The sequence below is a fragment of the Python bivittatus genome, unplaced genomic scaffold (genome assembly GCF_059951505.1).
Source record: "Python bivittatus isolate LINGU-HERP-01145 unplaced genomic scaffold, Pbiv_v1 ctg000440_np1212, whole genome shotgun sequence".
NCBI lineage: Eukaryota > Metazoa > Chordata > Lepidosauria > Squamata > Pythonidae > Python > Python bivittatus.
The window spans coordinates 7,810,559-7,912,906 of NW_028277063.1; the positions used below are offsets into that span (position 1 = coordinate 7,810,559).

The 102,348-nt window shown below is 38.5% G+C and overlaps 5 protein-coding genes and 1 pseudogene across 7 annotated transcripts in view; 5 read left to right on the plus strand and 1 right to left on the minus strand.

Annotated features, from left to right (window-relative positions):
- Nucleotides 1–1,477: 1,477 nt before the first annotated feature.
- RNF112 (ring finger protein 112) lies at nt 1,478–26,076 on the minus strand. 2 transcript variants are annotated; one of them, XM_025173409.2, is made up of 14 exons: nt 25,692–26,076; nt 20,410–20,486; nt 18,291–18,588; nt 16,460–16,672; nt 15,749–15,886; nt 14,199–14,303; nt 14,051–14,101; nt 12,254–12,310; nt 10,547–10,633; nt 10,261–10,387; nt 9,198–9,328; nt 7,153–7,206; nt 6,399–6,470; nt 1,478–5,728 (listed from the first exon to the last, which is right to left on the minus strand). In XM_025173409.2, the coding sequence occupies exons 2-14, from the start codon at nt 20,433–20,435 to the stop codon at nt 5,192–5,194; spliced, it is 1,896 nt and encodes a 631-aa protein (XP_025029177.2). In that variant the 5' UTR covers nt 20,436–20,486; nt 25,692–26,076; the 3' UTR covers nt 1,478–5,191. The 2 variants fall into 2 exon arrangements, with proteins under 2 accessions (XP_025029177.2, XP_015745382.2); XM_015889896.3 differs by having other exon boundaries at nt 16,460–16,675; nt 25,692–26,073.
- On the plus strand, nt 25,468–40,338 carry LOC103064388 (serine protease 27-like; annotated as a pseudogene). The gene is made up of 7 exons (XR_015796476.1): nt 25,468–25,618; nt 25,854–25,871; nt 34,145–34,171; nt 34,253–34,415; nt 34,927–35,198; nt 37,191–37,357; nt 40,067–40,338. The product of XR_015796476.1 is annotated as a serine protease 27-like (transcript).
- A 3,155-nt stretch (nt 40,339–43,493) lies between these two features.
- LOC112541927 (vomeronasal type-2 receptor 26-like) lies at nt 43,494–57,510 on the plus strand. Its single transcript, XM_088142437.1, has 6 exons — nt 43,494–43,588; nt 45,167–45,458; nt 48,860–49,714; nt 53,447–53,671; nt 54,213–54,339; nt 56,612–57,510. Exons 1-6 carry the CDS (start codon nt 43,494–43,496, stop codon nt 57,508–57,510), a joined length of 2,493 nt encoding a protein of 830 aa, XP_087998563.1.
- Nucleotides 57,511–61,948: 4,438 nt separating this feature from the next.
- Nucleotides 61,949–73,711, plus strand: LOC148215737 (vomeronasal type-2 receptor 26-like). The gene is made up of 4 exons (XM_088142438.1): nt 61,949–62,488; nt 63,948–64,175; nt 68,898–69,024; nt 72,813–73,711. The coding sequence occupies exons 1-4, from the start codon at nt 61,949–61,951 to the stop codon at nt 73,709–73,711; spliced, it is 1,794 nt and encodes a 597-aa protein (XP_087998564.1).
- A 9,714-nt stretch (nt 73,712–83,425) lies between these two features.
- On the plus strand, nt 83,426–91,376 carry LOC148215738 (vomeronasal type-2 receptor 26-like). The gene is made up of 5 exons (XM_088142439.1): nt 83,426–83,518; nt 84,192–85,055; nt 88,719–88,940; nt 89,474–89,600; nt 90,478–91,376. The coding sequence occupies exons 1-5, from the start codon at nt 83,426–83,428 to the stop codon at nt 91,374–91,376; spliced, it is 2,205 nt and encodes a 734-aa protein (XP_087998565.1).
- An 8,194-nt stretch (nt 91,377–99,570) lies between these two features.
- The window catches only part of LOC148215739 (vomeronasal type-2 receptor 26-like), an 8,683-nt gene continuing 5,905 nt past the window's right edge, over nt 99,571–102,348 (plus strand). The window contains exons 1-2 of the mRNA XM_088142440.1: nt 99,571–99,840; nt 102,016–102,348. The exon at nt 102,016–102,348 is cut by the window's right edge and continues 531 nt beyond it. Of these exons, the coding sequence (XP_087998566.1) occupies nt 99,700–99,840; nt 102,016–102,348 (474 nt within the window). The 5' untranslated portion in view covers nt 99,571–99,699. The remainder of the gene's footprint in view (nt 99,841–102,015) is intronic.

Sequence of the window (102,348 nt, forward strand, 5' to 3'; positions counted from 1 at the left end):
CCATTCAGCCCCCTGTGAAGCTTTTAATCAGGGTCAGCCCTAACACTGGGGAGACCCTGGGGAAAACAGAATTACAGAATCATAGGGTTATACAGGACTTGGAGGTCTTTTAGTCTAAGCTCCCGCCCAGGGCAGGAATCCTCACACCTTCCCAAATACCTGCCTAACCTTTGTTTGAAAGCTTCCAGTGACAGAGCATCCATGGCTCCACAAAGCAGTTTTCCTCATTCTTCAGCAGATCTTCTCTTCCTCTCTTGTAATCAGGCAGAGGGGGAACAATTGTTAATGATTCTTTCTACTTCTTTTTACTTCTATTAAAGGGTCCAAGGATCACACTGGGTTTGGATGGTGATATTGTAAAAACACCAGAGGCAGTGGGACTGAATTTCTTGGTGCTTTTCATCTGGTGTGGAGGAATATGAGATGTTTTTAATACACTGGATGAACACACCTACAGGGAAAAATTGTCATCCTGAACAGAGATTCTTGTTGTTGTAAGAAAGGAGCTGGGGGTCTGCCCCTTGGATGACCGGGAGCATAAAGGTACCTCAATTAACCTGTGCTGTAATGAACTTCCTCATAGCTTGGTTTGCTTCTGGCATCCAAGCCATCTGAGAGAAACTTTCTTTAAAGCAACACAACACAGTAAAGGGAGGAAGGGGCAAGAATTGGATTTCCTCTTCTTCATGGGAAAAATAAAGTCCCTCTATTCATCCCCCAGCCTCTTATAACCTCTATGCATACATAAACTGGGTAATATATGGATTTATTCCATTACATTTGGGGCCTCTCTTCTTTATTAAAAGATGTATTATTTAAGGATGGTAGCCCTTTCCTAGGGATTAAAATAGATGCATTGTAGACAGAAACAACATATTCACAAATATTTTTCCAGTGAGTAAATTCAGTGGTATTCCCATCCATGAAATGAAAGAAGAGAAATGCGAGTACCAGGAGGAGAAGAACAGGCAGAGAGGTGGAAGAGGTGTTTGCTATGAGCAGGAATTCAAGAACAAAGGGCCTCTTTGACCAACTGGCAAGAAGGGGAAAGGGGAGATTGGGAGGAAGCCAAAGAGCAAAATGCAGCTGCAGAGAGAAGGAAGGGAAATCTTGGTGCTACATACAACACCTGAACACCCCAGAACTGAAGGCGCAGCCCACAATCTGTACTACACAAATATCTGTGGGACAACAGAAGTGGGTGACCTTGGAGAATTAGACAACTTGGGTCCATTTGTTAATTTACTCAGAGTTCCTTCTGAGAAAGCTCGTTGATTTCAGAAAGGAGTCAATACCCTTCTCTTCAACCACATAGAATTCTATTAATAGGATTTTTTTTCATTACTGTTTTCATTTTTTTATGCTGTTGGCTTCCTTCAATGCCTGATGGTTGGAAGGGCACAGTAGAAATATAATAATAATAATAATAATAATAATAATAATAATAATAATAATAATAGTTGTTGTTGTTGTTGTTGTTGTTGTTGTTATTGATTTATGTGTGTTCTGTTAAGTATCAACAAGTATAAATAAGATCTTGGGATTTTCATTTTTTCCCTTCTTTTTGAAAGTATCCTAAGATATTTTCTTTTGGAAGATTTGGAGCACCCATCACCAAATTCACACAGGTGGGCTATAACATCTGATAGCTTGCAGCTGAACATGGGAACTTAAATCTTGTGAAAAGTTTATCTTTTAAAATTCTATTCCTTAACATCTGTCTGTCATTCCATCTTATAATCCACCACAATCCCAAAGGATTCTGGGCAGTGTGTAGTAGTAGTAGTAGTGATGATGATGATGATGATGATGATGATGATGATGATGATGATGCAAACAAAAGAGAAAAATAACATGCTAATAAAATCCAATACTTTCTGCAGAAATGATAGAGTTAATTAATTAAATCACTACAGTATAAAGTTTAAATTTGGAGTTCTGAGGGAGAGGGCAGAATGCCCCAAATTGCAAGCCCCTTCTTTATTATAAAGAAAATTGGGAAGAGAGGATTCTATTTCCAGCAGTAAAACTCCTTGGACCATTTTTTCACTCTTATTTTCACAATGCCCCTGAATAAATAGTGAGATAAATGATTGGACAGCTAAGAAAACAAAAAAATTGATCATCACACAAATCAACCCAGAATTCTTACTCAAGGCACAGATGACCAGGCTTAAATGACCATACTTCAGACACATTATGTGAAGTTCTGGTTCTCTGGAGTAGTGTATTAGGCTGGGAAAAGTGGAAGGAAAGAGAAGAGGAAGACCAGTAGCAGGGTGGATGGATGGACTCTATTACAGTGACGAAGGGTGCGTCATTAGAACTGAAGGATGTGGTTACGGACAGGTCATAATGAACAAAACCTATGTGGTCACTAAGAGTCAACACCGATTTGATGGCACATCACCAATCAAAATCAGTCACATGATTGGCATCGAGATCTAGACTCATGGTTCAATCTGAGATATGTCTGCTCAAAAGCAAGACCTTCTGTGTTGAATAGAGCTTGCTCCCAGATAAGCCCTGCATGCTCAAGTAAGAATCTGTATTGAATGCAACCAAAATGAGATAGCTCATATGCCAGAGGGAGACAGTAGCAGGCTTGAAGGAAGTCCAATTTGTGAAAAACTGCAAAATAATTTTAGCAGACTCTTACAATAAATAAATAAATAAAATCAAGGGAAACACCCCAATGGCAATGGAGCATGCTCAACAGATCCAGCATGTTGGCAGTGGGGTGGAGTGATTGAGTTGGGAGTTCTCAGGACGAAATAGAGCACATAAGATCTTTCTTGAGAGCCATTCCTTTTTTTATTCTCAGCATAACAAGCATACAAAGACAGCTGTTTTTCTGAAGGCTCAAGTTTTCCGGTTAGAAACCAAGCAGACAGAATTCAGATGATGCAGAAAAACCAACCTACAGTTCTCCTTTTTTCGTGTCTATCTTCAAAGCAGATTAGAATGTAGCAAATTATTTTATGGCCAACCTTTTTGAGATTAACTATGTCTCTGCAGACAACCGTACTGCTTCTGCTAAAATGAGATGTGCCTGCCTTACAATGTAGTTGCCACTAAATTCCTCAAATAATTCATCAAGCGTTCTCATTCAAATGTAGCTGGCACCTAGCAAAATCTGGATCAACTTTCCTGTGTCTTTGGATCCTCTTGTCCCACTGGATATTTCCTCAGGGTGGACAACTCCCATACTGTACTGTCCTCCATGCACAATGACCCCTCTGCTGATTCCTCTTTAGTAATCCTGAATCACCTTGGAATGTGCATCTCTTCAGCAGCCTGAAAAGTGTCTAATACCCATTTTGCTGCTTCCCCTCTCCATCTTCTCCAACATCTTCCTGCCATCTTCTTAGCTTGCTTCAATTTTCCCCACCTCCAGGAGAGTCTCTCTGTGTCAAAATGTTCACTGCTCCATTATTTTTTCCAGACCCTGGTCATCACCCACATAATGGTAACCTTCCAGCTTGTATATGTGGAGATTACATGACAGAATGGCAGACAGTGTTTACTTTGAAACGGTGAAATTCTAGTCTGCAATATTTTGTTATAAAAGCTACGCTTCTGGGGATAGATTTGCAGCCTCTATAAATTAAAATCAGACCTTTTGGAAATCAACAGGCATAGAGTAAGTATGACTGAACTTTGCAGGAAACCTGAGTTCAAATTCAGTCATTTACAAAGGTCAGCAACTATGCTATGTTATGCCTCTTTACTCAGAGGCAAATCCTGTTTTGAGGAACTTAGTTGGGACGGTTGTGTTGGGTTTGGTAGGAGATAAAAAAAAAGTTGCCACTAAATATATCTGGAGGGCACCAAGCTGGGAAAGACTGATTGAATATGGATATTGTCATTTTCTGAGGGGTATCATCCACCTTCTTGGCCTAGCCTACCTTGTAAGGTTGTTTGTGAGGATAAAATGGATGGGAGAAACTCCCTCTACTACCGTGAATTCCTTTAAAAGTCAGATCTAGTTATCTCAACAATTGCTTTAGTAATAATTTTGCAAACTATATTTTGATATAATTATAATTATAATTATTTGTTTTTATTCATCAAGGAATATTACAATACAAAGAACAAACAAACAGAATCATGTATTTGACAGGTGTTCTTTGGAAATTCAAGTTCCAGCCAGGAACCTAGGAATTATTCTAGTAATGTCATAAGATGTAGTACATCATGTGCCAAGCAAGACAGCGTTTTGTAAATCTGCAGCTGATATAGCCAAAGTATTTAGGTTCTTGTAAAAAAATGTTGAATCTGTTTGTTATTCATCATCATCATCATCATCATCATCCACAGAGATTTCTAGTTCTTCTCCAATCACTGGTACAATCTATTATAGTAGTACAACTTAAAAACATGGAACCACAAAGAACAACATACGGTTCCTATCGCCCAACATTTCATCTTTCCCTTAAATATGCTCCAGAAGAGCCTCTAAAACTCTCTGAAAAGTTACAGGGAAGGAACAGTCCTTATATCCTGGGGGAGGTGTTTGCAAAAGAGGTTGTTACCACTGAGTAGGCTCAGGAATGGCGTCCATGAAGATGAAATTCTCTCAGCACAGAGACCCTTAACATGCCTTCTCTCCCTGATCTTACTGGACCAGCAGAGCCGACTTGGTCATGTACTGCTTTAAAGGTGACCACCAGAACCTCGAATTGCACCTTTAATTCAGTTCCATAGGAAAGGTGTCACACGGGCAGTGTCACATTCTTTCTGCAAAGGGTGAAGGAATGGCCTTTTGTGATATATCTGAGATGACAACAAAGCCCATAATATATTGCTTTAGATTTTCACCCAAAGAATGGATATCTGCAAGTAGCTCCATGTCTACAGCTAAGGCTAATGAGAGACATAGACTGTAAATGGATTGGTAATTCATTGGGGCCTGCCCCCCCTCAAAAAGGGAGGGAGAGACACAGAAGAAATCATTATTATTTTAATTACCACTAGACAAAGCATGTTCCCTTTGTCTTTTATTGTCACTAGTGCAAATCTTTGTGTAGGAACTATGCTATTTTACTGCTATCCCAGAATGGCCACATAACGAGTGACCAATTCTTCATAGCTCTTGGGACAAAGGGGTGCACATGAGACTAGACTCCTGGGATTTACGTCTTTATGGCAGGCACACGTTCTTTGCAAGAAGAGGTATGGGCTCCAACTTTTAAGAGCTAATAAGATTCCTCTCATCCGACGGATTCACCTCCTCTTCTTCTTCAACCTCATTATTATCTTCAGCCATATTCCTGACTTCTTGGACCTTAGCATTCCCTATCCTGTTCCCCACACCAGCTCCTACTCCTCCCCCAACAAGCGCCAACGTGCCTGCCCCAGCCACGGTCCCAATCGCAAAAGTAGCAGCAGCACCAGTGCTCAGCACAATGGCTTCTGCTGCCAACAAGGCGGCTGCCACACCAGCTCCCACAGCCCCACCAGCTAAACCCACAGCACCCACCCCGATGGCTATGCCAGCTTTGATGGCATGGGGTTTGTAACGGCGGGTGTAATATTCCAGGAAATCTTTAGCCTCACATTGGAGGTAGTTCTCCAGACACGAGACAATATCGGTCCGACATGGCTCATCACCCTGAAGTAAGTCATTGCACTCTTGGAGTAGCTTCTGCTGCTTCTCCTGAACACGCTTAGTCATTGAGGCTGGGGTCACTCGTAGGCTTGTGATCAATGAGCGTGAAAGTTGTTCCTAAGGTTGAAGGAGAAATGGTGGTAGGTTACAGAAACATGAGGAAAAGGGAGAGAAGACTGAAAATGTCAGACTTCACTCATTACTCAAAATAATGCCACTTCTTACTATTACCATATTTATCACATATTTAACCTGCCTTTTTGTCTAGAACACCAGATTTTTCCTCCCCATTTTATACGTACAATAGCCTTTTGAGGTCAGTGAAGATGAAAGAAAAAAACAAACCCATATCTGTGTGATAAGCTTTGGAGCTGCCTAAAGATTTTAACCTGTCTCTTGGGTCTAAGTTTATCTACTCAATTTCACAAAACCCAAGGAGCTTTATTCTTGATCTACCCAAAACTTTTCACTTGTGCAGCACATTTCACCCAGCCTTAAGTCCATCCTCAGACAGTATCAATCAAAAATCACTTGGTTTGCTTTTTCTGTATTTAAACACCCACCACCACCAGTACTCAGACTTTACAAGCTCAGCCCTCTGGTTTCTGTTATGCCTCTGATCCTAGCCTACCATACCCTTCCCTACATGTCAACTTACAGTAGGCAAACCATAGAAACCTATTTCACTCTAACGCATTCCTAGTATTTGTTTCTTCAAAATCCTAAATGTTTTGCCTTTTTTGAAATTAAAACTAGAACAAAACTAGGTTCTTCCTCTTAATCCTACCTGCTCTTGGATGAACTTTGTAAATTGCTTCTGTAATTGTTCCTTGGTGTTCAGGTTGAAGGTGTTGGCCATCTGAGGAGAAGGAAAAGGGAAAGGGGAGCAGATGTGGCTACAGAAAAGATTAATCTTCCCTTAAGTTCCCTCAAATCCCAGAAGAGACAGGGAAAGGAATAAAGAGAGACAGAGGTATAAGATTGGATGTGTGCATCAGGTCTACTCATGTCAGCCCCATTTGGCTTCATATCTGCACCTCTTTGGTGGAAATGATTACAACAGCAGAATCCACCACTATCAGAATCTGAATTTCCTGCCACGAACCTCCCAAGCCATACCTATCAGGTTATTTATTTATGATAGTCTCATTCCATCTTCCACCCTTACAGAATTCAACAAATGGATATTTTTCCATCCAAAAACTAACTAGGCCCAGTCCAATTTAGTTTCACCAAAATTCCTTTGCTGTTTTTCTTCATGTCCCATTATGTTTGCCAGGCCCCATTAATTCCTCCTTGGGAACCCACCGAGAAATATTAGAATTGTAAGACAGACTAAGACGAAAACAAAAACAAAAACAAACCAAAAAGGGTAAAAGCAAATCATTTTTACATAGTCGCCCAGAAAACAACATGGATGTGTTCATGGTATCAGTAAATGTGGAGCATGAATTGAAGGACATTTTGCTTTTTAAAAAATGCCAACTAGCTATAAGTGTCTTTTGGGGAAGAGTATAAAAGGAAAATGGGGAAGTTGGTACCTGTATGGGTGAGGAAAAACCAAAATGATATTGTTTCATGAGATCTGACAAATCCTGAAAGAATTAAAAAAAAGGAGGGTTCAACATATAAAAATGGATTAACAAAAGGCTGCTACAGACGTCCATTCAGAGTATCTCCAAATATGTAGACAATCTACCTGTAACTCACCTGCACAGAGACCTACGCTAACAGGACAAAGTACACAACAGACATGCACACTATTTTCCACAATGTGTATCATATTCCTTTCACATAGAATTTTGGTCTAAATAATGCCTTTTCTGAGCTGGCTAGAACTTGAAAGTTAATGATTAACACAATTGCAAATACATAAATAAATAACAAAAAACAAAACATGAAAAGTGTAATGGCATTGAAAAGCAACAAACAGACCACAGGCTCAGAGTAAGAAACAGGATTAGAACATTGCAGAACACTGTATAAACATAGGGAGAATGTTGTTTGTAACTGTTGTAAAGAAGATCGGAAGTTGCTTCTTTAATTATGTTTTTCTTTTTTTCTCTTTCTATCTCTACTGTTCTGTGCACTTTTTTCTTTTTCTTAACTTCCCTTTATATTTTTTCATGTTTATCTTTTACTTATACATACACACGTACACACACACACAAACACAGAACACTCATGGCAGCTGCTGAAAAGCCCCATAAGTATGCCAAGGTGGGGCGGGATGGCAGGGTGTCATCATGCACTAGGCTTGTGATAATTTGGGCCATGCTATGAGGGATCAGAGACACCCATCAGCTGCATCAGGGTGCCCAGTCAAGACAAAGCACATTGTACAATTCCTCCCATCACTAATTGAAGGAAGGGAACAACACTGTTCCCTTCTGGGTGTGGCAGCAACAGGGCTCAAACCAGGCTACGTTACAACTGAATGTGGGACTAACACTCCCCATGAGATTCAGAACTACCAGCTTGCTTTTGTAGCTACCCACCGGCTACAAACAGGGCCAAGTAACAATGGAATTAAATTACCGTTCGCTTAATGTGTTCAAGTGGTACGTCAACAGGCCTTCATCTGGATGCTTTTCAGCTGGATTCTTGCACCGAGCAGGGAGTCAAACTCAACGGCATTTCAACTCTGGCTTTTTATGAAATCATCTTTTGAACAGGAGACCCAGGTCTTCTCCTGTTCTGAAGTGCCTGTCTATCTACATGTATAATTTTAGTACAAACTGCAGATTCCAGGGTCCTTCCCCATATAACCATTCTTCAGCTATCCAGAATAGAGAATCCCACAAAGACTGTGCTTGCAGAAGACCATGGAAGGGCAGACTGCTTGAGAGAATTGCAGGGCCCCAGGCGCCTTCCTTTCCTTCCCATCTGAGCCTTTCCCCCAGCATCAGCATGGCAGAGTTGCCAATAAAACAGCAACCGTGACACGGGTGGGTGGGAGGGTGGAGAGGAGACGTGTGTTTTTGCAGCTCTGCAGCCATCAGCAGCAAAAAGACAGGAGGTGTTTTTCCTTCCAAGGGAACAAATGTACAGCAGCAAGGAAAAGCACAACTTGGAATGGTACAAGAGCCCCACCTGCTGGCTGTTAAAAGTGACAGAAGAGAAGAAAAAGTACAAGAAAGCCCAGAGAGAGAAAAAAGAAATAGGCTCTGTAAGAAGAAGACACTGATAGCAATAGAGAACTAGGTTGTAGAGTATGCTGGGTAGGGAATTCTGGGAGTTGAAGTCCACACTTCTTAAACTTGCTGATAAACAGTGTTGTACAGTACAGAGTACAGCATAGAGGTAATTGTAATAGTATTAGAGTAGTAGTAATTGTATTAGAGTAGAGCAATGTTTTTCAACCTTGGCAACTTTAAGACGTGTGGACTTCAACTCCCAGAATTCTCCAGCCAGCATGGGAATTCTGGGAATTGAAGTCCACATATCTTAAAGTTCCTGAGGTTGAGAAACACTGCTCTTCAACTAAGAGATTGATCTCTCTCTTGGATATAAGAGAAACATCTGTATGCCAAGTACAAATTCAAAGGTGTAGGGTGGCCATCTCACTTGATTCCATAACTCTCACCTTTATCTTGATAGCAAGTTGTGTCCCAGTGAGTGGTATGCTGTCCTGATTTCTCTTTATGTGCATTCTAGCTGATCTGGCAATATCATTGCCATAATTCTTCAGGCATTCCCTAAAATCCTCATCCATGTCTGGAAGAAACAATTCAGACTGTTTTGGCCAACGCAAGACACCTTTTACCTTTTCTGGAGACCATAGTTGAAAATATATGCATGCAACCCAACTTAGCCCAAGACTCCTGAATGCAACAGAGTGTTGGATTTAAAAGGGGACTGTTCTACCATCTGGTGGTGATAGTGGTGGTGGGAGAAATGAAGTTCTGTTATTTTAGAATATTATTTAATATCTCCAAGATGCAAGCTTTCTGTGCTTTCAGTAATCTTGTAAACTTTGGGGAAAATGAATGCAGTAGAGGGATTCCAAGGTTGATTTTAACAGTAGTGAGTAGTGCTAAGGAAGGGATGAAGACCTCTTTATGAAAAAGGCATGCTTTGCTATCAACCACAAGGATAAAATAGGACAATAAAAAGGTTTTGGTGAATTTTGATCACCAAAATTATTTATAGGATAAGAATTTATTTTATAAATAAAACTCCAGGAGGGTGGATAGTCTGGTTGGCTTCACTGCAGAATCATTTTACATTGTCCTCTTGGATTCAGAGCAACTTTTAAGCCATGATAAGAGAAAACCCCTCCCTTCCACCATTTGCCCCCCTCCCCACCCCCAACCCAGCAACCCCAAATGCCTGCAAAAAGATCATTACAGCAACAGGCTGTGATTTCATAATCACTGGAAGGGATTTTTTAATCTTCCATGGGATGTTCCTCCCACCTCAGCTCCAATTAAGGAAACAAAGATTCCCCATTTCATTCCAGGAAATTAATTGGTCTAATTGTTTTTACACTCCACCACTGATCAGAGAGAATTTGTGGTATTAATGCTCCTCCTTCTGATAGAATGGAGTAATTGTGTCTATTTGTCCCTAAAGTTCATGCAGATACAGGTTGTATAGACTGTGGGAGGAACATGAAGAAGGTGTGATGGAAAGAGAGAGGTTCTTGCCTGCTATGGTGCCTTCTGTGCCCATCACCAACTTCTTGCCAGGGTAGGGCATCAGATAACAACGACTGTTGGTACTTTTGAGTGTCTGCAGGACTTGTGGATGCCGGCTAGGTTGACCCTTCAGCCTCTGAGGTTAAATGAACAAATAAATGGGACAAGATGCAACCATTTTGAAACCCCCCCACAACCCCTCTGTCTCTGAACTTGAGAGTGAAGATGGACTCCTACACAATCTCTTCATTAACAACTCAGGATATCTTTTTCATGATTTCTACAACAGGTTTACCTGGAGGATTTCTTGGAGGTAATCCTGTCCCCCCTGGAATCCATAGGTTGCGGGGTAGACCCAGTCACGCACCAAGAGATCAAGATGCTGCAACAAAGAAGTAAGAGAAGTTCCAGGACTCTGCATTTGCCTTTCCTCCCTCCCCTTCTGATCCCACTATAAGCTCACTGGATACATGGAAGCAACAAACCCACTCTCTGCATGGCAGCATCCAATGCCACTTGCCACTTGAGGGAGTTGACAACCTCCAAGCCCTCCCAAAGGTGAGCTAGAAACTAAATTGTACATATGGCAGCAAAAGAATAGGACTGATTCTCTCATTACAAAGAGCCACAGGAACTGTTTGCAACTTCACCACTTTCCTCTGCTAAGGGATACACCTGGCGTGTCCATCAGTGCTGCTAAAACAGGGCGACAGGTGAATAATGCAGACTGATTCAGAACTAGTCTCTTTCCCTGTTAAAGAAATCATTACTCAGGTTTTCAGGCCCTGGACAAAATATCTTTTAAAGGCTTTCCTCTTCTTGATCAGTTCCTTTTTTTTCTCTGCAAGGCCCCTCAGCTTATTCCCTTGCCCTTCCTTTTGTCCCCCGTCTGTGGAACTGAGGGGGAGCAAAACAATTTCATCTCTTCACTTATAGGCCCAAAGAAATCAGGAGAATGATAATAGGAAGGAAGAGAATCATCAGTGAGATCTCCCCATAGGTATATCCCCGACAGTACCTCCCTCTGAGGCCAGTTCTACTTTTAAAGATTGTTTTTTGTTCTTTAATTTTTAATTATTTACCAAAGCATATCATAGTTACAGTGAAAATAAGACAATGCCTCCCCTGACCTTCACACTGCTCATTAGGTTCTTGTTTCTTTCTAGTCCCCCCTCCCCTTTTTCGGCTTCCAAGGATCACAGTGGGTATGGTGTTGTCACCAAAGGGAATAGTACCAATATTTTGGGTGGGATTTTCCCCTCATTTTGGGTAGATATGAGTTTGGGGCTTTTAATGGCTCACAGCACCTACTGGGAAAAATTATAATCCTGAAGAGAGTTTCTTGTTGCTATAAAATGGAGCTTGAAGCCACACGGACCTCAGGGGTTGTCTATTCCTGCATCTGATGGGGGGGGGATCATGAAGGTACCCCACTTATCCTCACTTTGCTCTAAGAACTTTCTCACACCCTAATTTGCTTCTGGCATCCAAACCAGGCAGAGAGAAACTTTCTTAAAGCAACAGCACAAGGTAAGGGAAGGAAGGGAAAAGGCCTGGATTTCCTTGTCTGCTTGGGAAAATTAAAAGTCACCCTACTCAGCCAGCCCCTATTTTATAAATAAGATGGGAGAGACATGGATTCCTGCTCCATCCAATTTTGGATTTTTTTTTTTTAAATAAGAAGCATGATTTGGAGGTCGTTGCCCTTTCCTAGGGATGAAAAATGGATGCATTATAGAGATAAATAACGCATTTACAAATAGCAGTGGGTGAAAAAGTTCATTGGTATTCACAATGAAAGAAAAGGAAAGAGAGATGCGAGTACCAGGCAGAAGAAAACAGAGATGGAAGAGGCGTTTGCTGCGAAGAGGAATTCAGGGACAAAGGGCCTCTTTGATCAACTGGCAAGGCAACAGTCCTGTGGGACTGGTGACAGTGGAAGAGGAAAAAAACACACAACATAAATGTGATAAGAAAGAAGAGAAAGGATGGTGCTTCTTACCTGAATAGGCTTCAGCTTGTACTGACGGCCCACGCTCTCCGCTACGTGCAGAAACATCTGAGGGGCAAAAGAAGCAGGTGGCTTTGTGACACTGGAAGATTTAGTTTCACTGAAGTTATTGTCTGTTCACTCAGGGGCAGAGTTGAGGAGCTAAAACTTGATTTAGGAAAGAAGAAAAGACCTCTCTCTTCAGCCAGCTTGAGCTGGAATAATAGAGAATTTTAGCCATTGACTGGGTTTTATATTTTGGTTTACAGAGTTATTCTTGTTTTTACTATTACCTGCCTTGAGTGTTTCATGACAGGAAAGATAAAGATACAAATAGAAATTATATTTTAGAAATGATATTATTTTATTATTGTTGTTGTTGTTGTTGTAGAACAACAATAATACCTACTTAAATTTACAAGTTTGTCTTACAATTATGTCACATTTGTATCCTGCCTTCTTCCAGAAAACTCAGGACAGTAGACTTAAATACAGTACTGTATTTAAGCTGGGGGGAGGCTGTTTCTCCCCCCCCCCCCATTGAAAGTGTAATAGTCACTTTAAATTCCTTAACTTATTAGTTTTATATGAAGACCATTCAAACTTCTGGCACTGGATACCATATTTAATTTTTGCACTGCGAGAACAGGAGAGAAGTTAGTTTTCCACTAATGTCATTGAGACAGGCAATCAACTTATTCAGATCAGTTATAGAATTAGCAGTTACATTTGTACAACATGCCAAATTTAATTACTTGTAATCTTGGAGTGTTTCTTGTGGCATAGTGAATTGCATGACCCAAGCATCAGAGGTTAATTTATGATTCAATGGATGTGCAAAACCAGACGATGGGGCAATTTGGTACCTAAGCTCAACATGTTGTGGGGATCCAGCTTTTGATCAATGGTTAGATTCATGGCTCAATCAACCATGTACATTTCAACTCTAAACTGGAATATCCAGTCCAAAACTCTCCTTACTGGTTTTCATGAACCATCTATTATGGTACCTTCATTGTGGACTGTAGGGAATGGAAGACACACTAGGTCACATATACACATAGTGGGGCAGCAGTGACAGGGAGCTGATAACAAAGCTAACAAAGATTAACCAAGCTGTCTTGAGTTCAGTTTGCCCTGGAAGGTCAATGTGCTTAATGGTCCAACTGAAATGGCTTTTCTTGCAATCTGACTTGCTCAATTGACACTCATGTTCATCTTTACTCCAGAACAGGGCTGTGTAGTACTTTGGAAACAATTTGGAAAAGGTTTCAACTTTTGAAACTTTGGAGTATGATCATAACACCTATCAGAACTCTTAAAACAGCCGCATCTTTTCTCAGATAACTTGGTTTTTCTGTAGCTGCCAAATATCCTGATAAAAGATACAGGTGCTTTAAAGAGTTGAAAACAGGTGTTACGTTTACCTTTCTTCACTCTCCTCAGCATCTTCTGTAAATGAATCTGAAGCATTGCATAACCCTACTATTCTTGCAGTCTCTTGCAAGGCACTGATTCTGTACTTGTAGTATGCAGAAACTGATTTGAACTGCTTGGGTTCCACAGCTGGCAGATTCCTGCATTTGAGCCAAGCCAAAATGGTGTAGGATCTTTCCAACTGGGTTCTCCTAATCTTCTCCCAGGGAATCAAAGGGGCACCAGAAATTCTGAGCTCTAGTTTATGCCCCTTTCTTTTAGCTATATTGAGAGAACTTCCTTTTTATACCACCTCTGCCTGGTAATGTTGCATTGTCTCCCATCTCTCCCTGGGATGAGGAGCTCACTTCTAATATACAGAGCCCAACTCACTTCCAAGTATTCCAGGTCTGGGTCCTTCAGCATGTGGGACAAATTGAGAATCTAGAAGACAATTGGGAAACACAACAAAGGCGTGATAAGTACATATTATTGTTACAGTCTAGAGGAAAAAAAGGAGTTGATATTTCTAGAACTCCACCTGATAGGAGCTAAGCAGCATAGAGAAAGCTGAAAGCTTGACACTATTTTCCATGCTTCTCTCTATATCCATTGAGCCCTCGGTGTCAATCAAGAACAAGGCTACCTGGAGATGGAAGGGAGAAGAGAAATGAGTGGACATATATAGTGTGAACCCATCCTTTTCAGTTAATTTCTGATTCAATAAATTGTGTAATGTGGATTATTTACTAACCAGTTTAGGGTATGTAGCTGCAGAATTCATTTCTAAAATGTATTAGGTGCTTTTAGCAGAGATGTTGAACCTTTTGGACTCCTGTCCTGGCTGAACTACAACTCCCAGCATTCCTCACTTACCATATACCATGCTGGGATAGTCTGTTAGGAAACGTAGTTCAGTAACAGGTTCCCCATTCCTGTCCTTTAGCAGCACTTGTCAGGAAGATGCAGGTAAAAACAAAGCAATAAGAATAAATGCTGAAACATAATAGCACAATCATTTTTTAAAAAATCAAAATATTGATAGAATAAAAACCACAGAGATAAAACTACTGAAAAAAAGCCCACACCATCATGATGGAAGTACAGGAAATTAGCCATTTTATACTGAAAGAGATAGGTGTGGGTCCAGCACCTGGTCAGTCGATTCATGTGAGTTTAATAAGAGATGCAACAGAACACAAGTCAAGAAAGGAAAGTAACCAGGAAGTGGCAAAGTTCATATGAAGGATGGCTAAGTGCAGCAGCTACTAGCTGTGGCAGTAAAAAGCATGTTTCTATTATCAAAATCCTCTCCCCTCTCATTGTGGTAAAGATACATTCTGCACAACTAGTAAATCTGCTGCCTTTTAGATTTTACATTTCCTCTGCTGAACAGAAAATATTCTTTTAACAAGCTCCAGGATACTGTGCAGTGTCCTAGTCTGATAGTCTCCATTATGCTTTTGAAATCTGGTGTTGGAGGAAACTCCTGAGAATACCATAGACAGCCAAGAAAACAAAGGGATCATCGAACAAATCAACCCAGTGTTCTTATTCAAGGTACAAATGACCAGGCCCAAATTATCCTACTTTGGATGCATTATGTGAAGCACTAGCTCTCTGGAGAAGGCTCTAATGATGGCACAGGTAGACGGAAAGAGGACAACCAGTAGCAAGATGGATGGGCACAATTGCAACAGTGATAGGTGCACCATTAGAAGACTTGAAGGACCAGGTTAGGGATAGATCATTGTGGAGAAAATTTGTCTATTTGGTTGCTAAAAATCAACATTGACTTCATGGCATGTCATCAATCAATCAATTATGCAGACAAGTCTACTAGACCGACTTCCAGCTTGGCCAAGCAATATTGTTTATGGTAAGCTCTATGTTTTCTATCATACTATCAAGTTTGTGGTTAGCAGCAATAAAATCTTGTTCAGTTTTGGGACTGCTGTGATGTGTTGGGGATAGGAAATGCATTACATTCAGAAAATTCGTGAAAAAGCTGACACAGGGGCCACAAAGAGGGAGGCAAAGGACAGACAGAAAAGAGAAGTTACTTCTTGGATTGAGCTCTGAAACATTTACCTTTCCATTTTCACTAGGAACCAAAAACGGCTGATTCCATATCCATATCCCTTTGGTGATGCAGTTAATTCCTGGATGCCATTCAAAACCTGTCAGTGGCTCATCTTCTTGGCCCATCCAAGAGTTATCTGTAGCAGCCTGCCAACAAAGAAGAAATAAATGAGATAGGAAATATATGGCTGCTGCAGTAGCGTGGTTAGTCAAATAACACATATTTTCCAAAATATCAAAAGTTACTTGGCCAAGCAACTTTCTCTCTAATTCTGCAAGATGATCAATTTGCCTTTTGATGAAATGCATTTTTATTGTTTTATTCTTTTTTTATTATTTATTCTTTAATTGTTCTTTTGTGATTTATCCATGGCATAAATCTCCTGGGAGTCATAGTTTAGGAATCCCTTGAGAGCCACTTGTACTCTACCACTGAGATACTGGTGAGATACTGTGATACTGGGCTAGCTTGGATGGTAATATTCCTTGATTAAGCTGATACATTTGCATTTTCAGAAAAGGAGTGTATACTTTATACATCTCCCTTTCTTCTTTCTTTAGAAGGTTGAACATGTACAAAATGCAATGCATATAAACTCATTTTGCATGTTTGATTTCTTGGATAAAAACTACAAAACGCTATAAGATCATAGGAGGAGCATCATCCAATCCAAACCATTTTAAAACACTAAAAAAATATACAATCATTGTCAGACTTACTGGGTTTTTAAGCTTCCGCAGGAGGAAATTGAGCAAGAAAGATTTACCCCGCCGTTGTTCCCCAATGGTGGAAATCAAGCAGACAGGAGTATCTTTCACCTCTTCCTGCTCTAAGCAGCTACTTAGAGCCTCTGCATCCAAATAGAGATTCCCATTGTCATCCAAACTCACTAGCTGTACTGGCTGCCCCAACACTGATGAAGTTGTTGGCATCTTCTGAAAAGGAAGGCAACTAGGTCAAAAGAAGCCATGTACAATTTCCATGGCTACTCAATCAGAGTCAAGTCTCAGGTCTGAAGAGAGCCAAGATAGAAGAAAACATGATAGCCCAATTGTGATGGCCATGTCAGATTAACAGTAGTAGAGAACTTGCTGTTTGTTACCTATTTTTGGGTGGGGACTGTATAACTTTGAGTGGGAAATGAAGAAGTCAATTCTCACCTACATATTGTTCTTCAATGGTTCTCTCTCTTCCTAAGGGGTTGTTTTTCATTGGGGGAGGAGATAAGAGCTCTGCCCAGAGACCTCTATTGTGTGGAATGCCCCAGGTTCCTTTGACATCTATGTGAAACCATTGGGAGTGGTTATCCACCAGCACAGTCAGATATCCTCAGTGATATATCTTGACTTCACACCAAACAGTGGAAATATTGACCCAGGAACTCTGTACAGGGTTGTATTCCCTGGCTCAAAGCGGTCCACAATTGTGGGTCCTCCTTGACTCACATCTCTTGTTCAGACAGGTGACAGCTGCAGCCAGGTAGACTTTTGAATAGTTGCATCTGGTACACTAATTGCAGCCATTCTTGGATTGGGAAGTCTTGCTCCCATTCACTTATGCATAGTCATTTCCTGTTTGGATTACTATAACATGGTCTACATTCGGCTGCCCTGGTAAAGCATTTGGAAGCTATACAAAATGCGGCAGCCCTGGGCCATGATGAATGTCTCCTGTTATATTTGAGTGACCACACAACTTTGGGAGCTGAGCTGGCTTCCAGTTGGCTTCCAGGTGCAATTCAAGGTTCTGGTTGTCACCTATAAGGTCCTGTGTGGCTCTGGATGTAGTCATCTGCAAAGCAATCCATCTATCATCCATCTATCATCCATCCATCCATCTATCTATCTTGATAATGTTGAGATTTTTGTTATTATTTTTTTAGTGTTTATTTTTATTTATTTTTAATTTTCTTTTTTTAAACAAAGTTTCCAGTTGTTAGCTGCCCAGAGCCTTTGGGAAGGAATGATATACAAATATAGTAGATAAGTAAGTAATAAATAAATATGTATGTGTGTATGTATATGTGTGTGTATGTATGTATGTATGTATGTGTATATATATATATATATATATATATATATATATACACATACATACATACACACACATACACATACACATACATATACATATACATATACATATACATATACATATAAATATAAATAAAAAGTCTGGATCCCACCCAATGTATTTCCCTAGATGGCACATTAACCAATTCTGTAATTGTTCTATGATAATCTCCATACTAAACAGCTAGTTTGGTGTAGTGGTTAAGGTACCAGGCTAGAAACCATGAGACCATGAGTTCTAGTCCCACCTTAGTCACAAAGCCAGCTGGGTGACCTTGGGCCAGTCATTCTCTGTCAGCCCTAGGAAGCAGGCAAGGACAAACCACTTCCGAAATCTTGCCAAGAAAACTGCAGAGACTTATCCAGGCAGTCTCCAGGTATCAAGACTGACTTGAAGGCAAAGAACGAAACAAAACAAAAGCCCCATTCTGCACGCAATGCAGTAACGCTACCTAGTTCTCCCTAGATGCAATCCCACCTTTTTGACCTCTTCCAGGAGATGAAGCTGTTTAATTTTTTCCACCAAACGCTTCAGCCGTGCATCTAGGTACATCCGCTCAGGGTGGCAGAGATGGCGGCATTCAGGGCAACGGTACTGAGAGTTCAAGGAAACATTCCAGTGAGTAAACAAACAGTCTTGACAGAAATTATGCCCACAATCAATGGAGACGGGGTTTTTGAAGGACTCCAGACAGATGGAACATATGATGTCTTCCTGAAGGTTATGGATCATGCCTCCCACAGTCCTTGATGTAGGGACTGTTGAAGAGGTTGGCCTGCAAGGGGTAAAGAAAAGGAATTGAGCCAAACTGTGGGAGGCCAGGACTCCATCTACAGTTCTGGGTCCATTTCATGTGATACTGCTAGGACCAGACTTCTGTGCAGAAATCCAGGAATCCCACTGTGGAAGAACAGGCTGTGGAAAAAGAATTGCAGGAACCTAGGCTCCCTCCCTCCCTCCCCTCAGTTCAGTTCAGTTTATTACTGATTAACCATTAGGCCATATCAGGATACAGAATACAAAACAAATAAAACATAAGACATTAATAAGACCATATATTAAAAATAGGATAAGAGAAACAAATTAAAATTAAAAAAGAAAAAAGACGCAAATCATATTTCTGCATCACCCCTACAATTTACCCCAGTCAAATCCACATAGGCAGATCTCAGCTGTACTGCTTTGTTCAAATAAAGGGCTGTTTTATATGTAATTTTTGAATTCTGACCGCACATGAAATACGTTCTTTTAATATAAGGATCCCAATGGGTCATTCGTCCAAGATACTGATCCCTCTCTTTTTGATACAATTGACATTCGCATAATATATGTATTATATCTTCTGTCTCTGGAGCTCTGCAAATACAAGTGCATTAATTATAAGGGACTTGGTTAAATCTTCCATATCTAACCATTGTGTCCAGCTGCTCAAATCTTGCTCGAGTAAATACCACCCTAAGATATTTGGGCATTTCTGCATTTAAATACTTGGCAATTTGGAAGGTACTTTTGTACTGGCTCGTCCATTTCAGTGTGTCAACCTTTCTAAGGGTGGCTACATCTTTCTGTGCTTCTATATCCAAGATTCTTTGTGCAGGAATCTTTTTAGCTTGTTCTCCAGAAACAACTGGACATGAGACAGGGAGACCACAGCTCCTAATGTAATTTGTCAATTGTACTATCCAAGAAGGCTCTAACTGAGATTTTGTCTGTTTTAACAAACACAATTTTGGGAGTCTGTCAGTTTCCAAAGCATTGATTTTGCACCAATAACTATAAGCCCTGATTTTAGACAAGGAACAAATCGTATGGATTCCCAATTTGGCTCTAGCTGCAGCAGCTAAAGTTCTTTTATCCACACTCAAGATACTTCTCAGATGCTGTGATTGTATTTGTTCTAATAGTGATATGTGTTTTATCTCAGACCAGTGACTCTATTATTATCCTCCTTCTCATTATCATCTATACACAGTCTTCCAGATAGTTCTGACTGAATTTGGTACTTTTGACTGTGGGATCCTTCCCAAGGATGTAAGTTAGTTAAAGATAGCATCATAAGATGTGCACTATTCCAACTAATGCAACTTTTTGTAATTGATGAGTTGAGATTCTATCCATTCCTATTGTGTTCAAGTGATTTTCCAGATCTTTTGGTATGGCATCAAGCACACCAACCACTAATGGCAACATTATTATTTTGGTTTTCCATATGCATTCAATCTCTATTTGAATGTCTTTATACAGTATTTCCCTATTTTTTCTAGTTCTTTCTCATTGACCTTCTATCATCAGCTACTGCAATGTAATTTCCTATGTGTTCTTTTGCAATTACACTCATGCCCACCTTATTATGGGTGACATATTTATCAGTTTGTATATGGAAAGTCCCACAGGAACTTAATTTCTTGGTATTCATCCATTTTTTTTAATACTGTTGCTAGTAAGTTATAATTTTTACCAATATTCCAATGAATCAAGCTGCTGGTGGCGGTGAAGATGATGATGATTACTACACAGAAGTTAGATCTAGCTATTCTATCAGTTCTTTCATCATTATTTCTCAAAATATTTTTTCTTTGGAAAATAGTCAACTTACGGTTTAGCACTATTTCTGTTTCCCATTCTGTGGTGATCAGGATGCTGATGGATTCCAGTTAGAAAAGGTCCTTTTTCCTAGAATAGAGAAGATCACACTGCTAAGAAGAGGGTCATTTCCCTCTTTTTTAAATTATCCCATGGGAGGCAAGGGTCTGAGTAGTAGAGATGGGGCAGAGAAGGAGGAAAAAAGAAAAGGGGTCATGAAAGACTGGCCCTTTGACTTTATTTGAGATGGAAGAAGTGAAACATTGTGCAAAAGAAGGCTATGAATGCAAAAATTAATGGCCCCAGTCTGGCTATTATATATGAACAGCACAATCCTATTCAAATCTGTTGAGAACAAAGGTTCCTGTTTTTCTTTCTTTCTTTTGTATTCTTAATCGTGATTTTAAATTAGCATTAGGCAGTGAGAACAAAAAGAAGAAAAAAGCTGGGGATGATGGGGACTGTAGCCCAGAATATTAGGAATCCATTGAATAATTTATTCAATGGATCAAAGACCTGATTGTGCTTGCCACTTACGAGCAGATTGCCTATACACGTAGACTTGGTATGGACAAGTATAATGAAACATGGGACTCATTTACACAAAATACAATAGGTTAAAAAAATGATAGTCACATAACTGTATTAGAAATATATATGCTTCTGAATAATATTTGCATTAGAGAAATGCATATAGATTTGTAACGATTTACTGGTATAATGATACACTATGCTAAGTTTTTTATTTTCTTCATTGTATTTTTGTCACTTTTTCATAATAACACTTTTTAATGTTTTTTTTCTTCTTGATAGTATATTATTATTATTTTTGTGTTTGTCATATCACTTTATTTTGGTCAGTGAACTGGTCAAAGTCATCACATTATTGAATGTTGAGGCAAAAGTAGTTGGCAATACTCAGTGACATATGTGAGGAAGCTGAGGATTGGGAATCCATGGTTGAGTACTATATCTGGCTATTCTTAGTGGATAAGTACCTCCAGGTATCAAAGACTAGGACAAAGAACAGCAGACATTTCTATACTTCTGTGACAAAACAGATTATGAGCAATACAATTAATATTAAGATGACTGATTTTGGTTTCCCCCAGTGAGAATTTTCTTACATTAACTTGTTCCTCTTGTAACCACTTCTGCTTGCTAATCCAGTTGCTAATCCAATACTTTCACAATGAATAAGACTTCTAGACTAACAAATCCACACTTTTTATTTGAGGCTGTATTTAGGGCAGACCCAGCTAGGTAGAAGCATCTAGCTGACCTTGGCTGATCTTGAAAAGCTAAACAAAGTTAAGCCAGTTTAGTACTTGGATGACAGAACATCAGGAAATATGAAAGCCATAAACTAGACTGGGAAGTTGAAAAAGAATCCCCAAAGACAGTTGTAGAAAACTGCCTCCATGGGGTTGTCAAGATTAAGACATGGTCTTGTCCATGGAAATGCCAAGACTTGAACTTGATTCATGGGAGTTAAGAGATGGGCAACTTATTGTCTGGCAGAATGCACATATCTCAGGAATAAACTATCTCATGTCATCAACGGCAGTGAAAGAAATAGTGGGTGATTCCAGATCTGCAACTGGGTGGGTCTATACATGTTTTTCTTAACATTGTCCTATCTGTCCAGTTCCTTCTTTTTTTCTGACTCTCTCTCTCTCCGTTTCAGGCTGCTGAGAAGGAATAGAAAACTCATACCACGGACCTAACAAAATTGCTTGTAGATGGCTCTAAAATTAAGACAAGGGCCACATATGCTGCAGATTGCCACTGGACAATGCACAGTAATGGTGGCTATAATGACCCATATCACAGAATAGTCTGAAATGTCCAGGGCCTCTTGGTGTGGATGTAAAAGATTTTACAAAAAGAGATGAGGAGAAATGGCTTCAGATCTGAAGAGCAGAGATGGTAAAGAAAGCAACACTGCTATAGAATGCTGCCTAGTGCAAGATCCATCCAGAAATGTGGGGTGTCCTTTGCTAAGAGTGTGGAGGAGTAAGGACCCCCCCCCATTTTTTTTTAAACAATCTTTTGCAATATTTCTCCTGTTCATTCTGCCAGCTAAATGCATGTACTGTATGTTGCTGGGCATTATCCATATAGGATCCTTGCCATTATAAGAAATGAATGTGTTCAAAAGCAGACTGTGAAACACATGTGTTCCTGCAATACATGTGGCTCTGAACAACCTTATTTCTCTAGCTGAACCATGATGTGCCAATGTACGCTCATGGACAACACTGGTGGAATGAACAGGAAACCACTTCAGGTGCCTGAGCTCCCTACTCCATAGGAGAAGGAACCCTCCACCCACTAGGCACTACTGGATCAGGAAAGTATTACTTTACAACTGATCTTCACTCTCATGCATCAGTGCCCATTTAAACATGTGCTGTTCTGGGGTCAAATCCTTATGGTCCTCCAAATGATGCTAGACTACAATTCCCAGCAGTTTTAGCTGGCACGGCTGGCATAGGGGATGATGGGAGCTCTAGATTGACAACATCTGGAGGCCTGCAGCTCCTCCTTCCTAGGTATAGTGCTTCAGAGTGCTTAGTGCATTTATATTAAGTTTATAACCTTTTAAACGATCTTTTAAGGTAGTTAATTAAGCTGGTCACCCTGGAATGGAGACGAATCACTTTCCTAAGGACCTCAAATGAGTTTGAGGCTTGCAGTTTGGTCTCTCTAACTGTGCAGCCCTATTCCCACTTCGAATGAAACCACTACAAACGGCAGCATGTAAGTGACTTTGGATGACCTCAAAAAGTTTCATGGAATTGGATATGATTATGAGGGCTCTACATGCTTTGGAAACAAACTGAGAAGTGTTTCAGACTTCATGCCAACAGGAACAAGCATCTCTCTGCTATTCATGCAGCTCAGTGGAGCTACGAAAGCAGTGGCATCTGATAGGTTTGCTTTTCAGGATCCTGCAAGTCCCCAAAAAGGCAAATGTGATGAATAGCAGAGATGGTTAAGCTTCCTATCAGACATGGCAGAAAACCTCACCTCTCCAGACGCCAACTCCCTTTTCAGGAATTGGCTGTTTCTTTACTGAAGACGAAAATGAAACCGTTTACACACGATCTGCCTAGGGCTCAAAGTATATGCCTCAGAGTCTGAATGCTAAACCTTTTCCTCCCACCTTTCTAAATCAATAGATATTTGGCCTGTTGTGTGTTGGCCTTGAATGGCATCTGTCCTGTGCTATGCACCTGTCTTAAGAGTACACAGTTGTCCTCTTTAGTCTGGGAATCACTAGTTCCTGCCTCACTAGCCCCTTTCCTGACAGAGATCTGCTGTATTTGCATCAGATTCAGAGAACTTCCTCCAAGTTAAAGTGTGTGCATCCCTAGAAGTTAGCACTTGAATGTGAGACCACCAGGAAATTTAAGACTGAGAAGCTGGGGAAAATTTTTTGAAAAGATGGTAATGGCAAACTATTTCCATACTGCTGCTGAGAATGTCACTTGGACACATCCATGGAGTCATCAGGATCTCAACTCAGCTCAAAGGCAGCTTTACCTGATAAAGTTTAATGAGGTTTATACCTAGGAAAGTGAGTATATAACCAGCTTTTAGCTTCTACAACACAGTTACTATTAATAACAATTCAATATTAAAGGAACCCCCAAAAAGGCATGGCTAGTCTTTGAATTCTCAGGTATTGCTTTGTTAATCTCTTTTAAGAGAGCAGGGGAATATTACTGGCCATGGAGAGGAACATGTAAGGAATTGGACCAGCAGAGAAGGAAAGGGCCCACTGATTAGAGTGACATAGACTGAGAATCTATGGTCTTTCCATATTGGCCCAGATGGCTGAGACTGCTGGGGATTGTAGTTAAACTATATCTGGAGGTATATAGATTCCCCACTGCTAACTTAGAACTGAGCAACACCAGAAGACTCCACCCTTTTTTAATGTTATTTTTCAAATTTGCCACTATTGCAGTAAATGTAAGATTAAAATTCTATAAATAAATGCATCTCTGATTCTTCATAGCACCAGGCTTAAATTTATCCAAGGACTCACACAAAGGAAGTCAACCACGCAACTGTATAGTGGGGCAATCTCACTTCAAAACAGCTTTCTCAAACCTGGCACCACTGGATCTATTGGACTTCAGCTCACAGAATTACCAGCCATTTTACTGGCTGGGAATTTTGGGATTTGAAGCCCAGAAATTTGGAGGACACTCTCCTGGGAAAGGCTGCTTTGGAAATGACGAAGTAATAAGTAATGAAACAGCTGAAGAAGCTATTGGGTGAGACTACTTTCAGTCACTTCTGGAAGAAGTTGCTATGCTATAATAACCAGTGAAGTAAACTGCAATAACATTGTATCCTGCTGATTTTCTCCAGATCTAATCCATCCTGTCTAGACCTTAGACTAATTCTCACACGGGTAAGTTTTGAAAGCAGCTTTTGCTCTACCCTCTGTGCTTATCTGAAGGTGGCAGGCATCTTATCTGCCATTCCTTAAGACCATGTTCTACTTTTATCAGCCTTCCTTACCCTCCTTCAGAACAAAGATGACAAGGGCAGCTTATAAGAAAAACATAAAAAATACAATCATTATCTTGCCCCCCCTCCATCTTTTACTTTTATCACCTGTGATGCAAACACAGGAAACTGAAATTAATTAATTAATTAAAATAATTTGCCATCAGTGTGGCAAGGCATTGGGCAAGAATTATAGAAATCTATATTTTTATTAGTTTTTAATTTTTTTTATTAAGATTCATAACTTTCTCCCTTCCAGTTCCTGCATTTCTGACAGGAGATGAGAGGAGAAACCACCAGATCCTGTAGTCCCATAACATAAGGCGACTAGCATTTCCTCTGAAATCTTTCCTTGTCTTTGCTAGTATTGTTTGGTGAAATAATAGAGGGAATTATGTGAACCGCCCCCTCCCCGCTTCTTCCACGCTGCCTCCTCGTCTCTGAGCCTTCATAGGCAGACTCGCAAATACTTTCTTGAGAGCAGAAAACAGAGACATCTTTTCACTTCTTCCTCCCAACCTCTCTGAGTTTTCTCCTTGTCGAAATGAGGTTCAGAAAGGCGATCCGATCTCGGCTGCCCCAAATATCTCCAACCGAGAGGAGGCAAGTCGAGTTTCAAGGAGCAAACCAAAGGGAAGAACGCGCGACGCTGTCTTCTCCGTCAGCTGAGCATGACGACGCACACTCTAAGGAGGGTCAGACAGGCAGAAGGGCCAGGAAAAAAAGTCCTTAAAAAAAGGAGGTCGAGACACACACACACATTCTTACCTGTTCCGGCCCAGTTTCTGCAATGCTTGGCCGCAAAGGAGTCAAAAGCGAAACTGAAAAAGAGCATGTTGGATGAAGAAAATATAGCCGCTTCCCGTTTCTGGAGGGAGATAAAGAGCTTGGCGCGGATTGGTCCACCAGAGTCCCAGCGTTGATGGAAAGGTGACGCGAAGGAGGAAGGTAAGGAGCGGTTTATGGGAGGAGAAGAAGAATCCGATCGCACTAAGAAGGCGGACGAACTTGTGAAGAGGGATTCAGTTCCACCCCGAGGCTGCGTGGTTTTCTCTTGGCGTGCAGTGGAGGAAGAAGATTCGGTGTGAAGCCCTTTCCACTTCTTCTGTGCAAACACACATGCACGCATACACACCCATCTACAAAGGAATTGAATTCAGTTTTTTTCCCTTTGTTAGTTTTATTTATTTATTTTTAAATCTGTTTCTTAATCTCTCTTAAATTCCTGCAGTGGGGATATAATTAGTAAATTGAATCATCGCATAATAAGGTTTGAACCTGGATTGAAACTGACAGACTGAGGTGAAAGAAAGCAGGGAGGCTGGGGGCAGTTTGCCCCACACTACAAGACCCTTCTTTACCATTAAAAAAAAAAAAAACGAAGAAAGGGGATTGTATCTCCTTCAGGGGACAAAAAAAGTGCACGATACAAAAATTTTGACAATATTCTGGACAACACTGAAGGACATGCCAGAGTGATTGATTGGATTGTGACACTCTATGGAAGTGAAAGTTGGACTTTAAAGAAGCAGGATGGGAAGAGTATTGATGATTTTGAACTTTGGAACTGGAGAAAACTCTTGAGCAGTGTTTCTCAGCCTTAGCAACTTTAAGCTGTGTGGACATCAACTCCCAGAATTCCCCAGCCAGCAACAATTCTGGGAGTTGATGTCCACACAGCTTAAAGTTGCTAAGGCTGAGAAACACTGCTCTTGAGAATACCACAGACAGCCAAAAGAACAAACCTTTGGATCATCAAACAAATCAACCCAGAGTTCTCACTTGAGGCACAAAAGACCAGGCTTAAATTATCCTACTTCAGACATATGCGAAGACCCAGCTCTCTAGAAAAGGCTCTAATTCTGGGAAAGGTGGAAGGAAAGAAAAGAGGACGACCAGCAGCAAAGTAGATAGATTCGGTTACAGCAGCAATGAGTGCACCATTGGGAGAGCTGAAGAACCAGATTAGGGACAGATCATCACAGAGAAAAAAAACTATGTGGTCACTAAGAGTCAGCAACTTGATGGCACTTAAGCAATCAATCAGGCAATTTCCAGATGCCATGGCAAGGGTATCAAATTGGTGGCTCTCCAGCTTGGTTTGGAATTACATATGTCAGCTCCCTTTAGTCTTGGTGATGGAGGCTGGGATTATTAGTTGTTTTTCAACCATTTTGGAGGGATGTAAGATGTGCCACCCCTGTGCTCAACATAAGAATGGTGCTAAATGTGTCCTTGCCACAAAGCCTTCTTTGAGTTTAGTTTGACTTCATGGTCTCATCCGTGTAGGGGGAGATAGATAGATAGATAGATAGATAGATAGATAGATAGATAGATAGATAACAATATGGAAGTAGTAAGCCAGTTCTCTTCATCCAATAGGGACCCCAGTGTCAGGATCATTGGCTTTTGCCACTCTGTTAATTAAAGACTACCATGTTAAACAAAATGAATAGTCTGTATCTGCCCAAATGCTCAAGCGGTTCAGTGAAAGGCCTTGTAAGAAGCCTAGCTTCTTACAAAAATATATGCTTCCAAAAATAATATTATATATATATATATATATATATATATATATATATATATATAAATAATATATAAAAATAATATGCTTCCAAAAATATAGCTACCACTGGATGACAGCAAGAAGGTACAGAAATCATCATCATCATCATCATCATCATCATCATCATCATCATCATCATCTACTTCCATCTAGGGGTTGTCTGGATTTTTACACCCTAGATAGGACTGCCCAGCAGTGTTCCAATTTTTCTATAAAGTTTATTTTACTTAGGAGCTGGAACTGCAACTTATCCTACTGTATATGACTTTCTATGCTCTTATTTCTACAATTCCAATCTCCTTTCATAAAGGGGAGGCTTTGACTATACTTAATATGGGTATTAAAAAAAAAATAGGTAAGACACAACAAGACTCTTAAAGCAGGACTACTGTATCTGCTCTGTGAAAAGCCAGAGAACTACTAGGTATCAGTAAAAAAAAAAAAAAAAATGCAAAAACCCCCTCTGTAGCTCTGATGCTATTACAACCCAAACATGATTTTCTTCACCTGGCAATTGCAACTGCTCTTGCTCAACATGCTAAGTTTTGTTAAATATGGAATTGCAGTTTTGTGTGTGTCTTATGTTGACTTATGTTGTGCAAACTGCCTGTTTTATTAGTTTATTGCTGAACATATTGTGGGAACCCTCCAGAAAGGTTAATTGGAAACCCAGGTTAATTATATTGTGGGAACTCAAAACTCTTGAAAATGTTAATATATTGTCACATGGATTGCAAGCTGAAGATGCAATTTAGTCTGCAATGTACATATTAATTTGAAAAGCAAAAGCTGATCTGTGGCCCATAAGGAACAAAACCCAAATTATATCCAAAACAATATATCAGGATTATATCTTTATTAGATCAACAGAAAACTTACGCAATAGCTGTAAGTTTCTGGGTGTGCAAGAAAATGTAAACATTGTGTTAAGACTGCCATCTGTTGACTACACTCATTTATAGATTTTCCTGCAGGCTGATCCCCCCCCCCCATCTATGTGTGAATCTTTTTGGTGTCCAGGAGCTGCAGATCATTTCATTCTTAATGTATGTTTTTTTGCAGAGAGAGAGGTAGTACTGTAATGAGTAAAACTGTGTCAGGTATATTGGCAGGGCATCTTTGTTTTATTTTCTCTGAATTTGCTCATGTCAGTTCTATTTTAGGGTCTGGATTACAGCTTTCTTCCATATGATGGGAACAGCATTGCTATCCTTAGCAAATCTTTGCTAAAGGGGTTTTAAGGATCCTCATGTGATGCTAGGAGTTTAAGTTGTTCACCCTGCTAAATTACTTAAAACACACAAAACATAGTGCTCTTCCAAATAGAGCACTATGGTGATTTGAAGGAAGAAACACATGTTTTTATCAATACCTGGGATGTTAAGTCACAGCAGATGGAAGCACTTAGCTAACTTAGGCTGGTCTCAGAAAAGTGAAATAGGTTTAATACTTGAATGGAAAACCACAAGAAATTCCAAGGCTGGGAACTAGACTGGGAACCTGAAAAGACATCCTGGAATATGTCTGGTAGAATATAATGAAGTAGCTTTATAACTATAAAGGTAGGGTATTTTTGGGGGGGGGCAGGTGTCTTTGAGTCAGTCTTGACTCCTGGAGACTGCCTGGACTAGTCCCCACAGGGTTCTTGGCAAGATTTCGGAAGTTGTTTGCCATTGCCTGCTTCCTAGGGCTGAGAGAGAGTGACTGGCCCAAGGTCACCCAGCTGGCTTTGTGCTAAGGTGGGACTAGAACTCAGAGTCTTCCAGTTCATAGCCTGGTGCCTTAACCACTACACCAAACTAGCTCTTTAATAGTAATAATTAAAAGTAGATAAAAAGAGAAGACATGGAGAATAGGCTAACTCAGAGATGAACTATAGGTACCAGACAAGACTTCACTCATGAATATTGGGTTGTTTATTCATGGAATAAGAAGGCATGCTGTAAGTGCCATTAGCTTGGAATTTAATTTAGATAGTAAGACCCTGCTTGAAGTGTAGAGTAAGATAAGGGGATGTGGAAAAGGTGGGCTTTAACACCTTGGTATGCACTTCACATATTGACATGGAAATTAGGACATAAATGTATATGGAATGAAAGGACTTCAAACTCTTTGTTCTGGGTCCCTCTAGCTAAAGGCACATTCTTGTATAAGAATTTGTTTTAATAAACTTCAACTTTGCCATTGTGCCTGGTTCATTTGGACTCAGCTAGGAACAGATTTTCCAGTGGATATTTTTCCACAGCAGAACACAATGACAAACTATTTCCTTACTGTTGCTGAGAAAGCTACATGGATGTGCCCATGAAGTCATCAGAAGCCAAACCTGACTTGAACAATACTTGATTGTATGATTTTAAACAGAAAGAAGACCAGAAGTATAGGCTGCATAGTTCTTTCTTTGTATGTTTCATGTTCTTAGACAGATGAAGAGAACTTCATTGCTTCTAAGGCACAAAGAACTTCACTGAGGCATAACCAAGCCACTGGGCCTACTGTGAGTACATTGCTGGTTTCTCCATCTCAAATATGATATTACTGTAAGTGTGCTTTTCCAAGAAACAGATCTGTGATCTTTTCCAGCCTGGTGCCCTCCCCAGATGTTAGACTATATCCAGAAGCTCCAGTCAGTGGGGTCAGCAGGACACTTGGACTATCCTAGAAATCTGTCAAGTTATATTAGGCACAAAACTTAAATGCATGCTCTGTGTTCAAATACAGTATTATTTGGGAAAGTTGGACACTCTGGAATGAACAGTCACATTAGACAGTTGCCTCTGTGTACTCCTTGTAAGCTCTTTGGAAATATCTGATTGATCTTTGGTCTCTCTGGGCTCTTACAGTCCTACCACTTAGAACCACATTCTTCAAATAATTCCATTAAAGATGGTCCTTCCTACTGTGGGAAGGATTCAGGTGTTAACTCTCTCTCAGTCCTCTTGGGGAAGTTAATCTCAAATACATCATTTAAACAAGAGCAACAGTTTCCTTTAAGATGATAGGAGGAGTTACATAAGGAGGTCTGAGGACAATGCCAGTTATTTAGTATATTCTATACTTCCTCTACCTGTTAACTACTCTCATCCTTTATTACTTGAGTTAGTCAGCCAAGATAGACCCATGAATAAAGATGGTGAGATGCTTTGGGATTGAAGGTCTGACCCTCCTCTCTCTTCTTGTGGGTAAGAGAGTATCGCTGCTTTAAGGCACCCATTTCTTCAATACATGGGTGGGTGTATAGGTTCAGCCCTCCTCTTATCTACTTAATTTACCAGGGACCCCATTTTTTAAAATTTTGAATAATTTAACCATAAACATCAACAGATGATGAGAGAATTTTTTTTTACTAAAAGTAAAGTTTAGCATATTTAACCCAGGACAGATTACTAATTTTATTTTACTTGTTCTTATTTTAGAAATTGCCTCTACTGTTAAATGTATGAAATTGGGTAAGACCCTAGACCTGATAGTAGAATGGTATAAAAAGTATATTAGGTATTTTTCTCCTATTTTACTAGAGGCATATATTTATCCTTTTTCAAAAAATTATTATCTTTTAGTTTTAAGGAGAGAAATTTCTTAAGTTAGAGAAAGAATCTGCTGTGTGTTCCAATTATGCATGCATTCCTTTGATAAATGTGGATATTAAAAGAGTTTAACGGCTATTTTGGCCTATAGATTCCAGGGCATTGTTCCAACTGTTGTATATCTAGCTGAGGCTGGCTTAATACAGCATTGTCAAATTTCTGATGATAGCAGATTTTTAATAGATGTTCTTTCTTTGACTAAAAAATAACTTCAATTTATTATTTCGATTCTGAGAAAGGTTTTGTTTTGCTTTATTGGACATTTTAGAGGTATGTTTGGATTTAATATGGGTTTTCCCAAGGTTTGGATTGATAAGGTTTATTCACCTGTGATCATGATGCATACCCTCTGATGTAATATTTCCTGAGGTTTACACTATAGATATCCTCTTTCTCTATTTCTAATTTAGCTTTAGAACTGTGTTTTCCAGATTAATCTAAATACATATTAGATAAATATTGGGAATGTTCTATATCAGAGGCAGGCAACCCAATGCCCTTCAAATGATCTGGACTACAACTCCCATAATCCAATCAATATTACCAGTGGTTCAGAATTATAGGAGATAGAGACAAAAATTATAGATCCCACAACCTCCAATATTAGGAGGTACAATTTGAAAACTGGTTTATTTCACTTGTTTACTGCCATTTCAAAAATGCTGTTTGCATTGAGTACAATTATTCATTACATCTGTAACCTGAGAATCAGTATAGTACGTATGATTACCATCCTACATGTAAAAGAGTAGGGGATTTTAAATTACATGTAGAAAAGTTTAAACTAAAGGTGAGAAGGCTTAAAAGTAAATTCAGAAATATGTAGTAAAAGGAAAAAAATCATATCATCTGTCTGCCTCTCTGCCAATCAATCATCTATCTGACTGCTGTAATTACGAGTCCAAGATCACACACTGATGGTAAAGTGTAGGTATATCATATTTTGGCTGCAACAATGTAGAAAACTGCTAGATGATAATAAAGAGATACATAGGCAGCTAGTTCTTTGTTGTCTTCTAGAATTTTACACAAAATGTTATGCCAATTTATGTTGTGGTCACAGGGTGCTAAGTGGGCACTTTGAATCTTACAATATATGGACTGTCATCTAAAGCTAAAGCTACTTCACTCTTATCCTTCAAGGTTTCTTCTTACAATCACTTACAGAGAGGGCATTACTGTGCTATTAAGCATTGGATCTTGGATCCCATTCAGCCATGGGTCAAGCGTATGTAAGGACTGATCATCTGGACTGTCCTTAAAATGGGACAAAATTACTTTTTTATCCTGCCCCAGAAGTCTTCCTTCATAATTTAAAGGACAGAAAGGAACTATTTCACCACCTGGGAAACTGTGTTTATAGCAACTCTTTTGTATCTGTTCTTTTCTAGGAAAATCAGTAGACACGTGCTATTACACTGCTATTTAATATTAAAATCAGTAACCTGATTCTTGTGCTCTTTTAATTCTGTCTCTTACAAAGCATTAGACAGAATGTTGACTTTGGATTGAGAAATCTCGATTCAAATCTTTTCACATACAAACTGACATATTTGCATATGGATCAGAATGAGATGGTAAACATGTGGCTTTCCACACTCTGTGGGCCTGGGTTAGTTCTGAAGCTTTTTTTTTTCTTTTTCCCATCTCTGTGTCTCTCATATGCATATCCAAACTAAAAAAGGGGGGGGAGGGGGAGGAAAAAAAGATATAATCTGAATTGGAAATCATTGTGCTCTGGGGACCACATTTAGAATTTTGAGAGAATGTTTTGGCCATCTTTTCATAAAATAGATGGGATTAAGAATGTGAGAAATCACAAGCTGTCCATTTACGAGAAATAAAATTGGTGAATTTGATCCACACCAATGGTCCTTCAGGATTCTTTTTAACCACTCCTGTTTGTTCACTTGTTTTTTTCCCCAGGAGCTGGTAGGCATATTTCTCCCAGCAGTGAAAGAAAGTGCTAAACTGCTGATACCATACATACTGTTTTCTTTTTCTAAAACAGACGATGAGACCCATGCTTTCGCCAAGGATATTCTTAAAAATAGAGACAATACCATAGCAGGGATAAACCATTTCTTTGTGGTGGTAATTCACCTTTTTTCCCTTCTATTTTTGCAGCTCCCAAGAGCCATAGAAAGTGTGGTTTTTCTCATTTTGGGGGGACCTGGGTGGGTTTTGTAAACAATTGGTTCTTGAGACATCTTGAAGGCTGCAATATGAATGCTGTTGTTATTTTTCTTATTACGTAATTAGTGTTTTGTTACCCAGCTTTGATAGTGGAATCTGGTAGGAAGGGAAACTATACCAATTGTGGGATGCCCACATTTGAGATAGAAATGTGCTTTGCTTAGTTTCATGTGTGTGTGTATACACACAGACACATACACATTCATACATACACACATACATATCCATCACACTATTCCCTTTCAACATAAGCAGCATTATGTAAAGAACAGAGAAGGAGTAAGAAGGAAGCAAAAGAGATTGGAGAGAAAACCGAACTGTCTATCCTTGCGGAGCAGCCTTGCTTCCTCATTGTCCGTACACTCATTCATAATGGTCTTTTATTCTCTCACGTCTTTCTCATCAACTCTGTTTTATTTTGGAATGAAAACAGTCTTTCAATTTGGTTTAAAAGGGAGAGGACAGTAGGGGGGAAATGTTAAGAAAAGTGCCGAAGATAACTCACTGCTGTTATCTCACACAAATCCCCCCAAGCCCTGAAACTCATTGGATGGTGTTGAGTCAAGAGTCCCTTCAGATCTGTATCCTTATGTGCCACAGATAAGCCAGGGATTGGTGATATGTGTTATAGTGAGAATGACTATTTTTGAATGACACACAGCCCATTTCTAAAGTTCCAAGTCTTGTTTCTTATACATATTTATTGAAAAGTTAATCCTAAAAACATGTCATCACAGACATTGCTGGTCTAAAAAGTGATCCAATATAGTATATGATTGCTGGATTATTTATATGTCCTCTTTTGTTTTGTCTCTGGCTACCTTGTTTGGTCCGTTCAGCCTCTTTTGATGTTTCTTTTCTTGTCTTCACAGGCATTACTGAGGCCAAGCCACCTCCAGGTGAGTAAGGTCTTCAATGGGTTTCTGCTGCAGGGAACCCATGGCCTAGACACTTACCTGTGTATCTTGCTCTTCCCACAGCTTGTGGCCGATTGATCTCCTCTGCCCGAATTGTGGGAGGTTTTGAGGCTGAGGTGGGTTCATGGCCATGGCAGGCCAGCATACAGATTTTAGGCTCACATCAGTGTGGGGGTACTCTCATTGCCTCAAGCTGGGTTCTTACAGCAGCACATTGCTTTAGCAGGTGAGAACAGTTGCCAAGCTTCACTCCCTTCATACAGTACAAAACCCCACAAGGTTGATCCTTAGACTTCTGAAACTAATTTATAAAGCTCCATTCACCTTGCAGAGAAATCTGGCATCTTAGAGGTCAACTTCTACCATTATTTCACTAAGAAACCATGTGTTCAAGCTGTTAGCTGTTATTTGCTACTCATGACAAACATTGTTCTCCCATTCCTAAGGAAGTGGGACTTATAGTTTTCAGTCCCACCCTGTCCAGTAGGTCCTATTTCTCTTCCAATAGGTTCAAGCATGTTTCTTTTGAGTTTTCCTATTGAGGTATAAAGCCCAATCTCCCCCCAAGATTTCTTTTCTTTTCTCCCCACCCCCACCCCAATTAAAATGGCTCTTCAACTTTCTCTTAACCATCTAACTTCAACCTCCTCCTCTTCCTAGCTGAATTTTAAACAATATATCTGTTTTTGATGTCATGTTCCTGCTTGTGTTTCACTAGCCAATCTCTCTGTCTACAGTTGCTCAGATCCCTCTCTATTTGTCATTCTTTTGGGAGCCTACAATCTCTCCTATCCGGGACCAGAGTCAATACTAGTGAATGTGAAGCAAATTATTGTCCACTCCAACTATTCTGGGTTCACAAAAGGCAATGATATTGCACTGATGGAACTGAAGAGCCCTGTGAATTTCACCCAGCATATCCAGCCTGCCTGTTTCCCAGGACCTTCCATTGTCTTCCCTCCCAGATTGGGTTGTTGGGTCGCAGGCTGGGGGAACATTGAATCAGAAGGTGAGGCTATCAGAGAGATTTCTGTATTGTTCTATATGCATGTAGTTCCATTTCTGTTGGTGATCCTTGACAGCTTTTTCTAGCAGTGATGGATAGCAGCATCTAGAATAGCAGCTGAGTCTGGTGAGTAGTGGTCACTATTTTAATTTCCAATAGTGATCTGGAGTGACATTACTTCAAGGACATTGTGAGAATTAAGATGGTAGCTACCCTGAGATCTGATTATGTGATTTGGTACTGGTGGCTTTTTACTGCCAGTGTGGTTAGAAAAAAATGTCAAAGAGGCTTTAGGGCATACCTGACAGAGTTGTTAGGCTCTTGGCAGCTACCTTTCCAGAATCCATAGATATCAATTCCTACTATCAGCTGTAGACAGAATTAATCAGACTATCTTTGTGTTATAGATACTCAGCTATATCTATTCCAAGACTATTTATGGAAATAGTCCTTGTTTTCCCCTTATCCATCCCAGTTGAATCATTCTGATTCTACTTGTGTTTTTCACCATTTAGAAAAGGTTATTTAGTGTATGTGTTTTTATGCTGCTATGATGGTTTAGTTTTCTTTCCATTGTGTAGCTAAACAAAGCTGATAAGAGGAAAGGAATGTTCTTGTGATTCAGTTTACCAATGTATTGTCTTGGTAATGCTTACTTTAATAGAGGTATACAGGCAAATACAGTGGAACCTCGAGTTACGAATTTAATCCGTTCCATGACTCTGGTTGCAACTCGAATTGGTCGCAACACGAGGCAAATTTTCCCATAAGGTTCAATGTAATTACCGTTAATCTGTTCCGGCATCCGCGGACCACGCAGCAGGGCGGAAAATGGCCGCGGACCATGTGGCACGGGCAGAAAAATGGCCGCAGACCACGTGGAACGGGCGGAAAATGGCAGCGGATCCGGTTCGTAAGTCGAAGCGAGTTCGGATGTCGAGGTAAATTTTTGGGGCTGGAGCTGGTCATATCTCAAAAAATTCGTAAGTAGGGGCGTTCGTAACTAGAGGTACCACTGTATCTGAGTGTAGGTAGATCCTCCTAATTGAGGGCTTGTAACATGAATTCAAAATCTGAACAAAATTGTTAAATTTCATTAACTTTTCAGCAAAAGGAATATTTCTGTTCATGCAGTGATAAAGCTACCTTTGATTCTCTTAGGGGGATACCTATGTATATACACTATAATTCTGATCTTTCCACTCAACCCAGATGACCTTCAGATTAAACTGGTGATTTATAAATGCATGTTTTCACTGTTCAGATAAAAGCTTGACTCTTTAAAGATCTCTTTTGCAAAGGAATCATAACTGTAATTTGGTGTTAACTGTTGATTTAGGTTGTGGGCTTCCTTCTGAATCAGTAGTATAGAATTCTGCTATCAATAACTGTCACATTTTGTTACTTTCGTTTTGATGTCTTTTTTTTTTTTTAATTCTTGGTTGTGAGCCATTCTTGAGTGGAAAAGTCAAGTAGACTTTTTTTTTAAAAAAATGTTACTTTTCTTTATCTTAAATACATGCCAGAAACAAGTTAATCACAAAATCCTTAGCGCCAAAAGAGTTTTCAGAACCTTACCCTGCTCCCAACTCCTACTAATCAGCTCTGTTGGAATGGAGCAGGATTTTGAAATGGATTCATGAAGCCTGACATTAAGGATACTTTTTCTTGAGGAAAGCAAAAAGAAATGAGGAAAAATAGAATTAAGGTATCAAGGATTTTAATAATTGCATGGCCAAATGCAAGAGGAAAAGGGGTGCATGAATCTTTAATAATTGTTTAGAACTCCTGTATCTTTAATAATTGATTAAAGGAGGGCATACTTTAATACTTTAAATTATTATTTAAACAATAATAATTGTTTAAATTTCAGTAACAATAAATATGCTGACAAGCTCTTCAGTATGTTGAAATACCTTCTTTTACCTAGATATAAATGATGCTGTCCCCTTTGATAAAACCTGGAGAAATAACTATCCTTTCTCTTTTTCCCAGTCCCACTTCCTGAACCCGGACTTTTGCAGGAAGTGCTTCTTCCCCTTGTGGACAGGGCTACCTGTGAGGCTCTTTACAGTGACCTTAAAGTGCCCTGGATAGAGAATGTAATAAAAGATGACATGATATGTGCAGGCTACATGGAAGGAAAGAAGGATGCTTGCCAGGTAAGACTGACTCATTTGTGTGTGTGCATGCACACACGCCTTTGAGTCATTGTTGACTCTTGGTGACTGCCTGGGCAAGTCCTTGACGTTTTCTTGGCAAAGTTTTTTGGAGGTGGCTTCCTTGCCTCCTTCTTACGGCTGAGGGAGAGGGACTGGCCCAAGGTCACGCAGCTGGCTTTGTGCCTAAGGTGGGACTAGAACTCATGGTCTCCCAGTTTCTAGCCTGATGCCTTTAACCACTACAACAAACTGGCTCAGAGAGAGAAAAATGTATTGCTATCTATTATTTTATTCTAGATGTTTGTGTGTGCGCGCACACCTTTGAGTCACTGTTGATTCCTGATGACTGCCTGGACAAGTCCCTGCATTTTTCTTGGCAAGATTTTGGAAGTGGTTTGCCATTGCGTCCTTCCTAGGGCTGAGAGTGACTGGCCCAAGGTCACCCAGCTGGCTTTGTGCCTAAGGCAGGACTAGAATTCCTGGTCTTCCGGTTTCTAACCTGGCTTTAACATTCTTTATACCTAACCCTTTTTTCAGCAGCTTGCAGTTCTCTCCCAATATTGCAGGCAACAATACTTTAATATAATTTAGGTTGAAAGATGGTGACTGGGGCAGGATGGGGTAGGGGTGAAATCTCTACTATAGGAATGGGGAACCATTCTCTGATCAGTTTTGGGTTCTTAGTTGTTATAAACTTCTACAGGAGTGTAGGACCATTCAGAATGATTCAGCACAAGTATATAATGAATCATAATGGTTTTTTGAATGTACTTGGGTGTCAGGGGAAAAACCTCGTCAAGTATGAGAGACAGACACACCAGAACACAAACCACTTCAAAGTTATAAGGATTTTATTAAATGTTAGTTCCATAAACAAATACAAAGCAATAAACAAAATACAACGTACTTACTTAAATTCCCATTGCAATGAGGACCAGCATGGACAAGCGGTCAACTTAGACAGCTTGAAGCCGAGTGGCCCTGATCCCCTCCCAGCAATCCTTTTTATCCTTCAAAACTGCAAACCACAATCATGACTCCCAGGCTTTGCAACTGAATTGCAACATCCCTGGGGCTAATTTTACCACACTTGCCTGTTCCTTTCTCTTGCCACATTCCTTCCATCAGCATTTTACTTGTTTTTACAGTTTTATGGTGTCCTGTTTAATATAGCTGATACAGGTCTGAAAACTGCAATTCACATAGCAATTTTTATTCCTTGTCATATAAGCAAGTTTTGTTATAGCATCATCATTTATTGCTTAAAGGCTAGTTTTATATTTTAAATTAGTAAAGCATAGCTACCTTTATAATTATGTTCTTCTCACATGGGCAATTTCCAACATTGTCAGGAGACAATGACCGCCTGGCTGATCTATGAGCTATGGAGACAGCTTGGGTGTAACACTATTGCTCCTAGGTGCTGTCTTCCCTCAGGCAGACTCAGTCAGTTTCTTGATTTACTAGGGAGCGGAGAACAATAAAGGAGACTGGATGTTAAGTGGAAGAAGTCTTAGGATGGATCAGGTTGTGTGTCAGATAAAACCCACATGTAAACTCCTACTCTGCTGCAATGAAGACAACAAAAAGTACTTATTTCTCTGCCTCCATTTTGTTTTCAGTTTACACTGAAAAGATCAGCATTGCTTCTCTCTATTCTGAGGCATCTCCTCCACCAAGTATTGGAGGAGGAAGCTAGAATAGTGAGTAACTCAGTGTGAGCAATTTGCATAGTTCTTTGTGGACAAAGTCAATTGCATCCACCTTAATTTGAACTCTAGCTCTGGAAGGTATCCTTGGCAAATATTTGTCATGCTAGTTTGGATTGTTTTCAGCTTCTCAACTTGAGGCCAAGGTTCCTGAAGAATTAAAGCTCCTATTTCCATACTTGACCTTCTAGTTGACTAAATCAGCTCCCATGGCAATGAATGCCTCCTTTCAATAGATGTGTTTTCCCTTCTGCCTAATTCATTGGTTTAATCGTTGTAAAGAGAATCATGATTTTCAAAGTTAATATTGGGGAATGCTCATTGCTAAATTATTCATAAATTCTAGGTTGTTTGCTGAATTTAGATACTGAATGTTCCAAGGGGCTGACTGAGGATTACAGTATTAAACATTCTGCTACTTGTAGACCTATTTTTTCATATGTACTGAAGAGCAAAATAAATATGAGAAAGAAAATGGCTTATGTGTGCCCCATGCATTTTAATATGCCTTTTAATGTGAGTTACTTCCTTTCCATTGCAAAGACATCTGTTAATAAAGTTGTTGTTATGGTGAGATGTATTCTATTTATGTACATCTACTTCCTTGAGCAGGTTTTACTACCTTTTTGATAAAGGATACTTTTGTGAATGTTTTCAAGATTTGCTTTTGTTACAAATGTACCGATAGTGCAAGGTCAACTTACCATTAGGCGGGAAGAGGCAATTGTCCCTTATGGAAGATGCTGGGAGACATGAGTGGGAGTCAGCTGGATATTCCTTCTGAACCCTTCAGTCATTTTATTTTCTTGGAACACAATGCTCTTTGTCCCACCCAAACTATCTTATGCACAGCCTTTGGGTATGATGATACAATCATATTTCCGGTGCTGAAGTAAGATTCACCTGTCAGTGATATGTAAGAACCCTTTCTGGAGAAGTCAACAGTAGACAATTCCTGTTATATTCTTGGAGAGTAATGTTTTATTCCTTTATTTTACAGGGGGACTCGGGGGGACCATTGCTTTGCCCATGGGATGGAGCCTGGGTTTTGGCTGGTCTAGTGAGCTGGGGAGATATCTGTGCTGCCCCCGAACGCCCTGGTGTCTACACCCGGGTTAGCGCCCACAGCAGTTGGATCTTGGGACATGCTCCAGAAGTAGAATCCAGTTTCATTAATGCTGCCCCTAGCAATGGATGTTTCTGGTTGCTGATGCTAATATTGCTACGCTTCCTTCACTGATTATCAACACGATATCTGTTGTTATCTATTAATAAAACTTGGAAGAACATGTCTGAGTTTGTCTAAATTGTCTTCTCTGGTTTGCTGAAACTGACCTTTGTCAAATCTGTATGGCAAAGCTCCCACTATATGGTACTCTCTTCTGAAATCATACGCATTTTGAAATCATCATCATCATCAGATGATTCTTCTTGTTTCTTCCTCCTTCTCCCCTTCCCCTTCCTCTTATTCATTTATATAACATTAAAGAATCATAAGATGATGAATCCCGTGAGCCTTTTTTACACTTCTCCATACTTATCATTTGTTTCAGAGCAATAACAATGTGGCTTTATATCAATTTCTCAGGAATGGCAGGAGCACTGCAGTCTCACAGGGGCCTTAGTAAAATAAACCTGAATTTTCATGGAAAGCCAAATCTATACAGTTTGTCTAGATGTGCTATGCTATACCTTGCATATGAAAGTGCACACAAACAAGACGTTTCTGTGGAATTCAGTGTGCAATGCTTTGCTTACATAGCAATTATGAGCATATGAAACATCTCCTGATGTTGAAGGTTGTTCTAGGAGTTGAAGACAGACTAAAGGAAATGAAGCAATAATGAAATACAGACAGTCCTCTACTTAAGAACATTTGAGTTACAAACTTTTCCCGATATGAACAAACCTGTCTACAAGGCAGGAAATAGATGGTTTTCAGTGCACACCCCATATGTATGCTTGGCGGCACCATCGCACTTTGGGAAGCTGAGTGTTTTATACTTGGTTGGACTTAGAAACAAAGTGGACTTTCGGACAGCCTTTTGGAATGTAACCTGTTCATAAATAGAGGACTGTCTGTATAACAGGTACAAGGGAAATAACTTTTCTTTGCAGTGAAGTTGTTTTGTTGGCAAAAAAGCTGCTACCAATATTTTTGACCAGCTTCCCCTCACAGAAGATCATGGAACAGGATTGTACCTCTGCACTATTCAGCTTTGAGAAAAATCAGTACTACTCTATGCAGGAAAGAACAAAAACTTCAACTTCTTGTGCATTATGCTTTGTGCGAATGATGATCCAAAGTTGTTCTTTTAAACTTGAGTTCTGATCTACATTTGAAACCCTTCCGTGAACGCTTCTTTTAAGTGGTTTTAAAATGACATTTTCTGGCTCTTCTCAAGAGTATTTCAGGAAATCAGATGTATTACTCTCTTTTTCCATTGGTGAAGTGAATAAAACTATTGTCTCTTTTCTCTCCCCCCCCCCTCCCCTAGAATGACTAGACAAAAATGGGCTTTTCCAATTCTCTCTTTCTAATCATTTTACTCCCTGTACTCCCAAAAAGAGAGGGATGAGAAAACATAATACCAAATACCCCTGCCCCCATTAGATACCTGTTCCCCCTAGCAGGGTTATATGTGGTATAGGGAATTACTAAGAGAACAATTTTGAGAATTTGGAAAAGCACAGTTATTCTGGACATTAAGGATCGGATTCAAGAAATGTGTAATTTGTAAATTTTTGAAAAGGGATTTTTTCCCATGAAATATATTTCCCTTTGGCACAGCTTTCATGACACTTTACAAAAATAGTTTCTTTGTTTAATTTGAAATTTTCATATAGGTTTCATATTTTATATACACTTGATATGCCTAAATGGTTCATATTTTTCCTTTGTTTTGCCCATTATTAGTTATGTTCTTTTGTTTTTTATTCTTGTTTATAGTTTGGGTTTTTTTTAATTTTTTTAGTTCTTTTTGTATTTTTTAAAAATGAAATCAACTTAAAATGTATCATCAATGCATCTATATATTTAAAGAATATAAATTGCTACATGAATTGGACAATCGCAATGCATACTTACTGAAATTTCATCCCAGGATTTTCAAAACTCACACTATCTCCTGTTTTCCAACAAAGTTACACAGAAGACTTCTGTTTGTATCTGACAAACATGCTTCTTTCTGCAATTCCTCAGGGATTCTGCAACTTTATTATCAGAAGTACTGCAATTAATGCTGCTGCATGTCAACCCAAACCACCTGAGTAGAGTGGCTGCAGGTGGTAACATAACTGAACAACAAAATCTATGAAAGATAGTATATATCTCATGTAGCATTCAGAGGTTGTAGGCAGGAGCTAGGAACAAGTATGGATTCATCTGTTTTGATCTTTAAATTACTAACTGACAGAGTCCATATGATGAGTAGTACAGTGAATAAGAATTCAAGGTAGCCTCTTGGATTTCAGTAACAACATTGCAAATTACAAAATGTTGGCTGATTCATGCTTTCTACATTTACAGATATGGCTAAGATACAGGCACAATCACAGATTCTCATATCTGCTATCTAATCATTTATATTTTCCACTAAACCCTTAAGACACTAACAGGCTTAAAAGGGTTGAAAGAATAAATCAGAAAGGAAAAAAAAAAAGTGGGGGGAGCAGAGGAGAGATCTATACATAGGATGGTGGCATTACTATTTCTACTAATTCCTTGCATATTGTACAAGACTCCCATTGCTAAATGTGGGTTGCGTGTTCCTCACTTGCCACCTCAGACCTATCATCAGTCAGGAGACATCATCATTGGTGTCATTGCTTCTCACAGCTTTATTGTCTCCAATACATTAGCCTTCACGGAAGAACCGCTGCCAACAGTGTTTGATGAAATTAAGTAAGAAACTAAGATTGTTAACATTTATCTTATTTCCATTTCTTCTTTTGCCATTGTAAGTATGTTCCCTATGACTTAACCCCAGTAAAGGCTTTGGGTCTGGCTGGAACAAAGGTTGAAATATTCAATCCAGACTAATATTATATATGGAATCTACAGTCAGGGTCTCTTCTGTGTAAGTACTGAATATATTTGAATGAATATCTATAATCATCCTATATATCGGGACTGGGGTCATAACATTATGGGAAAAGCAAGCTTTTCCTGGCAAATAATTTTAGTTTAATTATCCCTATCAAGAATCCCTATAAGATATAAGCATTCTACATTTAACTGTAAGAAAAAGGTTAGCTTTCTTCTCTTCAGATTTATCCTGAATCCACCTGATTTTAATGCTTGTTCAAAGAAAGGTATGCCCCCCCCCAGATATATTCAAACCTTTATTTCTCTTCCAGTCATATTTAGAAGTATGTTTAATATTTCAAAGGCTGAGAGAATAAATACTATATAGTCATTGAGGGGCATGGCTGGTACTGAGGAGACCCAGTTTCTCAGCTGTGAAAGCTCGCTAGGTGACCTTAAGCCAGTCACACTCTTCCACTCCAACCTACTGACAGGGTTGGTGTTGTCAGGAAGAAGGAGGAAAAGAGAGCTCCATATATGCTGCCTTGATCTCCTGCCCAAATGGTGAGATGATAAAAAAATCAATCAGTTAAACAAATCTACCAACACTTCAGTCAAGTTAGATATTTGCAGACATAACTGCTAATGCTATAAAAGCCCAGAGATCTGCATTCACCAATTCATATTAAGAAATATCTTGATTAATTTTTCAAATAATCTATATGTTAAGAGATTTCTTTATATGAAGTTACATTCCATTTATAGTATACTATTCTATTGATATATGTAGTGAATTTTGAACTTAGTGAGTTTAATCACAGGTAAATTTGTATCAAGGTTGAGAACTGGGCTCCTAATTTAGAAGTCATCAAATTGTACTCAATTGGAGCTACTATTTCTGGCAACAGGGTTCAAATATGTGGGGAACAGGTCCTTGCTATCCAAGATTTGTATTTCTTGGGAATGGTGGACTTTTAATTCAGACAGATCTTGAAAGAATTCACAGACTTGAAGGTATGATGCTTTTGATTTTTTATAAATTTTCTATCTGCATAATGTGTGTGAAAAGCATTTCTATGTCTTTGTCACAGTTTCAAAGATGAATGATTTTTCAGTGCCAAATGCAGTCCCTGGATTGTAATGGTTCTTTTGCCTTAGCATTAAACCCAGTTTTAATTTTAATTTTTTCTATTTTCATTCTTTTCTTTTATTAACTGAATATGCATATTCTTATTGCTGCTGGTCTTGTGACTTAAATTAAATGAAGCAATAGCAATCTGGAAATATGTCAATTTTAGCATTGTGACTCAGTATATGTGATTCATTTTCCTAAGCCATCATTTTTAAAATATCTGAGAGGGTTGAATATCAAAATAATTTCTACCCAACTCTGTTACATTTCAATGTATTAATTGTATTAAAACAAACTATTAGTAAGAACTTATACAAATAGCACACTTATTGAATGCTAGTAGATTCCTGCAGTACAAATACAAAAACATGAAATCAAAGTTGGAATAAAGAAATGAAGATAGATAGATAGATAGATAGATAGATAGATAGATAGATAGATAGATAGATAGATAGATAGATAATGAAGGCATGAACTAGAACAGTGTTTTTCAAACTTGGCAACTTTAAGATTTGTGGACTTCAACTCCTAGAATTCCACAGCCAGCATATTGCCAAGTTTGAAAAACACTGAACTAGAAGTTTCTCCTGATTTTAAATCATGCCTTTTGCTTCTGTAACATATTATGAAAAGAAATGGTATTGAAAGATGAAAACTAGATTAAAAAAAAAAGTACAAATTCTTTAATATTTATAGCTACTACAGCAGTGTTTCTCAACCATGGCAACTTTAAGATGTGTGGACTTCAACTCCCAGAATTCCCTAGAGTTTAAGTCCACACATCTTAAAGTTGCCAAGGTCAAGAAACATTGTACTAGAGTAAGACTTGCCTCAAGAATATTGCACAGGAATACTGAAATAAATTACAGTATCATTCTGAAAGCAGTGATGGTCATTTCTTAAACTTGTCTATTCTATTGATTCTATAACCCTTTTTGTAGTGTTGTGACTAAAAATTACCAGCATATTCTGGCCTTGGTATTTGCAATAATGAAGATAAATGAAAACTCTCAGATCTTACCAAATATCTCTTTGGGCTTCCGCATCTATGACAGCTACTTCAGTGCACAGTGGACATGCTATACTACAATGCTACTCATATACACAGTGGAGAGTTTTATCCCAAATTATATATGTGGCATCCAAAATAAACTGGCTGCAGTCATTGGGGGATTGGACTCACAAACCTCCGTTAATATTGCAACCATTTTGGATATCTACAAGATCCCACAGGTAGGATATGTGTTTCATTAATAGAAAAGTGTCATGTTTCCTTTTTTTTTTAGGATAAAATCTGAGGCAGGAATATATACATTTCCAGGCTAAGAAATAAAGCCCTCCATTCATTTGCAAAAGCTGTCTGTTCAAAACTTTTCTTTATCCTAGTTGGTCAGATACCAGCTGATACTATAAACTTTTTAAAATGTAGAGCCTGTTCCAGCTATAGCAGATATGCTTAAAGTACCTAATAAGCATCAAACCAGCAATAAACCATATTAATAATATTTTTGTTCAAAATCAGCAATAAATCATTGAAAAGAATATAGTCAGATATAAAGGAAAAGATATTTTTATACCTTTCATCTTCCTGCAGTAGTATCAAAATAAATAATATATAATCAACAATACAAATGTGGGAGGAGTTTAAGAAGGCTTTAAAAGGAGCCCCTTTTTAATAGGCTTTGAACAGTGCCTAGTGCTGTAATGTAAATTTTACTTGTCTTGTGTACCATTCTTATAGGATTCAACAACCACACTTCAATCCCATACTTGCTTAAAACTTTCTATAAATCAAACCTATTCTGATTATCATATCTCTAAATCAGTGGTTCCCAACCGAGGGCCGTATGGCCTCTGGGGGTCCTAGGATATTTCAGGGGGGGCCACAGATGAAATACATGTAACAGGAGAGCTATGGCATGTGCTGAAGGAGTCCCAGAAAAGCAAAGCATATTATACTGCAAACACCATCTTGTTGGTGCCAGCAAATGCACCAGTTACTCTCCCATCTCCATGTCCCATCATGGGACCTGGAAAGGGGGCCCGCCAGAGAAAAACAAGGCCAGAAGGGGGCCAGGGGCAAAAAAAAAGTCTGAGAAACACTGCTTTAAATCAATAAGCATTTCCCTCCTCCCAAAAAATTCTTTTTCACATTTCATACATTTTTGGTAACTGCAGAAGAGTAAAAATTCATGCCCCTAACCGACATAAAGCTACATTGCACTTCCCCAGTTCTATTTTTCAGCTTATCACTATCATTCCCATACAAATCTCTGAAATATAGTTTCTAGCATACTGTCATTTTTCCTTCATCCCAAATCATTTACTTTTCTTTTCAATCTCATTAGTTGTATTGGAGGCCTTTGGTTCAGCCTTCTTCACCCACTTCCAAAACAATGTTTTATTTCCATCAGTCACTCTGCATTTTCTCTGCCTCTTTAAACTGAACATTCTTTACTCTCTTGGAGTACATTCTTTGCAGCTATTTTTCCTCTATATATACATTATGCAATATCTTTCTCTCATTCTGATTTTTTATAGCAATCATTCTCTTCTATACATTTTTTCTATCCATAGCATTTTTAACTTTAGTTGCCCAGAATCTTGTATATGAGATGGTCCCATATAAACCAAATTAATTAATTAATTAATTAATTAATTAATTAATATTCCATTGAACATCCTTTTTTCATACTTCCTGTTAGCAGGGTATTCCGTAACTTAATTCTTACCATTCTGTGCCAGGAATCTTCCACATCCTCCTTCCTTACATCCTCCTTCCATTTACTCTACTTGTTCTTTTGTTCAGAGTTGAAAAAAAACTCACCAGTTGACTTTTCAAACTTGTTTTTCTGAAGGTACTCCTTATCTGGAGAGGTTCCAAGAAACTGGTCTATTCACCAGTTCCTTGGTGTTTGCCAGCATCACTGGCTCTGCGTTTGTGGAGACATCTTCAGTTTGCCATACCTTCCCCAGAAATAGCTTTAAGATGGCTAATAGGCAATTTCCAAAAGTGATAGAAAGTGAGGTTTGTGAACTTAGCGTCCTTTAATAGGCTCTGCTGCAGTTGCAATCAAGATGGCTGATCTCTTTGTCTCCTGGTACTCAAACCTGTGGAAAACCACGGTTTCACAGTCTCCTCATGAGGAGCAGCCATCTGGAACACATGCAGGCATTCTCCCATCCTCTCATTATCTGGAGAGGTTCTGAGGGACCAGTCTACTCACCGGTTCCTTGGTCTTTGCCAGCATCATCGGCTCTGCCTTTGTGGAGACGTCATCAGTTTGCCATACCTCCCCCAGAAGTCCACATGCTCCTGCTATTCTGTGTAAGATCAGATCTTTGAATACTGTTGTCCATAGCCCACCAAGTCAGGAGTACGTGCACTTACTGATATTTTATTCTTTCCTATTTTCCACTTCTTGTATTGATTGGGGGTTTTGTCCACATTTGGTTTCACTATGCAAGATCCTCTGGATATGATCTTTTATTGACCTAGCTATTCTGTAACTACATTTTACCTTGCATTTGTTTGCTTTACCTTTCCTATTTTCTGTCAGTTTCAGGATTTTTTTTAACAGAAAGTGAATGAAAAACTCCTATATCATGTTTTATAAACATATATCAAGAAACCCAGCCTTCTGTCACAAGACATAGATCAGCAAAGGGTATCCACCATACTTACTTGAATCAACATACATCATAACCAAAGCCAGACAAATTCTCTTGGCCCATGTATAATTTTGGCTCACAAAAATTTCACCTTAGTAGTTACAATGAAAATTTCAGTAATATTAAAGTAAATTACTAAATACTTTTTCTGTCTTTTCATGACACTCAAAATCCACTGCCAGGGGCCATTGGCTAACTAGGTCATAAATAGGAACAGCTATATACTTTATGTAACCAGCAACTGACCACTTGGGCATGTGCTGAATGTGATCAGCTTGGACTTTTTACTGTCTCCTAAGTGTCCTTGATAGACTGTCTGATAGAGTCTCCTATCAGAGTACAGATAGAGATATCAGAATCACAGAATATCTTACAGGGCCTCACAGAACCTCTAATAACTGCCGATATGGTAGCTGTCGGAATGTGGATATGGATATGGATATTCGATATGGAATGTCCCATTCCACCTGAAACTCTAAACCCAGGTTACCAAAACACAATTGCTGTGTTCCCAGAACGATGCCCAAGCTCATAAACCACATCTCTCTCTTTAGCAATTGCTTAACATGCTTGCTAAAACAATGGCTGGATTTCCACCAGAGGTTTCCCTAGGTGTGTGTATCAAAATGGCAAAGTGGTTGACATGGTATTAGAATAGAAAAACTGCCCCTTTTGTACATGCATTGTACAAAAGGGCAGGGCTTATATTGTGATGCCACATCCTTCAGCTTCGTTTTCACACACATTACACACATTAATGTATACCACTTGTTCCCACAACATGCTGAAATATTCAATTTCTTTTTTAAGCTAGAATGTTATATGAACCCAGTCAATGAAAAACTTGAAATCTTTGTTATAGAAAAGTGGTGGTGGTGGTGGTGGTGGTTGTTATTGTTGCTGTTATTATTATTATTACCATTTCTTCCTCCCTCCCATTCCCATACCACTTCTTTCTTTAGCTCATTTATGGCTCTGCTCCAGTGATGAATGATAAAACTCCAGGCTTATTCTTCTATCAGATGGCCCCCAAAGAATCTCTCCAGTACCAAGGAATCCTCTCTTTAATTCTGCATTTCAGGTGGACGTGGATTGGAGTCATTATTCTGGAAGATGAGAATGGAGAAAAATTTGTGCAAACTCTACTTCTACTGTTTTCTCAGCATGGTGTCTGTTTTGCCTTTGTAGAAAGAATTGCTCAATTACGTGTTGCTGACACAGAAACAATTCAATATGGGTTGAAACTTTATGACAATATAATGAGTAGCAAAGCCAATATAATGATAGTGTATGGAGAGTCTTATACCATTGTATATTTAAGATGGTTGTCAGTTCTGTCAAATCTAGAAGATGTGACAAGGGTGCCAAAAGGTAAAGTTTGGATAATGACATCCCAGATGGAGTTCATTTCATTTGCCTATCAAAGGAACTGGGATACAGAAATGCTCCAGGGTGCTCTGTCCTTCTTAGTTCACTCCAGTGATTTACCAGGCTATAAGTTATTTGTTGAGAGCAGAAATCCTTCTAGTGCAGCAGCAGATGGGTTTATAAGAGACTTTTGGCAAAATGCCTTCAACTGTATATTTCCAAATTCAACTATGGACAAAGTGGTTGATCTTGTTTGCTCTGGAGAGGAGAAACTAGAAAGGCTTCCTGCTCCTTTTTTTGAAATGAACATGACTGGCCATAGCTATAGCATCTACAATGCCATCTATGCAGTGGCTCATTCTCTGCATGCCATGTTTGCATCTAGATTTATTCACAGAGCAATGGTAGACAAAATGGATCTGAAATTTCAGAACCGACCGTTGTGGCAGGTAATGTGTTTAAATATATGCATCTGTTCTTTGTCTCTGTTTTTACTGGTGATAGCTCCAACCTGCTCTCTTCCAATTTTGTAAATATTGACCACAGCTAAATAGAACTATAAATGTTTCTACTCTCTATATTATTGTATATTCAGAATATGTCCACATTGTTCTGCATGTATAAGAATATTATATCTTCTCTCTTCATCTGTATGGTAATATATGTACTGGTAGATAAGGCCATCTGCAGATAAGTCAGCCCTCAAAAGTTAACCAAAATACCATGAAAAATGTGCCACCCGCAGAAAAGCCAACCCTCAAAATTTCCATATGTTTTAATTTTCACAATTGGCTTATCTGGGGTGATACATTTTTCATGGTATTTTGGTTAAAAAATTGAGGGTTGGCTTATCTGTGAGTATATACTGGATAGAAGTATTACAATATATACTTGTGGATAAACCCATCCACGGATAAGCCAAACTTATTTGGGGTGTATTTTGGAAACTAAAAATCTTGGCTTATTTGTGAATATATATGGTAATTATTTTCCTACCTTTCTTTCCCAGCATTAACTGACTTTTAGACATGCTCTATGAAGTTCTATAAGGGTGTCACAGGAAAGATGGTCAAGAACCATTCTCCATTACGAGAGAAACTAGGATGTCAAATAATGGGTATAAATTGCAGCTACTGTACTTTGATTTCATTTCAATATAAAGAAAAAACTTCCAATAGTGAAACAGACTACCTATGAAGGCAGTGAGCTCTTCATCACTGCTAATTTTTAAGCAAAGGTTGGACAGCCACCTCTGGAGAATGGCTTAAATAGTTTTCCTGCACATTGCAGAGAGTTGCACTAAATGATCCTCGTGGCCCTTTGAGCTGTGATTCAATCACTCTGTTCAATATGACTTTACTGTGATGAGGGCAAAGCCTAAAACTGAGTTGAGTCAAGAATATTCAGGACAGATATTTATTCATTTGTGAGGTGGAATAGATGGCTTCACTTTGTTAATGTCACAGCAACCAACCTAAAGGTGTGGAGGGGAGGGATTAAAATAAGCTTTTGATTCATGCTTGTATAAAATGCCTTGGTAGGTAGGGGAGGGATAAGAAATATCAGATTCAGGGATTAAAGAGTCCATCCTCAAATGAGGAAAATGTTTTCTGTCAGGTTATTATTACTCATCCTAACTGTAATATTTGGTTGGATGAAGAGCTCTCTGGAGGTGGAGAGAGAGGGAAAAAATCTCTCTGGCTGGCTGGAGAGATTGAGGAATGGCAGTTGGGGGGCTAGCTTTAGTCAGAAAGGAAAAAAAGGTAAAATACAGAATGAAATATGTATGATAATTTGTGTCAGACTCAGATATAGGAGTGTAACAATGGACAACAATGCTGTTGCCTGAAAGGTTGGTAAAAAAATATTAAGATTGTTCTTGGAAGAGAACATCACAACTCCCTCCCTCCTGACACAATTGAACAACCTGTTCCATGACTTTCCAAAGATTTCTCTGCAGTCATGTGGTGAATTTATTGCTATGGAGTTCTCCTAGAGAAATGTTGGTCATTTGAATATCCAAACTAAACAAGAAAAAAGTAGACAGTTGTGGCCTTGACCAATTTGTCAGTTAAGAATTGGCAGAGAAAGGGGAGGATGTGTACTGTACCTATATGGGTGCTTCTTGTTTTTTTTTGTTTTCAAATGCTACAAGGAGAATTCCCTCTGCAAAACTACAACTGGATGGTCTGTGTCTTCCTCAATCTCGGGTCCTCTACCAGAGGCTTGGGAGTTTGAGGGTTCTGCACAGTATCTTAGCTGTTCCTAGCACTGCTCTCTTCTGGACAGAGAGCTCTGATCTTGTTCTGAGGATCTGTTGGAGCCACTCTCCCAGCTCAGGAGTCGCAGCCCTGAGTGCTCCTACCACCACTGGGACCACTTTGGCCTTTACTTTCCACATCCTCTCTAGTTTCTCCTTCAGGCCCTGATACTTCTCCATACTCCTTCCTGATGTTGCTGTCATTTGGCACCACTACATCTATCACCACTGCTGTCTTCTGGTCCTTGTCAACTACCACAATGTCTGGTTGATTGGCCAGTACCTGCCTGTCCGTCTGGATCTGGAAGTCCCACAGGATCTTAGCCCTGTTATTCTCCAGGACCTTCTGTGGAATCTCCCATCTGGACTTGGGAGGGTCTAGCCCTTACCCTGTGCAGATGTTCCTGTACACAATGCCAGCTATGTGGTTGTGCTGTTCCTGCCTGCATCTTGCATCCTGCCACTCTGTGTTGGACTGTCTCTGAGGCCTCTGTGCACAGTCTGCACCTTGGGTCCTGTCTAGTGTGGTAGACCTCTGCTTCTATGGATCTGGTGCTTAGTGCCTGTTGTTGTGCTGCTATGATCAGTGCCTCAGTGCTGTCTTTGAGTCCAGCCCTTTCCAGCCACTGGTAGGATTTCCCAATGTCAGCCATTTCAGCTGTCTGGCGATGGTATATCCCATGCAGGGGCTTCTCTTGTCATGGCACTCTGTGTGTGTGTGAATACATACACACACACACACACACACTGTATGTATGTGTGTACGTGGGTGTATATACAGGCCTTTGTTAACTGCAACACACTTTGATTGGTGCTCTGCCACTTCATCACTCCTAACATCTTGGGTACAGGTTGCTGAATAGGTGTTGACCTCTAACTTGGGTTGCTTAAGTGAATCAGACAACTTGTGGTAATATGTGAGGGAAACACCCAATTTCTCACTTACTAGTGAGCCAAAGTCTGGAACGAATTGAAACATGACATCATAGAGTGGGTAAATGCAATGCTCAAACTACGTATTAAATCATACCTGAATCTAACATAATCTAAACATATTGTCAATCAAATCTGCTCCTTACTTGCACTCTCAGAAATATTTGAAACACCTCCACACCCTGTAAATCAACTGCAGATCAATCAAGGTTTTGGTAGGTAAATACTGGTCTCTCTCAGATTCTCCTGTCACCTCTCAGTCCTAGCAGCTGCATAATCAAAGACTTGGTGAGTAAAGTGAAGTAAATATTATATTGTTAAATTTAACTGTGGACTGGCATAGTGGGAGGTTGTACTCTAAAGCAGGTGTTCCCTGTGCACAACCACCCCTGTCAGTTGCTGATCAGTCTGCTTCAGGTCTCTGAGCCATATGGCCAATATAAGTCAGGCAAATCCCAGCCCTAGACTGGGTCATCAGTCGTGATCAATGAAGAACAATAGATTGTATCTGTGACAAAAAAACTCTGTTGGGAGAAAAGGGAAAACACTGCTTTAAACCTGTACCAGCTAAAAAGACAACTTTAAGCTGACTCATCTGTGGGCTGGAGATGAGATGAATACATTACGACATGTCATAAAAGCCATTAAACAGTTAAGTTTGTACTATGATTATGAGGATGTGGCAATGAACCCCAAGTGGTGTTTCATTTAACATCAATCCTGATGGCAAAAACCAGAATGGAAAATTAATAGATGGATTTGATGTTAACCACTAAGTTTTATCATCAAACAGTTTTTGTTTCACCATCCAAGAGACTGCCAGAATGATTGAAACCCTTTACTTGAGATTTTAAGTGGAATTTAAAATTAATCTATGATGAAACATTTTTTGGCTTTAAATATATCCCCAAATTGATTCCAACCAGGTAGATATCTATACGTATTGATATGTAATCTTCCTACTCTTAGCCTCTTATTTTCAATTCAGCTTCATCGTTTTTTGAGAAGAGTCTCATTTAAGAGTGCTGGAGAGAACATTTCCTTTGATCAGAATGGGGAGTTAGTAGCTGGACTGGATGTGATCAACTGGATTTTTTCCCTTAACCAAAGTTTCCATAAAGTGACAGTTGGGTGGATGGATCCTCATGCTCCTCCAGAACAAGCCTTCACCATCCATGGAGATGCCATAACATGGCATAGCTGGTTTAATCAGGTAAGAGTCGATTTGAGACAGTTGGTAAATTAACTTTTAATTGGGTACTGTGTGTTATTCCTCCAATGCAATGCTAATTTCATTAATAGTACTCAGTCCTTAGAACATATTTTTAGTTGAAAATAGAGCGTAGAAACTGGTACGTTGCATAAGCCTCCAGAAGTTTCTTTCTATCACCATGTTATAAAATATAAACACTGCATCAAGGATATTACAGTTCTCATAGAAGAAGTGATGAGGAAGCAATTTCAGTGGGGTCTCATCTCATTCCCTTTCAGTATTAGAACTGGGTCAAGGGAAAATAACCAGCAGATTATTCTGAATAACCTTCCTTTACCAATCAAGAGACAATTGGTTGCATCCAGATTATTAGCCCCATGTATGGTGTATGAGCTAAACATTTTTATTGTAAAGCGAAGCATTATAGAATGAACCTGCATAACAACACTGCACACACATGGGAAAGACCTTCACAGTTTTGCAGTGTAAAATCACTTATCCTAACATAATCATGGTGCTTTTTTCTCCCATTAATAATTAGGTCCTGCCCCTTTCAGTATGCAGTGAGAGTTGCCATCCTGGTACCAGCAAGAAAGTAAAGGAGGGGAAACTGTTTTGTTGCTATGACTGTATCCTGTGTCCTGAAGGGAAGATTTCAGAGAAGCAGGGTAAGAAATATGTTGTATGTATTGATCAGATAATTTTATTGTAATCAAGACCAACACAAATATAAAACTGTCCTTATGTCATTATCACTTCTTTTAGGATGGGTAAATATGATAAAGAATAATAATATATTTAAATGGGAAATTATTTACCAATAGTGTTTGTATACGGCTAATACATTTTTGGAAATTTTCAAATTGGAGATGGTTTGTCTTTGGGCATTTTTGGCAAATTGGTTTTCTTTAAAGGGGAAAAAAGTTGCAGTAAAATCAAAATGCCACAGTTTTCTTGGTTCTTGGTCAGCCATCAGTACCATCCTAGTTAGATATAGATCTCTATAGAAAGAAGTTTCACATATCATGGTCCTCCATTTCCCATTCCCCTCCATCCTCCTTTACCTTTTTAATGGCTCCATCATGAAGGAACCATAAGTCAGTCCTTTAAAAGAAGTCTTGGCTTCACTGGAATCATGGAAGTATAATATCATGGGAGAAAAGGTGGAGAGAAGGACTGTTGGATGGGAAGAGGAGGAGGAGGAGGAGGAGGAGGGAGCTAAGTCCCAAGAAGATGCCAGATGTTGGCAGTGAGGAACAACATTATCAGCTGTGCAGCAGCATTGGTAGTAAAAGACTCCAGAAGACACTTCGTTACACACTCACAGAGCAAAACCCAAAGGACTATTGTACAGAGGGCAACAGGAAAGAAGGCTGGAGTGCTGGTGGCCGATTAAGAAAATCTAGAATACTAGTGAGAGTGTTGAAAGACATCCAGACCTTTGACAACTTACACAGAAAGGCCCAGAATGCTGGCAACTGTGTATAGAAACCCTGCAGACATCCCACTGAGCCCCAGAAACTAGCAGCAACTGGAAAAGGTCAGAGCAGCAGTCCAAGCAGCAGCAGAGAGCGGGCTGTCTGACCCCTCCAACATTACACCCAAACATTAGGTGCAGGTGGCAGGTTAAAGTCCTACAATGCAACTCCTGAGAGCAAGCAAGTCTCTACCTGCAAGTGACTTTGGTCAGAGTTGACTGGAGAAGGAAGGAGTGTAACAGTGTGAATTTAAGAAAAAGTAGACAAGATTTAGCTAAGGTAGAATCCAGTATAAGACATAAAATATTGAATAAGATACTATAAGATACTATAAGTTGGGAAATAGAGCTGTAGACAAAATCAGGCATAGGTAGTGAGTAAAATAAAAGATAGACAAGGTAAATACTAAAGAATATAAAAGAGGCTGAACAAAAGAGTTTGGAGCCTCCTATTTTTGTCAACAACCTGGTAAAGCTTTTGTAATCATATCTCATCTCCTGCCTGTATCTATTGCCATCCTCATATCAAAACTACAATGAAGTTAGTATTACAGACTGATTATTTTATTTTATTTTATTTTATTTTATTTTATTTTATTTTATTTTATTTTATTTTATTTATTAAATTTCTCCCCCACCCATCTCCCCCCAATGGGGGACTCTGGGCAACTCACACAAAACATTAAAACCATAAATACATATAAATACATAATTTATTTGCAATATATCCTACCAAATCTCAACTAAAAGTTACCTAAGGAATTTACATAATAATATGATCCAATAATTAAAGCATTCTAGTTTTCACTACAATATTATGTTCATATTATTTTTATTTTTCATTAAAAATAATATACTTCATTTGTAGTATATTGAATCTAACTATCATCTATCTATCTATCTATCTATCTATCTATCTATCTATCTATCTATCTATCTATCTATCTATCTATCTATCTACCTACCTACCTACCTACCTACCTACCTACCTACCTACCTACCTACCTTTTAAGCAAAAGAAGACTTTTACCTATTAATAATGTGCGATATGTTTTTACATAATTTGCTTTCTTGTTTGATAGGTAATTTCTGGAGTCCTTAAACTTTCTGAAAATACATACAAGTAGTGACTGCTGCATTTAGTGACCATTCACAGTTATAACAGTGATGAAAATGTAACTTTGTGACCAATCCTCGCATTTATGGCCTTTGCAGGTCTGTAAAGCAAAGGAAAGCTGAAGTAAGATCATAAGCACAGTCACAGTTTCACTTAGTGACTGCTTTGCTTAATGACTGAGTTGCCGGTCCCAATTATGGTCTCTAAATGAGGACTACCTGTAATACATTAAGTAAAATTAAATTCTCATAATATATAATGCATTTAAGTAACAGAAATAATTAATGTGTGTTAGAAAATAGTGGCCTATGTGTGAGTGATTAAACTGACATATTTTATTTTTCAGATATGAATGACTGCCATAAATGTACAGAAAGAAAATATCCAAGCAAGAACCAGGATTTCTGTGTTCCCAAGATTATAAGCTATTTATCGTATGAAGAATATTTGGGGATTAGTTTAGCTTTCCTTTCTCTTTTCTTTTCTTTGATGACAGCTCTGGTGCTTGGAACGATTATGAAACATCACAACACTCCCATTGTCAAGGCCAATAATAGGAATCTCACCTACTGTCTCCTCTTCTCACTCCTGCTATGTTTTCTCAGTACATTGCTATTCATTGGTCATCCACAGAAAGTGACATGTTTTCTTCGACAAGCCACTTTCGGCATCATCTTCTCAGTGGCCATTTCTTGTGTGTTGGCCAAGACTATAACAGTGATTTTAGCTTTTGTGGCTGCTCAACCTGGATCTAGGATGAGAAAGTGGGTGAGGAAAGGCCTGGCCAACTCCATTGTTTTTTCCTGCTCCCTTATTCAAGCAGGTATCAGTATGGCATGGCTGGCAACCTCTCCCCCTTTCCCAGATGTTGACTTGCACTCAATGACTGAAGAAATTGTACTGGAATGTAATGAGGGCTCTGTGACTATGTTTTATTGTATCCTGGGCTACCTTGGATTCCTGGCCACTATTAGCTTCACTGTAGCCTTTTTTGCCAGGAAGTTACCAGACAGTTTCAACGAAGCCAAATTCATCACTTTCAGCATGTTGGTTTTCTGCAGTGTTTGGTTGTCTTTTGTTCCAACTTACCTGAGCTCCAAAGGAAAATATATGGTAGCCGTGGAAATCTTTTCCATCTTAGCTTCCAGCATTGGACTGCTGGGTTGTATCTTTTTCCCCAAATGTTTCATTTTAATATTGAGGCCTGAACAGAATACTAAGAAATATTTAATTAGAAAGAAGTGATGGCAAGAAGAAAAAACACATTTTTAAAAGTATTTCTTGTATATTCACTTGCTGTAACAATATAGTTTCTTCTTCCTTTTAATCACATTCTTCAAAGCACACTATTACATTTTATCTTGCCCCATCAATCCAGAATCAGCATCTGAAAAACAACAATGTTGCTCACCAAAAAGAAGTTGATTATTTTCCCTATAAAAATAAAGTTTGGGACTCACGCTGTTTTTTGTATGGTATAACATTCTGGATCCTGTCATGGACAATCTATGTAATCAGAGATTTAACTTCAGATGTTAGTTATGAGAACTAAGTTAGGATTTCTAAGTACTAGAAGAAGCACTTGGGCAACCCTGTTCTGGTTATAAATGCAGCCTAGCTGTATGCTTTAATACATTTTTTTTCCTGCATCTTTTTTCATTGTGGACGATTATAGACTGTCACTCTAAAAATGTGTAAGCAATGTAGGTGTGAACAACAGTAATGCTATGCAAAATGCAGTAACGAACATAATGAATAGCCATATACTGTATATTATAAACATTAGAACATTCAATGTATTAACATTTATCCAAGTTCTGTACCAAAAATAAGCAGCCCCTGAAGGTCTTCTGGAACCCCCAGGCTTTTGTAAGCCTTCAGTTCCATGTGAATTAGAGTAATATTTGCACTGGGAGACCAGATATTCCAAAGAAGTAGAAGTGGCTGCTTCCATGAGCCTCCTGTCACACCTCATGATAAGTGGGGAACTTTAGCAGGCATTTTTTCCTGGGTCAGATGGGGAAGGGAGCATTTATCTGGGAAATTCACAAATATCCAACCATTGGGTCATATCGGACTTTTACAGAGTCCATAATGATTTGAGGCAGTTTAAAAATTGCATAAACAAACAAAGCTGTTATAGCAGTGATGATCTACAGTGTTGTGAGGCTCCCCTTTAGCCTATGGGCCATTGCATTTTGCACCAGATAATCTCTCTCTCTGTCTCTCTCTGTTTCTCTCTCTCTGTCTCTCTATCTCATCTTTAATTCTCATAGAATTAAAGCAGGAGGGCAACTGTAGGCAGATTATATTCAAAGCAGGAAGTCACTTCTAGGCAGATGATGTCCAAAGAACATCTCACATCTATCAATATCGTATACTCAAGCAGTCTAGCTGTATGATTTAATAAACTGACTTTTGTGTGTGTTTGGGGGGGAGTTTTGCATTTCTTTTTCCCCCCCCCTGTGCTGGAAAGTGAGGGGAAAGTGAGCCCACATTACCATAGCATTGTCTATGTTATCTATCCCATAATCCATATTTATAAACAGATCTTTTCAATTAAAGGGCAGGCTAAAATGCTTCAGGTAGATGATTAAAAGTAGCCTTAATAAAATAGTGCTTCACGATTTCTTAGTGTATTGGCTAAAAGCCAGTTAATTGAATCTGTAAGATGAAGATTTATTTGTTTATTTACTCCTTCATTCATTCATTTAATAAATTATTCCAGACAGATGATTTTCTGGTCCTAAAGAAGAGAAAGCTCTCCTGTTGTTGAGAAATAAGTGCAAGCTTGTGATTTGTGGGAGAAATAAAATGATGTCACAAGTTTATTTTCTTTGCACAGAACCTATTTATGTATCTATCATACATTAGAGGCCAGACACACAAATTTGCTTTCTAGTATCAGACCATGTTTCTGATACTTCTTTCTTCCCAATCCTACATTCCCTTCTTCTTGAAAATGCTGAAGTTAAACCTTTCAGTTAGATATGATAAACAAGCTTCCTTTTGCAATCCTATAGGGAATCTACAACTTTAATGGATAATTATGAATTTGAGAATTGAGAATTGAGAATAAATTTTACTTATGCTCAAATGGCTATAATTAATTGTGCTGCTTGTAAAAAAAAACCAGCTGAGCAATTTCCATAGCTAAATTAATAACATTGTTTGTGAAGAAATATATTAAAAAACTCCTCCATATTCAGCACTGTAGCCAAAAATTATAAGCAGATCCACTGTTGATCATGAACTCCTCATGTTTTAGGATAAGTGAAAGGAATGAATTCATGAAGTGTTGTCATCTTAGATGCTTTAATGATACTGGCAGGAATTTACTTCTCATCAGAAAAGTTATACTTAGAATGCTGAAACTAGTTTTCTTACTGTCAATACTGTTCCCTCACATGATATGCAAGGATCATCTTATTCAATGCAGACTCTATCAGCTCCAGCCTCCACCTCACAAATATCATCTATCTGGAGATTTCATCATTGGCAGCATTGTTTCTCAGATATTTATTTTGTCTCCATCTGTTTCCTTCACAGAAGAACCTCTGCCTGCATTGTTCGATGAGCTTAAGTAAGGTGTTCAAAAGTGTCACTCTTCTTATTCTTGCTATTCAAGTGGAACAGTTTTTGTTCATTCTGAATTCATATTATTTCTGCTGTTGATTCCTATGTCTTATCGGAAGGAAGAATGGTTAGTTTATTAGTCTGAATAAATATGCATTTGCATATATGTTAAATAACATCTTCTGGTGCTTTTGGATGATGTTCAAAATCTGATTTAGTACATCCTCATGTAAAACAATGTCCTTACTAAAAATTAAATGAATATTCTGCTCTAACAATCTGTATGACTATTTCTCTTGATCTTTTCTAATATTTGTATAATCTAAGGTTGCCTCAAGAAATGAGATCCTGAAATATTTAAATGAATAATGATAAAGACCAGGTTTTAAGCAATGATGATGGTTTTATGAAGTGTGAACTGTACTTATGATACTGAATGCAACTCTTCTTTTAGCATACTGACAAACAATTATCAGCACACCCTGGCTATGGCATTTACAGTAGAGGAGATCAATGAAAACCCTCAGATTTTACCAAATGTCACCTTGGGTTTCCATATTTATGACAGCTATTTAAATGCAAAATGGACTTACCATTCTACAATGCTACTTATATACACATTAGGGAGATTTGTCCCTAATTATATATGTGATACTCAGTATAAGGTGACTGCAGTAATTGGGGGCCTGGACTCTCAAACATCCCTTGATATGGCCACCATCCTGAGTCTCTACAAGATTCCACAGGTAGTACATATACAAGAGAAATGGAAATGTTCTGTTTTATTAATTCTGCCATTATCAGTTAGGGTACAATTTTGAAGTTGAGAGACAGAAATGTGTGTATGGCATCTTTTTACACCTATATTCTTCCTATATAATAAGAGCCCAGAAAAGCTGTCCCCTCTCTTTTTTAAAAAGTACATCCAACATAATTTTTTTTTAAAATGGTAAGGAACTGATGAAAGTAAGTATTTCCTGAGCTAAATATGTAGTTTCTAATTAATTTACAGTTCTGGTAATGGTAAACCTATAAGATGCAGAAAGTTAAATTGGAAGGATAACATATTCAACTTAAAATAAAAATGGTCATGCTAAGTTTTTCTGTCCAGGAAATCAGGTATACTTCCCCCCACCCCACCCCCCAGGATATATAAAGCCCAGTTTTTAGAGGTTTAGTTTTTGTTTTTCCTACTTATAAACGTCTGGAATTTATGCAATGGAAAAATGTTAAGGAAAAATGAATGTTAACCCTTAAAATCTTCAATAATAGCTATTGCCCTCTGAGAAGCAGGCCCTGTCAGAGAATAATAAAATCAGGGTATTTCTTGGACTTGGAAAATAATTGCTGACATAATGCAGTGTGCAGTCTTTTGAACTTAAGCTAGACATGTATGGTGTTTCAAAATGCTCCACCAATTTGTGGGCAGAGAAATTGGGTAGATAGGTTCTTCAGATTTCTCCAAAAGAAGGAGAAATTCTCCAACAATTTTTCAACAGCAGTGTTCCTCCTTAATGCAAGGAGTTTCTGCATTATATATGTCCTTATAATTAAGGGAAAACAATTGGAAATATGTTTCTATAAGGAATACAAGATATTCTCACGAACATGTAGATTCCTTGACCACTCATAAATACCACATTTCACTCAAGAGAATTTCACTTTCATCAAATCTGATGGAATCCGAAAGAAAAAATGGCAGGAGAATTTCTCTCTTCAAATGTCTTTGAAACACTTGAAACTATTTTACTGATACATCATTGTCTCTTCCTTCTCTCTTTATATCTGAGTTTAGCTCACATATGGCATTCTTCCAGCGACAAGTGACAAAGCTCCAGGCCTTTTCTTCTACCAGATGGCCCCAAAAGAAGCACTTCAATACACAGGTGCCCTCTCATTAGTTCTACATTTTGGATGGACATGGATTGGGCTTATTGCTGTAGATGATTACAATGGAGAAATATTTCTTCAAGCAGTGCTTCCATTGTTTTCAAAGCACTCTGTGTGCTTTGCCTTTATTGAAAGGTTTCCATTGGTACGTGAAATCAAAATAGACTCAGTGAACCAAATAATAAAAATATATTATGATATGTTGAGGAGCAAAGCCATGGTAGTGGTGTTATATGGAGAATCTTATACCGTGGCATATCTGCGGTGGTTGCCATATCTAGAACTAGAAGAACATAAGACAAGAATGCCGACAGGCAAAGTATGGATCATGGTTGCACAGATGGAACTTGTTTCTTTTGCCTATCAGAGAACTTGGGATACAGACATACTCCATGGTTCCCTGTCCTTCACAATTCACTCCAGTGAGTTACCAGAATTTGAGCCATTTGTTCAGAATATAAATCCTTCCAACACAAAAGAAGATGGCTTTATAAGGGATTTTTGGGAACATTCCTTCATGTGTTCACTTCCTGATACAACTGTGAATGAGGTACAGAAGGACATTTGCCCTGGAGAGAAGGTAGAGACCCTTCCTGGGACTTTGTTTGAGATGAAAATGACTGGCCACAGCTATAGCATCTACAATGCTGTCTATGCTGTGGCTCATGCATTACATGCCATAACCTCATATAAATTTAAACACAGGATAATGGTGGATAGAAGAGGACCAAAGTCTCAGATTCCATTATCATGGCAGGTAATTAATTAAACCAGCTCCCCCCAACATAGAGCCTCCCAGAAATATTCAGTTATGACACTCATAATTCCCAGTCAGCATGACAAGATTATCTGGCTTCTGAGAGTTTCAGACAAAACACATTTCAAGGGTATTGGCTTAGAGGAAACCAGATTAATCTTTCTCTTGCTGTCTTCTGTCTTCCCAGTTGGGTTGGTCCTTTGGTCATTTCCCCCCCCGCCCTTCTTAATTTGGAACTTCATGTTGCTGAATATTTATTTCATTCTCAAGAAGGGTCTTTGGCCAGGGATAGTCTATTTTTGTCCTTTTTTCCCTGTAATTGTGTTGTGGCCTGAAATTGTGGTGAGATTTGTTTTGCACTTGTCATTTCTGGTTTAACCATTAGTATGTATTTATGAGCCTAACCAGAGGGTAGCACCTAACTAACCATGGCTGATCTTGAAAAACTAACTGAAGTTGGATGTGGTTAGTACTTGAGTGAAAAAATATCAAGGAAGTTGAGGACTGTAAGCTAGAATGGGAAATGGAAAAAGACATCCAAGAAGAAAGCAATGGCAAGCTACTTTTGTATTGTTGCCATGAAAATTATGGGGATGTCCATGAAGTTACTAGGAATTAGGTCCAACTTGAAGAAGATGTTACCTTTTCTTTACCTTACACATTTAAAGACTAACAGCAATGGTATTTACATTCAGTATATCCTTCTTGGTTTTGTGTATCAAATCCTCTCTTTTCACTTGCCAATTTAATTCAATACACTTTTTTAAAAAATGTGTATCAGACAGGTTTCTAATGCTGACAACCATATATTAGTCTTACTGCAGATTGTTTGAGATATTTCTACTATGTCAATAGTTCCAATATTAGATATCCCTACGTTATAACATTTTAGACAAAACTTGTTTCAAGATTCTTTGTGAAGAAAGGCCACATATCCACACAGAGATTTATTTTAATAGCAGCTACATTAACAAATCATGACATAAAGAAGAATGACAGAGAGATGAAGAAATAATTTTAAGTATGAATATGCAAACATACACTTTATTGAGAAAAAAAGGGAGTATAATATCCACTATCTCTGAAATATAAGATGTATTGGCTCTGTGGACATCTTACAGTACAATTTTATACATTATCTAAAAAATAAGTTTTGTTGAGTTCAATACAGCTCAGTTTCGTATATGAGGTATTATTATTTTAGACTAATCAGAAAAATTGTAAAGCTTTATTTGAAAGTTTCACAGAAATTTAAATGAATTTCATATGGTGAGAAAGATTTGGCTTTAAATCTACTCAAAACCTGACTGTCTCTGGAGGAAGGAAGAAATAATAATAAAAATGTTGCCCTTGTGCCCATCCACAACAGATATTTGTGTACCTCGGTGTGCAAGATCCAGCATGGTTCTGTCCAAATGCAACCGATTTGTAAATTCTTTCATTTTACTTTTCCATATAGCTCCATCATTTTCTGAGAGTTGTCTCTTTTAACAACAGTGCTGGTGACCAAATTTCTTTTGACCACAAAGGGGAGCTAGTGGCTGGATTTGATGTGATCAACTGGGTCATTTCTTCAAATCAATCCTTTCAAAGAGTGAAAGTTGGATGGTTGAATCCTGGGACTGTTTCAGAACAAACTTTCACCATCCATGAGGATGCCATAACATGGCACAGATGGTTTAACCAGGTGAGATTCAAGCTCCAGCCTTCTACCTCTCAGTGAGCCCTTATTAGAAATCTTCTATTTGATGGGCAAAGTCAGTTGAATTGAACTAGGTCCTGCTGTTGTAAAATACTACTATTTAAAAAATGAAAATATGATAGAATGCATGGAATAAATGGGGCTCTATAAGATTCTTATTTTTCCCATGGTGTTGAATATTTATTAACCTAATTACTTATAAAGTTTCTAGCATTTTTTTCATTGTTAAGAAGAATCTCCAAATAGGAAAAAAATTAAATGATGATACAATATACATTACAATGTTAAGTAACTTTAAACATTCTAAACATAGGACAATGAGGCCTGACCGGAAAGGCACAGCAGCACCCATTTAAACAAAAATCTAGGTTCAAGAAGTATGCCTTAAGCTTTTGCTGAAGCTTAGGAGTTTTGGCACCACCTGCATATGAATAGGGAGGGAATTCTAGAACCAGGCTGTACTCAGACCTCCACAGAGTGGATTCCTGGCAGATTAAGAAGCCTCAAGAACCAGCATCCTCAGTAAATCTTAGCTGTTTAGCAGGTGTGTATGGGAGAAAGTATTTAATTGGATTTTCAGGTCTTAAGCCATACAGGACTTAGCATGCTATCTCAGGTATTTGAAATTACTTAGTTCAGTGCTTTCTGTGCTTTCAGAACAGATATAGTATAACATGTATACAAGAGGCTACTTCACCAGCTATAGCATTTTCCTTTAATGGCAGTTCCCAGACCAACCTCAAGGTTAGCCCCACACACAGTACATTGCAGTAATTTAATCTTGAAGCTCCTAGTCGATTGTGATCAAGTTGTCCCTATCCAAAAACTGCTGGTGCTGTTAAATTAACTGGAGTTTTAAAAAATGCAGTCCTTTCCCTTTGGGTCTCCAGTGACAAGAACGGTTATAAATCCTCCCAGATTTCACACCCTTTCTAAAGCAGATACACTCCTTAATTCCCAGACAAAAGAGACACGTATTAACAGTTTCATTGTCTTGTCAGGTTTCAGGCATAATTTTTAACTCTAATTTAGTCCTCCGCTGCATTCAGACTCTGATCTAGAACGTTCACAGCTTCTCAGATGACATGATGAAACCGAATTGAATATTATCAGCCTACTGACAGCACTTCACTCCTGATTTCTTAATGGAACTCTATGAAATTCCAGAACTTAACTGCCATGGGGGTGAGGCATGACTGCTTAATGCTGTCTTCTGAACACACATGGGTAGGGAGTGGTATAGTCACCATAATATTGATTATTATTACATCCCTCCAGTTCCTAATTGGCAGAATTGGTCAAGAGCTATGTTATGGTCAATGGTATCAAAGGTTATTGGGAAAGCAAGGAACGTGAATATATTAATCACCAACTTGAAGGATAAAATTAAAATATAAGTTTACTATTTTGAAAAATACTGAATCACTCAGCCCGGCTTCTTTCAGATGGCCACATAAATTGCTATTGAGCTGAATAGGCTGCATCTATTGCTACATCAGGTTCAGAAAATGTGTGATTTAACATCAACTATTGCATAAGAAACAGCAAAAACATAAATGAAAACTCAGTGAGCTATGTCCAGAATCAGAAATAATTTCTAGAAAGCATCTTGGATTTTTTTAAAATAATCCCTAAATACTAAATACACATTTTTGTTCCTTTATACATTTGTTGAATAGACCCCTATTTAATTAGGATAATCCTGAAATTTAATTCTATAGCACATTTCATCATACCTTTTAGTATCAAGAAATGAAGGCCTAAATTTAATTATGAATCAAAGGGCTAAAACAGATGTGAGAAAGTATGAATTGGTATCATCTTGGTTAGTATAGGTATATGTGAAAGTAAGAATCCATTGACTGATTGACTATGTGTATTTATTTATTTAATGTTATTTATATAGCTGCCCATCTCAAACTAGTGACTCAGGTGGAGATTAGAGGATTAAAACACATAAACCCACCACACACAACTCTCCTGGCACACAGAGATACACAATGACCCTACTCACCATCAATAATAACAGAACTCATCTGTCAGCAAATCAGTGTTGACTCTTAGAGACCATCTAGATATATTTTCTCCATTACAATCTGTCCTAAACTAGTCCTTCAGGTCTTCCAACAGTGTGCCCATCTTCACTGTAACTGAGTCATCCTTCCTTCCTCTTTTCTTGGCATTAGAGCCTTCTCCAGAGAAGTAGGATCTTTGCACAATGTGTCTAAAGTAGGATAATTTGAACTGGTCATTTGTGCCTTGAGTGAGAACTCTGGGCTGATTTGTCCAAGGATCCATTTGTTTGTTTTCTTGTCTGTCCATGGTATTCTCAGGAGTCTTCTTCAAAACCAAATTTCAAAAGCATCAATATTTTTTATATCCTGCTTCTTCATTGTCCAACTTTCACTTCCATAAAGTGTCAGAGGGAAAACCATTGCTGCACAATTCTGATCTTTATAGGTATAGACGCATCATGGCATCTGTATATCATTTCCAAGGCCTTCGTGGCTGCTGTACCAAGTGCTAGGCTGAGGTATATTTCTTGACTTCCTGTTTCTTTACTGTTGATGGTTGATCCTAAAAAGCAGAAGATAGTTATCACTTCTACATCTTCATTGTCAATTTTGTTGTCATTAGTTTCTTGTTCTTTATATTTAATTTTAGTCCCCATTTTTCACTATGCTCCTTGACTTTTATTACTAGAGCTTGCAGACCCTTTGCATTTTTGGCTATCAGAGTAATGTCATTAGCATTATGAAGGTTATTGAAGTTTCTTTCTCCAGTTTAAAACCATGTTCATCTTCCAATCCAGTTTCCCATAAGTTAATAATAATTCTTAATCTGGAGGCACTGAATTTTATTATGGATTTTATGTGGGGTGGATTGATGAATACATGCAAGAATGTGAATGTGTTTAATTATGAATGGAAGGGCTATGATGTATGTCAGAAAATATAAATTGATATCATCTAGGTGGTTGTGTTTACATATGAAATTGGAATGCATGGTTGATTACAGCTGCATGTTATGCTGCAGTAAATGATGATAATGGAAAAACCAGAGATGTGTTTGGGGAAAATTGTTCAACATTCTAAATGAATGCTATCCAGAAGATGCATTATTCTCTAAGTGATACAAAAAGATGGTTGTAAAAGAGGAGAGAGTTCCAAAAAAAAAAAAAAAAAAAAAGTTTGAGCCATTTAGAATACTGAATAATGAAGGAGAATATTGATTGTTTGGTGAGTATCTAACTAAAAAAAGGTCTGTTTGTTCTGCATATTTGGTTTAAGCATACATCTACTTATACATGGAAAAGGAATAAAGTCAAAAAGCATGATTAATGTCACTGTTGATTATGAAAAACAGAATTAATAAAGGATATAAGTAAAATGAGAGGTTCTGAATATGAGACAGGCAGCATCAGGGGTGGAACTGGGAAAAAATGAATGTGGAGAAAATGGAAAAGTAAACAAAATGAGTGAAAGTAGAATGTCTGGAGGAAGAGAAAATACAATGGGTTCTGTATGAAGAAGTATTAGAAGATAGATTAATCCCCTGGCATAAAGTATGGTAACTGGATGTAAGGTAAGAGAATACAGAAGCTAACTAGAAAACAGTGGAAAGAATCATGTTATAGAGTGCCATAAAAAAGCAAGTGTGGTGGAATAATGAAATGAAAGAGATGGTGGCTGAGGGGAAAATCCATGTAAGAGAATGTTGTATAATGTATATGGGGAAAAAAAGATACTTGTGAAGAATGAAGTCAAAAAGATCAAGGAACAGTTGAGATTTAAACATAGGAAAGAAAATGCAGAGTGATTTGGGTGGAAAGGGAAAAAATTGGAGGTGGGTAAGTAGAGCTAAACAAGGAGAATTTCAGTTTCAATTAATGAAATCAGTTGGAATGAAATTGAAATGAAGGAATACTGGAAGGAGAATACTAGAGATTTGTATGGGAATTGTGTCAAATATCAGAACTGAAATCAATGCTATTATATTAGTATCCCCCCCAACCAAAAAAAGAGAAATAAATCACAAAAGCTATGTGAATACTCATTCATTCATTCATTCATTCATTCATTCATTCATTCATTCATTCATTCATTCATTCAACAGCCTAATGTGGGTTAGGCTGTAAGTATAAATAGAAACATTAAAATATAGATTTGGTTTGCTTTTGGAGCGGTTATAAGGCTTGTTTAACATGTCTATGAAGAGAGGTAATAATGACCAAAATTTGAGAAATGTAACATGAGTTTACACTAGGCAGAGGCCATAAAAATCAGATTTTTGCTCTTCAGCACATGACTGAATGTGAAAAGGAAAGTTTATAGCATGTTGTAAATATACAGAAATCAAATAATAAATTGAATACATTTGAATTATGATATATTTTGCACTTGTCCATTGATGGTTGGCTGAACTTAATAAAAATGCAATATGATGAAAAAAAAGCATGCCTAAGAATAAAAAGAAATGATTCAGTGCTGTACAGGATTTAAGACAAGGTTTTATGATATCCCTTTGGTTATTTAATATAGTTATGGATAATGACTGGGAAATGCTTGAGGTGTTTTAGAGTTATGAATAGATAATACAGTAATCATCAAACAGAACGTTCATGCTGTTTTAGTGACATACAAAAAATCTTTCGCAACTTAAAAATTCGTATGCTGTAGATGATAATCCCCTTTTTCATTTATTTAGGCACAACCTCTTTCTGTATGCAGTGACAGTTGCAATCCTGGTTCAAGGAAGAAAATGAAAGAAGGGGAGCCATTTTGCTGCTACATCTGCATCCCATGTCCTGAAGGCAAGATTTCAGAGCAGCAGGGTAAAAAAAAAAAAGGAAAAATAATAATTATACTGTGTATGCTGGTACACTGCCAATTTCTGAATGTATAGGAGAGTAAATGCTCCTTCTAGAGTCATCGTCTAAAGTCATGTAGGTGGCTCTGAGCTATAGAATATGCTTTTAAAAGCTTTATTTTAAAAGTAAGTGTTTTTCCACATTTTTCTTTAAATGGAATACCATGCAAGAGAAACCACCAAAAATAGTCATTTAGGATCAAGCTTAAGACCCATCTATTTTCAAGTTCTGCATCTTGTAGTAGCCAACCAAATACACTTGGGAACTCAGAAGGATAATTAAGATAAAAACTCTGCTACTCTTTCTCCCTAGCAGCTGATTTTAAAGGCATGGGCCAGAGATTTAAGAGATTACAAGCTGCTATTAAGCCTACTTGACATTGATAATCTGATTTGCCATGAATTTTAAAACAGTCTGTATTGGTGGTCATAGCTATATCTGATGCAAACAGTTTCCAAGTTTAGCTATCTGTTTTGTATCAAAATCTTCTTTTTTATTATTAATGTATCTTCCTGCATTCACCCCCAACTTCTAATACTCTGAGAGGGGGGAAAGCTTCTGACTATCCACACTTTTCAAACCATATACAGTACTATTTATCTATTTTTCTTTGTGAATTAATATTTTTATTAAGAATTTTAATTACAATAGTAAAAACTAATACAAACTAGAGAAAGAGAACAGAATGGAAAGACAGAATGAAAAGTGCAAGGAAAAAGAAAAAGAAAGAAGAAAAAGAAAAGAAATATATGGAGAAGTAACTTCCAACCTTCATGACAAGTATAAACAAATGTAATAACTCTTCACCTCCTATCAGGTTAAACAGATATATCTTCACCCCCTATCCCATCCCTTATCTCTAAGCAAATCCATGAAACATCAACTTTTCCAACCTGGTGTCAACAAAAAGTCCATAAAGGGTTAAAATGTCTTATTTTAACCTCTGTCAAATAAACCAACTTTATATTCCTTCCTTTTACTTCTAACAGTCTTAATCTTTAATTCAATCAAATATTGTCATAGAATTTGATTTCTCTTCAATTCTTCTTTATCCATCACATACATTTCTTCAAGCCTTTAACAAGCTTATTTTAGAGATCCAATAAGAAAACATTTTCCAGGTCATTCCCTTGGTTTATCATTTATATTTTCCTTTTAATTTTTAAAACTTCAGCCACTTTCTTTTATATATCCAGTAAAGCATCCTTTTCCAAATCATTCTCTTGGCGCATCATTTGAAGTTCCACATTCTATACATTCTCTGTCTTGTCAGATAAAATTTGTTCCACATCTGCAATTCCTTTCATTAACATCTTTTAGACATAGTCTATCCATAGAAGCAGAGATCATTACTGACCATGCTGATATTGTAATTACTAATTTCTGGCTCCATTCCTCAAATATCTCCTTTAATATTTCTAATGTTATAATGTTTTGTGCCATTTTGTAAGTCCCAGTATTAACTAGCATCAAGAACATGCTTGTATTGTAAAAAATTAATATTTTTATTAAGAATTTTAATTACAATAGTAAAAACTAATACAAACTAGAGAAAGAGAACAGAATGGAAAGAAAGAATGAAAAGTGCAAGGAAAAAGAAAAAGAAAGAAGAAAAAGAAAAGAAAGAATATAATGAAGAAAAAGAAAAGAAATATATGAAGAAGTAACTTTTTCTTCTGCTTAAAATCTTTAGTCCCCTCTTTTTGTTGTTCAGTCGTTAAGTCGTGTCCGACTCTTCGTGACCCCATGAACCATATCGCTCCAGGCCTTCCTGTCCTTCACTGCCTCCCTGAGTTTGCTCAGTTTCATGCTCATTGCTTCAGTGATGCTATCTAACCATCTCATCCTCTGCCGTCCTCTTCTCCTTTTGCCTTCAATCTTTCCCAGCATCAGGGTCTTTTCCAAAGACTCCTCTCTTCGCATTAGGTGACCAAAGTATCTGAGCTTGAGCTTCATTATCAGTCCTTCCAATGAGCAATCAGGGTTGATTTCCTTTGACTGGTTTGACCTCCTAGCACTCCAGGGGACTCTTAAGAGTCTTCTCCAACACCACAATTCAAAGGCATCAATTCTTCGGCGCTTAGCCTTCTTTATGGTCCGGCTCTCACAGCCATACATTACTACTGGAAAAACCATAGCTTTGACTATGCGGATCTTTGTCGGCAAGGTGACGTCTCTGCTTTTTAATATGCTATCTAGGTTTGCCATAGCTTTCCTCCCAAGGAGCAAGTGTCTTTTAATTTCATGGCTGCAGTCTTCATCTGCAGTGATCTTGGAGCCCAAATAAATGAAGTCTGTTACTGCTTCCATTTCTACCCCTTCTATTTGCCAGGAATTAAAAGCCAATATTCCAAACTCATCTGGACTCTTAATCTGTCTATAACTTTCTTAGATCAAAAGTTTATTTAGCTTTTTGCTGCATATTTCAAATTCATTAAGTTCTATATCTTATAATTATTTTTTCTTTTGTTCAGAGTTGAAGATAAATTCACCCAATGAAGACTTTTCAAACCTGTCATTCTGAAGGTCTCTAATAGCTTTAAGATGTGGAGTCCTTGGGGTTCTCTGCTACACATATTCACCTCTATAAGCTTTAAGATAGTTAGTAGGCAATTTCTGAAAGTGATTAGAAAGTGAGGTTTGCGAATTTAGTGTCCTTTAAAAGGCTCCACCGTGGTGGCAAGCAAGATGGTTGATCCTGATGTTTATGCTCAAACCCATAGAAAACTGCTTATCTGTCATTTCCTCACAAGAAGCAGCTATCTGGAGCATGTGTGGGTGCTTTCCCATTCTGTCCTTATCCAGAGAGGCTCCATGGGACCAGTCTACCTGGTGGTTCCTTGGTCCTTGCTGAGGTTGTCAAGTCCACTTTTGCAGAGTTGTCTTCAGTTCACCATACCTCCCCCAGAAGTCCTATTTATCTATTTTCTGATTAAGCACACTTTCCATATCATTTACAATTTTATCTATCTCAATCATGTCCTACCTTACTTGCCTTTGCTCTAAACTGTGGCCCATGGTGCTGTAGTCTTCCATTGTAGAGAATTTGCTCTAGCTCCCTAAAAAAAAATCTTGGTTGCCCTACTTTGCACCTTTTCTAGCTCTACAATATCCTTTTTACAGGTGTACTAATGAGAACTATATAGAGTAGTCCACATGAAATCTCACTATAGTTTCTATAAGGGTATTTACTATATCAATGCTTTCAATTTTAGTCCCATTCCCATTGATTCTAGCATTTTAGTTGGGATGTCCAGTGTTCTGTCTATTATGCCCAGAATAGCCTTTCCCATTCAATTGCTGAGAGCAAAAATGTATATGCAAAAACTGTCTTTCAAATCCATATGCGTTATTTTACATTTGCTTATATACATTTAATTTTATTGCATGTTGCATGTTCATCTAGAGAGATCACTTCACAATCCCTTTCTTGTTACCAGAATAATTTGGTATCCTTACCAAATGTGGCTACTTCCTTGTTATTGCTTCTTTAACCAGTTACCAGTTGAAAATTGTATTTGTCCTCTTATCCCATCACTCCTGAGTTGATTCAGAAACTTTTCATAAAGGCTTTTTGAAAGTTTAAGCCTGTTGTCCCTCTCAAAAAATGTAGAATCACCTGAAGATTGTTTAGAATCCCGTTGACCATGTGAGACAGGTTTCTGTGTTGTAACAAAAACTGTTTTTGCTTATGGGTGACAATAATAGTGGCATGTATTTGCTAAATGTGTGAAACTGATTCCATATTTCAGATATTAATGACTGCTATCACTGTGAAGCTGGAAAATATCCAAACAAGAAGCAGGACTTTTGTATTCCCAAGACTGTAACCTACTTATCTTATGAAGAATATTTGGGAATCAGTCTAGCTTTCCTTGCTCTTTTCTTTTCTTTGATGACAGCTTTGATGCTTGGAACATTTATGAAACATCACAACACTCCCATTGTCAAGGCTAATAACAGGCACCTCACCTACAGTCTCCTTTTCTCTCTTCTGCTGTGTTTTCTTACTGCATTGCTATTCATTGGCTGCCCCCAGAAGGTGACGTGTCTCCTCCGACAAATTACTCTTGGCATCGTCTTCTCAGTGGCTCTTTCTTGTGTGCTGGCCAAAACCATCACTGTGGTTTTGGCATTCATGGCCACCAAACCAGGATCTAGGTTGAGAAAGTTGGTGGGAAGGAGACTGGCCAATTCCATTATAATTTCCTGTTCACTCATTCAAATACACATCTGTGCCATGTGGTTGATAACCTCCCCTCCATTCCCAAAGGCGGACATTCATTCAATGTCTGAAGAAATTGTGTTGGAATGTAATGAAGGGTCTGTGCCCATGTTTTACTCTGTGCTGGGCTACCTGGGTTTCTTAGCCATTGCCTGTTTCACTGTAGCTTTTTTTGCCAGGAAGTTACCTGACACCTTCAATGAAGCCAAGTTCATCACTTTCAGCATGTTGGTCTTCTGTAGTGTTTGGCTAGCCTTTGTTCCATCCTTTCTGAGCTCCAAAGGAAAATACCCAGTAGCTGTAGAGACCTTTTCTATTTTATCCTCCAGTGCTGGATTGTTGGGTTGCATTTTTCTCCCCAAATTTTACATTATTGTTCTGAGGCCTCAGATGAACCACAGGGACCTGCTAAGAAGAAGAAAATGAAGGAGAGATGGACTTTTAGGAATACGATTTTCATTTCAAAGAGCTCAGGATTAATCATTAGTCCCATAAACAATTATTTTGATCCCACATTAACAGAAAGTACAACATATTGATAACCAATTGTTGCATGGTAGAATTCTACATATGAATTTACTTGTTTTTATAATTTCTGGCTTGAACAAACTGTACCTCAGTAAAAGTAATCACACTGTATTTGTATCTCTTCCCTGAATTAATTGTTCAAATCTTCCCTCATTTACTTGGCTGTTCTGCTCTGATAAACATCAACACAGAGAGGAGAATATGGAGAAATAAGGATTTGCAGGGATTCAGCTAGCATTATTCCCCCCCCCAGTTAACACACTACACAGACCTCAAATATACCCAAGAAATATATGGGATCTGCTACGATCACTGGAATATTATGGATGTTCACACCATAATTGTTTCTGTCATTTCTTTGTATGCATCAAGACAGCTATTCTTTGAATAATCACATTAATGGTTGCCTAATTATGATTAGGCTATTGGAAATGTTCCATGACCCTTAGGTTCATGAATTCAAGCGTGCCTATGATATGTGTTGATTGTTCAATATTTTTACATTTTATTTGGGTTTTATATTTTTGTCTTTGACTTTGTTGCAATTGGCCTGGCTATAAATATTGTAAGTAATAAATAATAATAAGCATAATAATAATAAACATAATAAACATAATAAACATCATCATCATCATCATCATTTCCCCCCTTCTCTGTGAGTGCATGTGTCTGTGCACATGCATCACAGCTTTATTTTTTGTTATCTGGATCAGAAAAGGCTGGAGAAATCCTAAATTAGTGGCAGGATTTGTTGGGTTGGATAAGGGCCACTTAATGGAAGACCAGTCCTTAGCCAATGGCCATTTCACTGGATGGCATTCAACCAGTTCTGAGTGGCATTGTACTTTTTAGGTATCAAGCCCAGCCCAAGAACAGCAACGAAGCAGTCCAGTCCAGTCCAGTCCAGTCCAGTCCAGTTCCTTTATTAGCTCACACCTTATAGACAGAATCTTGCCAAACTAAATCTATACTACACCAACTAGTGGAAATACCCTGGGAGATTCTAGGGAGTGGCTACTCTAAACCAATTTCGCTTCCCATGCTCCTGTTGTGGACTCAACTGCCTCTTGCCTCCTCCTCTCTCCTGTAATGCACTCCGTCCTTTCTGATAGCCTTGATCTCCCACATCACTTTCCTCCTCATAGATACATTCCATCCCATCAGGAAAAAGAAATGTGTGAATTTGAGGTCCAAAGGTAATTGATAAAGCCATCCATGTTGTATATTTTGCCAAGACAGAAATCGACTGTCCACATATATCCATGCATTGGCAACCTCTAGTCTGGTTTACTGCAACATTTTATTTTTATTTATTTATTCACACAATTTATTAGCCATCCATCTCATTTTTCCAAGTGATTTTGGGTGGAGTACAAGACATTTTATAGAAAGGATTGTCATGCCACTGGGAGAATTTTGTTTCAGGCATCCAGACTTTTTTTTTTTTTTTAAAAAAAATGCTATCTGACAGATAATTTCTGAGCTCAAATCAAAACAGTGGTGCTTACTTATAAAAATGTCATTGGATCCCTAACAACCTATCCATCCATTTTATTCCTTCTTTTGGACTGGAGATTGAGGTTAATAATGGAGGCTTTCCTGACTGTGGTGTCCCACTTATGCATATCCTTCTTAAGGAAGTATACCTAGTATCAATACCTTTCTGTTTTGCAAATTTTCAAAGCAAGTATTTTAAATATTGACAATGAGTTTTTAAAGTGCATCTTCTCAGAACCCTTTAAAAAATCACTGTAAATATTTAAAATAGTGCATTTGGAAGTGACTTTGAAAAATGCCCTCAAATCTTGGGGTTTTTGGAGGAGTGGAATTTATGTCTTTAAATGAATGTATTTTGCTGCAGCCACACAGAAGTTTCCTTTTCACTATGTTAAGAATGCAGTCTTAAGTATGCTGTCACAGTTTTATATTGAGTAAGTCTCTTTAGTATGTACTTAAAGACTCTGGGGATAGGAAGACACATTCCTCATTTTTCTGGATAAGTGTGCATTCAGCCCATATGTGGGCTCAAACAGATGTGGGCTAAGAGGACCATCCCAGTTTTCTTTCCACTCTTCTTTGTTTTGAAATTCTACCATGACATTCTGCAGGGCATCTTGTAACTCTTCATCCTTTCTGCTCTGGACCTTTGGTGGCTTCATGTGACAGCCATTGGAAAAGCCTATTGCTCCTCTCATCACTTCTGCTGACATGCCAAGTCATAATTAATGAAATCAACCAACCAGATTCTTACAGCCACTCAATTCTCCAACAATACTTTAGGATTCTGGTTCTTTGGATTTGATTGCTGTCCTGCCACAGCCTCTTTTTGAAAGCTCTTGATCAACTGCATTTGTCCTCAGCTAGATGGTAAAAGAAAGAGAACAAATGTTATCCTGGAGCAATATCTGCACTGGTAGGCAAACTATCAGATGTTTGGTCTAATGTTTGGTCTCTAGGTTTAAGCTAGAAACCAGGAGACTGTGAGTTCAAGTTCTGCCTAAGACATGAAAGCCAGCTGGGTGACTTTGGGCCAGTCACTCTCTCTCAGCCCCCAGTGCCAAGTTGGGTAACAAGCTGTGAGAAAAAGAGAGGAGTAGTGTGACCCTATTGTCCTCCTAGACCTCTCAGCAGGTTCTCATGTCTTTGAATATGCTAGATAGGCTACTAGGGTTGGGCTGTGGTTTTTGTTTTTTGTTGTTTTTGTGCTGGCCAAGACCATGACAGTGGTCCTGGCTTTTATGGCAACCAAGCCAGGAAAACAAGGTGAGGCAGTGGGTGGGGAAAGGATTGACCTCCTCTATAGTTTTACCTGACTTCTTAATTCAAGTGGGAATTTTCACTATGTGGTGGTCCATCTCTCCTCTTGTCTCCTCCTCTTGGTATGTGTGTGAGAAGCTCTCATATGTACAGATTATTTTGTTGCTACTGCATGGATGAGTATTGTTTTTCTTTTCACTATTTTTTTCTCTGTTCCGAAGGAAGGAAGGAAGGAAGGAAGGAAGGAAGGAAGGAAGGAAGGAAGGAAGGAAGGAAGGATAAAATTTCAACCAAGTTTGAAGTGATTAGGGGGATTTGGATAGGAACTAAAGCTACAGTCAAATCATGGAAAGTTCCATGTTTTAGTTCTGAATTTGAGTTGGTTACCACTACATTAGGATAGCAGACAAGAGGAAAATATCTGCATTTCTAGAAATGTCTCTAATTCTTAAAAATGCCTCTGTGTCTGCAATAAACAGTAACAAGTCTTCTCACTAAAATGAAAAAAATTACAAAAATGTGCCTGGAAGAGGTTCTAAGAGTTCACTTATTGCAGGTGTGATGTTCATTTCTTTGGTCTCTGCCAATTATGTTGAAAAGCAGTTTGGTCCTATCAGGAAGGGCATGAATTTCATCTGTAAACCAAAGTCTTGTTTTTTTTATTTCTCTCTCCTCCTAGTACTCCATTCCAAGCTAAAATAATAATATTAACAACAACAACAACAACAACTGCCTATCCCAGGTCCTTGGGAATGACTCCATAGGTGGATAAAAATGCCAGACCACCAACAATAATAATTTCTTACTCAGGAGGATGAAAAAGAAAAAAATCCCTTCGGATCTGACAAATGTGTTTCTTTAGAAACTCCACGGGGAATTCCAATTCTGAATAGAGAACAGTTCTCTGTTCAGTGGATTTAAGGACTATAATTTATTTAAGGAATGTAATAGCCGATAATAAATTGCAGTTCAACTGCAATTTATTCCCATTCCCACATATCAGCCAACAATACAGTCAGTGTATTATGGCATAAATATGACCTCAGGTGTTCAAAGCAGAGTTAGGGATTAGAAGCAAGCATGTGTCTTTGTCCAGGCAATCATCACTATAGAGCTCTAGTTTTGTCAGAGGATGGTCTAAGCATCTCAATAGGTCTATAATAATTATGACTCTGATAACCATTAGCAGATAGAGAATCTATCTGCAGAGAGAAGATTTTTCCACTTGACTTAAGGATGTTGCTAGCAATGGTGCTCCTGTTCACTTCACTTCCATGCATGTCATACGAAGGTCTTGCACTGAAGTGTAATGTCCGATATCCAGAGCACCCACTTCACAGATATCATCAGTCTGGAGATCTCATCATTGGTGGCATCATATCTCATGGGATCTTCTTCTCACATGCCAAAGATTTTGCAAAGGAACCTCCACCAGCCTTACCTGAAGAACTGCTGTAAGGAATTCATTTTTGTTTGTTGTCTTCTTTCTATTCAGTGGTCTGCCAGATTACATTGTAGGAAGAAATATTAAGATTATTAAAGGAACTTTGGGTAGCCAGGCAGCTGTGGTTTTTAGACCTACACATAATCTTGATTGCCAGTTTGTCCACTTTGCAGAAGGAAACAGTTTACTTTGTTAAAAAAAGTTATTTTGGAGAAATAGTTGTTCACCACTATTTGCTGCAGTGCCTCTGCCATAGTGCATTTAAAAACATTAAAACAATGCTTTTCACCACAGATGAGACTGGCAAGGGTAGATCAAATTTTTGATTTCTCCTACTAATTCTTAGAACATAAAAGCTTCCATTATGATTCTTCTCCCTTTACCGTTGGCATTTTCCTGACTACTCAGTTTGTTTTCATTCTTAATCCTTACTCCTTGAGATGAATTTCTTACTTGCCTGCATATGTAGTGGGATACATCAGGTTTGTACTACAGTACTGTTTAGTTCACAAGAACCATATAGTCAATATCCAAACATTCAACTCTCTTTGATTTTGCAATAAAAAGAGTTTTATTCTGCTTGATTTTTTCCCCATTTTCTTCTCCATCAATATTGACTGAAAATGTTACTTTTGGGATGTTAATTATCATGTACAGTAAAAGTATAAGAAGTGAGTGTACTATATTTCATAATATGAAGAATATTATATCCAGCAAAGTGGTTTGCATATTAAATAGGAATGAATATGATAAGTGCTGCATAAAATTTCAGAATTGTAAACTATTACATGTTGCAACCCTCATTCCAGAATACTTCTTATGAATTACCAAGACCTTGGCCAGAATCCTTGTGAATGCTGAATTCCAGGTGCCTTATACCAATTCCTAAATGATGTATTTTATTTGAGGTGCAGCAAGGTGGTTTGCATAGTGATCTTAGGAATCTGGACTAGATGACAACTAAGGGCTTCATGTTTTTCTGTACACATAATTGGTAGCCAGATAACAGGGACATGGGTTTAGTTATTAAGAGTTTTATGGCTGCAGGTGTCTTCTTGCCTCATTTGGTGTGAAAGAAACCAGTGGGGTGGAATCCAGAGTTCAAAGCATGACACAACAAGGTAAATGAGGCAGAGCTGAGGTTTGAAAAGTCGCTCTCAGTGTTTTTTCTCAGGGATTGAGGCCAATAAATAAGCCTCACTAAGCCACCACTCAGATACATAGCCAAGGGACATGACTCAATAGATTTTTCTTCATGCCAGCCTGCTTCTTGGCCAGTCTGACTTGCTGAGCCAGCTTTCTGCTGTTGTATCTTGAAAACACCCCTCTGCTTGGGGCTGGGTGGGTCACCTTCAGAGTCTGAGAGGCTATCAGTGGGTGCAGGCAGGGAACCTGGGGGCTTGCTGCATCTGCCTCAGCCAGAGTGAATTTATTGATTTCAACACTGTTGGAATCACCTCCTGCAGGAGTATTATTCCTAGAAGCCCCTGGTTCTACTTCCTCCTCTTCCTCGTCCTCCTTGAAGACAAGTCCAGCACTCCCATAACAGACGGGCAGACAGACACTGTAGATAGATAGATAGATAGATAGATAGATAGATAGATAGATAGATAGATAGATAGATATAGAATTTGTATTAGCATGTTGCATGTCAGAGCCATGAATCAAGGGAAGCTTGAGGTTGCTGGAGCAAAAGTGTCAAGAATGAACATTAACATTCTTTGAATAAGTGAACACAAATGGGTAAGAACGGATCACTTCATATAAGATCTACTCTGAACAAGAAAATCATAGACGGAACAGAGTAATGACCATCATTAACAAAAGAGAGTCACAATAAGTGCTTGGATTCAATTAAAAAAAATGTTAGAATGATCTCAATTGATGTCCAAAGCTAGCCAAAGAATATTGCTCCTTCTTTGAAAATCATTAGAGTAACAAGATACAACAACAACAATATTCCATAAGATTATGTGGTGAAGTTAAACAATAGATTTAATGTAATAAATCTGAGAATTCAAATGAATGAAGAGCACTGGACTGAAATCTATGATATATGTACAGAGATATCCCAAAATATAGCAAGCAAAAGTAAAGAAAGCTATCTACTAACATGTTCAAAATAACAGAAGAAGGTAGAAAGTGGAAGGCTACAGAAACATGGACATCTTCCTAACTAAATCCTAACTTTCAGAGAAAGAAAGAGTGGCAAGGACTTGCATCTAAATACCAAACACAGCACAATTAAAGATAACAATTTAACAGCACAATTAAAGATAACAAGAGGAAGGACTAAGATTTACTTCACAATGTAACACAAATCAAGGCAAATCTTCATCCAAATATGGGCATGTGGAAAGAAAAGGAAGGTAAAGATCTACTGAAGAAACAGATGTAAAGAAAAAAATGGGTCAGATGCACAGAAAATCAGTACTAAAAAGATCCCAGCATTGAAGATTGGTATAAATATCCAATAATGGAAGTAGAAGCAGCCACTCTGGTAAGTGAACTTAAACCATTCCAAGAAAATATTGCTAACAACAACAAAGTGAAAACAACACCAGCACAACTGTTCAAAACCTTAGCAGATGTTCTAATTAAAGGGCTGCATATACACGTAGTTTGTAGGCAGGTATGGACAACACAGCAGTGACCAAGGGACTGGAAAAGATTAGGGTATGTTAGACAACCCATTGACCATTGGGTCATCCTGTCAGAGATATTTCCTTAGCTAAACAGAGAAACAGAATGACCAAGGGCTAAAAAGCAGTGGGATTGTGAGAGTCTGGAGACCTGCTGCCAGTTTCCCCACTGACTTTGCTGGTGGGAAGCTGGCATGGAGTGTCAGAAATCCTTCCTTCCTTCCTTCCTTCCTTCCTTCCTTCCTTCCTTCCTTCCTTCCTTCCTTCCTTCCTTCCTTCCTTCCTTCCTTCCATCCTTCCTCCCTCCCTCCCTCCCTCCCTCCCTCCCTCCCTCCCTTCATTTCCACATACAATGTAGGGTTGTGCCATTTTCCTTTCCCTCAAGCCGCTCAGGAAAGCCCTGGTGAAGCCTCGTCCTCCTCTTCCTCCTCCCTTTCCTCCTCCTCCTCAGCTTACCAGTGGAACTGCCTGCCACTTTACTGGGGGGAGGTGAACAAAAGGAGCCATGGACCACAAGGAAAACTGAACCCCGCTCCCCATTCTGGTGTGTTCCCATGGGGCCCCTGCCTCAAGGGAGGAAGAGGACTCACTTGTCAACAACTGGTGCCCCCAGCAGCCCTACCTCACCAAATTGTTGTGGCATCCAAATTGCTCCGTCATCCTTCCCTCGATGTCCACAGCCATTAAGACATTCCAAACTTCTGCCTTGTTTCCAAAGCAGTCAATTGCCACTCTCCTGTCAGACCTTGCCACCAGCCAATTGGGCACAAGGGGAAAGAGGGAGGTGGGAAAGCAGTCGGGGATATGTCCATGACGATCATGTGATATGGGGTGACCACGGCAGTGCAGCAGCATAGGAGTGCTGAAGCAGCCACACATTTCCCAAAATTCAATCCCATGGGAATCATGGGCCCTGGATTTTGGACACATTCTGTAAGTTAGCCAATTTGAGGTATCTTTGTTCAAACATTGTTGCCCTATGATGCACTGTTTTGCCAAGTTAAGGGTTACAGACACAAGAGTTTTAGTAGCATATAGATTGCATATTTGAAAAAGAGAATACTAAGATTGCACAAATTAATGAAGAACTGGGCTTATGTCTCAGGCTAGTAAGATAATGCTCAAGATTTTGCATTCCAGATTTTAACAAAATATGGTAGCTACTAGATATACATCCTCAATTTTGGCACCTCCATAAACTTTTCAGAACATGATATTTGGTATCAACTTGATTTAAGTACAATTGTGAAAAACAAAGTTGCCCCTTGGTATTTGATAATAAAAACGAGGGCTGAATGTGAGCAATATTTGATTGCCCCTTCAGTCCCATCAGCATTAAGAAGATTATGGATGCAACAAATGGCATTGGCTATAGGTGATGGCTGTTTTCTAAAAATTCCCTGCTCCAAAAAGTCTGTCTCTATTAGGATGACAATTTTGAGGATATCCCTCACTACCAGCCTCAGTGCCCAACATATTGTGTGGAAACTGACAGGTTTAGATTGAGCCACAACTGAATATCATAAGGACTTCCACCATGGAGTGAGTCAGTTGCTGGGGATTATGTTCTTGCAATTTTTGTTTAATATCTGTTCATCTCATTTTTAAAATGGCTTATAATGTGATTTTGTATACTTGTAAATTTTATTAATTAATTAATATTCACTGTCATATTTTACATCTGATAGCTCTATATATCTTATAAGTTATGGGTTGAAAGAACAAATAACATTTAGAATTATATATTATTATAAGCAGCTGTAAGATACAAATTATTGAACACAAAATGTATCCTTAGGTTCTAACAGAGCCACATAAAATTAATTTTTCTTTTTCTTCTTCCTGGATCTCTTTAGTGATGAAGGATAAATCTCCTGGTCTTTCCTTCTACCAGATGGTTCCTAAGGAAGAGCTTCAGTATGAGGGGATTCTGTCTCTGCTTCTGCACTCTAGATGGATATGGATTGGGGTGGTGATTATGGATAATGACAATGGAGAAACAATTTTACAAAGAGTGATAACCATGTTTTCTCAGAAGGGTGTCTGTCTTGGATTCATAGAGAAAATCCCTGTTAAAACCTTTATTCCTAATATCTTTGAGATGCTGAATAAAGGGAAGATATATGATACATTGACAGGTAGTAAGGTTACAGTGATACTTGCTTCTGGTGAATCTACTTCTATGGATTTTTTAGATTTGTCTCTTATCTATCAGATGAAGATGTAGACAGTAAGCCTAGGAAACCCCTAGGAAAACTGTGGATAACCACAGCCCAAATGGAGCTTGGATTTCAGAAGTATTGGGATTTAGAAATCGTCCATGGAGCTTTAGACTTCACATTTCATTCCAATGATGTGTCTAGATTTCAGCAGTTTACTGAGAGTCGAAACATTGTACCTAAGAAAAGTGATTTAGTAAATAGTATAAGATACTCTAGGATGTTACAGTATAAACATGATATAGTAATTCATAATCTATATTAAATATTGATGGATATGGTGTGAAATGCAGTACGGAATTTCCTAAGTATGAACTATTCCTGTGACACACAATACAATATTCATTCCAGAATGCTTCCGAAGAATTATCAACACATCCTGGCTTTGGCCTTTGCAGTAAAGAAGATTAATGATAATCCTCAAATACTACCAAATATCACTTTAGGATTCCAAATTTTTGACAATTACTACAGTGCAAAATGGACGTTCCATTCCACTATGCTACTTATGTATACATTGGAAAGTTTTTTTCCAAACTATAGTTGCAACATGGAGAAGAAGCTGATTGCAGTTATTGGTGGATTGGATTCCTTTACTTCTCTTGATATGCGGATTATTCTGGATATCTACAAGATTCCCCAGGTAGGAAATGCCTCCGAGGTTTCATGTTTCTTCACTCTTTCTGTGTTCTGCTGGATACAACTCTGAGGTCTGCGTAACTGTTCCATCAAATTAGATGAATGTGATATCCAACCTAAGGAAAGGGTCTGTAGCTTCTTGCCTGGAGTATATCAACAAACATTTGATTTACTCAAAGAATGTCTTTCTGTTGCAAATTGTTCTCTTGTCCTCATTTAAATTTCTTCCTTATCTTTTATTAATAAGTCCTCACATGTTAACCATTTCTCTGTTCTGCTGTTTCTCTTCTATAAAAAGCTTCTTGTGTGTATGTCAATAATGTTATCTTTGGACACAGTCTGGGTTTATAATTATTCCATATCCTTAACAACATGTTTCTCAGGGAATGGTTCTTAAAATCTACATTTGCTTTCAGTTGGTCATACCATAAGATACCATGCCACCCTAAACAACATGCAGCAAAGTACAATATGAGATTAGGTAGCCTTAATCCTCCTCTTTCTTTGGCATCCTGTAAAATCTTGTATTTCACTCTCATTTTTCCCCCTGCCATATAAAACTTAAGACAACTCTTTGCCATTGTTTAAAAGGTACATGATTTTTTAATATTGGTATAGTCCGGAATAAGAATGCTAGGGTTATTCTCTAACGTATCTCTTCTTTATGGAACTCTTAGCTGACCTATAGTCCCACTCCAGTGAAAAAGGATAAATCTCCTGGTCCTCCATTCTACCAGATGGTTCCTAAGGAAGACCTTCAATATCAGGGGATTCTGTCTCTGCTTCTGCACTTTGGGTGGATATGGATTGGGGTGGTGATTACGGATAATGACAATGGAGAAAGATTTGTGCAAACCGTGTCTCCCATGTTTTCCCAGAAGGGTGTCTGTCTTGCATTCATACAAAAACTACCTGTTGTAACTTTTATTACTGATGTGTTTGAGATGCTGCATAAAGGGGAGAAGATTTATGATGCTTTGATCAGCAGTAAGGTTACAGTGATACTTGCCTATGGTGAATCTTATTCCATGGGAGTCTTTAGATTTGCATCTTATCTATCAGATGAAGATGTAGGCAGTAAGTCTAGGAAACCTCTAGGAAAAATGTGGATCACCACAGCTCAAATGGAGATGGCCTCATTAGGATTTCAAAGGTACTGGGATTTAGAAATTTTCAATGGAGCTTTCGGCTTTGGATTTCATTCCAAGGATGTGTCTGGATTTCAGCAGTTTATTGAGAGTCGAAACCCTTCCGCTACAGAAGGAGATGGTTTTTTCAAAGGCTTTTGGGAGGAGGCCTTCAACTGCCGATTTCTAGGTGCACTTAGAAATGAAGAAGAAGAGAACATCTGCACTGGGCAGGAGAAACTGGAGGGACTCCCTGCCCCCATTTTTGAAACATCCATGTCTGGCCACAGCTACAGTATCTACAATGCTGTCTATGCCATAGCCCATGCTTTACATGCCATGTGTGCATCTGGACTCAAACACAGAGCAATGATGGATGGTGGACTACAGATTCATAACCAACCATTTTGGCAGGTATTGTGCATATCACGTTCTTGAGTCCTGAATCTCTAGCCATAGTAATAGACTGCCTTCATTTTCCATTCCATCATGTGGATTGATTCCAATGTAATTCCTCTGTACAGTTTCCTATCTCCAGTATATAGTTTATTAACATTATCCCACTCCACAACTATCTATATCAGTTTTGTGATACATTATTAGAACCCAATCTCAATGACCATGCAGGTTTTAATGTGCAATTTTCTTATAATTATGTTTAAAAAATAAATAGATCCGTCCTTGGTTATTATTATTAATGAATTGATGAAATTCAAAGGAAAGGCTTTCAGCTCCTAAAAAAGTTGAGCCAAGCACTTTTTCCGCTCTCAAATATTTGAGCTGTAGAGATTTATGGGCAGATTCTCCCCTCAACTCATTTTAGGAGTCTTGTTCTCCAATAATCTTTTCTCTCTGTCTGCCTTCACTCCCCCTGTAAACTTCAGTATCCTTTCCTTATTTCATTTTACCTAATGTCTCTCTTCTTTCCCACTTGTACCATGATAGAAATTGGCAACCATCTTTTCAGAGGTTAGGGAAGGTGTCTTATTGCAAATTCAGTGATAGCTCAGAATCAGTGTTTCAATGGAGGAAGAATGCTCCTTTTGCAGCTGGGAACCTTGGCAATCTCTCCTCAGGGTCACCCTTCTGATTTTTTTTCCCCAAACATCCAGAGAAATGTACACAATATACATCAAAAGATTGAGGTTGGCATTGTAGTGATTCATTTTACTTCTCTTGAGTGAGGAATAGAGCTGAAGGATTTTTGTTGTTCCAAGAGAAGAGGTGGATTAGACCAGGTTTCTAATTAAAAGAGTTTATTTGCCTTTTCTTTTTGAACCTGTCCAAGGAGCACTGATTCACTCATGATATTCTTGAATGGTCTTGCATTTTGAATTTGCAGAAATGAGGATGATCTGGGAGAAGAAATGGCAGGGATAGCATGTGCAGTGTTGTTTTGGTTGTGACTGGACATGCCACAGCTTGATGAAATCTTTATAGAACATTTTATTTCATTTCACACTTTTCCCTGGTCAGGAACCTCCCTAATTCTAATGAGCTGTCCTAGTCACCTATTGAGGTCTTTGGGCTTCAGCTTACTCTGTCCTTTTTGGTCTCTTTAAGTTCTTACTGTGAAAGTGGCATATGGTCCTTGACTCCCTCCAGAGTTTCTTGCCAACATGGAGGATATTGTGCAGCCTCAGCATGGTTGCTGCTTATGTACTCTGCATCAAGCTGCAAAGCAAAGTTGCTGCCAAGCTCCAGGCCAAGCTGAGGTCTAAGCAGAGTAGAAGCAGAGCAAAACTAGGGAGGGTCCCTTCTGAAATATTTTCCTGTGCTAAACGCTCTTCTGTGGGCTGAGGCATCTTTTATATACTGGTTGGACTGTCTGCGACTCTGCCTCCTGTCTTCCATGGTCATTCCCACATACCTTGACAGCTTTGGAAGCTGTTATGCCCATCAAAGAGCTGTCTCTGTTCAACTGGCTGGCTGGAATGCCAATATGGATGCATATATGTGAATTTACACATCACTCTCTATTGTCTCAATGGCTTGCAGATCTCCTTTTTTTCTTGTCCTCCTTATCACCCTCACACTGTCTGGATTAACTTTCCCTTTTTTTATTCTGGTTGGGTTGAGGTGGATTAACCTGGATGACTATGGACATCCACCTATCCTTGAAAGTATAGATAAACTAGCCAGCTGAGGATGCTATTCCAATCACCAAGGAGCTTCTTGTGGTCTCATAGTTGGCTGGAAGATGCATGGATGCAAGTGAGGTGAAACTCTGCTAGTCATTCTGCCTCTTTCAGCAGGCTGTGTGATGGATTGGAATTATGAAGGCCAAGCTCAGGGAGATAAACATTTTCTTAGCTAACCAGAACCGCGTGAGAGGAACAAGAGGATGAGACTGGCACCTCCCTGAGGAATTCACACTGTTGTGGCTGGAGGATTTTGGGAACTGGGGTTTGAGTCTGCAAAGATTCTTGCTAGAGGTTGTAGTTAATAAACATAGCTGGACTGAATTGGCATTGTCTCTTGGAGTTCCTTGGGCTTGGCCTGACATCAATCTTCCCAGACTCAAACCCCAGTTCCCAAAGTCCTCCAGCCACAACAGTGTGAATTCCTCAGGGGGGTGCCAGTCTCATCCTCTTGTTCCTCCCACATGGTTCTGGCGAGCTAAGAAAACGTTTATCTCCCTGAGCTTGGCCTTCATAATTCCATTCCATCACAGGCTGGGAGGATTTGCAGCAGAAAGAAACTTAACTCTCATGTCCCTTTGTGCAGGTTAGGAGATGGAGGTTAGAGGCAAATAAGATGAACTTGGCTTTGAGAAGTTGAAGTCTGTTTCCACTTGGTAGCACCTAAGACAGGATTCAGTGCTTCCTCTTCCAAATACAATGAAGGGTTTTCAGAGATATTCCTCTTTCCCTAGAAAGAGATATAAAGTGATATTGGACGTTAGTAATCCAAGCACATATTGGACTGTTGGTTCCTGCTCTCTAGAGATCTGATATGGGATGATATATTTTTGTCTGCATATATATTAACATTCTTTCAACTACACTCCACCTGCCTAGTTTTAAAGGCCCTAGACGTTTTTAATATCTTGTATGAGATTAAAACTGAAATGCAATAAATCCAGGAGTGATTCTCAATGCTCAGAGAAGTAGAGTGTATGTAACAATGTACATGGGTGAGCATTCCATGCATACGTAACCTTTTTCTTATTGACATTCGGAGGAAACATAGTTATATTTGTTGGAAGCTGAGGGTTATATGGATTAACAATATCAATTTTGATTTTGAAAAGGGCTTTAAGACCTGCATTATGTTCTTTGATTCTGATGAACTGGCATTGTTAAGCAGTAGTAGTTGTATTCTAGAACTGCTGCTAGCATACAATGAAAAGATTTCAGTACAACAACTAATATAGACTTAAAGAAACATTGGCTGCTGGAGCTGCTCTAAAAAATCATTTAAAAAGTAAAAGAAAGAGACAGAAAGAGAAGGGAAACCCTAAAATTAATGTAAAGAAGAAAAATGAATGCACCTTGAATGATTAACCAAAGAAAGTAATGACAAGAAGATATATACCAGTACCCTGTATGAATACAGGTATTCCTCGCTTACCAACTGCCTTGTTTAATCATGATTTGAAGTTACGAATGTGTAAAAAAAGTAGCTTTGTGACCAAACCTACCATTTACGACTGTCAAAGCATCCAATGGTCATATGATCACCATTTGGGAACTTTGGAAGTGGCACGCATTTAGGACCATTGCAGCATCCAGAGGTCACGGGATTAACATTTGTGTGCTTTGGAACTAATAGAGAAGGCAAAAGGAAAATCGTAGGTTGCGGTTGTGTGATTTTTGCTTAACAACTGCAGTGCTTTGCTTCAAACCAAAGGGGAAGTGAGGTCATAAGCTTGTCATGGTCATGTGATATTTTACTTACTGACTGTGCTGTCTAAGGGCAGAGTTGCCAGTCCCAATTGTGGTTGCAAAGTGAGGACTACCTGTAATTACAAAAATGCCATTTAAATAAATGAAATCAGCACTGGAATATTTTATTTGCACAAGTGCTTTAATGCACAGTTTCATCTACAATATTTGTTCTTCCTTTTTAATTCAGCTCCATCACTTTCTGAGCGATGTTAAATTTAACAACAGTGTTGGAGACAGAATACTGTTTGACCAGGATGGGAAGTTGGTGGCTGGATTTGATATCATCAATTTTATTTTTTCTGAAAACCAGTCAAAAGTAAAAATTGGAAGGATAGATCCACAGTCCCCAGCAGACCAATCGTTCATCATCAAGGAAGATGCCATAAAATGGAATAGTTGGTTTCATCAGGTAAGTTGCAGGAATAGGCAACCTGCATGTGAGCACAGAATCTCAGTCCTGATCAATAAAAATGAATAGGTAAGGCTCATCTAGGGATATTTTTCAAACACTTATACAATCCAGCTTGATCTGGAAGTCTGCACTGTCTCTGTCAGGTAGCAATTTTATGAACTATTTGGAATAGGAAATGTTAAACTGATTGTTAAATACAGCAGTAACATCACTATGAGCAATGACAATTCAAAATGTGGTTTATCATCTTGAACATTTCGAAAGCATCAACAATTGTATTTGAGCTACCATTATATATACTGTATTTTGGAACAACATAGAAAGGTTTGGAAGGTTCATTAATCAAACTGATTAGAAAGTTCAATATTTGAAAAACAAAACCTTGTTATTTTTGTCCAATCTGAGCATGGCCTCAAGCTGGGAAAGCTGGATTCATGCTAGTCAAGCTACCAAGAACTGAAAGATTTCAAAATTGCCATGCTGAATGATTATTCATGTCTTTCTTTCTTTGCTCTTGGTTCATGAATTAGAGAGTCCCAGTTTCTCTGTGTACACCAAGCTGTTGTCCAGGCTCTAGGAAACAAATGATGGAGGGGAAGCCATTTTGCTGCTACTCTTGCATTCCATGTCCGGAAGGGAAGATTTCCGAGAAAGAGGGTAAGGAAGTTGTTCAGTTGCTTAGCTGCCTCCAACTCTTCATGAGCTGATAAACATTGCATTTTGCAAGGATTGTCTGTTGATGACTGATTTTTGAAAGGTGTCAGTCATGAAATTATTTAATCACATGTTCCTCTCTTCACTTTTTTGATTCTCTTCAGTTTTTCCATGCATCAAAGTCTTCTTCAGTGGTTCTTGTCTTCAGAAGACATGTTCAAAATATTTCACCTTTAGTTTGCTGTTAATGCTTCTAGTGAGCATTCTGGTTTCATTTCATCTACTAGAGAATGGCAGATTCTTCTTGTGGTTCAAAGTTTTCTCAACAATTTTCTTCCAACGCTACAACTCAAAGGTGTTAATTTCAAAGTATTCAGAGTGTGAATAACTGCTGGAGGTTGTCTCTGTCCAGGTAAGATTGCCATTGGTAAATCAGCCAAAGCTGATGAAAGGCACCTGTGACACTGAAGACTACCCCAAAATGTGAACCTACTCCTTGGTTATCATGAGGACCACTATACGGCAAAGAGTAAGAACTTTCTGTATTGATTTGCCACCCTCAATTGGCCAATCTTACATCTGCAGCCCAGATACAGTAGCTAAAGTAACTTAGTGAACATAGTAAATCATCAACATTTTTTACAAGTTGTCTGAAAATAGAGGTATATTGTGGATTTTATTGTTCCAGCGCCAGGACTGTTGCTTAAAAGGCTTTTTATCTGAGTTTACAGATATGGTTTATAGACAGTTTATATAAAGTTTATTTCTTTATTAAGTTTGGATTGATGGGCAATCTGATATTTCTCTATATAAGAACTTATGCAGCTTCCTAGGCTTTAGGCATAAATTTGAGACTCAGACCATATCTTTTCCATTTCAGATTTGAATGACTGTTACAGCTGTACAGATGAAAATTATCCCAACAAAAACCAGAATTCATGTATTCCCAAGGATATAAGTTTCTTGTCATATGAAGAACCTTTGGGGATCACTTTAGCCTGTTTTTCTCTTTTCTGTTCTACAATCACAGTTCTGGTACTGAGGACCTTTCTGATGCATCACAACACTCCCATCGTCAAAGCCAGCAACAGGGATCTCACCTACATTCTTCTAGTCACCCTCCTGCTCTGCTTCCTTTGTGCATTACTATTCATCGGTCAGCCAAATAAGGTGGCCTGTGTTCTGCGACAAACTGGTTTCAGCATCACCTTCTCCGTGGCTATTTCCTGTGTGCTGGCCAAGACTGTGACTGTGGTCCTGGCTTTTATGGCAACCAAGCCAGGAAGCGGGATGAGGCAGTGGATGGGGAAAAGACTGGCCTATTCAGTAGTTTTATCTGGCTTCTTAATTCAGGTTGGGATCTGCACTATATGGCTGTCCATCTCTCCTCCTGTCCCAGATGCTGACATGCACTCGGAGACTGGAAAAATTGTCCTCCAGTGTAAGGAAGGATCCAAGATTATGTTTTACTTTGCAAGGTGCTACATGGGCTCCTTGGCCATGATCAGTTTCATAGTTGCTTTCCTTGCCAGGAAGTTACCCGATACTTTTAATGAAGCCAAGTTCATCACTTTCAGCATGTTGGTCTTCTGTAGTGTTTGGCTCTCCTTTGTTCCAACCTACCTGAGCACCAAGGGGAAATACATGGTGGCTGTGGAGATCTTCTCAATGTTAGCCTCGAGTGCTGGGCTCCTGATCTGCATCTTTTTCCCCAAATGCTACATTATTGTTTTGAAACCAGAGCTGAACAACAGGCAACTAAGGAGAAAAGGTTTCTAAATGTCTTCAATTATTTTGTAATTTTCCGTGCAGAGCAATTTGTGTTTCTTTGCATCTATGTTACAAATAAGACTAAATATTTGACCAATAATTTTATTGAATTTCCCATAAAGTTCTTTTCTCTGTAGCACTCACATTTAGAACTTATCTAGAAGTCATATTAAAATGTAACCAATATACTGTATGTACGTCCCACCGTATTTATTTTTCTTCCTTCCAGCAACTCATCTTAGGTATATTATCTTTTCACCAATGCTTGCTCTTGGTGTTTCTGGAAGCTAGAAATGATGGCCTCAAATGTGGACTGCTCTGTGCGCATTCCTGCTTTGAACCCTACGTAGGAATTTCCTCTAACTACCAGGGTCTTTCTGTGATTATTTACCTTACTTTATAATTTTCCACTTTCCCCTTATTTTTAAAATGGAGCCCCTTTCTTTGCTCAAGTCAAATCCTCCTGCACATATACAGAATACTGTGTTGTGCATGGTTATCAGAAATTTCTTCACTGTGTTCAAGGTTAGTAACTTCACTAATCAAAATAACTGAGTACCAAGTCTCTTCATTCTGAAATGTGGACACAAAAATAAACCAATACTAATTTGAATCAGTCCTTATAATATTCTTTGATTATTGAATTGAATGGATTGATCATCTGCCATTAAGTTGATGTTGATTCTTAGCAATCACATAGATAGAGTTTCTCCATAATGATATGTTCCTAACCTGGTCTTTCACTTCTTCCAATGGTGCATTCATTCCCACAGGAAGTGAGTCCACCCAACCTTGCTGTTGGTGATTCTCTTCTTCTCTTTCCTTCCAGATAGAAAATATAAAATGATTATTACTGAAATTGTTTCAATGGTTTTGGAGGAGGAGAAGATTTGTCTTTAAATATACAGACCTCAATACTCGAGACCAACAAATTCCTTAAACCTTGGCTTTTATAGAGGCAGTCACACTTGCTGATGATCAATTGATCAAGGGCCTTTGATTAGGAGCACCTGGCTGCTATTTAGCCTCTTCATACCTATGGAAGCAGTAAGGGTGTACTTAGTTTTTCACACATGGCTTCTCCATTTTGGCTTTCTTTTTGTAAAATAAATCATAACATGGTGTAATATGTCATGTGTTGTTCATCTGAGGTTGTATTTACCTACTTTTGAGAACTGCTAAGGACCAGCTGATTTTTATTATGTCCTGATATGTGAAACCACAGTACTCAAAGAGGGTGTACTTTCTTTTTCACATGACTGTAAATGTAATTTGCTGCAGCCACACAGAAATTTCCTTTTCACTATGTTAAGTCTTAAATATGCTGTCACAGTTTTATATTGAGTAAGTCTCTCTAGTATGTACTTAAAGACTCGTATGTACTTAAAGATTCGTTTCAGGCCTAGCCCAAGGAACTCCAAGAGACCATGTAAATTCAGTCCAGCAATGTTTACTAGCCTCAACCTCTAGCAAGAATCTTCCCAGACTGAAACCGCATTTCCCAAGTAATGCCAGCCACAACATTGTGAATGCCTCACGGAGGTGCCAGTCTCATCCTCTTATCTCTCCCTCTCGCCTCAGGGGATGAAAAAAAATGTTTTTTTCCCTGAGTCTGGCCTTCATAATTCCATTCCATCACACTCTCTCCTCCTGTCTCCTCCTCTCGATATGTGCATGAGAAGCCCTCATATGTACAGATTATTTTGTTCCTACTGCATGGAAGGGTATTGTTTTTCTTTTCACTATTTTTTTCTCTGTTCCAAAGGAAGGAAGGAAGGAAGGAAGGAAGGAAGGAAGGAAGGAAGGAAGGAAGGAAGGAAGGAAGGAAGGAAGGAAGGATAAAATTTCAACCAAACTTTGAAGTAATTGGGGGGATTTGGATAGGAACTAAAGCTACAGTCAAATCATGGAAGGTTCCATGTTTTAGTTCTGAATTTGAGTTGGTTACCACTACATTAGGATAGCAGACAAGAGGAAAATATCTGCATGTCTAGAAATGTCTCTAGTTCTTAAAAATGCCTCTGTGTCTGCAATAAGCAGTAACAAGTCTTCTCACTAAAATAAAAAAATTACAAAAATGTTCATGGAAGAGGTTCTAAGAGCTCACTTATTCCAGGTGTGATGTTCATTTCTTTGGTCTCTGCCAATCATGTTGAAAAGCAGTTTGGTCCTATCAGGAAGGGCATGAATTTCATCGGTAAACCAAAGTCTTGGTTTTTTTGGTTTCTCTCCTCCTAGTACTCCATTCCAAGCTAAAATAGTAATATTAACCACCACAACAACAGCATCTGCCTATCCCAGGTCCTTGGGAATGACTTCATAGGTGGATAAAAATGCCAGATCACCAACAATAATAATTTCGTACTCAGGAGAATGAAAAAGAAAAAAATCCCTTCGGATCTGACAAATGTGTTTCTTTAGAAACTCCACAGGGAATTCCAATTCTGAGCAGAGAACACTGTTCAGTGAATTTAAGGACTGTAATTTATTTAAGGAATGTAATAGCCGATAATAAATTGCAGTTCAACTGCAATTTATTCCCATTCCCACATATCAGCCAACAATACAGTCAGTGTATTATGGCATAAATATGACCTCAGGTGTTCAAAGCAGAGTTAGGGATTAGAATCAAGCATGTTTCTTTGTCCAGGCAATCATCACTATAGAGCTCTAGATTTGTCAGAGGATGGTCTAAGTATCTCAACAGGTCTATAATAATGACAACTCTAATAACCATTAGCAGATAGAGAATTTACCTGCAGAGAGGAGATTTTTCCACTTGACTTCAGGATGTTGCTAGCAACGGTGCTCCTGTTCACTTCAGTTCCATACATGGCACACGAAGGTCTTGCACTGACGTGTAATGTCTGGTATCCAGAGCACCCACTTCACAGATATCATCAGTCTGGGGATCTCATCATTGGTGGCATCGTATCTCATGGGATCTTCTTCTCACATGCCAAAGATTTTGCAAAGGAACCTCCACCAGCCTTACCTGAAGAACTGCTGTAAGGAATTCATTTTTGTTTGTTGTCTTCTTTCTATTCAGTGGTCTGCCAGATTACATTGTAGGAAGAAATATTAAGATTATTAAAGGAACTTTGGGTAGCCAGGCAGCTGTGGTTTTTAGACCTACACATAATCTTGATTGCCAGTTTGTCCACTTTGCAGAAGGAAACAGTTTACTTTGTTAAAAAAAGTTATTTTGGAGAAATAGTTGTTCACCACTATTTGCTGCAGTGCCTCTGCCATAGTGCATTTAAAAACATTAAAACAATGCTTTTCACCACAGATGAGACTGGCAAGGGTAGATCAAATTTTTGATTTCTCCTACTAATTCTTAGAACATAAAAGCTTCCATTATGATTCTTCTCCCTTTACCGTTGGCATTTTCCTGACTACTCAGTTTGTTTTCATTCTTAATCCTTACTCCTTGAGATGAATTTCTTACTTGCCTGCATATGTAGTGGGATACATCAGGTTTGTTCTACAGTACTGTTTAGTTCACAAGAAACATATAGTCAATAACCAAACATTCAACTCTCTTTGATTTCGCAATAAAAAGAGTTTTATTCTGCTTGATTTTTTCCCCATTTTCTTCTCCATCAATATTGACTGAAAATGTTACTTTTGGGATGTTAATTATCATGTACAGTAAAAGTATAAGAAGTGAGTGTACTATATTTCATAATATGAAGAATATTATATCCAGCAAAGTGGTTTGCATATTAAATAGGAATGAATATGATAAGTGCTGCATAAAATTTCAGAATTGTAAACTATTACATGTTGCAACCCTCATTCCAGAATACTTCTTATGAATTACCAAGACCTTGGCCAGAATCCTTGTGAATGCTGAATTCCAGGTGCCTTATACCAATTCCTAAATGATGTATTTTATTTGAGGTGGAGCAAGGTGGTTTGCATAGTGATCTTAGGAATCTGGACTAGATGACAACTAAGGGATTCATGTTTTTCTGTACACATAATTGGTAGCCAGCTAACAGGGACATGGGTTTAGTCATTAAGAGTTATAAACAGTATGGCCTTTAGCAAGTTGTTAGCCTTATCATAAATAAATTTAATTTGTTCATGCTAGAATCCTCAGATTTGACATACTAATGCAAGATCTTTGAAGGATGTAACTTGTTCTATGAGATAATTATTTGCCTTTGGTGTTGGTGGCATCTCAATCCCCTTGAGAAAACCTTAATTTTGGAATAGATTATTTTAAGTCATTCTTCTCTGCAGTAATCTGATAGGGGGCATTGACCTTGGGGCCACACTGAGCCACCACTCAGATACATAGGCAAGGCACCTGACTCATTCGAGTTTACTTTCCTGCCATCCTTCTGGCAGTGGGTGCAGGCAGGGAATCCTGGGGGCTTGCTGGATCTGCCTCAGACAAAGTGGATTTATTGCCTTCACCACTGTTGGAATCACCTCCTGCAGGACTATTATTCCTAGAAGCCCCTGGTTCTACTTTCTCCTCCTCCTCCTCCTCCTTGAAGAAATGTGCAGCATTGCCATAACACATAGACAGACAGACACTGTAGAAAGATTAGATAGATAGATAGATAGATAGATAGATAGATAGATAGATAGATAGACAGACAGACAGACAGACAGACAGACAGACAGACAGACAGACAGATGATAGATAGCTATGGAATTTGTATTAGCATGTTGCATGTCAGAGCCATGAATCAGGGAAAGCTTGATGTTGTTGGAGCAGAAGTGTCAAGAGTGAATATTCACATTCTGTGAATAAGTGAATACAAATGGGTAAGAATGGATCACTTCATATAAGATCTACTCTGAACAAGAAAATTATAGACAGAACAGAGTAAAGACCATCATTAACAAAAGAGAGACAAAGAAGTGCTTGGTTTCAATTAAAAATATGTTAGAATGATCTCAGTTGATGTCCAAAGCTAGCCAAAGAATATTGCTCTTTCTTTCAAAATCATTAGAGTAACAAGATCCAACAACAACAATATTCCATAAGATGATGTGGTGAAGTCAAACAATAGATTTAATGTAATAAATCTGAGAATTCAAATGAATGAAGAACACTCGACTGAAATTCATGATATATGTACAGAGATATCCCAAAATATAGCAAGCAAAAGTAAAGAAAGCTATCTACTAACATGTTCAAAATAACAGAAGAAGGTAGAAAGTGGAAGGCTACAGAAACATGGACATCTTCCTAACTAAATCCTAACTTTCAGAGAATGAAAGAGTGGCAAGGACTTACATCTAAATACCAAACACAGCACAATTAAAGATAACAAGAGGAAGGACTAAGATTTACTTCACAATGTAACACAAATCAAGGCAAATCTTCATCCAAATATGGGCATGTGGAAAGACAAGGAAGGTAAAGATCTACTGAAGAAAAAGATGTAAAGAAAAAAATGGGTCAAATGCACAGAAAATCAGTACTAAAAAGATCCCAGCACTGAAGATTGGTATAAATATCCAATAATGGAAGTAGAAGCAGCCACTCTGGTAAGTGAACTTAAACCATTCCAAGAAAATATTGCTAACACCAACAAAGTGAAAACAAAACTAGCACAACTGTTCAAAACCTTAGCAGATGATCTAATTAAAGGGCTAAATATACATGTAGTTTGTAGGCAGGTATGGACAACACAGCAGTGATCAAGGGACTGGAGAAGATTAGGTTATGTTAGACAACCCATTGGCCATTGGGACATCCTGTCAGAGATATTTCCTTAGCTAAACAGAGAAACAGAATGACCAAGGGCTAAAAAGCAGTGGGATTGTGAGAGTCTGGAGACCTGCTGCTGGTTTCCCCACTGACTTTGCTGGTGGGAAGCTGGCATGGAGTGTCAGAAATCTTCCTTCCTTCCTTATTCCTCCCTCCCTCCCTCCCTCCCTCCCTCCCTCCTTCCCTCCCTCCCTCCCTCCCTCCCTCCCTCCCTCCTTCCCTCCCTCCCTTCATTTCCACATACAATGTAGGCTTGTGCCATTTGCCCTTCCCTCAAGCCACTCAGGAAAGCCTCAGTGAAGCTGCCGCTGCCTCCTGCTTTTCCTCCTCCTCCTCCTCCTCCTCCTCTTCTTCCTCCTCCTCCTCCTCCTCTTCTTCCTCCTCCTCAGTTTACCAGTGGAACTGCCTGCCACTTTACTGGGGGGAGATGAACAAAAGGAGCCATGGACCACAAGGAAAACTGCACCCCGCTCCCCATTCTGGTGTGTTCCCATGGGCCCCCTGCCTCAAGGGAGGAAGAGGGCTCACCTGTCAACAACTGGTGCCCCCAGCAGCCCTACCTCACCAAATTGCTGTGGCATCCAAATTGCTCTGTCATCCTTTCCTCACTGCCCACAGCCATTAAGACATTCCAAATTTCTGCCTTGTTTCCAAAGCAGCCCATTGCCACTCGCCTGTCAGGCCTTCCCACCAGCTGATTGGGCGCAGGGGACAGAGGGAAGCAGAAAAGAGGTCGGGGATCTGCCCATGAGGATCATGTGATCTGGGATGACCACGGCAGTGCAGCAGCATAGTAGTGCTGAAGCAGCCACAAGTTTGCCAAAATTCAATCCCATGGAAATCTTGGGTCCCAGATTTTGGACTCATTCTGTAAGGTCGCCAATTTGAGGTACCTTGGTTCAAACACTGTTGCCCTATGATGCAATGTTTTGCCCAGTTAAAGGTTACAGACATGAGAATTTTAGTAGTATATAGATTGCATATTTTAAAAAGAGAATGTTAAGATTGCACAAATTAATGAAGAACTGGGCTTATGTCTCAGGGTAGTAAGATGATGCTCAAGATTTTGCATTCCAGATTTTAACAATATATGGTAGCTTTAGTATTTGATAATAAAAACCAGGGCTGAATGTGAGCAATATTTGATTGCCCCTTCAGTCCCATCAGCATTAAGAAGATTATGGATGCAACAAATGGCATTGGCTATAGGTGATGGCTGCTTTCTAAAAATTCCCTTCTCCAAAAAGTCTGTCTCTATTAGGATGACAATTTTGAGGATATCCCTCACTACCAGCCTCAGTGCCCAACATATTTTGTGGAAACTTGCAGGTTTAGATTAAGCCACAGCTGAACATCATAAGGACTTCCACCGTGGAGTCAGTTGCTGGGGATTATGGTCTTGTAATTTTTGTTTAATATCTGTTCATCTCATTTTTAAAATGGCTTATAATGTGATTTTGTAAACTTGTAAATGTTATTAATTAATCATCACTGTCATATTTTGCATCTGATAACTGTATATATGTTATAAGTTATGGGTTGAAAGAACAAATAAAATTTAGAATTATATATTGTCATAAGAAGCTGGAAAATACAAATCACTGAACACAAAATGTATCCTTATGTCCTAATAGAGTCAGATAATAATGAATGCTGCACTTGTTCTCTTTCTTCTTCCTGGATCTCTTTAGCTCACATAAAGTTGAACTCCAGTATAAAGGACAAATCTCCTGGTCTTCCCTTCTACAGATGGTTCCCAAGAAAGACCTTCCAATTGAGGGGATTCTGTCTCTCCTTCTGCACTTCAGATGGATATGGATTGGGTGGTGATTCCAGATAATGACAATGGAGAAAGATTTGTGCAAAGAGTGATAACCATGTTTTCTCAGAAGGGTGTCTGTCTTGCATTCATACAAAAAATCCCTGTTGTAACTTTTATTACTGATGTGTTTGAGATGCTGCATAAAGGGGAGAAGATTTATGATGCTTTGATTAGCAGTAAGGTTACAGTGATACTTGCCTATGGTGAATCTTATTCCATGGGAGTCTGTAGATTTGCATCTTATCTATCAGATGAAGATGTAGACAGTGAGGCTAGGAAACCTCTAGGAAAACTATGGGTCACCACAGCCCAAATGGAGATTGGATTTCAAAGGTATTGGGATTGAGAAATTGACCATGGAGCTTTAGGTCTGCATTTCTTTCCAGTGATGTATCTGGATTTCAGCAGTTTATTGAGAGTCAAAACACTTTATTGAGAGTCAAAACATTATACTTAATAAAATTGATTTAGTATATAGTATAAGATACTCTAATATGCTACAGATTAAACATGATATAATAATTCATAATGTATATTAAATATTGATGGATATGATGTGAAATGCAGTATGGTATTTCCTAAGTATGAACTATTCCTGTGACACACAATACAATATTCATTCCAGAATGCTTCCGAAGAATTATCAACACATCCTGGCTTTGGCCTTTTCAGTAAAGAAGATTAATGATAATCCTCAAATACTACCGAATATCACTCTGGGATTCCAAATTTTTGACAATTATTACAGTGCAAAATGGACATACCATTCCACTATGCTACTTTTATATACGTTGGAACGTTTTTTTCCAAACTACAGTTGCAACATGGAGAAGCTGATTGCAGTAATTGGTGGATTGGATTCCCTTATTTCTCTTGATATGAGTATTATCCTGGATATCTACAAGATTCCCCAGGTAGAAAATGCCTCTGAGGTTTCATGTTTCTTCAGTTTTTCTGTGTTCTTCTGGAAACAACTCTGGAGTCTCAGTAACTGTTCATCAATTTAGATGAATGACCTTTTCCAAGATAAGGAAAACTACTTCTTCTTCTTCTTCTTCTTCTTCTTCTTCTTCTTCTTCTTCTTCTTCTTCTTCTTCTTCTTCTTCTTCTTCTTCTTCTTCTTCTTCTTCTTCTTCTTCTTCTTCTTCTTCTTCTTCTTCTTCTTCTTCTTCTTCTTCTTCTTCTTCTTGATTTATCTCCACCCATCTCCCCCTAATGGGGGACTCCAGGCAGCTCACATGATCCATTAAAACAATAAATATATTGTAAACAAAATAGAGAAAACATAAAAACTAAGCAAAGCTTTTTTTTTCTTTCTGATCTTACTTCTTATTTGGAGTATATGAACAAATGATTGATTTACTAGAAATTTTCCTCGCATATTCATGATCTTAAAATTCATACCTTCATTTTAGTCAGGTTTCAGGCCAGGATTTAGTACTAAGACCGTAACTGAGACTCACAACTCCTGTTGAAAGAGTACATGGCAGCTGTGGTCAGGAAAGACTTTGCACAACTCGTGTGCACCAATTGCACCTTTCCTAAATAGTGAAGGGGGGGCTTCAGACAGTCACTCATGCCCTGGTCATCTTGTGGCTTGACTACTGCAAAGAAATTGTGCACTGAAAAACTGGACTGAAGAAAAACATAAGTGGCATGTATGTTTTTTTCTCCCTCTTCAGTATAATCCTAAAGAAGCTGGAATTAGATGAATAAGTAGAGAAACATAATAATAATTAGTACTAAGATTATTCTCTCTTTTTAAAAAAAAAATAGAATATTTCAATACACTAAAAGTATACAAAAGAAAACAAATGATAGAAAGTAAAAAAAAGAAAAAAAAGAAAGGGAACGAAAAGAAAACATACAATTACGCCTTTCACCCTTCTTTCTATTGACTAATTACCATCTTATTCTTTCCCATCCTCATTGGCCCTTTTTAGTCCCCACATCCAGAAATCATCAATTTGATCTTTTCTTCTTTCAAGAAAAAGTCCATATGAGCTTTCAAACCTTTCAAAAAAGCCTTTGTTGTTTTTTTCTCTGACCCAGCTGGTCAGCTTCACCATTTCTGCAAGTTCAGTTAATTTTATAATTCAGTCTCCCACTGTAGACATTTCATGGCTTTTCCAACTTTTTGCATGCAATAACCTTGCCACAGTTACCCTATAAAATCTAAAGTTCTCATATTTTTTTCCTAATTCCTTGTCCATAAAACCCAACAGGAATCATTCTGGTTTCATTGCGATGGCAGTTCAGAATATCTTTTGCATCATTGTATGGATTTGCAGCGAAAATTTCTTTGCTGTTTCATGAGTCTACCATGCATGATAAAGTAATGTCTACTTTACAGTGTGCCACATTTTCTCCCATATGCCCATATTTATAGTATAACCAAAGTTTGCCGCCCTTTTCACCATCCAGTCTTTAACCTCTTCATCCTCTGTTTCAAAGATTAGTAATGATTTGTACGTTTTAGCTATTACATGATCATCATTTGTACATAAGCCTATTTTAAATTCAATCTCCTTCGCGGTTCCAACTGTCCTTTTGACAAATATCTCTTTCAACAGATTATAAGAAAACCATTGAGAAGAATGTCCTTCTGTTGCTAATTGTTGTTTTCATTTTAATTTCTTCCTTGTCATTTATTAATAAGTCCTCACATGTTAACCATTTCTCTTTTCTGCTGTTTCTCTTCTATAAAAAGCTTCTTGTGTGTATGTCAATAATGTTATCTTTGGACACAGTCTGGGTTTATAATTATTCCATATTCTTAATAACATGTTTCTCAGGGAATGGTTCTTAAAATCTACATTTGCTTTCAGTTGGTCATACCATAATATACCATGTCACCCTAAACAACATGCAGCAAAGTACAATAAGAAATTAGGTAGCCTTAATCCTCCTCTTTCTTTGGCATCCTGTAAAATCTTGTATTTCACTCTCATTTTTCCCCCTGCCATATAAAATTTAAGACAACTCTTTGCCATTGTTTAAAAGGTACATCATTTTTCAATATTGTATAGTCTGGAATAAGAATGCTGGGGTTATTCTCTGACATCTCTCTTCTTTATGGATCTCTTTAGCTGACCTATAGTCCCACTCCAGTGATGAAGGACAAATCTCCTGGTCTTCCCTTCTACCAGATGGTTCCTAAGGAAGACCTTCAATATCAGGGAATTCTGTCTCTGCTTCTGCACTTTGGGTGGATATGGATTGGGGTGGTGATTACAGATAATGACAATGGAGAAAGATTTGTCCAAACCGTGTCTCCCATGTTTTCTCAGAAGGGTGTCTGTCTTGCATTCATACAAAAAATCCCTGTTGTAACTTTTATTACTGATGTGTTTGAGATGCTGCAAAAAGGGGAGAAGATTTATAATGCTTTGATCAGCAGTAACGTTACAGTGATACTTGCC

Coding starts and splice junctions, on each gene's coding strand:
- RNF112 (XM_015889896.3), bottom strand. CDS start 20,435: ATGGGAAACAGAAATAGTGCTAAACC. Junction 10,634..12,253: donor ACAAGCTGAAGCCTATTCAG/GTAAGAAGCACC, acceptor TCTTTGTTGCAG/CATCTTGATCTCTTGGTGCG. Junction 5,729..6,398: donor CAAAGTTCATCCAAGAGCAG/GTAGGATTAAGA, acceptor CTTCAACCTTAG/GAACAACTTTCACGCTCATT.
- LOC112541927 (XM_088142437.1), top strand. CDS start 43,494: ATGGCTGGTACTGAGGAGACCCAGTTTCTCAGCTGTGAAAGCTCGCTA. Junction 45,459..48,859: donor ATATCTACAAGATCCCACAG/GTAGGATATGTG, acceptor TTCTTTCTTTAG/CTCATTTATGGCTCTGCTCC. Junction 54,340..56,611: donor GAAGATTTCAGAGAAGCAGG/GTAAGAAATATG, acceptor TTTATTTTTCAG/ATATGAATGACTGCCATAAA.
- LOC148215737 (XM_088142438.1), top strand. CDS start 61,949: ATGGTAGTGGTGTTATATGGAGAATCTTATACCGTGGCATATCTGCGG. Junction 62,489..63,947: donor AGATTCCATTATCATGGCAG/GTAATTAATTAA, acceptor TTTTCCATATAG/CTCCATCATTTTCTGAGAGT. Junction 64,176..68,897: donor GGCACAGATGGTTTAACCAG/GTGAGATTCAAG, acceptor TCATTTATTTAG/GCACAACCTCTTTCTGTATG.
- LOC148215738 (XM_088142439.1), top strand. CDS start 83,426: ATGGAGAAGAAGCTGATTGCAGTTATTGGTGGATTGGATTCCTTTACT. Junction 88,941..89,473: donor GGAATAGTTGGTTTCATCAG/GTAAGTTGCAGG, acceptor TTCATGAATTAG/AGAGTCCCAGTTTCTCTGTG. Junction 89,601..90,477: donor GAAGATTTCCGAGAAAGAGG/GTAAGGAAGTTG, acceptor TTTCCATTTCAG/ATTTGAATGACTGTTACAGC.